Consider the following 123916-nt stretch of genomic DNA (forward strand, 5'->3'; position numbering starts at 1 on the left):
TACTTGGCCAATAAACACATGGGGTTAATTGAAGGGCGGGGGATAAACGGCATGGTAAGGTAAGCCTCGCCTTTCTAGTTCTCGGGCCTCTTGCTCTCTGATGGTCGCACCAGGGTGCAGCTGCCTTAGCTAGTTTCCTGCTTCAGCTGGCAAGGCTCACTTCCTGCAAGACATCCCTGAGGAGAAGCCACATGGATCCACTCTGATGCAGCCCTAGGTGCTGGAGCACCCGTGTGGAAACCCCAGTCAGCACTGAGATGCTTACACGTTCACTGATTCAGCTTTCCTCCTGCAGTCGGTGTCATTGCGTGTTTTGTGAGATGGAGGACTTTGTGGATGGGTGTTGGACATATGGGTTAATGTTGGACTTGTGGGGTTTGGCAGCACTGGTTTGGGATGTTTTCTTGATGTGCACTTACCCTTTATATAAAATTCTTATACACGAGTTTCTGTGGATTTGTTTGTATAAAGTACCCAGACGAACACAGTGGATTTGGAGAGACACCTTTCAGGGTAAAGTTGTAGGAGCTGAAGCTAATCCACCACGGGATCATCAGGTCAAAAGGCATGAAAGCAGGAAGCAGAGACTGGACCAATAGAAAAGCCGTGTGAACAGGCCATGGTAAGGCCTCTCTTAAGCCCTACGGCTATGGGTCTTCCCTTTGCCCACTTCCCGATATACCCTGATATACGGGGCTAAGAACCCTGCCTCTCTACATCCTCTGTATTAAACTGGAACGATCTGTTCCTGTCAGGCTCCCTTATTACATTCTCTGAAGGCAGAGAAGATCTTCACTCAACTTTGTACTGTCAGTGTGTCTCAAATGACCGAGACTCGTTGACGTAACCCTGGACAGGAAGGCAGGAGCTTCTCATTCCTCTCCTTGGCTTCCTCCTCAGTTGCAGTGTAATCTTGGGCCTTCAGGATGGGCTACAACCTAGGCTCAAAGATTTGCTTGACTTGGGGTCTCAAACTAAGACTGTGTCTCTTAAGGAAAACTTGCTTTCTACCTCCAGCATGTAGAAATTACAGAGCCCAGTTAGGGTAAAGAGTTCCATAACTTCTCCAGTCCCCCCTCAATCTCTTAATCTGTATTTAAAAATATGAGTCCTAGTGGCATAGTGGGCTATGCATTTTTTTAATAGAAAGAATATTTGTTAAGTCTTAAACCATACAAGGGAAAGGCAACTACAGAGACCTATCAACTAGATGAGGGAGACCTTTAGCACAAGCTCATAATGGTGTCCAAGCAATGTGATTTCATCTGGTATCTGATATGGTTCACTGTATTGTTGGAAGCCACCACTTCCTCTCAAAACCAGCGAGTTTTCAGGAATGACTTAGATTTACGGTGTATACTCATGTATAAGCCGAGTTTTCCCAGCACGTTTTCATATGCAGTTTTTGTGGTACAATTAGGTGTCTCGGCTGATATTTGGGTTGGCTTATACTTGAGTATATATGGTACCTAGAATGAACGGCATGGATGGGTCAGGATTACATCCCATGGCCGCATTAGGAACAGGTGCTTAATGAATCCCACTACTTCTAATATGAATCATGCATTCCTGGGTGACTCAAATAAATTCCCAGAGTCGAAATGCAATGGGGAAGGTGACCGACTACCAGAAAATAAACACCAACTTTATTAACACAGTAGCAACAGTAAAGGTTTCCAATTTCTCAGCAGAAAAGTAGCATGAGGCCAGCACCACCCTGGTAACCTTTACAAGATTGAAGTTCACGTTCAGGTCACTGTTCTGCTATCTCCCCACTGCACCCTGACCCCAGATCTCATCAAGGACACCTGCCACTGGAGCGGTGGCCAAGGGGTTTTCTATTGTAGTAGTAAGGACGGCTTGGTGTAGTGAGAAGCCGTACACGTGGGGAACAGAGGCATGCATTGTAAATTCAAAAAGAGCCAAGAACTGCGCTGAAATGGCCGAGTCCTTTTCCGTTCCTACCACACGTGTCCGGGTGAAAGGAGAGGGGAGCAGGTGGAAGGTTACCAGTAGAGCAACAGGTTGGTCTGGTGGTGTTCTGGGCCCCACTTCTTCTTTGCTGGTAGGTGTCTTCTCTGGCAGCTGCACAGCTTCATATGGGGAGGAAAGGACTGCCGGCCAATCACCTCTTTTTGAAGCCGTATTTTTTGCGTTCATAGAAGAGATCAGTCTTAGAACTCCCCAAATTGACAATCTTTGGGCAACCATCTCTCTGGAAGATAGAAGAATTTATAGGTGGTTGGAAGTCTGGACTGAGGGGGGATTAAAGATAAAATTAGGCTGCAGAGGGAACAACAGGTAAACTTCTCAAATAATCGTCCCCAAACACTCCCAATACTCCCTAACCTGGACAATCGGCTCCATTAACACTGATGCTTCCTGGTCTCCCACAGCTTCTGAAAGAGCATGTTCTAACTGGCCAGGGTAACTTTTGGATTCATGGTTCATCTGTTCAGCTTACTAATCACTGTATTCAGTCAGTTATCAAGCACTAAGCAGGAGACCGTGCCCAGGACCTGCTGACCTTCTACCCAGTGACCTGTAATCACACTTGTTGGTATCTAGTTGCTAACTTGATATGTCTGAGAAAAAGTGGGAAACTCTTCAAAACTAGGCAAAGATTTTCTTCCAGTGAAAGGTAAGAACCATGGATAGTCCCCTGCCAACCAAGCTCTCTAGCCCTTCTGTATAGAAGCACTGAATATCAGAAAGGAAACAGCGTCCTGTTTAAGTATCACTGGAGAATCCCAGGCTTTGCTGTCTCTTCAACTCGCTGAATCTGACACACGGGCTTAGGGGGGGGAGCATGCTTCCTATCTGGAGACAACAATGGATGGATAATGCTCTGATCTATCAAGACTTGCTCCCCTGGCCATTCTGTATGCTTGAGTGGGTTCCGAGAAGCTCCCAGGGAGCTCTGGTCTCCAGGGATTATGACACCCGTCAGTTGATTAGGAACTATGAGAGGAAAACTGGTTACTGGTAGAAACCTTCCCAGGTCTGATGATTGTTTTCTACATCCCTGGTCTCAGGTATGACACGAAGAATTCTCATCTGTGTAGCATGGTGTAATCAGGCAGCCAGGTCTAGCCCCAGTCTCACCCATGGCTAGGTGTACTCAAGCAAGCTGGCAACCTGTATTTAAGGTCCTTGTGAAAATCAGGAGCAACCGCCTCCCCTGGCCTAAGAAGGCCTGGTATTAAATGGAGCAGTGCTCAAAGCCCTTAGAGACAGATGCATTCTGCTATGACGACAGCCTAATTTGCGCCTTGCTGATTCGCTATGTGACTGTGAGCAAGTCCCTTTGGATTTATATTCCCGAGCGTGAATCAGGTCAATGTTTACCAAAACCAGACCAAGCCAAACTTACTACCATGAAGTCAGTTCCAAATGTTCCCCACAATGTGCTTACGGAGGCCCAGAGCTACCCACTGGCCAGCAGGTACTAGAGGACCTGCTCTCATGCACAGCTCACTGCTTAGGCTGAAAGGACAGGCTCAGTAGCCAGACCACCTGACTTTGCTAAGTTACATCAGCTCCCTGCGTCTCAGCTTAATTGCATGTAAATGTCTATAATGGTAGTACCAACCCCCAAGAATTAAGAGCACTAAATGCCTCAACAGACAGGCTAGTGCATGGCATATAATGAGCTCTTCTAAGTTAGAAGACATTCAGCAGTCAAATGTTAGCAAGTTCACAATGGTAGACACATACACCCACCCACCCCACCCCATGTAGAAGATACTTTTGAAGACAAGATTCTACATACTGGAACTCTTCACAAGAGTACAAAGAATACCTTTTCTCCCACAGTGCAGTGCATCACTAGTTTAAAACCAACGGAAAGCACATACCAAAATATGACAGCTCAAAATAAAGTTCATAGAGAACTGAACGTTTTTCTTTAAAAAGGTGACCAAAATTTTTTTTGAGAGCAAAAAATTACTGATTTAGAACGGGTCAAAATGAGTCTACATCTCTTTTAACAAAGATGTAACAAAGAACTATGAATGGATGCCAGTGACAGACTTTGTTCTAAGGACACGAAACACTGTCCACTCTGTCACTGTTTAATAAATATTAACAACAAAAATCTACATAGACCAGCCATTTGGGACCTTAAGAGTCAAACAATTGTATCACATGATTCTATTTGGGGACCAAACAAACCAAGAAGCCACCCATCACCAAGCACCTAACACCCAACAGAGGCATCCATCAAGGTGAGGGCTTATTCCTCCCTCTTCGCAGACTTCCCCAAAGTGACACAAGCATGTTGGCTGCAGAGCCAAGACTTGAATGTGGGCTTTCTGCCACCTTATTGGGAAAGGAGGGGGGTGTCTTCCTGACAAGGCTCCCAACAAGCAAAACACAATTCTCACCACAGTTCAGGATGGTGTAGGGCAGGGGCCCTCAAACTTTTTAAACAGGGGGCTAATTCACCGTCCCTCAGACCCGTTGGGCCGGACTATATATTTTTTTTTTTAAAAACAAAAACTACAAACAAATTCCTTTGCACACCGCACATACCCTAATTTGAAGTAAAAAACCAAATGGGGGAAAAACACCAGGTGGGCTGGAGAAATATCCTCCGAGGCTGCATGTGGCCCGCGGGCCATGGTTTGAGGATACCTGGTGTAGGGAACGTGAGACCTGGCGTTTCGCACTGTAAAGTGTCACTGCTCAAAGCTGTGCACACGGTGGTAGAAATAGCACAGGGAGGACCAGGCACACCCTTGGCCTCCATGACAAAAACAATACAGTGAGGTGGTCTGGGGCCCATCCTTTGAGCTGGACTATGCATCCCAAAGGGGCTCTGCAGATACCAGGAGGACTTGTGATCGGATGTCACACTGTATTTCTACTTCCTTTCTCTCCTTGACACGTTTCCTGAATGGAAAATGACGTTGACCTCAACTTTAGCCTCTCGACTCCTACCCTTAACTTGGACCCTGGCTAATGGCGACCCTCATACAACACCTCCACGACTGGGTGGAGACCCATTGGATGGTTACTGGCTGATTTCTGGCTCGAGGCTGCCCTTTCTTCCTAGTCCGACTGTAGCCAGCCACCCCACTGAAATCAGTGGCGCATCCCGAGACACGTCTCTACTGGGAGAAGGGTCGTGGTTGTACACGAGGTCTATCAACTGGGAATCGACCCCGAGTGTCTCACATGGGAAGGGAGAGTTCTACAACTGCCCTCACATTTCTTTGTGGGGAAATAATGAAAAGCGGCCAAGGAGGACAAGACCTAGGTGTTAGTCCTGACATGCCACTTATTAGCCATGTGACCTTGGGCCAAGTTGCTTAACTCTCCTCCTATTTCCTCACCTCTGTCATGTGGAATGTTTACTGAAGAATCTTCAGCATCAAGTCAATGCCGCCTCACAGCGGGCCTATAAGACACAGCACAACTGTCCCTGTGGGTTTCTGAGGCTGAAAATCTTTACATCTGTCATACGCCTCATCTTTCTCCTGCAGAGAGGCTGGTGGTTTCAAACTGCTGTGTGGTTAGCAGCCCAATGTGCAACCTGTGAGTCCACCAAGGCTCCATCAGCACAGGACCTGGTGCGGTCCAAAAGGGGATCCAATCAGAAGGTTCCCAAACACAGGGAATCCAGGACGGATGATCCCTTCAGGACCAGTGGAGAGATGGCGATACCGGGAGGGTGGGATAGAGAGGGGGAACCGATTATAAGGATTCTACATGTGACCTCCTCCCTGGGGGATGGACAACAGAAAAGCTGGTGAAGGGAGACATCTGACAGTGTAAGATATGACAAAATAATAATTTATAGATTATTAATGGTTCATGAGGGAGGGGGAGGGAGGGGAAAAATGGGAGCCGATGCCAGGGGTTTATGTGGAGAGCAAATGTTTTGAGGATGAGGGTAACGAATGTACAAGTGTGCTTTATACAATTGATGTATCTATGGACTGTGATAAGAGTTGTATGAGCCCCCAATAAAATGATTAAAAAAAATAAGCCGCCAAATTTTAACCCAACTGCATCTTTAATAATCCATTTTCAAATGTATTTACTCTGCACGGCTACTCACATCCCTGGTCTGTGGTCAGAGGGTTCACCAGAGACTCAGTCCATGTGTATTTCTCCCTCACTTTTTTTTTTTAAAAACAAACTGGAACAACTTTAGAATGGGTCAAGAGGGAAATCGAATTATTTGTTATTTATGTGAAGGGATATGTGTCAATTGTGTGTGAGACGGTTTGGGTGTGTGTGTCTTAGTTACTGTATTCTTCTTTTGTGGTTGAGCAAGCTAAGAAAATGATAGGAACCAAGGGTGAAGAGGGATTAATTGGCTAATTGATGAACTGCTTACTAAGAAACCACTTTAGTTAGTCCTCAGGTAGCAGTGTCAGATACTAGCCCTGACCCCTCAATATTCTAATGACCACGAAAAAGTGTGAGAGGGCTCAGCTTAGCTTACTGGTCTAATGGCCTTATAATTGGTGACAGAAGCGAGAAGGGAACAATAACAGGGAAGATTCCTATGTAGGAAAAAGTCCTATGACGGATCTCTCCATGACGCTGTGTAAGGCTGAGAGGTGGATCATGTCACCGGACGGCTTGGGTTCCCTGGAGACAGGAGCTGAGTAGACATGAGCTAGATGCCATCTCACTTGGCCTCGGAGCACTCTTGTCCGATGTGCAGGAGGGGACAGGATGATTCTCAGGGACCAGATGGAAGCATAGAGATCCAAAGGGATCAGGTCACACAGCACATGCAGATTAGGCAGGCGACAATGGACATTACTAAGCATTCTCTGGCTGCAGGCATCAGATAGGAACTCTAGCTACAGGCATGTGAAGTTCATGGTAACACTGACACTACGGGACTCTTCCTAAGCAAAGCACTGCTGATACTTACATTTTCCCTGCTCTCCCCCTGCCCTGGCCCCACTGCTTATGTTCTAAGTAATCACCAAATACCAACTATATACAGGACAGTGTACATGGTGGGTGATTTACAATGCTTGGACTACATGCCAGCCACCTAACCAAGAACTGGGGGGAAAGAGAGGAGCTAATTCAAAACCTATAGTCCTTGCTTGAAAAAATCCAATCTAAATGGCTGACAAGACCCGCATCTAGAAAAGCTCTGGCCGTGATGAAACACAAACCAGCATTTAGGAGATTTGTTTAAATCATGAATTATGTTTACTTAAGACCTTTCTCATCTCCCTACACAACAGAGGACTCGACAAAATATTCTTGTCTGGCCTGTCACTTGCTGGGGGGAGGGGGTGGGGATCCAAACTGGTAGACTGCTGAGGTATCTGGGCTGTTCCTCCCCCTCATGGGTACATCCTACCATGAGGGCTCCCGAAGACAACAAAACATCAGGATGACACCATGAAGTTTAGTCAGACAGTTGGGCTTGCCACTTATTAGCTGGGTGGGGGACGGTCAAATGGGTATGAGACTAATGATACCCATTTAACAGTGTTATGGTGTGGAAGACGGGTGATAATATTTATAAAGGACCCACAATTAATTAGCTCATGAGAACATGAAGAATAATACCTTTTGCCTTATCCTACAATACGTAGCCAAACCAAAAGCTCAAACCTGATTGTAGTTAAGTCTGTCCTTCTAGGGTGGGGTAGAACTGCCCCACAATGTTTCCAAAGACATAAATCTTTGTGGAAGCAGAATGCCACAAATCCTTCTCCTGTAGAGTGGCTGATGGGTTTGAACTTTTTGGTTCATAGCTGAACCCTTAATTCCGGCACTAGCATAGAGCCTACTAGATAATTAGATATCCTTCTAACATACTGGATCCAAAGTACTGGATCCAAAGTACTAATCCAGTACTAACCTAACAAAAAGTAGTAAAACACACCTGCAATGCTGATCTATAAGACACCTCCCCCACCCCTAGGCTTAGTGGAGCACTGGTAACTGGCCATTGGCACCACACAATGCCAGGGAATGAAAACATCATGAAGCAGAACCACAAGTAATCCTACAATATTAAACCAAAGGCTTTCTTTAGCTGCTTAATGATGAAATCAAACTGTCCCAAACTCAACCCTGTCACCACATCCACCCACGATGGTGAGCTGAGTCAGGAGAAATGCTGGGTGGCCTTCACACACCATGCGCTATGCTAGGACTTAACAAATGCAAGGCATTGTTCTGAGTAAGAATCATCAGAGACACATCAAAAGAATGGAGTGGACTCTCCAAATTGCTGGTGTTGACTAGAGTTGCTTCTCTTGCATTTTGCTTGCCTTTTACTGGATCACACCCAGCGTGGGTCACCGAACTGGAAGAAATTATAACTTTGCTGATTAGTTGAACATAGTAATCTCCTCAGACAGTAGGAGTTTTCTGTGGGTGGCAAAAATGGTACTAAATAAGAGGAGGAAAGGGCAGATGGGAAGCTTAGAGAGACTTACATCCTTCTCCTGGATGGTGCATTCCTTACAGTAATAGGCATCTGAGACTCCGGGCCCTCCACAGATCACACAGCGGCCCTGGTAGGAGCCATAATTACACTCGTCACATATGCGCACCAGGGTACAGGGGCGCACGTAGGAGTCACAGATCACACACTTGCCATCACCTGTGAGGAAAAGAAAATTGAGTGATGCTTATCAGTCAAGACCTCCCTTCCCAAGTCCTGTGTCTGCCTACGCTTATGGGTAAGGCTCTATTTTCCTTTGAGCAGAATTTAGGGCCCTCCTCCACGTTGGCGTCAGTCCAATCCTCTTAACACTTATTAAAAGCTATTCAACGCAAGTGAAGAGCTTAGAACAGCACCTGGTAGATGACCCAAACCAAACCCACTGCCCTTGAGCTCCACCTCACTCCCTGCAACCTCACGGGGAGAGCGGAACTGCCTCATAGGGTTTCCAGATCTGTAAATCTTTCCAGAAACAGGCTACCACACGATTTTCCCACGGGGCAGCTTGCGGTGGGGGCGGTTTGGACTACTGGTCTTTCAGTTCTCTAACCACTGGGCTGCCAGGGCTGCTATAGTAGGCCATGGGTCTTGATAATGGCAAAAACAACATCCCATGCATATTGGGGAGTGGGTCAAGCTATTTTGGCGACTTATCGTGTCCTAAGCTACAGATTTCATCAAAACCCCAATGCAGTGTTTAAATGGTCCAGAGGCGTGGAAAAAGTCTTTAGTTGCAAACTGGGATTCTCCGGTTACAACTGCCTAGTCCCTGCACTCAAAGCCCTCTGGATGGCATCGCTGGAAACGTCTCTGCAGATTCCAATGGCTCGGGCGGCGAGTGCCACTCACATTTTTCACACAGTCTTCCGATGGCTGTACGGGCAAAGAAGGTGAAGAGCATGGTTAACATGAGGGCGAAGGGGAGAAGGGCATCGTCGAGGTGGAGCGGGGTCGGGGGCAGGGACTTCAGTGAGCTCTAGGGCCGGCTATCCCATTTTCGTCAGCTTGGACTTGAACCAAACTAGAGTCTCTCTCTGGTTTGGGGCAATCTGGACAGCGACGCTCCCCGGGATCCTGACTCCAGGACTCCATCCCCACCGCTCACCTCCGGCTCTCCACCCGGGCGCCCCGCCGCCTTGCCTCAGAGGCCACGTACCCGCGCGCTCCGACACACTACCCCGAGACCGTAAGGCGGGAAACGTGGCGGCTGCGAGGCAACACCCGAGGGGCAGGCTCAGGATTCGCAACCTCCCCGTCCCTAACACCATTCCCACCCAGATGGACGCGAGCAGGAAGCCACCTCACCAACACCAGCTTGCTTGCGGCAAAAGATCAAATCCGGATGGTGTTTAGCCATAGCTCCAACTCAAACTGGCCACCGGAAGCGTCACGAGCTTCCGCCCGGCCTTTGACCCCCATGGTGCTTGCCTTTTGGTTATCCTGATTGGTCCTCGAGACTTCCATCAGGTGTTTTATAGCTTTGCCCCAAGTCCCGCTCCTTCTCGCGAGATGTACGTTCCTTGGCGAGTTTCAAATTGCGGCAGTCAGGTCCTGGCAGCTGCGTGAAGGTTTTATAAAAATAAAAAAAATCAAAACAAAAGGTACCTTTCCCAAATTTGGATGGAAGATAAAAACGAAATTTGCTTCTTCTTTCAACATCTTTATACTGTCATTTTATTGCTGCAGGTGTTTTTATACAGCCTTTTGTTTTCATGTCACACTACAAGAGCCCCGCCCACCCTGCGCCCAAGCCCCGGCTTCTTCACGAAGGCTCCACCCCCCTTCGCCGACGCGCTATTCTCAGGCCACGCCCCCTGCCGAACGCCCTTAAATAGGCCGTTTGGCACGTCACTTTCACGCGACCTTATCTTTGTCAGTGCACAAAATGGCGCCTTACAACCTACTGGTGACCCGCCTGCAGGTAAGCGAGCTCAGGGCCCTCAAGGTTTGCGGGGGCGGGGTGCCCTCTCGGGTGTCTACGGCTGTGGGCGAGGCTGGGCATGACGAGCGCGGCCTCGGGCAGGCTGGCGTGTGTCTGTCTCGGCCTTGGGCCCAGTGCCTGTGCCCGATTCGCTGGCGTCCGAGGTCAAGGCGTCCGCAGCTCAGTTATCGGCCCCGGTCTTTCGCCGCCCCGTGGGAAGTTTGGGCACGAGCAGCGGTGGCCGCGTGGAGAGCGGAGGCTTCTCGTTAGCCCTTCAGGACCACACGCCCCGCTCCCGTAGGGTTTCTTTCTGTGCCTCAAGGTGAGGACAAGGTGACTGGGGGCCACGTCCTGTGCAGAGTCTGTTAGGCCTGCTGCCCGAAGGGCTTCCTTCCGAGCTGTCAGCATCAGAGATTTGCTAGCCAGTTTGCCAAGCCTGGCGTCCGGAGGAGAAACTGGTACCTCTTCCAGCTTAGAGGACTTTGCGGAACTTGCAGTGAAGAGTGCCCGAGGGGCGGGGGTCTGCCCGGACTCATGCATAGTTACCATCTTAATCGCTTACATACGTATTTAATTGCAAGACCTTCCGTATCCCCTCGTGTGATTCACATGAGATAGGTGTGAGATGATGATTCTTATTTGATAAATGGGGAAACCCGCTAGGAAGTAGGTGAAAGTTCCCTCTTTTAGGATTGGTCCCTATAGTTCTGTGGCCAGGGCAGCTGCCCTGCTGCCCTCAGCTCTGTGAGTTCCCTGTCAGCCTGCCCTCACAGAACTTTCCGCCCTGCACAGGTTAGGGTGCAGGAGTTAACGTTTGTGTTTGGGAGATTTACTAGAATGGAGTATTTTGAACTTTTTTCCCCCTTCTTTTAAATAAGGGATAGGGCAAATCGGTTTGACCTTGACTCTCCTTTTATGAATCACCTAGGGGTTTGACTGATTGTGACTGCCAAATAGGTTTTTCACTCCTAACTTGGCAATCCTTAGGAAAGTATTTTACTCAGAGGTTCAATGTCAGGCATGTATTTTGCTAATAAAAATAAAGGAGACAGACCTTTCGTAGACAAGTGACACAACTTTGACTCTAAGAAAATAAAAGTTGTTTTCTGCTAGACTCAAGGAAGTACTGTATTACAAGAAGTTAAGTTTAAACTCTGGTTTATTTAAAGTGAAATAATTTATTGTAAAATACTTCTGATTTCATGTTTTTGCACAAAAGCAAGGGATTCCCTCTTAAGGCCCTCTTGTTCCCCAGGTTCATGGTGTGGAAATAGTACCCCCCACCCCCCTACTCCTGGTATACCATATACTGCAGTCAGGCAAGATTACATAAAAAACTACAGATATACTAAGCTTGGAAAAGAAGTATATTGACATTCCACAACTGAAAACCATCCTGGAAAATCTGAGTGTTAATTTGGCATAGAAATCTCATGCTCTGCCTTAGCCCGGTGACCTTGAATAAGTTACTTCCACAATCCCAGTTTCCTCAGCTGTCATTTGAGGAAGAATCATTTAAAAAACATTCAATAATAATTTTTAAAAACATTCATTTACTGAGTATCAGATAATATTTTTTTTCAGGTGGTTCTTAGGAGATGTCGCCCAAGTAGAACGTGCTTGTATTTGTTTATGATCACCATATAGTCCAATTTCCTCTTTTACAGATGGAAAACCCAAACCTTGAGAAACCTGAGTGACTTCCAATATAGCCGAGCTGCTTTGTAGCAGAGTCAGAATTAAAGCCCAGGTCTCCCTGTCTGTTCATTCAGCCACAGAATTTGTATCTGCTTTATCCACATCACCTCCCAGTGGCCAGGCTATTTGAAACCTTGGCCAGCTAAACCCCGTTTTTTGAGAACTTTGTGAATTTTCCTTTTTGAAGTTGAATGACATTTGAGGAGTGGTAGTTACTACCTTGTGCCAGAACACGGTACTTGCGATTCACTCCGCCTTCATTCACCACATACTCACTATACTCCCTACTGCAGAGGGTATTGGAAATCTTTTTCAACAAAATATTCTTCTGCTCCTGGCCAGCATGGTGACAATCACTACTACCGCCAAGAGTAGCTAACATGTAACTGTGTACCAGTAATCTCACATGACCCTGTTAGATAAAGCAGATGTGTGCAGATGAAGACACTGAGGGTCAGAGAGGAAGAGCTTGGACTGTGGCATTAGGCTGCTTGGATTTAAATCCTGATGCCATCACTGTGACTTTGGGCATATTATATTATTTTACCTCTTTGTGCCTGTTGGCGTGCCTGCAAGATATGGATGATAGTATATTGCCTTATGTGATCCTCAGTCTTCATTGTGGAGCCCCTGGGTGGTGTGCATGGTCAGCGAGCTCCACTGCTCCTGGAAAGGTTGGAAGTGGAAGTTCACTCAGATACTTCTCAGAAGAAAGGCCGAGTGATCCTACTTCTGAAAGAAAAGTCTCAGCCCTTGAAAGCCCTGTGATGCACACTCTGGTACACTTGGTGTCACATTAAAATCATATTACAACTTCAAATTCTTAGAATTCTGCTTGGCACCTAGTTAAGTGCTATATGCTTCTTTGTTAAATAAAATAAGATAAACTCACATAGTGTATCTTCACTATTTAGCCAATGTGATATGAATCGGCACATTCCAAGGCCCAGGGTCTGAGCTACGGTACCATTTTCCATCCCTTTGACATTCAAGACAACCTGTTGACCAGGGCACCATTGGTGAGCCATAATCTGAGACTAGTGCTCACTCAGTTGAAAGTATTATTGTTTAGCAGTACCTGCTACCAGCTTGTAAAAGTAGAAACAGTAAAGGAAATGGGTGGTGAGCTGTGGTTATGAATTGGACTGCTAACTGCAAGGTCAGCAGTTCAAAACTACCAGCTGCTGCTTGGGAGAAAGACGGGCCTTGCTACTCCTCTAAAGAATTAGTCTTGGACCCCCAGGGGTAGTTCTACTCTGTCCTGTAGTCTTAGCTATAAGTTAACATTGACTCCATGGCAGTGAGGTTTTTTTGAATGTCTTAAAAGCCATATCTGCTCTTAAAAAATTTTTTTTTAATGTTTAATATTTGTGTACAAATTACTGTGGGTGGTAAATAAAAGGAATTGGGCCCTTACAAATACATTTCTTGGCTCTTTGGTTTTGCCTTCAAATACTGGGTTCTTAACATGTGACCTTGGGGAAGTCCTGCAGCATGTAAGTCTGGGATGGCAGCTAGCTACAAAGAAGTCTGAAGTCTTTAGCAGAGGTTAAATTTTCAATGAAGTACCATGAAAAAAAAACATTGCCTTTTATTGTGAAAGCTGGTCCTGGTTACTTCTTCACTGTAACTATTACTGATTGATTGAGTCAACAAATGTCCCATCTCAAATTTGGGTAGGAAGATGAGGGAGTAGATTCACCATCCTGAGGACTAGGGAAGCCCACATTGAAAGCACTGTTTGCACAGCACTGTTTTAGACATTGGGGGTGCCACAGTGATCAAGAAAGAACACAGGAGATAATTAACAAGTGTGGTAGACAGTAGGGATGGGGATGTGGCCGGGCTTCATCTGGGATGATTGGAGACAGACAAGCTTCTCAGGAAATGGTGACACGAGCTGTGACTTGAATAAGAAAACAGCCATTCAGCATTTGGGGAGCAGAGACCAAGCAGAGAGAGTGAGAGACATGAGCTCGATGTGTGGAGGATAAGCAACAGGACCAGCGTTGGTGAGGCTTGGGGAAGGGCTGAGCAAGAGGGGCCACGGTCTTGGGGGCTGCTGTGCAGTGAATTACTTAATGTGGCCCTTTTAACTGGAAGAAATCCTTATTTGTGTTGATTCCAAAGAAAGGTGACCAACTGCGGGAGTTATCAAACTGTCATTAATGTCACATGCAAGCAGAACTTTGCTGAAGATCATTCATTGATGGCTGTAGCAGTACACCAAAGGAACTGCCAGAAATTCACAACAGGATCAGAAAATAAAATAAATAAATACGTTTTAAAAAAGAAGAGGATGTGCCATGAGGGATATTATTGCTGACATCCGGTGGATCTTGGCTTAAGTGCAGAGAATACCAGAGAGACAGTCCCTTGTGTTTCATTGACTGCGGAAAGCCAGTGTGTGGGTTATACCAAATTATGGCTAGTATTGCAAAAAAGCAGACTTCAAGAACACTGCACTGCACTCATGCAGAGCCCGTGCACGGGTCAAGAGTCTTTCACATAGGACAGGGAATTCTGAGAGGTTTAAAATCAGGAAAGGTGTGCGTCAGGGTTGTAGCCTTTCCCCATACTTAATCTGTATGCTGGGCCAATGAGGAGCTGGATTCTATGAAGAACGTGGCATCAGGAGAAGGCCTACAACTGTGATAAGCAAGTGGCACAACCTTGATTACTGAAAGTGAAGAGAACTTGAGTCAAGATTTAAAGAATACAGTTGTTGGGTATGCATTGCATCTCTGTACAGACAAAGCAAAAATCCTCACCACTGGACGACAGACAATACTGAATCATGAGAAACTAAGGAAATATTGAAGTTAATGATTTCATCTTGTTTGGATCCCTGATCAGTGCTCTTGGAAGCAGCACTCAAGAAATCAAATCATGTATTTCACTGGGCAAATGTGCCACACGCAAGACCTGTTAAAGTGTTGCAGAGCAAAGGTACCACTTTAAAGACTAAGGTGTGCCTGACCCAAGCCACCATATTTTCACTTGCCTCATAACAGGAAAAGCATCAAAGAATCGATGCATTTGAATTAGGGTGTTGATTCAAAAAATCCTGTGGACTGCCAGAAAAATGAACGCGTCAGTCCTGGAAGAAGTGCCGGCAGAATGCTCTTTAGAGGTAAGGATGGCGAGACCTTGTCTCATGCAACTGGTGTCAGCCTCTGGCTGATGATGCTTATTATCCCCCTCCTGAAGCTAGGTGAGAGGTATCACGCCACCCCATGAGGAAACAGCTTTAAGTGACAGAAACCCAGGGGGAGATGTGGTGTCGGGGAGTGACATGATCTGATTTATACTTTTGAGCAGAATCATTTAGGGCTCTGCAGGTGCCAGACCAAATAGTGACAACAGGAAGGCAAGGAGACCAGGGTGTGTGTGTTGGGGGGAGTTGTCCAGGGAGTGGTGAGGATGTTGGGATGGGGTCCTGGTGGTGGTGACAGAAGTGTTCCGGGTTTTGATCTGTTTGGGAGGCAAGTGGCTCATGTGGAGCATGAGGGAATGAGAGTAATTCAGGGTGACTTCCTCAGTTTGGGGACTGAGCACCTGGGGTGTATTTGCACAGTACATGAAAAGCTATAGTCCAGCCAGGAGCTTAGTTTTACACTAGCTCTCATCCTCAACGTTACACCACTGCCTGTATTCCTGTATTCCACAGGTAGGAAAGAGAGGGAGGGCAAGTGTCCTGCCCAGGTCCTCAGAACCCTCTTCTTGAGTGCAGGCAGCACGTCCAACCGGGGCCTGGTCTAACCTGTGTTGGTCTGGTCCCTGGTGTCTCCAGGAGGACCATCCAGGAAGAGTAACCGCTGATGGGCTGGTGGGGTTGGTGTCTTCGTGTGTGAGTTGACAGCTTCCCTTTGGCATTCTTGGTTTTCCTTTCGGCAGTGGGGGGCTCAGGCCTCTCAGCAGGAAGGAAGGGGAGGCAGCAGCTGGGGCAGATCTACAGGGGTGCCTGCTAGTGGTCTTTAAAAAGCAGCACATGTCATGTCAGTGACCTTGGGAAAACATGTGCAAAGCAGGCATCATTAAGAAAGGTTATGAAGGCCTGGCCATATGTGAAAGGTTTAATGCTCTGTAGAAGTTTGTGGTTAATTTCTGTTGTTTATTTTAGGACTAGGCCCTTTCTCACCCTGAAACTAGGAGCCCCGCCCCCCATTGTCCTAGAACAGACTGGAGGGGCGTGTCTTTATTTTAGGGGCTTGGAAAGGCATGCAGAGAGTCCTGCATGCCATGCAGAATGGTTTTCTTGGCTTTGTTCTGCAAAATAACAACAAAAACCTTCCAAACTCATTACTACAGAATAGATGCTGACTCAGCAATCCTATAGGACAGGCTAGGACTGCCCCGTGAGTTTTTGAAATTAACTCTTAGCAGGATAGAGAGCCCCGTGTTCTCTCCCCAGGAGCAGCTGATAGTTTCAAACTGCTGGCCTTGCAATTAGTAGCCCAACCGGTAACCGCTACATCACTGGGGCTCCTTCATTGTGCGAAACATGGACCAGAGGGTAGAGAGGGGTTTTTAGGGCCAGTTCGACACCTCCACTTTGGCTCTGTGATGTTGGGCAAAATGAGTAACCTTAGAGGCCCGGTTCCCTCATCTGTAAAGTGGGCACTTGCCTTCTGCCCTCCAGAGTAGTTGTGGTATTGAGTGAGAGGCTGCGAGCACACCCGGCCCAGGGAGAGGCTGGTGAGTACTCGTCCTTGTCACCAGCCCATGGAGGGACCTGCAGCCCAACTGGCACCACCCTTGCCCTGCGCATACACATTTTACAAAAACTGCATCCAGCACAAGGAGCCGTGGTGGCTCACTGCTGGGCAAGTGTTGGGTTGCTAACCTTGAGCTCTGTGGTTCAAAGCTAAGGGAGAAAGATGAGACTCCTTTACTATAAATGATTGACAGCCTCGGAGCCCCTATAAGGTTGCTGTGAGTTGGACTTGACTTGATGGCATTGGAGTGGGTTCTTGGGAAATTGCTTTTTCCTCCTGTGTTCTCTCTGGAGACCAGGGATATAATCTTCAGGACGCCCCTTGCTGCTGCTCCGAGGGACCCGGAGGAAGAGGCACAAATGGAGTCCCGAGCTCCCTGCTTTTTTAATTCTCTGAGTTACAGGGCCACATTGGGGGAGGCACATCTGCAGTGGTCTCATCATCACTTGTTGAACTCTGCCCCCGTGGAATTGCGCCCCAGAGAGGATCTTTCTGTGTTCATATTGGCTTGGCAGAGAGAGCTACAGAGCTGATCATGATGTAAGCATGCTGGTGAGGACAAAGTCACGTAAAGAACTGTCTCCCATGGGGCTGATGCAGGTGGCCCTGCCAGTAGCATGGCTGTGGTAGCTTCTTTAAAGTTAGTGATCTGTAAGTGAGGTTCTGCTAGACGCCACACACGGATGAACTGTGGAAGCATGGCGCTGAGTGAAGGCAGTCACTCCGCAAAGGCCAGGTACTGTGTGCCCTCACTCAGCCGGAATGATGAATACGCAGATGTACAAAGGACGTTAACTAGCGATTACCAAGGAACAGTTGAGGTTTGAGAAACTGGCGTTTACCGTGGTGGGAAATTTGGTGGTGAGGATGCGTAGGAGTTGCAGGACCTGGTTAGTGTGATTGGTACCATTTAGTTGTACACCTGATAAGGATCTTTGGGCCAGTGCTGTGTTGTATTCATTTTCACAACTGTCAACATCCCAAGTGTTTGTTTTTTTTTAAATCATTTTATTAGGGGCACATACAACTCATCACAATCCACACATACATCAATGGTGTAAAGCACATTTGTACATTTATTGCCCTCATCATTCTCAAAACATTTGCTCTCCACCTAAGCCCCTGGCATCAGCTCCTCATTTTCCCCCTCCCTCTGCTCTTCCGCTCTCCCTCCCACATAAACCCTTGATAATTTATAAATTAATATTTTGTCATATCTTGCACTGTCCGATGTCTCCCTTTACCCACTTTTCTGTTGTTCGTCCCCCCAGGGAGGAGGTTATATGTAGATCCTTGTAATCGGTTCCCCCTTTCCACCCTATTCTCCCTCCACCCTCCCAGTATCTCCACTCTCAACACTGGTCCTGTAGGGATCGTCCGCCCTGGATTCCCTGTGTTTCCAGTTCCTATCTGTACCAGAATTGGGATCATGATAGTGGGCTGGGGGGGGGAAGGGCATTTAGGAACTAGAGGAAAGTTGTATGTTTCATTGTTGCTACACTGCACCCTGACTGACTCATCTCTTCCCCAAGACCCTCCCGTAAGGGGATGTCCAATCACCTACAGATGGGTTTTGGGTCTCCACTTCGCACTCCCCCTCATTCCCATTGACATGATTTTTTGTTCTGATGACAGCATCCCACGTTTTATTGCACTTTACAGATACTGCACTTTTTCTCAGACTGAAGGTTTGTGGCAACCCGATGTCTAGCAAGTCTCGCAGTTGTGGCAGCAAGACTCCCTTCCTAGCTCTGTGTCGTGTGTTGTTGGTCGTTCTCATAGCGTCTCACACTTCACAGTGCTGCTGCACACGACATTGGTTTAGGACCACGGAGCTTCTTTTGTACAGGGGAAGCCCACAGTGCTGTCACTCATTTTTTGAGCCATTCACTTTATTTCAGGGGTCTGGGACTGAACCCACAATGTCTCTGAAGTTGGCCTGTACTAGAAACGTTGCCTCAGGTCTGGGGAAGCCAGAACTGTGTTAGCTTCCGGAGTGAGAACCAGGCTCCCTGCACCTTTCACTGAGTGTGATCTTGGTTTTCCACTCTTGACAACTGGAAGAAGCAGGCATCACTAGCCTACTTGCAAGATGATGAAGCTGAGGCCCAGAGAGGTTCGCACTGCCGAAGGTCGCAACCGGCCAGTAGAGCCAGCGCTTGAGTGCTGGTGTGTTTGACCCAAGCTTTGAAACCCCTCAACCCAGAGGCCCCCTACAGCGCCCCTGGGCCAGGGACAGACTTCTGTTGGACTTGGGCAAAGGGGGGGGAGTAGGGTAGTTGTAGGGGCCACAGTTCACTTGGCTCTCTACCTTGTTTGGGTGTGTATCTGTTGGGACTGGCATTGCCTTCTGCCCCAGATACCAGAAGGCTGGCTAGCAAGGCCAAAGGTAGGCCCATAGTGGCGGCGTTGGTCTTTAAATGTCTGAGTTTTGGTGGTGTAGTGGGTTACAAGTTGGGCTGCTAACTGCAAGGTCAGCAGTTTGAACCTGCCAGCCACTCCACAGGATAAAGATGAGGCTGTCTGCTCCTATAAAGAAACCCACAGGTGCGTGCAGTTTGCTCTGTCCTCTCAGGACACTCGATTCAGCATTGATTCGATGGCAGTGAGTTTTGAGCTTTAGGAAGCCTAACAGGCGGCTGTGGAGATGGAAAAGGATGCCCGGTGGCCAGCCGCCTGGCTGGGAATCTTTATGCTGGCCACGGTGTCTCCGCTGCTGGTGCCAGCAGGCCCAGAGAACTAGGACAATGAGTGAATTTATCAACAGATTCCTTAAAGGAACCCACCTCTTGCCTTGGAGCCAATTTAGCTGCAGTGACTTGGAGAGACCAGGCTCTGTCCCTTTTCCAAGTCTCTGGAAAGGACTACATCACTTTTGTGCCTGCCAGTTGCATAGCAACCAGCCTTGTTGATTGCTTCTCGGTAGAGAGGAATTGTTTAGCCCTAGATTCTTCTGAGAACTGCCAGGCATCGCCCACCAGGGGTGAGATGTGATGAGAATGGGTGTAACCCAGCACGGAGGTGTGGGAAGAGCTGCTGCTCCCAAGGGCATGGACTGACTGCATTCCTCTGTGGCCCACCTGGGAGGAACCTCCCCCCTCCAGTCTTCCTCAGGGAGAGTTAGAGCCCATAGTCACAGGGTGATGTTAGGGCTGAGGAGGGTCAGTCAGGTCCCAGGGGCCTTGTTGTCTTATAAGGTAGTGGGAGAGACATGTTAGACTGCACGACTCCTTGTTAAGATATTCAAGTGCCGAATTTGTGGTCATAGACCTTCTCAGCCCATTGTCCTTCTTGCTCTGCGGCTTCTGATCTCTGGTGGTCAAGAAGGAAGCTGTGGAGAGTGGGGAGAAAGCAACCCAGAGGCCGTCTCCAGCACCTAGGCTGTCTGTGTGTCTGTCTGGCATCTCCCAGAGCTGAGGAATGGCAGCCTGTGTGAGTGCACTCCTACCCTGGACCTCGCTAGCTTGTGCTTTTGTTCTTTCTTAAATAATGTAATACATCCACACAAGCTCTTTTCTTCTCCCATCCCTGTCCCCAGAAGCAACCACAGGTCCAAATACTGCCTTTCTCATTTCAAATATTCTTCTCTACAAGTCAAAGCCATACATTATTCCTCCGAATCCTCACAAAAAATCTCTGCTCTTTTCCACCCCCATTTTGTAGAAGAGGACACTGAGGATCAGTGAGATGAAGACTTGTCTGAAGACCCACAACAGGGAGAGCTGAGGTTCTCGGCGAGGTTCATCTAACTCTAGAGCCCATGCCCTCTCTGTGACAGTGTACAGGGATTGGCTCTTGACAGGTCAGGACAGACTGGTGACTGACTGTTCTGTCAAGAGGCCAGACCTCCCAGGAGTCCAGTGTGGGAGGGCAGCTCAGCCACCTGCCCGGCTTGCTCGGAGCACTGGTGCCCTGCTGACATGTGGGTCCATGAGGGGCGACGCTAGCATCTGCCCAGTTTCACAAGTTCCTCCACCTGGTGATGCGGGCCTCCTCCTGAGAATGTGGCAGTCCTTCTGGGTTGGACTCTCCTCAGGGTACAAGTGGTCTCCAGGGAAGACGGCTGTTCTTGGGCAGATAGGGCAGCATTTCTGGCCTTAGCCACGTGGGGAGGCCAGAGTTCCAAATGGGTGTGCATGTGACATGACATGTGCACAGTTGAGCATGGCCCTGCTGAAGGCTTTTGTTCAGCTTGACATACGATGATAAGATTTGCGTTAGGCTCTTGACTTGGCCTTCATTCAGGTATCATCAATCGGGTCCTCTTGTTTCTGGCTTAGGAGTCTAGTCACTAGACTTAGTGGATCCCTTTGCCCATAGTGGAAGGCTGGATTGCCTTTCTCAGGGCATTGTAAAGCCGACTAATGCAGATGAAGTCAGGTTAGGTGTAATAGGAGATTGCTCTTGATCCTTTTGAAGGTTGCAGTTTTGTATTTCTGCTTTCTCGCTGAGGTTTTTCTATGTTTTGTCTAGTCATTGTTGTCGCCTTTGTTTGCTTCCTGTTAGTATTTTGTATGATCTTCTGTATTTTAACTCCAGGATTGGTAGATCTATAGAGACAGCTACTGGATAGGGGCATGACGGGAGGATGGAGTAAAGTGGGACGCTAACAAGAACGAGTATGTGAAGAGAATGTTCTGAGATTGTGTTGGTGAGTGCAAAATCTTAATAGGACCGATTAAATTGTATGATATGTGAAGCAGATGCTGAGAAAAATATTTTGAAAACCAAATGAAACTGAACAAAGGACTCCTGTTCCTTGCCTCTCTGTATGTCAGAGAGTGCCCTGAACTCTGTGTATACGGTTGTGACCAGAACACACAAGTTTTCTGCCCTAATCGAGCTACATCTTAGTGGGATTAACAGTCTCATCTGTCCCAGACTCCATTTTCTTGTCAACACATGGGACGGAATGACCTGTTAATCCCTTAGGACAGAATTGTTGGGAGGCCTGGCTCGACTTTAAGCCTGACAGTGACAGCGTTCAGGTGGACGATGATTTCAGGGAGGTGTGCTGTGCAGTCCTTAGACCAGGCGTCCTCAAACCGGCCTGCCGAGGACATTTATCCAGCCTGCTCGGTGTTTTTGCCTCGTTTGCTTTTTTACTTCAAAAGAAGATATGTGCAGGGTGCATAGGAATTTGTTCATAGTTTTTTTTTAAACTATGGCCCTCCAATGGGTCTGAGGGACAATGAACCTGGCCCCCTGTTTAAAAAGTTTGAGGACCCCTGCATTAGACAGTCATCCAAAGAAGGTGGACCCTGAAAAGGGTAGTGTTTGCCCAGGAGGAAGCGCTGAAGGTGGGAAGGGATAGGAAAGGAGACCGAAAGGAAACCTCCAAAAGTTTGCAGGAAAATTCCATTATCTTTCCATTCCATTTTCCACAAACTTTTTTGAAGCCCTTCATATATGTATACACATATATATCTGCAAATATTTGCCGTTTCCGCCATTTTTATGTTCATGTTGTTTCTTGCTGGTTATGTGAGACCTGGCTCCCCGGGAGCTCCACTTTGTGGCTGTTCCTGTCAGAGCGCCCCTCGCTCCATGGGAGCCCTGGAGATTTGTGTCTTGTCCAGGAGAAGGGGATGCCCCCAGACCAAGGAGCTAGCCTCCAACAGAGACCCTCTGGTCCAGCAGGGGTGGCCACTGGGCTTGGGAGACCCTGCCTGAAGCCCTGTGAGAAAAAGGCATGGGCTCTGCAGGGTCCCGGCTGTGTGTCCTTGGGCTGCCTCTACATCTCCAGGAGGGGAGGGCAGCATGATGTAGGCAAGGAGCTGGCACCGAGCTGTTTCTGCAGTGTGGCAGCAAGCTGCCTCTGTAGGCCAGCACATCTGCCCGTCTCTGGCTGCCGGCCAACCTGATGGAGAAGTGCCACCCATGTGTAAAATGAGGGAGCTGTTCTTTGTGGAGGAAGTGCTTGGGGGATGCTATCCTAGAGAAGACAAGCTTCTGTGAGCTGGGGTGCTGGTGTGGGGGAAGGAGGACTACTAAGCCCACTGGCTGGGTTCCTGAGGGAAGGGCTGGGAGATTAGGCTGTCCAGGGTGGGGGCGTGCACAGGTTGTTCTTTGCTGACATCGTAATTAAAAAGCATCAAAAACAAAGCAGCATAGGTGACACAGCTTCCAAAGGACAGCCAGGATTTGAGCCCAGGTCGTCAGTGCTGAAATTGGTACCCTGATATAAGAGAAGCAGGCGGACGGTGTTCAGTATAGGGAGCATTTGTTGTGGTGGGTATTGGAGCTGTCCAGAAGTGGAAGGAATTACACTTCTGGCCTGATCGTGTTGGACCCAAGGGGCTTGGCTCATGGAGGTTCCTGAAGATAGGTTTTCTGCATTGAGGCTGCCTTGTTGAACCTCTGTTCTCAGAAAGTTCAAGCTGAGGCATGAGGAACGGGTTTCCTTCTAGATAAGGCCTGGTACCGACCCCTTAGAATTTCATAAGGACTGAGTCTTGGACTCCAAATATGGCAAAGAATGTCCCCCTTTCTTAGTTGTGTGTCATCTGGTTGGCTGGCCTTACGGGTGCACTCAGGAATGTCTCTGGGGCCCAGGGGCCAGGTTGGACTGAGCACTGAGTGTGTTTTACTTTTGGAATAGGAAATAAAAACAAAGCCAGTGTTTAAAAACTACAGATACCCAAGTTTTCATTTAAGTAAGTGAGTGAGCTACTTAGGCCCTAATTAAGTATGATAATGAGTTTAATGTAAGACTCAGTCATATTTGTTTTAATGTAAAATTAATTCCTCACCTTTTTTCCTTATCTGTACAGATGCCCATTGTTAAAAGCACAGAAAATTACAGTTAGAATGTCATAAAAATTACCCATAATTATTTTTAATACCCCCACCTAGAACTACCTTTAAAAAAATTTATTCTCTCACAGTATAGGAGGCTAGAAGGTTTGAATCCTGGTACCAGTTCTAAGGGAAGTTTCGCTGTTACTGGAAGGTCTGTGCCTCCTCTCGGCATTTATGGGTCTGGCCTTGGGAATCACGGTGTGCATTGGCACAATCTTCTCCTGGGTCTAGGAGGTTCCCTGCACAAGGACACCAAGTCAAAGGATGAACTCTGCGCCTGGCTTTTCTATCTTTGTGGTATTAAGGTCCTTTTCTAGAGAGTCTTGTGACATTTTGGTAAATTTCCTGCTGATATTTTATAACAGGTTAAAAACATTTATAATGATATATGTATTTAGAGTCAAGGAAGCAGCTATGGGAACATTTTTATAACTACGTGAATACTACTGGTTAAGCTAAAAATTCCTCTTTTCTGCCACGCTTTCCTTGAAATAAGCTGCTCCTTTGAGAGTGCCTGTCTTTGGGGCATGTCCTTTTCGGGGTGTATCTGTAAATGTTGGGGCTTTAAAAACCTTGGGGGGAGTAGAATGAAAAGATATGGCATTTCCCACCAGCGTTTTGAAGCCGCCCAAACAACTGAGGATTTGATCTCATCACCTGCTTGGTGGGAGAGAGAGGTGGCCGTCTGCTTCCATAGAGACAGACAGCTCTCTGTCCGGGAGGTTCAACTGTGAGTTAGTTGACGCAAAAGCAATGGACTTTATCTACATACAGAAATGCAGAGGTTTAACAAGGTTTTGGAAAGTTTTATTATCTTTCAAGTCTTTATTTATTTTTAAAGTATTTTATGAGCTTTTTTTAAGCCCCTCTACATGGTTTGTGGGTTTTTAAAACATTGCATGTTGTCAATAACTTGAACAAAAAATCGTGTAGATTTTTTCCCAAAGTGTTACATGATATTCTACAAAATGGGTATACTGTCATTTAGTTTAAGGAAAAAGAAATGGACATTTGGGTTACTTTTCATTGTTTAATATTTAACTTCATGATGTCGTGAGCATCATTCTCGTAGCTCCCCTCTTGTACATATACATGACACCTGTAGCTAGAAAAAGATGGGGCCGTTGGCTTACAGTGATGTTGCCATTCAATTGCCACCGTTACTACCAGTTCCCACTGGGAGAGCTTCACCAGTGTCCTTGCCTTCCCATTCCCCTCCAGACTCTTGCCACGACTTTATCCAAACTTAACTGACTTACTGCCCCCTTTGCCGATAGAAGTTTACCAAGCACTACTCTGGTAATGGAAAAACTTTTATACCACAGCCCATGATCCGGATGAAATATAGGTGTCTGTTTTTGCAGCCCACCCTGGATCCTTGGAGCACCTCCCAGAGGGCGGTGTGACCCACTGTGGGAAGCACTGTCAGACATCTGTAAGGACCAGGTGGCATAGCAGGTTACAAGGTAGGCTGATAACCACAAGGCCAGCAGTTGGGAGCTTCCAGCTGAGAACTTCCTGCAGGAGAAAGAGGAGGCTTTCAGCTCCTGTGAAGATTCACAGTTTCAGAAACCCACAGGAGCAGTTCTGCCCTGTTCTGTGGGGTTATTGTGGGTTGGAATCCGCTCTATAGCAGTGAGTAAATTGTATACTTTTAAGATGTTTGCCAATTTTTGGTAACTTGATGGAAATGTTCACATTCTTAAAAATTAACCTATCTTATTTAACAATTTTAAGTAGATGACAAATTATAGGAAGCAGCATGGATAGTGTTGAGAAAATTTACTTTTTAATGTTTCTGATTCTGAAACACATAGATAAATAGGAAAGGGTCAAAATTATGTAAATGTAGAAATTTAACCCTCTGGGAGCAATCACCATTGAAAGGACACCAGTTACATTTTTCCTTGACTTTAATTTTTAAAAGCACTTTCATGTGTAGATCAGTATTTGGAACTCCCTCGAGACAATTGCTGGTTTAAATGTCAAGCCCTGGAGGGCAGGCTGGGTTTGAACTGTGCTCTCTCTGTGTTTGCCTGTGGTGACTCACACCCTGCTCAGCCCTCAGTTCCCTCATCTGTTGAACTAGGTGCACGACAATGGGGTGGTTCACCCAGACACTGCTTGTAACTTGGCAGCCACCAGAAGACACTCTGTTCATAGGAACGATGTTACTGTCACTGTCGACTGTTCTCAGAAATGTCAACCCTGGGATCCGGTGCCAGACATGTTGGGGTGCAGTAGAGTTAGCATGAACCCACTTGGTGCCTTTCCCGGGACCCCTGCTGGAGGGGACGAGGTGGTGGTGGGGGTGTCCCTGCCTGGGTGGGCTACAGGGAGTCTGAAAGGGAATTTTTTTTTTTTTTGCAGTTTCATTTTTATTGGAAAACCACCTAAAATCTTACACAAATCATTTTAGATATAAATTGGATTTTGTTCTTTATACAGAATATGAAGATGTCCCTCATGAATCTTCCGTGTGGAGGGTTTTTCGAGCGTAAGGGAAGATGTGGCTTGCACACACAGGTGTGTCTCTCCTGTGGGCGGGAGTGGGGAGCCGTGGTGTAGTGCTCCTACACAGGACTCAGGACAGGTGACATCGCAGAGTGAAAAGAGGGCTAAGGGGCACATTCTAGTTAGTCAGATTCAAGAAGCAAACATGACACAGAATCTGTGCATAGCAGACCAAGGCAGTCACTTTAGTGAGGATACTGCAGATGACACTGGAATGACAGGTTGGCGAGGCCATCAAGTGGTGCCCACTGTGGGAGAACAGCGAGAGAGAACTATTGAGGGAAAGACTGGAATGAGGGATTTTCGCTAAAGCAAATTAACTTCTTGTCAACTGCCCAAACAAACAAAACGGGCATCATCATGTGTTAGCACACGGAGGGCATGTTAGACCGGTCTCTGTGCAGCATGCTAAGAGTTAGTGAGAACTTCTTCACTGGTGCATACGAATCAGTAATAGTTACGGAAAGTTGTGTTTTTGGTTGTTTTTTTTGTCTCCTTCTTGCCATTATTTTAGGCATGTCTTATTTTGGATGGAGTATAGCTTTTATCTATGATTTCGTCCTGTAAAAACATGTGAAGGCAATGCTCATTCTGTGCCAGAGGATGACCGGCGACCTTGTTGATAAACTGCTCCAGCCCCTGCTTCCTTTCCTCGATGAAACTGTCATAGAAGATCCCATCATCTCCTCTAAAAGGAAGCTGACGTAAAAAGGCTTTTCCAGGGAGTGGGGGAACTACAACCTTGCTTTCTCTTTCTAATTCACTTCGCAGCCATTCAAAGTCACTGTATCTTCTTCTAACTGTAGATTCCTTCAGCTTGGAAATAGGAAGATTCGTCTTGACCCTGATTTCGTAGGTGGTGAAGCGGCCCCTGCCGACCCCCACGGTCTGGGGGTTGCTCACATCGATCTCGAGGAAGTTGCTGGGCGGCCTGTAGGCGTCATTCAGGTTCTGCGGCTTGGTGATCAGCGGCCGGGTGTCCGCCACCGTCTCCGCCATGTCTCGGTTGCAGCCGCCGCCGCCTTTGGCTCCCTCCGCCCCCTCCGAAAGGGAACTTTTTAATGTGTTTTCTAAATGGTCTCCCTGGAGCATGACCTCCTCTATAGTGCAAGGGAAGATTTGAGTAAATGCTAGTTTATTTTTTAGAAATCCACTTGTAGCATTGTACATAATCATCACTATTCTGTGGGTGCCTATTCATTACTATTTCCTACCTCACTGTCATGCTCCATAGTGAATCTACATGGTACCTGCCTTCAGCGAATCCCGCAGCCATGGCTTCTATTCTCTAGATGAAGAAGCTGAGCGGAGCTTCAGAGGGGAAGCCTGCTTGAGGTCACACAGCTGGTCAGCAGTCAAGCAGGTTGGCAGCCAAGTGACTTACTGACTGTGCCTTCTTGTCTGCACTAATGCACAGGTTGTAGTTCTGTCCTCCAGGTAAACCAGACCCTCCCAGCCCTGCTGAGCTGTCAGCCTGGCCTTCTGTTGTCCCCTTCATTGTTTTTTGATCCCAGCTTTTAGGGAGATGATTTTCCTTTTAGAGAAAACATTTGTTCACTGAAGGAGCCCTGGTGACACTTGGTTTAAGTGTAAGACAGCTAACTGCAAGGTCAGAGGTTTGAACCCACTAGCTGTTCTGTAGGAGTCTGATGAGGCAGTCCGCTGTAAAAAGTTGGTCTTCAAACCCCACTCTGCCCTATAGGGTTCCTTTGAGTCAGAATGGACTCGATGGCAGTTTTTTTTTTTTTTTTATGTTGCTCTTTTTCCAGTCCACTATGGTTGTTTTGCAAACTCCTATTCTCCATGAGCCCTCTTGGGCACTCCCACTGTGAAGCCTTGCCTAGAACTCCCACGCAGAGTTTGTTCCTCCCCCTGTTGCTGTCCGGTCCCTTGTGTTTGCTCCTTCCTTTGCAGATGTCACACTGGGGTTCATTGACATGCTCTGTCCAGTCCCCCACCTACCCCACTCCGTCCAGTCAGTTCTGACTCATAGTAACCCTCGATGGACCTTCTAAGGCTATAAGTCTTTATGGGAGCAAACAGCCTCCTCTTTCTCCTACAGGGTGACTGGTGGGTTTGAACCAATGCCCTTGTGGTTAGCAGTCCATTGGTTACCGGACAGTGTTCCGTATTTCGTCCAGACAAAGGCATATTAGTGTAGACACTGGCTCACTCCCCTTAAATAGGAACCCAAGTGGTTGATCTAAACAGTTCACATGCAATTATGTCGCAGGAAAGCTGCCATCTCTCCATCTGCTCTTGCCCCTCTCTAATTCATTGTCTAGTTGCAGCCACAGGGATCTTCATTTTTAAATGGCTGTTTGACCCTGTAATGATCTGACTTTTAGGATCAAGTGAGAAATTCAGGATGCCCAGTTGTCAGCTCAAGTGCACTTCCATGCAAGACCAAGGCCTGATGGACACTAGTGGTCAAGGCACCATGAGCCCATGACTGCCGACATGTACAGCCAGCTGGATCTCTCTTAGGTGCTTGCTGCCTCGGCCTTGGTCCCACACCACAAAGAATGACCCGGAAGCCCAAGGACTGCCATGCCTGTGCCTGTGCCGGAGCTGGCGTGGCATTCCCCAGGACAGACTGCAGCTCAGCGGAGGAGTTATGTCCCACACCTTTGTGCTGAGGGCAGGGCACAGAGCTGCATGTCGCATCAGACCTGGGAGGGAGGCAATGAGACAGTCTCATGACAGCCTCACAGGAGAGATGGGAGGCCATGGGAGGGCCCTCAGGAGCAGCTCTACAGCAGCCTTCCCTCCTCCCTAGGGCTTACACGGTGTTTTGCTAAGACTCAGGTAAGCTGTAGCTGAAAACTGCTCCAAGCAGAGCCATTCCCCTGCACCTGCAGGGCCCCTCGGGAGAGCCGGCTCTTTCTCGCTCTTCAGCCCCTTCCTGCCGTCTCCACTCCACCCTGCTCCTTTTGCTCCAGCCAAGCTGGCTTCCTCGTTCCTCTTCCAGTTAGAGAAGTGCTTTCCTACCACAGGGCCTTGGCAGGTGCTGTTCCACTGCCTAGCTCCCGGGGCTCCTTCCCCTAAACTCCATGGCTTAGCCTGACTTCCTCCCAGGTCCATGTCTGTGCTCAGCTTCAACCACGCTGTCCTGGAGAAGCCCTGCCTCAGCCTGGTGAATGTCCTCCCACTTCATGGCTGTCTTCCATAGACCTCTTCTGATTACTGGCCTCATGCCTGAGTGATGACCGGGCACTGGTCTTTGCCACCAAACTGTAAACCCACAGGCGCAGAGACTATGCTGTCTTGCCTTGTCCCTTTAATTCTGGCACCACCGCTCAAAGGTCAGGGTTGGATAAACAGGTCCTGAATCAGTCAGTGACTCCCTAAATGGGGGCGGCAGTGTGGTGGGAAAATCATGGACTTGAGAATTGGATATTTGGTATTCCTGGGGTGTGACTGGACGCTCATGGGAAGGTGAAATGAAAAGATGATAGGATTTTCCACGAACTTCTCGAAGCCCCATGTATATCAGACTCCAGCCCCTTCTCACCACCCTCCTCTTTCACGGGCTGCTGGTGTTGGCCTCCTCTCTCGTCTCCCAGCCTCCATCTGTTCTAAGTACAGCAGCTAGAACACTTCCTGTAAAGGGGCCAGATCGTGTAATTCCCGGAGAAGCCCCGCTCCACCCTCACCCAGGCTTTTCTCTTCGTACCGTCAGAATCCCCACTGAGATGGACGGTCTGTGTGTTCCCATTCTCCATTACCTTCCCCTCGGCTGTTCTGCTCCAGCCACACTGGCTTCCTGGCTACTCCTTGAGCACAGTGACACTACCTGACTTTAGAACCCTGGTGTCGCCTCGCCGGTGTGGAATCCTTCCGTCAGGCACCTGCAGGTTGGCTGGCATCTTGTGTCAGGCCGTTTCGTCAACCAGCTTCTCACTGAAGCCTTTCCCCACTGCCCTGAAAATCGCATCCTCCTTCCTTTCCCTTTTCCCCTTGGCTGGGATGGTGAATGAGCACGTTCTCGAGCTGCCCAGTAATGGCCATAATAGCTGCACAGCACTGAGTCTGCGCAGTGCCTCTGAACTGTACACTTTCAGACGACTTACAATGGCAAAAACCATGTGCTGCATCGTTTACAATGGAAAACAGTATAGAATAGCAAACGGCAAGGCATCGCATAGTCGTCGTTATTTAGAGACGCTCTTGTTGCAGGTCCATGGACGCACCATTCAAGGACCTTTGGGCTGGATGCCAGGGTAAAATGCAGTGTGTGTGTGTGTTTTCACAGTCAGAATTTGCCAGCCCTGCTGGTGAGTTTGAGGAAACTGCGGAGGCAGTTTGGTTCTGTGGAGATTTACAGCCGTGGAGACCCTGCGGGGCACCAGATAACGAGTGAGTTGGTTTGGGTTCTGAGATCCCTTTGGGTGGAGGACATCCTACGGCTGACACGTGGATGTTGCTAAGGCTGTCTCTCTGACCTGACCTCTGGAGAATACACTGAACTTTGAGTGACAACCTCCTTCCCTCGTGGCCAGGGGACCTCTGTCGCTTCTATAATTAGTGTTCTCTTGAGCTGGAATTTTTTCCATGCCTCTTATTGCTGAAGAAGCACGCCCTTAATTGGCAGGCTGTGTTCTTCTCGGTTTGTACTTCCTGAGGAGAAGAGGAGGATTCCAGAGTCTAGGGAACTCCTGGATCTGGGGTGCCCCTCACTGCCTCCAGACCAGGGAGAGCTATATGCCTTTGTTCCCCCTGGTTTAGTGGGCAGCAGTATGACCACAGTGACCGCCTGGGCCTGCTTGCAGTGTGCTTGATAAAGGCCACGCCATCCACACAGCCCGCTGCCATCATCAGAGCGACTCGAGACAGAGCAGACACTGCTCCCGAGGGCTTCCAAGACTGCAAGTCTGCCAAGAATCTCCTCTTCCTCCCTCAGAGGCTGGTGATGTGAACTGCTGACCTGTGGTTACCAGCCCAGCTCATCACCCACAGTGCCACCAGGAGGTGCTCCACGTGTTGTCTCACTTGAGCCTCCTGACAACCTGGCCAATACATAGAAAAAGTCTCATTCTAGCTTCTGACAGAATTCCATTTCAATTTACTCCCACTCTGGAATAAGTGATAGGTTTTGAAAACAGATTTTGAAACAAGAAAAGCCCTTCTTGGAGAGTATTCACCATACTGTCACTTGTGATGGCCCTTTGTTCCTCTTTGCTTATGGCCTTTGGTCTGCCACTTGGTTCTTTGGGAACTTCGTGCAAGGGGAGCGAGCACCAGCCTTCTTGAGAACACTGCACCTTTCTTCATTGGCATTGGGGCACCTGACTAGGCACCCGTTTGTAACCTGTCACGGGCTTGGGGACCTCTGGTGTGGTGGATGGAATGCTGAGCAGAGAGCCTGACGGCGTTACAAATGCCAGTGTGCTGTTGAGCAAGCTGCCTAGCTTTTGCCTCAGTGACCAATGTTTTTGAACTTGAACTCTTGTGTGAGCCCAGAAAAGGTCTTCCTTAGCCTCGTTCTCCCTGCCCCACAAGTTGACTTAACCAGGCCTATCTCTGTGCATCCTTCTACCTTTTACTTCATTGCACAAGCACCACAAACACACCATCACCCTTTTTACTGTCGTGCCCGGTTTACCCTGCCAGATTGTGATCTCGAGGCTAGGGACCAGATGGTGGTGGTCAAAGTCAAGGCTTTTCTAGACAATGGAAAAGGAAGGCCGGGGGACGGACAACAGAAAAGTGAGTGAAGGGAGACGTTGGACAGGGCAAGATATGACAAAATAATCATTTATAAATTATCATGGGTTCATGAGGGAGGGGGCAGCGGGGAGGGAGGGGAAAATGAGGAGCTGATGCCAGGGGCTTAGGTGGAGAGCAAATGTTTTGAGAATGATGAGGGCAAGGAATGTTCAAATGTGCTTCAAATAATGGATGTATGTATGGATTGTGATAAGAGTTGTTTGAGCCCCTAATAAAATGATATAGAAAAAAGAAAAGGAAGACCGAAGAACTGGGGTGTTTGAATATGGAATGTACCACGGACTGCTAGAAGAACAAACACTTCCAGCTCTGAAGACGTACAACCGGATTGCTCCTTAGACACAAGGATAGTGAGATTTTGCCTTTCACATCCTGTTTGGTCAGTGCGAAGGTCGAAAACCCTCCGTGAGCTGGCTGGACACCATAGCCCCACAGTGGGCTCACACGCATCAGTGATCTGGGGGTGGTATGGGACCAGGCAGTTTCCTTCTCTCACACTTAAGGTTGCCGTGAACCCAGAAGCCTCAGTGACAACAGGCTTTCCTCAGGTGTCCCCAGGCATTGCCACCCCGCAGCAGCCTGCTCTGTGCACCTCCCTGTGATGTCCATCGAGTGTGGCTTCGCACAGAGCCTTAACTTGAAAACATGAAGAAGCCAGGGAATCGCGGTGTCTGGCCCCCAGGAAGATGGTCGTGGATAAGTGAGTTAGTCACGGAGATACTTCTGTTTTATACCAAAGGAAGAAACAACGGGGTGGCCAGTTGGGAGGCTCCTTTCTGGGATGGTCACAAAGGGTATGCGTGTTGCGTGTGCACTTCTGTGTATGGCTGCCTAGGCCTGAGCCTTCCTGGGGCCCGGGGGGGGGGGGGGCTGTGTGGGGTGTGTGTGTGTGTCTCTCTCTCTCTCTCTCTCTCTCTCTCTCTCTCTCTCTCTCTCTCTCTCTCTCTCTCTCTCTCTCTCTCTCTCCCCTTTCTGGGATGGTCACAAAGGGTATGCGTGTGCACTTCTGTGTATGGCTGCCCAGGCCTGAGCCTTCCTGGGGCCCTGAGTGTGTGTGTCGCGCGTAAGTGGGTATATCTGAGAGGAGTTTGCTGGAGGGGAGGATTTCTAGACCCAGCTGGAAAGCACTTCAGTGAACATTCTGGATCCCAATCCGGCTGTCCCCCACTGCTTCCTGTCACCAGAGGACTCACGTGCCACTGAGCTTCACACAGGGAAGTGACCTTTGGGGCAGGCACACTTGGCTTTTTGGCTCTTAGTGAAGTGCCCCTGCCTGGATTGCACAATTGGACTCAAGAACACAGCTACAGCAGGCATAGGGGGCTTGGGCTCTCTCCAGCAGCTGTAAACAGCTTATCTGTTGAACTCTTACCACACATGACCCCCTGGATACAAATTTAGAGAATTAGAGGAACAAATACATCTTAAGCTAAACTGTCATGTGTCTCCCCCACCAATCTTTTTTATACTTTTGGTGTATTTCCTTCCGGTCTCTTATTCCAGGGTATATTCGACTTGATGCCTTGCTCTTTCATTTGTGAGTACAACCGTAGGAAAGTTTCTTCCTTGCTGGTCGTCAGGTGCCATCGAGTTGGTTCTGATGTGGAGCCACCCCAAGTACAGCAGGACATAGTGCCGCCCGTCACTGCTGTGTGCCAGCCCTTGCTGCAGCCACGGGAGCAGCCCAGCATCTCCGCTGGAGCCCTGCTGGCTTTGCTGACCCTCTGCTCTCCCAAGCATGGCGTCGCTCTTGGGTTGCTGCGTGGCCTTTCAAGCTCTCATTTTTACAAATGGCCGCCTATATGTACATCTGTATGGCTGCCTATATGTACATCTGTGTGGCACGATATGGGACATTTCCGTTGCTCTAGTTTAAAGTCGATTCTGACTCGTGGCAGCCCCGGGTGTGTGCTCCATCTGCAGGTTTCAGTGGCTGATTTTAGGAAATTAGATCACCTGGTTTTGCCTTTGGGTGGACTCAAACCTGTGTTGATAAATGATAATGCTGTGACCTCCATACAGAGAATAACATTTCATATTTAGAATTTGTCTTTAGGGTAGATTTTCAGATCTGATATAACTGGGTCAGAGGATAAAGGTGTCCTGAAAGCTGCCTGTTGACAAGTGACTAGCTGCTACCCAGAAAGATTTCCTTGGTTTCCTTGGCTCTGTATCCAGTAGACTGCAAGAATATTTATATCCTTGGTTCTGATTATGTGATTTTTTTAATTAAGAAAAAATATTAATGTTAGTTAAAAATCCACAAAACTCACTGCCATTGAGAAACGTCTGACTCGTAGCAATCCTATAGGACAATCCTGCTGCCCATGTGGGTTTCTGAGACACGGGAATCTTTTTTTGTTTTTGTTTTAAACGTTTTATTAGGGGCTCATACAACTCTTATCACAGTCCATACATATACATACATCAATTGTATAAAGCACATCTGTACATTCTTTGCCCTAATCATTTTCTTTTCTTTTTCCTTTTCTTTTTTTACATTTTATTAGGGACTCATACAACTCTTATCACAGTCCATACATATACATATACATACATCAATTGTATAAAGCACATCCATACATTCCCTGCCCCAATCATTCTCAAGGCATTTGCTCTCCACTTAAGCCCCTTGCATCAGGTCCTCTTTTTTTTCCCTCCCTCCCTGCTCCCCCCTCCCTCATGTGCCCTTGGTAATTTATACTTCGTTATTTTGTCATATCTTGCCCTATCCGGAGTCTCCCTTCTCCCCCTTCTCTGCCGTCCCTCTCCCAGGGAGGAGGTCACATGTGGATCCCTGTAATCAGTTCCCCCTTTCCAACCCACTCACCCTACACTCTCCCAGCATCGCCCCTCACACCCCTGGTCCTGAAGGTATCATCCACCCTGGATTCCCTGTGCCTCCAGCCCTCATATGTACCAGTGTACAGCCTCTGCCCTATCCAGTCCTGCAAGGTAGAATTCGGATCATGGTAGTTGGGGGGAGGAAGCATCCAGGATCTGGGGGAAAGCTGTGCTCTTCATCGGTACTACATCGCCCCCTGACTGATTCATCTCCTCTCCTAAACCCCTCTATGAGGGGATCTCCAGTGGCCGACACTTGGGCCTTGGGTCTCCACTCTGCACTTCCCCCTTCATTCAACATGGTATATATATATATATATATATATATATATATATATATATATATATATATATATATACACACACACACACACATATTCTTTTTTTTTTGTTGCATGATGCCTTATACCTGGTCCCTTGGGCACCTCGTGATCGCACTGGCTGGTGTGCTTCTTCCATGTGGGCTTTTTTGCTTCTGAGCTAGAGGGCCGCTTGTTTATCTTCAAGCCTGTAAGACCCCAGTCACTATCTCTTTGATAGCCAGGCACCATCAGCTTTCTTCACCACATTTACTTGTTCACCCACTTTGGCTTCAGCAGTTGTGTCAGGAGAGTGAGCATCATAGAGTACCAATTTAATAAACGAAAGTATTCATGCATTGAGGGAGTGCTTGAGTAGAGGCCCATGGTCCTTCCGCCACCTTAATATTAAACCTATGAATGTAGACACTTAGATCTATTTCCCCATCCTCATATATATGTTTGCATGTACATGTCTTTGTCTAGACCTCCATAAATGCCGACACGGGAATCTTGACAGGAGTAGAAAATCTCATCTTCCTCCCATGGTGCTAGCAGCGGGTCTGGAGGCTGGTCGCCCAGTATGCCACCAGGACTCTTTAGAGTTATAAAAAAATACAGAGCCATTTGCAGGCACTTGTGGAGATGTAGGAAAAACCCAGAAGAAAGTATGAACCATAATTCTAGCACATGGATTTTATTTATATTTCCTACAGCCAGCAGGTCTGTGTGCATCTTTCTCTGTCCTGCTTACAAAGGGAGCTCCTCATAGGCATCATGTATATTTAAGAAGTTACAGAAATAATATTTAGCCCAGGAAGGATCTCCCTAGAGCTCATTGCTGTGACTCTTACAGACGTATTCACATTTGTTAACTACTGTTATAAAGGAACCCTGTTGGTGTAGTGGTTACTCACTGGGCTACGATCCATAAGGTCAGCAGTTCAAAACTACCAGCCAGGGAGAAAGATGGGGCTTTCTACCCCATAAACAGTTACAGTCTTAGAAACTTACAGGGACAGTTCTACCCTATCCTATAGAGTCACCATGAGTCAGCATCGTCTTGATAGCAGTGAAGTTGGGTTTAGGTTGGGTTATATTAACTAAATTGATTGAACTGCTAACAGAGAGATCAGTTCCAAGGACGAATGCGCAGGCCACTTCTTGATGAGACTGACAGCCTTGGAGGCCCTAGGGAGCAGTTCCGCCCTTATGTGAAAGCCATGAGTTGAAATGGACTCACTCACTGTGAGTTTGCTTTGAATTATGTACAACAAAAATGAGCCTAAGCTGCCACAGTGTCTTGCTCCATTTCTTGGTTTTGTTTTTATTTCCCTGTGTATGCATGGAGGTTTTTCTCGATGAACAAAGGAAGCTCTTCTCTCTGCTTAACCCGCTGTCATTCAAAGCCGCATTCCGTGGTGGAGGGAGCAGCGTGTATTCCGTCAGCACCTGGTTTGTGGAGAGCTAGGTTGTTCTCTTGGGAACTGTGCTGCCAAGGGCTTCCTTGCTGCCGCTCTGCTCCTGTGTGTATTTGGATAAAATAGTTCCTGGAAGAGGGGAAATTGGTCAAAAGGTACAAACAGCTCACTTTTTAATAGGTGCAACATTGCCTCATTGTCTCAAATATGTTGAGCCTGTTTACACTCTAACTGAAAGCTTCGGACCTTGGTAAATGATTGACAGGGCTTGTTCACGGTTTGATCTCATGGGGCTAAGGGAGTCCTCTGCACCTCACTGAGGAGGGCTGACTGTAAGGTGATTAGAAGTCGCCTTTATTCCTTTCACCCATGTTGCAGAGCACGTCCTATGTAGCAAACCTAGTGTTTATGAAGCGTTAGCATGCCAAGAAGAGAGATACGGGTCTATAGAACTGGGCCGGAGGCCAGGGAAGCGTTGGTTCCCTGAGAAAGTACCACGCATTAGAGCCCAAAAGCCACTGTGAGTTACTAAGTCAAAGGGCAGTTGGGGGTGTTGGCCGTGCCCAGAGAACACCCCAAGCTTTGGCTTAGTAACTCAGACTCCCATATAGAACAAAGAACAGCGGAGAAAATCAAAGACTCGAGGAAACAATTATTCCAAAGGACTAATGGACCACACAAACCCCAGAAGCGCACTGAATAGGAGGCCCTGCCTAGAGTAGGAGGAAAATGTCGACCCCCAAAAAGAATGTGCGTAGATTTGTAGCACAGCTTAACCAAGGAGAGCAAGTAACTGGAGCAGCCCGAATGCACTTTCATCAGAAGGGACCCATCAGGAGGAGTGGCGGTGCTGAAGCCCCGGCTGAGCTAAGGCCCATTTATTCAGTCGCCCTGTGTCCTGGCATGTCAGCCTTCCCCCTTGCCTCAACCACAAAGGCGGTAAGTAGAGTCCAGACAAGGAACACAGCTTCAACCGCCATCTGTTCAGCATTCTCCTCTCAGAGGAAGAGAACAGGCAACTATACCGCATCCTGAACGCTCACCCTGTGTGCCGACGGACGCTGTGGATAGATGGCTTCGTTTGATCTGTAGAGAAACTCTGGCCCGGGGAAGGTCCCTGCTTGCCCAGAGCCACCGCAGGCAAGGGGTAGGACCTGACAACAGATGGTCACGTGGGAGGGACGGGTTGGCTCTAGGGGAGGAGAGAGAAGGAAGAGCCCGGAAGCTAGCCAACTTCAGGGCAGGCGCCGTCAGGACCCGGCTGGCCTGAGTGTCCATCCAGACTCACTGCTTCCAAGCACGTGACATCTGACTTAGCCCCTGGAGCTTCAGCCCCCACACCTGTGAGCGGGCAGTTGTAGCAGTGACTGTGCCGTGATGTGAGAATTCAAAATCAGGTACAGAACGTGCTTGACATAGAGCAGATGCTTAAGGAGTCAGGACAGTTGTCATTTTTATCTTAGTAGTAGGAGGGCACCCACGGCCTGCTTTGTCTGGATTGTGCACAGAAGGTACATGATGCCTTCGCTCGGGAAGTCTGCCTGCAGGGTCCCGCTTCAGCCTCATTGAACCCCTCACGGTTTATGTGGACATTTCACATGCCTTTCGTATGTGTTTCCCGTGTTGTACATCATTGTCTTTTTTTGATCTTATTGTGATTGAACATTTACAGAGCAGATTGGTTTTCCATCCAACAATCCATACACGTTTGGTTTCATAACCCTGATTGCCATGTTTTGCCCGTGGTTTTATAACCACAGCAGTTGGGCACAGAGAAGGGGCCTGTTCCAAGCCACATGATCAGGGCTCAAAGGTACAGGTGTTCCTTTTGCCGGACTGAAAGCTCAGGGTTTGCTCTTAGCCTTGAGGCTCTAGTCCTGGGTTTGCGATGGATCACTGGGCCGGTGGGTACAGTCCAAGCTGTCACCAGAGTTGGACAGAAGCAGGGCCACCTGACCCAGGTCGAGATGTTGGAGTGCTTAGGTGTATTTGTCCACATGACATGGAACTCTGTACCTTCTCCCCACTGCGCAGGGCCAGGTGGGGCTGACTTCTCCCCGGTGCAAGTGGCAGTGGCCTCCACATTGCCCCAGCACTGAACCATGCCCTCCGCCACCAACTCCTGGTGTGTCTCCTCTGACACGCCCTTAGTGCTTCTCACAGCCCTTCGCTGAGGAGCAGCGGCTGGGTGACTGATGGTCTCCTCGGGGAGGGCTCCAAGCAGCTCGAGGCTGGTGGAGAGCCGAGCTGGATGCATCTCTAGGCCGCACTTCAAACCTCTCAGTACTGTTTGGGAGCAGGTAGCAAAAGAGACCTAGGTTTCACCTTTTTATGATGGTGAAAGAGGCGTGGCGAAGGTCCCACAGCTAACTGACTTCTTTCTCTCTGACACTTCATTTGGCTGCTGCAAGGAGTGGCTAACAGCTGGCCCTGAGGAATACCACTAAGTAGATTAGTGTTGCGTGGCCTGACCAAGAGTCTGTCCTGGGGATTCAGGCCTGGCTGGCGTGTGTGAAGCGTTGGATGGATGTTGTGGGCACTGCATTGCTGGCTGGCATGAACGGGGTGATAGGGCTGACGATGACAGTCAGTCAGGATGAACCCAGGAACCTGCATCTCAGTTCAGGACACCAAGTGCACAAGTTCTTCCCTAGAGGACTGGGCTCAGGAGCCACCGGGGAGAAAGCTGCAGAAAGGTCCCAGGATGTCTGGAATTGATGTGTGCGCCAGCAGTGCAGTGGGTTGTCATCAGGCCTAGAATAAAGCAGGTGGGAGACCCCGGGCCCCTCCCTGCTGCAGGGCTGGGGAAATGCCATGAAAGAGTTGGTTGTGATGCCCCAGGGTGTCCTGGGCCTGGAGAAGTGGAGAGAGCCACCACTGCCATCAAATGGCTCCTATCGGGCTTTCAGGACTAAATCCTCACGGGAGCAGACAGCCTCCTCCTTCTCCTTCCTCAGAGTGGCTGCTGGGTCAGAACTGCTGACCTTGCAGTTAGTTCCTCACAAGTTAGGTAACCCATTGCTGTCAAGCTAATTCCAACTCTGCCCTGAGTAGATTTCCCAGGCTGCATAATTCTTTATGGGAGCAGACAGCTCCATCTTTCTCCCGAGTAGTAGCTGGCAACTTTGAACTATACATCTTGCAGGGTTTCTCACGGGGTAGATAGCCGTCTTCAAATATTCAAGGAAGACAAAATCACCGGCCTGGGGTGGGGCCTGCATGTCTCAGGTTGGGGGCCATGGTCCTGTGCTAAGGAGAGGGAGCTCCCGAGGGCAAACCCCACCTGAAGAGTAGATGGTGTAGAGTTTAGCGGAACAAGAGAGAGAATATTTTGAAATGATTCAGAAATGAACCAGGTGGTCATGTTGGGCATGGACTCCTGCCAGGACAGGGTTGCCCAGACCAAAGAAGGTACATGCTCTTCGACCGAGAAAGTGACTGTGGGCATTGAAGTTGCTCGGACTTCTGAAAACCCTCTTCCATCCTTTCCCATCTGTGGGGCTGAGCTGTCCCATTCCTCAGACACTCCCCCTGCCTCTCAAGTGCTCGCTAGCCACAGGTGGCCAGTGGCTCCCATGTCAGGTGGGGCAGAGCTAGAGCCCACAGGCCACCATCCCCACATCCATCCCCTTGGACAGTGCTGGCTGAGCAGACATTTCCACACCATCAGGCAGCATCCTGAGGAATGAGGAAGACTGAAGTTCACCTCCGTTTTATCTTTGGGGACCTGAGGGTTTGGGGTGGTTAAATGACTTGCCCGGGGCCATAGGAGGCAGCCTGGGGTCTGGTTCCAGGTGCCACAGTGTGGCCAGTCTGCCTCTGTGGGCCTCAGTTTCCTCACTTGGAAAATAGGACCACCATGGGCGTGAACTCTGGGTAGCTGAGGATGGACTGGCTCCTTGTACGGTGCAGGTACAGGGAATGAATGTGTCCCCCGCCCACTGTGTACTGTGCCAGCTGGTTACTTTGATCGTTTGCTCAGCTGTTGCCTTGCTGGAAGTGTGGAGGGTTGTTTTTTTGTTACTGTTTTTGCCCACTGGGGCAGACACAGGAGCTATTGTGACACTCCTTTAAAACGTAGAAGGAAGCAGACCTAGAGCCAGCGGTGGAATTCAGTCAGTTCACACTAGTTTCACAGAACTGATACCTAGTTATTTGTTGAGTTTAGTGAGCCACTTGTTAAAATCTCCCTTGTAGTCAAGGTTCTTTCTCAGGTGGGTGGCTAGGCAGCCACCCAATGTGGGAATCACAAATGTATATTCCTTACTCATCTTTAATGTTCATCTGCGAAACAGCGTTATCCTAAGCACCTGTACCAGTATTCATACAGTGCTTAGATATTAAAAAATAGAGCTGTGCTTATAATATTGAGTGATTCATTTCATAAAAGTTGTTATCCTTTTGATGAATCGCTACATTTTTATTCCCTTGCATTTGCTACTTTAGTAAACAAACAACATAAAAAGAGAAAGTGCCAACCACCCAGGGGGATGGCACACTCATTCCTTTCAGCCTTGTGGTATGCCCCAGATTCCCCTGAGATATTGTGAATGAATTACGCAATTCCTGAACAGGTTCAAAATAGTGTCAGAACAATTGCTGTAAGTTCAACAGAAGTGGAAAGGGATTTTTCAAACATGAACATAACATGTCCAGAGAAGAGGATTTGCCTGTTTCTAATCTGCCAAACACAATGGCTTTTGTCTAATTGGCCTGCCTCTAAAGAAATGCGGTCCTATTCCTACAGTGAAAAGATGGTGTGCTGGGAATTTTGGGGGTGGGTGCATTTTTGTTAAACTACTGTCGTAATGACAGTGTGATGTTTTTGCTGACTGACGCAAATAAATCACACAGCTTATGCTCAGGTAAAAGCAGAGAGTAATGCAAGTAAGTGTGCTAAGTAGGAGGCAACCTAGGAATGCCTTAAATAACAGGTTTAGAGTTTTGCCAGGTGTTTAATATTTTTCATTAATATTTTAAAACACTTATAACATTGAGTTTTGTGTACCTCTTTTATTGTTCCTATTTAAGTATTAGCTGTATGAAATAACAAACTACCTTTTGGCGTACCATTTTTAATACTTAAAATGGTCAAGAGGGCATAATTTGAATCCCCTCACTGCTTAGCTTAGAGCAGTTGATGGCAGACAAGAAGAGCCGGCGTTGCATTGTGCAGACGCTGGAAAGGGTGTCTGTAAGCTATGCTGATATGTACAAAAGGCAAGTTGCAGAAGAACTTCTGCGGCTTCTCATTGGTGTGAAAGCCCAAGGGTGCACGTCTTTAAGAGTGCAGGTGACAGGAGTTGCCACCCCATCTTCAAGTTCTCCCTCACCCCTCACACCGTGCCATGAGGAAGTGGGTCCATGGTCACTCAGGTGGTGAATGGTGGGGCCAGACTTGGACTCGGGTCTCTGGAACGCCAACGCTGTGCGTCCGACTGTCCGCCGGAACAGCAGTGGGGGGTCTCATTTGAGGCTGAACTGTCGTGGGCTCTTCTCTCCCAGGCTCTGTTGAAAGACTCGTGGGGTGGGCTTGGAGCTGGTGGGCTGGAAGTCTGCAGTGGGGAGCTAATGCCCTGCTGCATGGTTGGTTAGCGGGCCGGGTAGGTAGACGTGCTGTTTCCACTGCTGCGTGGCCTGAACTGTGGTGGGAGTTGGATTTAGGTGTCCGGGTGACATAAAGAAGGGTGCCTGGGTAGTGGCTTACTGGTTGCCTCATCTGTTACCTAAGTCTGTGGCCCACTAGGCAGGGAGCGCATCTCTTCTTGTCCCTCTGTCATTTTTTGGATTCATTTATTCGCCTCTGGTCACAGTATATCCTGTGAAGGTTGTCACCTTAGATTTCAAATGAATTAAGATGGGTGCCGTGGTGACAGTCATCTCTTGCTGCACAAACCACCCAGAAATCAAAGGCTTAAGACAGTAAGACATCTGCCTCATAGTTGGGGTGGGTCAGGCATTTGAGGGCAGCTTGCCTGGGGGCTTGTATATTTCCAAATGGCCGACCAGATGGTGGCTGGACCTGCAGTTCTCTGAGGGCAGACCCTGGGGCTGGCACATTCACATGCCCAGGGAGGTGTGATGCTGGCTGTTGGCATGAGGCCTCACATGCTTCTCAGGGTGGGCCTGGGCCTCTTACCCAACACTCATTGCCATCAAGTCGATTCCAGCTCAGTGACCGTTTGCAGAATCTCCCAGACTAAATTAATCTTCACAGGCATCTCTCTCCTGTGGACCGATGGGTTAGCAGCCCAGGGTCTAACCCACAGCCCCATCGGGGCTACTGGGGCTCTTCCCAGGGATGCTTCAATGCCCTGCCAACATGGTGGCCGCAGCCCCCAGAGAAGTCAGAGAGAGAGCATGCATGTGAGTGACTTTGTCCTGAAAGTTGGCTAGATCACTTCCATCCCATTTTCCTTAGAAAACGTCAGTAAGTCTGCCATGTCTTCTACGAGCCATGGAGGAGGGGTGTGTTAATGAGCCACCATCTTCGGAAGGGAGAACCACAGGTCTTGCACCAGGGCTTCTTTGTCCATTCTGTCGTCTCATCAGCATATACAAGGGACTTCCAAAAGTTCGTGGAAACAAATCCATTTTCTTTCAATTCTGTGTTTCCACCAACGTTTCTACCTCCCCTGATGTTTATGTATAAATGAGATGCAGAGATGAGTAAGGCTCGATCTGAATGTGTTACATGGTGAGTGTCCTGGCACTGTATCAGAAGAGGAAAACGACGGCCGGAGCCCTAGAGTGGGACGCTCCGCAGAGGCCTGGTGGGCCCGAGCATCGGGTTATCGGCAGTATGTGGAGAGGGACATACGTTCTGAGTCCCGAGGCCGGCTGCCATCTTTATTCTTGCTTCTGTACCTGCTGGTCCAGAGACTGGGTTGCTGCTCAATGGGGATGCTGCTCCTGTTTTCTAAGAGGGAGGTTCCGTGTCTAGCAGGGACCCCATCCAGTTTTCCCTTTCTAGGTATCATTTCTGGTATACCCACATTTTACAAACTTTGGGTCTGTTTGGTTTTGCTTTGCGTTGTTGGCCATGACTAAACTGGGAAGAACCAGTTGGATGCGCTTTACAGCATCGTCACAACTGCCACCTGCCCTCGTCTTCCCTTCCCAGTAGCCTTGCATGTGACGGTGCACACAGACCACACCCCGCCCACTACCGTCAGTGGGTTGAGCTTTGTGATGACCCACAGGGCAGACTAGACGGTTCTTGAGGGTTGCCTGGGCTACAGACCCTTGTGAAGGCAGACTTCTGTTGGATAGAAACTGGTGGAACCCCAAATGGGTGTCCCTTAGTCACCCTCCAGGTCTGGAGATGAAGTCTTCCCATGGCGCAATTTCCCACCCAAGAATCTACAGATCAACTAAGGGAACAGCAACAGTGGAGCAGGATTTACCCGATGACAAAGTTCAGAAGGTTAAGAAGGAAGGAATGGCCACAGGGAAGCAGGAAGTGTGGGGTATTTCCAGCCATGACCCGAGACAAAGCACACAGGACTCATCTGCTCTGTAAACTTTGACACAATCCACAATAAAGCCTTTCCTTAAAAGGTGGGGCGTCTGGCATGTTCAGACCTCCGGCTTCAGTTACCAGTTCGTGTCCCATCAATCACTCCCCACTGCTAGACTGGGAGTTCACAGGGTAGAACTGCCGGTTTGGGTTTTCCGATGGTGAGCCTTTACGGCAGCAGACAGCCTCATCTTTTGCCCACAGAGTGGCCGGTTTGAGGTTAGCAGCCCAGCTTGGAACCTGCTACAATGTTCCAGGAGGGCTGTTGTCCTCTGAAGCTACAAGGATAGAGGACATTAATAAACCTACGAAGTAGAACCTGTCTTTGATCCCAGGTGTTCTGACTGTAAGTCCCTTGTACTTGTCTCCTACCACAGGCCGTGTTCCTGGTGGAAATGGACCCTGTAGTCTCAGAATCGCTCTTGTCACGGAATAGCCCTTGACACTCCTAATTCCTTGCGTTTCCCACCACACTGAGCTTCCCGAGTGGCCTCCGAAGGACTCCGTTGACAGGTGCTGTTGTCTTTCTTCTTGCAGAAAGCCCTGGGTGTGCGGCAGTACCATGTGGCCTCAGTCCTGTGCCAACGGGCCAAGGTGGCCATGAGCCACTTTGAGCCCACCGAGTACATCCGCTATGACCTGCTGGAGAAGAACATTAACATCGTTCGCAAACGGTAAGGCCTGTCGGGGGGAGGCTGTGGTGACAGCTGAAGAGTGCTTCTGCGCCTGGCCCTTGGAGAGGCAGGAGCACAGGCAGCCATGGTGCTGGGTGGCTCTGGTGGTGACACAGCACGGTACTTCAGACACAAACGTTCCTGCTGAGGGAGGACAGTCCACATCGGTGATGAACTCTGGCCTCTCTGCCCAGAAGACTTGGGTCATCGAGAACAAAGTCTGGGGTGTGATGCTGTGCCCTGAGCCTCCAGGAGAGGCAGCTGAGCCTGGGCCAGCCCTGTGGGCTCGAGTCGTGGCCAGGGAAGCATTTGTATTTTCTCTTCACGTAGACACAGAGGAGAGAGCCAGGCCTGAGAGCTGGAGGTGGGCTGTGCTTAGATCCGGAGCATGTCACTTTCCCAGCAGTCCTAGTGGGGCTGACACTAATTAGAGTGACTGAGCCCTTGCTGCGGGGGGCGCCCTTCCTAAGCACCTCATCTTCTGGGAGACAGCCTGGGCTCCAGTGAAGGGCATGGACTGCGGAGCCACACACACACCCCCACCTCCCCGACCCTTGCCTCCAGCTCTGATGCTCACTAGCTCTGTGACCCGGGACAAGTGCCCTCACCTCTGCGGGCTCCATCGGTCTTCTCCTTCAGCTTGCCAGTCACAGTGGCTATGTCCAGATTGATTGGATGAGAGTTGAAAGCGATGTGAACAAAGCAAAAAGACAGAAGCGTGCAAATAAAGCAACACCTGAAAGCAATATCATTGAAGAAGCAACAGAGTTTATTAGCGAGAACATCGTGGTGTCCAGGGCATTGGTGGGAGGCTTTTTGCTAGGACCTGCATCATAAGGACGGGCCCCTTCTGACACCGTGATGGCAGCATGGCAAGAGCAGTGGGCGTAGCAGGTGTTGTCTCGGCAGCATCTGCCAGCAGATTCTCTGGCGCAAGGAGCAGCAGCAAGCTGGACAATACTGAGTTCACGACTTCTACTATTACCTGCTGTAAAATCCCCTGTGTCCTATGTCTGTAGTGGTATTCTTGAGCAAAACATGGTTAGCTTTCATTATTTAAAAGCATTTGCATCTAGTTCTAAACTAGCCTATAAAGTATTATCCATGCTTATAGATAGGAAGAGGGAAAACAATCTGTTTGTTGGACATAAGTTCAATAAATAAAATATTATTTTTAAAAGAAAGAAATTCAAATCTAAGGCCCAGTCTTACTGGGTGGACAGAGACTGAGATTAAGGCCCTGGGACACCCTTCAAACCTAGACCTGAACTTGCCCTGTGGCTTAACTTTCAGCCAAACAATAAAGAGCCTGACGTGAGATCCCCACACCTTGGAGTAGTCGGCCAAAAGCCGGGGAGGCAGGGCAGGACCTGGGGGCCTGGAAGTGGAAGAGGAAAGAGTACTGGTATTGAGAGGATTGTACTCAGAGTCACAAACGAGCTGCATATGAATTGTTGCTGGAAAACCAAGCTGCTCTGCACACTTGCACCCACATCTCAGTAACAAGGAAAAGCCCTGTGCCGCGTGACCGAGGTGCCGTGTGACCGAGGTGGGGAAGGGCGGATGCTGCAGCCTCTCTTCTCTCCTCGCAGACTGAACAGGCCTCTGACCCTGTCGGAGAAAATCGTGTATGGCCACCTGGACGACCCAGTCAACCAGGAGATTGAGAGGGGCAAGACGTACCTGCGGCTGCGGCCGGACCGTGTGGCCATGCAGGACGCCACGGCCCAGATGGCCATGCTGCAATTCATCAGCAGTGGGCTGCCCAAGGTGGCCGTGCCGTCCACCATCCACTGTGACCACCTGATTGAGGCCCAGCTCGGGGGTGACAAAGACCTGCGCCGAGCCAAGGTGAGCTGGAGAGAGGGATGAGACTGGGAAGGGAGGCAAGGTCTATGCAAGAGTGTCCCAGGCACTATTTAAAAGTGACTTTTTTCTTTTCTAATTGTCCACGAGCCATTGCTCATTGAGAAAATGTTAGGAAATAAAGCCAGTCTTCATCTTACTACACTGGAGCCGCTCCTGTAATAGTAGAAAACTAAGGCCCACGCTCTGAGGGCCGGAAGGTCTGTCTCTGCCTGGAGCCCCACTTCTGGTGCGCCTGCCCGCCCTGGTCTGCCCGCTCCAGGCCCTGTGAGAGGCCACTGTTTGTGAAGTCCGGCACCACCTCTGGTGTTCCACACCTCATGGGTATGAGTAGGCTCAGCCCTAGGCTGGATGCCCCTTTAGTGCCCTCTTGCTAATTGAGCTGCTTGGGGGCTTTTGGGGTTGCTTGGCTAGATAGAAGGGACCAGAGGGCTGTGGAGGTGTTTTCCCAGAATTGCTCCTCTCCTCCCCCCAGTGAAACCAACCCCCCACTTCTATCCCAGTCTCTGTACTGCCTTTGTGTGTGCAAAGTCTTGGCAGCAACTGGCGCCTAGCAGCCCCCTTCTCCTCCCTCCACCCCTGCTGCGGGAGCCTTTGCCCCCACAAGGGGGGATGTTGGCAGGAGCTAAATGCTGGCAGCGTCCCAGCTTGGCCTAGCTTGGAGCGGGGCCTGTAGTTGAGAGCGCTCTGGCCCCAGGGCCAGCTCTGCAGAGGCTCCCAGACCCCCGGGAATCGCTCAGGGTGATGTTCTTATTGGGGGGCCGTCTCCTGTGCAGCTCTTTCCTGCTCGGTAGAGAGCACGCTCCCTGCTGGCTGCACTTGCTGTAGCAATGTTGGCTGTGGCAAGGTTACAGGGCCCCGTGTGGTACTGGGCCCTGAGTGTGATTAGGAGCCTGGGGATCCCTTCCACCATGGGGACCAGGTGCCCACAGCAGGGCCACCACCTCTCTGGACTTGGCCTTGCTTTACGGGTCAGAACTGACCTTTAGTCTCTTCCTTCTAGAAGTGAGATTCCTTCTCATTTTTTTTTTCCTCCAACAAATAGTGGCCACTCCATGTGACCAGGCCCAAGTGCTGGGGTTGGTTTATTGTCAGTAAGACAGGTCGCTGTCCCCATGGGTCTCATAGGGTCTAGGGCAATGGTTCTTCACCTTCCTGATGCAGCGACCCTTTCATACAGTTCCTTTCTGTGGTGGTGACCCCAACTATAAAATTATGTTCGTTGCTACTTCATCACTGTAATTTTGCTACTGTTACGAATTGGGCAACCCCTGTGAAAGAGTCATTCTGCCCCCAAAGGGGTCGTGACCTACAGGTTGAGAACTGCGGGTCGGATACTGCATACCCAGTGGGTCGACAAAAGTGTGGCGTGTGCTGGGCAGGGACGTGCTAGGCAAATTATAAAGTGTGCACAGAGGCCTCCAGGTGGGAAGAGACTGGATGTAGTCATGGGGCTGACAGACTTGGGGCCGGCACACACCGTATATAAGGGGGGCTGGGTTGAGGCAGCTGAGAATGGAGCTTAAATACGGGCTGTGGGTGCTTCAGAAACAGAGAGGGGCTTCAGTCAGGGAGGGATTGAGGTCAGATTTACACGCATCTGTAAAGGGACCCCCACTCAGGGGCCCCGAGAGCCGGGGGGAGCTCCAGGCTGTGCCTACCACACAGCCCGTCACAGACACGTGTACATGTGCCTCCTACCATCAGTCCAATTGCATAGGTGGCTGGCTTGTTAAAAGGCAGCACATTAATTATTGATTAGAAAGAGTCTGCCCTTTGTCTGCCGGTCCTCTTTGCCTACACGTCTCACTTTCCTCATGTGAATAGAGGGGCCTGGCTGAGTAACCAGCTTGGCCCCTCCTGCCTCCTCCTGCCAGACCTGGGGGTCCTGCAGGGCTGGGCGAGCTCGCAGTGAGTTGGGAGTTGAAGGGCTGACTGGCTGTGTTGGGGCGCAGGCAGTGTATCCCTTCTCAGGCCTGGTCCTGGCAAGTTTCTTTCCTCGTGTTTCCCCTGGGCTGTGTGCAGTCTGCACCGTCCCCTCCCCCGTTACTGGGGTCGCACTCATCCAGAGACATGTCAGGTCTGGTGGAGAAGCCCCGTGCAGTGTGTCCTGTGGAGAGGCTGCTGGAAGCAGCGGGGCACCAGGCAGCCCTTCACTGTTAACAGTCTGCAGCCCCTTCTGGGCACTGGACCTGGAGCCTTCTCTGATGCCGTTTCCTTTCCTCCACCCCACGAGGGGGAGGTCCTATTTCACCTTAGCATGCAGCCGCATAGACCTGGTAGTCTCTTCCGGAACATCCGCAGTTATTAAGGCCCAGGCCTCCGGGGCTCTGCTTCCCCCAATACCACACCCCAGCCACACCAGCCACAGGATGGGTCCTCCTCCCCTGCCGGCCCGCTCTGAACGATGTGACTGCCGGAAGTACCCTTTGAGGTGACCCAGCACATACCTTCCACAGCCCCGTAGGAACAAGATTCAGGGCCCCAGCAGGGAGAGCACTTCCTCCACCAGGTGTCCTAGCACTGGACCCCTCTGCCCTCTTGTCCTCCCCTCCCACCAGAGGAGACTTTGGGGACTTATTTTTAGAAGTTCTTCAGGAGCAGGCCCTCCTTCCTGCCAGCACTTGAGGGTCATAGGGGAGGTGGCAGTGTGGGGGGAGGAGGGCCTGAGCAATGGTCACCCCAGATGTGAACCGGTTACTAATACTGTCATTATGGATTTGTCTCATAGGACATAAACCAGGAAGTGTATAATTTCTTGGCAACTGCAGGTGCCAAGTACGGCGTGGGCTTCTGGCGGCCTGGCTCAGGAATCATCCACCAGGTAAAGCAGGGCTCAGCCTCTTCTCTGGGGGAGTGGGGAGGCCTCTCAGGCAGACCCAGCTTCCTCCCCCTTTGTCTTTTCAGTGGCGGTGGAAGTACACATAACAAACGTTCCACCGGTACACTCCAACGGCGTGGATGACACCCTCCACATCACGCCACCAAACTGCTTCCTTTTCCCAAATCCTGCCACCACTATTAGCATACACTCCATGTCCCCTCAGCACACTGCTCCCATGCCCTCGGGAGCTCAGAGCTACCTTCGCTTACACGTGGGACCACACGCCGTTTGCATTATGCCTGCCTGCTTCCAAGGTTCTTCCTCATCCGCGTTGGGGCGTGCACAGGCAGCACTGCTGTGCGGAAAACCTTGGTCTCTGTGAGGCTGTCAGTACGCACGCTGTGTTCTCTCTTCAGCCTCCCTCTGATTGCTCTGCCCAGGCAGCCCGCCTTGTAAGGTTGGCAGGTTTCCTCTGTTCTTTCTAACCAGGTCACCAGACTGTTTACCTGCATACCGTAGCATTTTATCGTTTGTTCTTTTTGTTTTTTTCCCTAAACGTTGTCTGGTTCCATTAGTGGTCTGCAGCTTGCCTTTTGAGTTTTATCTTTGGCAAACAGACTCTCTTTTGGAGAGCAGTTTTTGGTTAACAGAGTTCCCATGGATGCCCACCCCACCACCCTTGGCATCTCTTATGAGCCCCTGCCTTCCCTTGGCAAGGCCCCCGGACATAAGCCAGTTCCACCCTCACATCAGCGTCCACTCTGCCCTGTGCGTTTTGAGGAGTGCGGCCCCTCATCTCTCCACCATCACAGATTGTACCAATGCCCGGTCTCCCCTGCCCATCACCGTCCCCGCACCCAAGCCACCAGGGACCCAGGCCCCTGTGAACTGCTTTGTTTCTGGAGTCTGCCCAGAAGGTGGGGCGCCTTTCCCCGGGGCTGCTCCTCAGCCTGCCTCCTTCGTTCCAGTAGCAGCCACAGCTAGCGTCTGAGCAATGAGTACGTACTATTCTGAGCACCTCACACTCAGCTCCCGTGAGCTGGGTCCTCCTGGGCCAGGGCAGGCGGCACCCCATGCTCCTGGGGCACACTAGGAAGGGCCTTGGCATCTTGGGAGCGCTTATTTCCAGGTCTCCCCAAGGATCAACTTGCTCCTGAAAGTGGAAGTGTTTCTCGGGGAAAGGTCCTTAGCTCCACTGGGCCCACTGCATGCTGGGCAGGCAAGCAGGGGTCTCATCTTTGTGACCAGGTATGAAACCCACCTTTGCTCCTTCCCAGGGACCCCTCCACTTCACTACACCCCAGGCCTGGCTTTTGACCTAAGCCCCGCTATGACCTGAGCCCCTTGCTCCCAGGCTGCCCACTCAAAGGGGAGCCAAGGGGATCACTTGCCTGCCCTTTCAGACCTGTGTCTTTGCCAGGGGGGCTGCCTATGGTGGCAGGACCCAGTGCTGCCGGGGGCCAGCAAGCCCCTATGCAGCAGGGTGAGACCACCAGGACCAGCCTGGCCCCAAAGCTTCCCAACTTGGTGTTCCCCGGTCTACCTCAATACAAGTGACAGCCCAGCCACCAGCTTGGCAACAGCCTGATCTCGGCATTCCTTTCAACAAAACCCCTGGCTGCACTTTCCTCGGACCTCCCAGTTGGGGGGGGGGGGGGCGGGGAAGGGAGGTAGAGGGACTTTTTCCTCCATGTCCAAACCAGACCCCCCACCCCACTTTCCCCACCTTGGGTTTCCTGTCGCTGCCAGGTCAGACAGTTCCCTCTCGGCTCCCCTCTGTGAGGACCCCGCTCCTGTGTGAGTTCCTTCACGGGATAAACCAGGCAGGCTGTGAGAACAGGACCCAGGGCTTAGTGCTCCCTCGCTGGCTGTGGTTGGAACAGGGAACTAACTCGGTGTGGCGTGTGGAGGGCAACAATTAAATTGCGTTTTGTGTTAGACGTGAACCCCAGCCTAAAGTGCACTCACCTTCACCTGCCTGGCCACACGGAGCCAAGTGGAGGCTGAGTCAGGCCTGTGTTCACCCTCCTTCCTGCCCGGCACGCCAAGTGCCATGCCACATTTGGTGTGCCTGCTTCAGGGCTCAGACCCTTTGACCTTGAGGAGCTTTTGAGGTTAGCTAGCTTTAAAAGTCCTGGCATGGGGCTGAAGCTAGGGCGGGCTGGGAGTGATGCCGCTTGGCAGCATTAATCATTGTTTAGGGGTTCCTCTTGGTTGGCCTGATCTTAGCAGCTGGATACTCCTAGGGAAGAGCCAGGTCTTCCACCTTTCTGCACCCCTCGAGCGAGTCTCCAGAGCCTCCTCCTCCTCACATGCCCTAGGCACTTCCCAGAGCAGGTCGAATCTGTGCAGTGGGAAGAGCATGGGCTTCGTTGCTTGTCTGACCTGGGCACCCTGGACGAAGTCGCTCCATCCAGCAGTAGGTGCCCCACACTCCTTAGAACTCTCCCCAGGTGAGAAACCAGACTGGCACACTCCAGACCCTACACAGGCCACCACACACGGCATGCCTGCTGTGTCACAGGCACATCCTGCCCTGGTTCATCAGCACCCAGCACAGTCCTAGCCAAGGACTCCATGTCCTTCCTGAGCCACAGCCAGGAGCCAAACTCCGGGAGGCCTGCAGGCCCGTCTGCCCAGCGGAGGACGTCAGAGTGCTGCATCCCCACGCCCAGGTCCCTCCTGGAGCTGCCCCACAGCAAGGGGGCAATGGCTGGGGACCCTGTGTTGGGGGGGCCAGACAGCTTTGCAGAACCCCTTGGAGCAGCAGTCCTCAACCTTCCTCAAGCTGCGGCTCTTTCATACAGTCCATGTTGTGGTGACCACCCAACCATAAAATTATGTTCGTTGCTACTTCATCACTGTCATTTTGCTGTTAGAGATTGGGCAACCCCTGTGAACGGGTGGTTTGACCCCCAAAGGGGTTGAGACCCACAGGTTGGGAAGCGCTGCTTTGAGGCTCTGCCTCTGTTCTCTGTTGAAGACTTCTCACCTTAGGGTCTTGGGGTTTGTTTGTTTTCAGATCATTCTGGAAAACTACGCATACCCTGGGGTTCTTCTGATCGGCACTGACTCCCACACCCCCAATGGAGGGGGTCTTGGGGGTATCTGCATTGGGGTTGGGGGTGCTGATGCAGTGGACGTCATGGCTGGGATCCCATGGGAGCTGAAGTGCCCCAAGGTGAGGCTGGAAGGACCCTGAGACCCAGAAGGGCTGGGTACTACAACAGACGGGGGCCTTGGGGAGGGAGAGGGGCCTTCGGGTGGGCATCAGATTGGTGCCTTGTGTCCGTCGCTGGCCATGACCATAATGGTGGCCTCCTCCTTCCTAGGTGATTGGTGTGAAGCTGACCGGCTCACTCTCTGGCTGGAGCTCCCCCAAAGATGTGATCCTGAAGGTGGCAGGCATCCTCACCGTGAAGGGGGGCACAGGTGCCATCGTCGAGTACCATGGGCCCGGCGTCGACTCCATCTCCTGCACTGGTGAGGAGGGGCAGGGGCCAGGAAATCCATCACAGACTCGGGAGAGGGCAGACTGGAGAGAGACCGTCCAGGCCCCCACCTTGGATCAGAAGGCTGAGCACCCTGTCTCCCTGGGGCTGCCGGGGCTGGGCCCAGCCATGGCCCTGGGTGATCCGAAAGGAGACTCCTAGGAAGGATGGCCTGCACTGTCGGGTGACTGTCACTCTACCCGGCTACCACACTGAGGGGCACATTGGCTCTGGTTCCCTGGGTCTCCCCTCCCAGCTGCTCAGCCAGCCCCCTCTGCGTCCCTGCAGGCATGGCGACAATCTGCAACATGGGCGCGGAAATCGGAGCCACCACCTCCGTGTTCCCTTACAACCACAGAATGAAGAAGTACCTGAGCAAGACGGGCCGGGCAGGTGAGCCAGCAGGGCCAGTGGACGGGCTGTGGGGGTCAGAACAGTCGTATTCCGTGCCCCTCTGCTGGCAACCTGAGTGGATCCTGTTCCCCTCTCCTGGCGTTTGAGGCTCTGAGCAGCCCCTTCGGTGTGTGGAACATTCTGTGTGTGTGTTTTGTGGTTGGAAGTGTCTTGCTTTAGGACTGAAACTGGGGGGTGGACCTGGGAAGACAGCTGGATAGACAGTCTTCTCGTCCAGGCCCCTGGTGCCCCCTACAGGAAGCATCTGAAATCACCTAGAGCAGGTGCTGTTTAGCATTCTAGCCATAGCTGGGGACAAAGACAACAACCGATTTCCCGGCCTCCCCACCCTCCTGGGGAGGTTCTAGCTCCGCTCTTTTGAGGTTGGGAGCAGGAAGCTGACCTTTGGGGGCAGGTGCAGAGGCCCAGCCAGGCAGAGCTTGTCAGAGTACCTATGAGCATGTGGCTTCCTGTCTGGAGGGCCCTTCCCCACCCTTTCTGACTTCTTCAAATTTAGCTCTAAATTTAGCACCTTCCCCTGCTTTGTCTCCTCTGGCCTCCACGGTCCCTGTCTCTTCTTGGGGGCCAGGACTGTGTCCTATTGCAATTTTGTTCTTTCGTGTGCCCTGTCAGTGCCCAGAACCTGGCATCCAGCAGGTGCTAGGTGACAGACGGATGGCCTAAGACCACTTCTTGTTCTATGCACTGCAGCCCCTTCCCCTGTTGGTTTCAGACATTGCCAGTATTGCCGACGAATTCAAGGAAAACCTGGTGCCTGACCCCGGCTGCCATTATGACCAGCTGGTGGAAATTAACCTCAATGAGGTGAGGAAGGGAATCAGGTGGAAGGACTTTCTGAGGGTGGGGGGAGCTCAGGTCCCACCTGGGGGCTCTATCACGGCTGCTGTCTGTCAGCCCTCGGAGGATCAGGGTGGGTCCCTGGCTGCATAGCCAGCAGGTCTTGGGGCCCTGGTGCCCGTGCCCTGAAAACTGCTGCGGGTGGAGATGAGCTGGGCTGGCCAGGACCCTGGAGGGTTTTTGTTGGTGTCAGGTGTGGCGGTGGAAGACAGAGGGGAGGCAGCTGCAGAGCAGATGCAGCAGAGCTACAGGGATGCAAAGGCCGCCCGGACAGGAGGGAGTGGGCTCCTCTAGGCCACTGCCTCAGCGTCACTGAGCTCCAGCTCCCTCACAAGAGTGGAGGTGTTCCCAAGTTACTGGCTGGGGGTATACTGGTGCCGACGCCTAACTGTGCAGTGTCAGCTGAGGGCTCGGAAGGGCTTCCATGAGGACCTGGTCTCTCGGCCTTTGGAAGGGGGGCAGGCAGAGAGATGGACGCCCCCCACACACACACCACACTCCATGTCCCCCTCCCAACACTCTGTGTCCTTGTATCCTCAGCTGAAGCCACACATCAATGGACCCTTCACGCCCGACCTGGCCCACCCTGTGGCCGATGTGGGTAAAGTGGCCGAGAAGGAAGGGTGGCCCCTGGACATCCGAGTGGGTGAGCACCTCCCCCAACTCCCCATCCGCCTGGGTCCCTCTGGTGTAGAGGAAGCCGGCACCTGGGTCTCCTGTGTGGCTCTGTAGTGAGGACTTTTTCATGGTATTAAAAATGTGTGTTCATTTAGAGCCGTGGTTCTCAACCTGCCTAATGCCGCAGCCCTTTCGTACAGTTCCTCATGTGGCGGTGACCCCCCAACCGTAACATTATCTTCATTGCTTTCATCACTGTTATTTTGCTACTAAGATGAACCAGGCGACCCCCATGAAAGGGTTGTTTGACCCCCAAAGGGTCGAGACCCACAGGTTGATTACCGCTGCTTTAGAGCATGCCAGCAAGCAGGATTTCAGGTGGTGGTGGTGTCAGGAGGCATTGGATTGCTAAACTCAAGGTGGATAGTGCAAACCTACCAGCCATTCCCTAGGAGGACGCTGAGGCTGCCTGCTCACATGAAGACTCAGAAGGGCGCAGCATCTAAGCCCGGGTCAGGTCGGGATCCGCTCCGTGGCAGCGAGTGGGTTCATCTGGACTCCTAGAGCTGCGGTGGCACACCTGCGGGGCTGCTAGCAAGAGCGGGATGTCCACACGAGGTCACCGGGCAGTGTGGAGTCCTGGGGTTCGGACACACCATTCTGGCCAAGGTGCTTTTGGAAACATCGTTGGAGCTCACGTGTTTGCACCAACCAGAACTGGGCGTCCTTGCTTCCACCTTCACCAATGCTGGTCATACCTGAAGGTATTGAGGAAGTCCCTGGACTCTGGTGGGCAGACAGTAGAAGGCTGCAGGAAGACCAGGGAGGCCTGGGGAATGCTATCAAGGACTGTGCCTCTCAGCAGAAAAGCGGGCAAGGGCAAAACGAGAGCCCAGGGAAGACCGACCACGATGTCATCAGGCTTTGGGAACATCCCGGCAGTCACTCTGCTCAGTCTCAGCAAACCGAACGTTCTGAACCTCGCTCCTGGTGGACTGAAGCTTTCTGCGGGCGGGGTGGAGAGTCTTGAAAAGCCCCGAGAGCCAAAGCTCCCCGCCCAGCACCACACAAGCCATCACAGAGAGCTGAAGAAGCACCACTGAGAAAGCTGCTGGAGCTCAGTCCGTCTGCAAACAAGCTAGCGCCCGGGATCCCAGGCTCGGGGCAGCATTAGAGGCCAAGGAGAAGGCAGTTCCCAGCAAACAGCGTGTGGTGGGGAAGGAGGCAGGCTGCTCCCAGCCAGACACCAGCCACTAAGAAGCAGCTGGCAGAAAGGAAACCTGCTGCATAAAGTCCCATCATGTCCCGTTGAGGTTGTCATTTTGGACAGCTTATTTTGACTAAAGACCTGATTGAAGCGGTTAAAAAAAAACCCTTGGGATTGAGCAGAGACTGTCTTGATACTGGTGGACAGTATAATACTGTTTGTGGTTTATTGAATTTCCAAGTAACAAACTTTGGAAAAATAACTCCCCACATAAATAAGGAAATAGCCCCTGGCCCCAGTCATGAAACAGTAAGTACCAGGGCATGCTCTAAGGTGTAGAGGTGCTGTTGGCGTCACGTTTGATCATTCTCTTCCCACTAACGGCTGTCCACGGGTGCTGGTTTTGGTGGCTGCCGGCTTTTCTGTTAGAAACCACTCTGGCCCACCAACCACAGCAGGTGGCTTCCTAGAACCAGGTCTTTGGGTCATGCGAGGTTAGGTGAAGGCCTCCCTCTGACCTGCCACCCACAATGCCCCAGGTCTTATCGGCAGCTGCACCAACTCCAGCTACGAGGACATGGGGCGCTCAGCAGCTGTGGCCAAGCAGGCGCTGGCTCACGGGCTCAAGTGCAAGTCCCAGTTCACCATCACTCCAGGCTCTGAGCAGATCCGGGCCACCATTGAGCGGGATGGCTACGTGAGTGCCCTATGCGCCTGTCCCCCACACACCCCTCCCCTGCCTGGGTTCATCAACTTCTGGGCAGGGCCCGCGGCTACTCTGGACTCTGGTGCAGCTGTCTCTCAGGCTCCTGAACCCCCATCCCTGCCCCTTTCCCCGCAGGCACAGACCCTGAGAGATGTGGGCGGTATCGTCCTGGCCAACGCCTGTGGCCCCTGCATTGGTCAGTGGGACAGGTGAGGAGGGTGCCTCTTGGTGTTCTGAGTGGGAAGGAGAGGCTGCCGCTCAGGCCTCCCACGGCAGACAAGATCCCGTCTGAAGGGTGTCCTGGGCAGAACCTGAGGGCTGGGCTCAAGGGCCACGTGCTGTAGCCTGGACAGCCTGGGACGTGAACAGGCTGCTGAATGGAGGTTGCTTGGATCGGGTGAGGGGGTAAAGTGGGGGGCTACCTAGGCCAGGAAGCCTCAGCTAGGTGGGCTCACCCTTGGCGTAGCCTCAAACTTGCTTCTTTGGCCCCTGGGGGTCTCTGCGCCCTGAATCCCAGGAAGGGGCTGTTTCTTCCAGCCCTCCATCTCCCTCCACTCTCAGGAACCCGCCTGCCTGGCCTGAGGAGGGGACAGGTGACAAGTAGATGTCTCTTACCCTGTCCCCTCTGACTTGGCAGGAGAGACATCAAGAAGGGAGAGAAAAACACTATTGTTACCTCCTACAACCGGAACTTCACTGGCCGCAACGATGCCAACCCCGAGACCCACGCCTTTGTCACGTCCCCGGAGGTGAGGCTCCACTCAGCCAGGCAGGTTTGGATGGCAGGAGACAGGCACAGGAGCTGAGGTGCCTGAGCACCCAGAGCAAGGGGCTGTCCCAGGCAGGAGATTATAGAGCCCATTCAGAGCTGGGCCTTGTGATGACTGAGTGCCAGTGGGGCGAAGGCCACTCTCCATGTGAATTCCTAAGTGTGGGGTACTGAACGGCCCTGTCCCTTCACAGCACTGCTTGTCCAGGTGGGTTTGTTCCCATGCACTCAGTCCCATATCATGCCCCCCCATCTTTGCACCCCGGCCTGCTCCCCAGAGAGCCCAGGGGAAGGGCCCAGATCCCCTAGGGGTCTAAGAGCCAGGGCTTTAGAGCCGCCATTCCTGCAGCCTGTCCCTGAGGGGACTCTGGACTGTGCTGGGTGCAGACAGGAGTGGTGTGTGGGGCTGACTGCAAACTGGCCGCTTCATTTCAGATTGTCACAGCCATGGCCATTGCCGGCACGCTCAAGTTCAACCCAGAGACTGACTTCCTGACAGGCAAAGACGGGAAGAAGTTCAAGCTGGAGGCCCCGGACGCAGACGAGCTTCCCCGCACGGTAAGTAGGCCCTGCCAGGGGGCAGCTGGGAAGCCAAGGCCCTTCTCCCACCGTCTCGAGACCCAGCCTCCAGGCAGGGGGTGCGTGGCAGCAATGAGTGAGGCTAAAGCAACTCTGCTCACTTGGGAGGGAAAGGCTGATGATCGGGGTTGGGGTGAGCTGCTTCCTGAGGGGCCACCCACATGAAGGCCAAGGGTGAGCCTAGCACCCAACGTTCCTCTGTCCCCTGGGGCAGGAGTTTGACCCTGGTCAGGACACCTACCAGCACCCCCCCAAGGACAGCAGTGGACAGCGGGTGGACGTGAGCCCCACCAGCCAGCGCCTGCAGCTCCTGGAGCCTTTCGACAAGTGGGACGGCAAGGACCTGGAGGACCTGCAGATCCTCATCAAGGTCAGTCCAGGGCCACAGCCCCTGGGCCCTGTTGGCACAGATAGGGGCCCTCAGCCACCTGGCAGCAGCTGGTGAGAGCCACTTGGGGTGGGCAGCCGAGCACAGCTCAAGTGGGAGGACCGGTGTGACCAAGCACTGCAGACGCCAGGAGCCACCCAGGTGGGTGTGGCCTGTTTGGGCCTCTGGTGGCCAGAGGCCTTCAGCTCACTTGAATGTAGATTGAGCCAAGCCCTGATCTCTGTCCTCCTGCTCCTCTCTCCCAAGGTCAAAGGGAAGTGCACCACTGACCACATCTCGGCCGCAGGCCCCTGGCTCAAATTCCGAGGGCACCTGGATAACATCTCCAATAACCTACTCATTGGCGCTATCAACATTGAAAATGGCAAGGCCAACTCGGTGCGCAATGCCGTCACCCAGGAGTTTGGCCCCGTCCCAGACACAGCCCGCTACTACAAGGTGGGTCTGGAGGGCAGGCACCAGGGAAAACAGCCCTGGGAGGGGACCTCGCCTGGCCCCTGCTTACCCCCTCGAGACCACCAGTGAGCAGTTTCAGGAGGCATTTGTCCACAGACCCCACATGAGAGGAAAAGAGGCCACTCACCCTAGGGGAGGCACTGGGGCTGGGACTACCTCAAAAGCCCCAGTCTGTTGGGTTCTTTGTGACAAACAGAACCAGAGGTAAACCCAAGACCTGACCCAGTAAGGTTGATGGCCCTGGGTGCTCACCAGTCACTGCTGCTCGGTGCCAGGCCCACACTTGGCTCTGGTGCCTGCCTGTCTCTGCCTAGTACACACTGGGCCTCTGTCCCCCAAACATCACCCACTCAGCCTGCTTCTCTGGGCTCTCTGGGTGGCTACCCAGGACCATGTCTGATGGGGCACCTTGGCCACCTCGCCTTGGCCAGTAGGTAAGCCGAGTCCCTGCCCCTTAACCTGGGGCCTCACGGTGCCCCCTGCTCACTGGCAGAAACATGGCATCAGGTGGGTGGTGGTCGGAGACGAGAACTACGGTGAGGGCTCGAGCCGGGAGCACGCAGCGCTGGAGCCCCGCCACCTCGGGGGCCGGGCCATCATCACCAAGAGCTTCGCCAGGATCCACGGTGAGCCCACCCCACCCCACAGCAAATACCAGCCGGGGAGGCTCACCTGCCTCACAGGCCAGTCGCTCACCCTGCATGAGGCAAGGGGCTCTGCCCCTGACCGCAAGTGCCCTCTGGCTTCCAGAAACCAACCTGAAGAAACAGGGCCTGCTGCCCCTCACCTTTGTTGACCCTGCTGACTACAACAAGATCCACCCCGTAGACAAGCTGACCATCCAGGGCCTGAAGGACTTTGCTCCCGGGAAGGTCAGGGAAGAGGAGGGGACTGGAGGGTGGGCAGGGGAGATCACGTCCCCACTTCCGGGGTCCTCCTGAGGAGGCAGCCACCTTCTTCCTCTCCTCTCTCCCACCCTTCTGTGGGCTGGGAGCCAGGAGGGGCAACTGCTTACTCATGGAGGGCAGGGCTGCTCACTGGCTGGGCCTGGCATTTGGGAGTTGTGCCCAGCTGGGCCCTCTTGGCTCCTTTGGTGCCTCTGACCCCTCAAACCCACCTCCCTGCCTTGCAGCCCCTGATCTGCATCATCAAACACCCCAACGGGACCCAGGAGACCATCCTTCTGAACCACACGTTCAACGAGACCCAGATCGAGTGGTTCCGGGCCGGCAGTGCGCTCAACAGGATGAAGGAGCTGCAGCACTGAGGCTTGCCTGCTTGTCATCCATGCAAGTGCAGCCCGCGCTTCATCAGGACGAGCTGAGCCAGCCCGACCACGCGGCCAGACACTCCGCCCACCCCACCCCCTCAGTTGCGCAGTGACCATGGGGTTCTTAGACGGCCTGCCCTCCCAGTTCCAGCCGTTCTGGAGCGGGTCTGTGCACGCTATTTATTCTGATGACCTGCCTGAGGAAAGTGTTCTTGTGCCCGACCATTTCACTGGAGGCTGAAGAGGTCTAGAGAACCATTTGTTCTTAAAGAGAATAAGAGTCACACTTTAGTGGCTGTGATTGTGTTGGTCTGCGTGTCAGCGTGGGGTGCCCACTGCAGGGGATGCTGCAGTGGTGGGGGGGTGGAGCCTGGTGAGCAAGGCCTCTCGTAATGTCCTTCCCCACCCAGGGTTGCTAGACCCAGTGGTAGCCTCTCTTCCCCCAGTGCTACAGCCCAGCTCCTGCCTTTCCTGTGCACCAGGGTCACAGCCCTGTCCTACTTAGGCCTCTGGATGCCCAGGGGCGAGGAACATGTCTGTCCTTGACATGGTGGCCTGTGTTCTGTCCCTACTCACTAGTCCCGGGTGGGAGCACTGCACACAGCTGTTCTCTCCTGGTTGCTTGCCACCAAAGCCACACACAGTTACCAGGGGGGAAGGGACACAGAGTTGTGGCCAGAAGACAGCCAGTGGGCTCCCTGGGCCTGGGAGAAGAGGGTGAAGCAGCGGAGGGCTGAGCCAGGCCACTTGCTGAACAAACACTTCATTCCTGACAGTTGCTGAGGACACAGCTGGATCCAGGGTGTAGTGGGTCAAATGTGGTCACTGCCCCTTACCCAAGTGAGTCCACCTCGGCCTCCAGTCTTACAGGGCTGGTTCGGCTGTGGGAGGAGCTTGCCCACAGCAGGCAAACCTGTTCGCAGACATGAGCCACCCACAGCTTGCATGCCCAGAGGCTGCCCTGGCCAGATTTCACAGGTCAACCCAAACCCCGCCTGACACTGGCCATTGACAGACAAGGGTGGGCCTTCCCCACTGGCGTGGCGACTCTTTAATGTCTCTTCTGTCACAAAGTCCCATGTCCGGGAGCTCTGGAGGGGCACAGCTGAGGAGGGGCCCAGTTCTTCCTTGTGCCTCCACTGTGTATGACTTCCCACTGCATCGCTTCCAAGGGGCAGGGCCTGTGGTCGAGCCCCCAGCTAGTTGCTGGTCCACCAGGAAAGAAGGCCCAGTCCTGGCTCGCTGATGGACCCCTGGTAGGTAGAGGACAGAAGGACATCATCTACAGGGAGGGCAGAGCCAGTGAGGGAGGGGCAGTGGGTCTGGGGTGGCAACTGACTTGTACACAGCCTGCTCAGCCTGTCCCTGACTCCTGCCCAGGCAAGCAGGAAGTGCCACTGACTGGAGAAAGGTCTGATCCCAGCTCCCAAGACCTCAGTTTGGGTCAGGGGTATCTTACCCATTGGTATGCAGCAGGCCAGGCCCAACCAGTCCCACTGTCAGGAAGGCCCAGGCAGGACAAGGCTGTGGGGATAACCTGGCCACCCGGGTATCTGCCAGGCACAATGGCCTCCCCAGAACCACCTGGGACCCTGATTGGCCCTATCAGTCCCAGCCTCCGGAATCCCACCCTCAGAAGGTAAGTGGCAAAGGGACCCCCCCCCCCCCCAGCAGCCCGCTTCACACACCTGCAAGGTTCCCATTCAACATCAGCCCTTCCTTCCCCAGCTCCCTCCTCCCTCTTCATACCCACTGGCCAGGGCCCTCACCACCCAGCTCAGGAAGACTACCTTACCCACAGGATGAGATTGGGCATGGCTGTAGCTCGGATCAAGAACCGGCCTGTGGGAATGGAGGCCCACAGAAGAAGCGGGCCCCTAACTAAATCACACCACCAGGCTTGGACCTGGCCTGCTGGGGTAGAGACTTGGAATGGGCCCCCCAGTACTCCCCCCCCCACACACATACACCACCCTGTGGGGTCCAGCAACCCCCAGGTGCCTCACCACAAGTGTGTACGGTGCCTCCTTCTTGGGAAGCTCCTCGCTGGAAGAGGTGGCCTCTGCCGAGCTCGGCCCCGTGGGGGACGTGTCCACAAAGCTCTCGTCCACCACCCGGAAGCGGATCTCCTCCCCAGTGTCCATGTACAGGTCGTGGGCACCTTCCTCTGTTTCATACTCCCACACCCACACCTGCTCTGCTTCATCACTGGCAAGGCCCAGGGTCAAGGTAACACAGGGCACTGGGTGTCCTGGGTCCCCACTAAGGCTGCACTGGCCCTCCCCCAGGAGAAACATTTCCCAGGCCTGCATCCCTTTGCCTGGGAAGGTATAGGAAAGCAGGCCCCAGCCTCTACCACCACCACCACCCGGGGTACCACGGATGCAGGCAGAGCACGCAGCCCCAGCCGGGCACCATGCATCGAACACATGCCCTGCCCACCACTGGGGCCACCACCCACCAGCCTTGGGACCATCTGCAAAGGAGGGACTGTAACAAGACCCTCTGGTGCTAAGTACAAAGTGTCCCACAGGGTGGCTCACAGAGCTCTCACTAGCCGAGTTCTTTCTGAATGTTCTCTGGGCTGACGCTCTACACCCTTAGGCCTTATCCACCCAAACCACCAGACCTGCGGGAAGGGAGCGTACAGATGAAGAGACTGGCCCTGGGCCCCACATACACCCTGCCCCTGGGTCTGAACTGGCACAATCCACTCACCCCAGCTACATCTCTGGCTGCTGGGCTGCGTGGTCCCTGCCTTGAACCCACATTACAAGGAGGCACTGCCCTCTGGGGGCTGTCCTGCTACAGGGTCAGCTTCAGTTCCTATGGCCTCCAGGGAGGGAGGGCACAACCCACAGGAACCCCAGAGGCAGAGGGTCCCATGGGCACTATGGCCCAGCGGCTGAGCAGACAGAAGCGTGGACAATGGAGGCAGGCAGGTCAGCACTTCCAGAAGCCAAATGCCACCAGCGGCTAGTGCCTTTGCATTGCAGGGCCAGGGGCCACCCCAAAGCAGCCTGAGCTCCACTGTGCCCCTTCGACCTGGGAGGATACAACTTGGCTGGCTGCTGCAGAGATTCCGGGGGAATGAGGATGTCCTCGAAGAACCCGAGGGAGACTGGAAGAGAGGGAGGGAGTGACGCCCGAGGCAGGACTTTCACGGGGCAGTCATACCCCTGCCCCGCCCCCCCGTCTGCCCATGCCGCTCAGGTCTTGTCACCAACCCCTGAGGTGCCCCGCCCCTCGTGCCAGGGACCAGTGAGCTCAAAGAACCCCGAGTCACTGCCATCCGCTTCATGGACCAGAGTCACATCCTGACCTTACAGTGACACGGCACAGCTGGCCCAGGTCTTCACCCCCAAAATCACAGAGTGAGCTGCTCCGCGAGCCAGAGGATCTGACCCCAGCCCCCAGAGGGAAGCCCACACTACCCACCCATACCCCTCGGGGTCTGGGCTGAGGGCTGCCTTACCGTGCACGCCCTCGGGGCTGCAGCCTTTAATCGTGCCGATCAGGATCTCGTCCAGGAAGGGGTGGAACACCACATAGCGGAAATGGACTGGGGATGAGGAGGCCACGTCAGCGACAGGCAGGCACCGAGACCCTGGCCTTCCCCTCCTGCTGACTGCCCACTATCCACCTGCAGAGACCCCTGCCGGCCCAGAGCTGAGCCGCTGGGACCCTCGTCCTTCACGTGGGGTCCACTCAGCTCCAGGACAAACGCTGGGCCCCAAGTCTCCCAGGCATGTCACACCTAGACCCCAATTCCGGGCCTTGGGCAGCTTCCCCAGGGCCTCCTTTACATTCCAGCAAGGGCAAAAGCAACTGGGGACAAGGCCAACCTTGGGAACGAGGCCCTTGCCCCTGCTCATCAGGCTCAGCCTCAGGCAGAGTGCCGACCTGGAAAGGGAAACTGAAGACGCCCTGAAATGAGGTGAGGGCAGAGCTGGCACTGGATGGGGCAGCCCAGGAAACCGCTGTTGAACCCCAATCTGCAGGAAGCTGCCCCTGGGCTCCTGTCCCCCAGAGGCTGAACCCCAACAGGCTCTAAACAAGGCGTTGCTCATGGTCTAGGGGAGGTAGAGAAAGAGAAGATGGACTGAATGGACCACTTGGAGCTGTGTGGCCACATTCTCACAGTGGGACTGTAACTTATGAGCAGCGGGGACCATGGCCAGCACCCTGTTCCCACTGGCATCCCGAACCCAGTGAGGAGACCGGCAGGAGGCAGCCTGAAGACGATCCAGAACCTCAGCGCTTCATGCTGGCCTCCTAGGCAGCAGGCAAGGGCAGTCAAGGCCACTTGCCCACGGGATGGAAAAGCCCCGTCCCCACGTGACCCAATGACTGGTCCAAAGAATCCTTACTGAGCCTCTATTAGGTCTGTGCCAGACACTGGGCTTAGAGGCAAGGCAGGTCCTGATCTTATCCCCAGAGCACGAGACATGAGGCTACAGGGTATACCCAGGGCCCTGGCCCAGCCTGGGGTGTGGGGCACAGAACAGGCCAAGAGGCGCTTCTCAGAGGCAGGCAAGTCCAGCAGCCTGCGGCTTAGGGCTGGCACCAGCGAAGTGTCTCCCATTGGGCTCAACACAGCAAATCACAGCGTGCCAGGTATGGGCCTAGAGCTGCAGGGAGTTGCACCCACTTTATGAGGTAGGGGCCATCATTGTACAATGAATAAGGAAGACTGAAGAAGAATCAATGCCTTTGAAATAGGAATTTTGATGAATTGTATGATGACATGTGAATATTGAACACACCAGAGACTTCCAGAAGGAACATAGCTGTCTTGGAAGAAGTTCAGTCAGAATGTTCCTTAGAGGTGAAGATGGTGAGATTTCATCTCATGTACTTTGGACATGTGATCAAAAAGGACCAGTCCCTATGGAAGAGCATCATGCTTGGTAGAGGGTAAAAAAAAAAAAAAAAAGGAAGGACACCCCCCCCTATGAAATGGACTGCAAAGCCCACTTCCTCCCCTCCCCACTGGTAACCCAGCAATGGTCACACCACAGGCAGGCAGCCTGTGTCCCCAACACGCAGTGAGAGTCAGGGCCATGCCCAGACAGGCTCAGCTAAAGAGGGGACCAAAGAGCGCGAGGACCCAGCGCCCTGAGGCCAGAGCGAGGCAAGGTCCTGAGAACAGCACAGCCCACAGCACAGTCTCACATGTGAGGAAGCTGTGTTCCAGAGAGTTAGTGCCTGGGAGAGTCAGGACTAGGCCCCGAGTCCTCCACCCCCTAGCCCAGCACCCCCTCCACCTTCAGCCACCTCTGGGGCCTGACTACTTGCTACAGAAACCCAAGCCCTAAGAAACCCACATCCCAGGGAGAGAGGGCACCCACCTTTGGTGTGTGACGCGCCGTCTCCCGGGAACACATACGCATCCTCCAGCTTGGTGATGTCAAATAGACAGATGCAGAGTCCCACGTTGTACACAACCTGCAGGCATGCGGGCACACGTGTACTGCACATGGGCCGACCGTGGCTCGTGTGAGTATGTGAATGCAGAGGTATGCACCCACAATGTCCCACTCCCCAGAAGTTCAGTCTCTCCTGAGACACCCCACACACACACACACACACACCACGGGGCAGGTGGAGGTCTCCCGTGTTACAGAGAGAAACGCGTTGAAGCTGCCACTGAGATAACCACAGGGGCGAACTGTCAGAAGGACATGGGGTTCTGGAAAGCCGGTGTGACCTCCACAAGTTCCCTTCACCTCTCTGAGTCTCCGCTTCCCCAACTGCAAAAAAAGAAGATGCCAGGCTGGCTCCACTGCCACCCAGTCGATTCCAGCTCCTCCTAACCACACTACAGGGAGGAGTAGGGTGTTCATTAACCACACTACAGGGAGGAGTAGGGTGTTCATCTTCCAGGAGCAGGCAGCCCCATCTTTCTCCCTTGGAGTGCCTGGTGGGTTTGAACCACCAACCTTCTGGTAAGCAGACAAGTGCCACCAACCCCAGGCTGTGAAGTAAAACTTCCATGTTTCAATGATCCCAAGTCCAGCCTAAAGCCTCACAGCCCAGGCAGCTGAGCTGCAGCCAGGTTCTGGCCTGCCCACCAAGTTTCAGACACACACACAACCACAACTGGCCACAGGACACAGATCTACAGCCCCGAGACAGACTGGGAACAGGATGAGGCTCCCTTTGTCCCTTCCCTGCCCACTACGTTCTGTCCGGTGTCTACAGATGTGCCACCAATGCCACCAGAGAGCCAGAATCTTCAAGAACCTTAGAGCCTCGGAGACATGAGGTTACAGTCACTCCCTCTGGCATCCCTCGCCAAGCATGGAGGCACCCATGCCCCAAAGAGGCTGTATGCCCTCCAGGGACTTGCTCTTGGCTCCCTGCCCTCCCAGACTCCCTTCCCCTCCTGCTTGACACCCACTAAGGCCTCCCTGAGTTCTCCCTCCCACCTGAAGATCCTCATACCTGCCAGCTCCCAACTCCCGGCAGTGATCTCCTCCTGCCTCCTCTTCATCCCCTCACCTCTCACAGCTCCAAGGTGCAAGCCAGGGCCTCCCCCTCTGCCTACGCCACTTGGGCCTCCTCTGTGCCACACTCCCTTCTGCCACAGGGCCTTTGCACATGCCACTGCTTCCTCTGCCTGCTCCACTCTTCTCTCTGGTGGGACCTCCACACCCCCCAGCAAACCCCCAGGTTAGCGCTTCCTCCACATCAAATCCCAGCTCACATGCCACCTCCGCAGCTAGGCCCTGTTCCACATTCATTCCAGGTGATGTGCCTTCATGCCTCCACTTACCCCCACTGTGGTCACACACTCAACTGTGGGGCCTGCTTGTCCCACTAGACTACAGACAGCATAGAGCCTGGCCGGCTCCACCGAGTCCACAGACAACATGCAACACCTACACCATGCTAGGTGCCTGGTGTGGCCAGGTGCATGATGAGACTTGGTACGCATCACGGCTTTGTGCACGGTGTGGCCCACAGTGTGGCTGGGTACAGTAGCAGAGGCTAGGGCAGAGAAGATCCCTGACCTCGGTGAGAAAGAGGGACAAGCCACCACCAAGCCGCCGTGGAAATTGACCTGCTAGTTAGGTGGAGCTGGCACTAAGGCAGTCCTGGCTGGGCGTGTATAAGATATGAAGTATTTATGCAGAAATGAGTGGGTTAACCCCCTAACCATCAGCTCTCTGTGACTAGACCAGAGCCTTGCACAAAAGCCAAGGGTAGGGCAGCAATGACCACACCACCCAGCTTAAAAGAGGAGCGTGAGGCCCAGAGAGGATAAGTGGCTTGTCTGTTATGAGATTTGGAAGCTAGTCATCCAGCTATCCCCAGTTACAACACCCTTTCCCCTCTGATCCCCTCCAATCCTCTTGGAAGGAGGTGGTGTGGCCTGGTGGTTCCTGTAGCAGTGGGCTGGTAACACTTTGGAAATCCTCTGGGACAGGATTTCTACCAAGGGGCTTCAAAAAGTTTGTGGAGAAATGGAATGGAAAGAAAAAGATTCCCCCCCCCCCCACCCTGACCTTTCTCTGAAGCCCTCTGGTGCTCTGTTAGGATTTTTATACCCTGTGACAGTTGGGGTCACCGAGGTGCTCGGATGTTATGCTACGTGTCCAAGGCTAGATTTAGCCAGACCGAGCCGGGGCCTGCCCCTGCACCTCCGTGCCCACGCCGCGACCCCGTGGGCCCGCTACCTTATTGGCCAACTTCTTGTTCAGCTCCTCGGCGATGGAGTCGTTGAGCTTCCTCTCAAACTGCCACGGCGGGATTCGCACCGTGTCCACCATCTCCACCAGCACGAACATGCCGGCCGGCGCCGGGCGCTCTGGGAACGCGAGGGTAGGTCCTGCGCCGGGGCTTAGGGCCCTAGGGCGGCCCGAACCCCTTCCGTGCGGTCCGCACCGCTGAGACTCCCCCCAACGCAGGCCGGCGGTGGGGCTACGCCAGGGTCCGCCAAGCGGGCCGTTCTCCACTATTGCAACGCGAGGAAAAGACCGAGCTGGCTGGGGGGCTTCCACCCGGGGGTCCCACCCCGCGCTCGGGGTGCGCCCCGACACGTGCACCCCGACTCGTCTCCCACGCACCCGTGCCACGCACCAGTCCCCCACACGCAGCCGCAGGCGGCCGCCCGGTTTCGGGCAAGAATCTGAATCCTGTCGCTTCCGGAGAAAGGACCAATAAGCAGTTTCTGCCCGCCCTTCTGCGTGGGGCGGGGCCGCTCGCCGGCTGCGTGCGCAGGACGGGGCGCGGAGGTGGGCGGGGCGCGGAGGTGGGCGGGGCGGAGCCTTCTCTTAAGAGACCCGGAGCGAGCCGCTCTTCAGAGTAAGTTACCAAGTTGCCTGGTTGCTAGGCGACCTCTGTGCAATCCAGACCCCTTCTTTTATTCTGGACTGTCTCACACCCTCCAAGCCGATTGATCTGTAATCCTTCTCTACCTGGAAACCAGTCACCCTTTCGGAACACAAACATTATGTACTAAAAAGCCTTCCGTCCTGGGATCCCGTCCTGGGATCCGGTAGAATTGATCGCAAAGAACCAGGAGGGATCTTTCTGGCATGAGGATGCGCTAGGCCTCGTTTCCAGTGGCGGTTGTACACATGGCGTACAATGGTTAAAGCACTGCTGACCAAGAGTCAGTGGTTTGAACTCACCAGCTGCTTCCTAGATGAAAGACAAGACAGTCTGTCTCCATAAAGATGAATGGCCTGGGAAACCCTATGGGGCAGTGTTACCACTCTCTCTTTTTTTTTTTTTACCACTCTCTTTTATAGGGTCCCCATGAATCGCCTGATTTGATTTTTGCTTTTATACCAAGCCACAAGCAAACAAATTCACTGCCACTGAGTCAATGCCGAGCCTGTGGGTTTCTGAGACTGTAACTCTTTACCGGTCTAGAAAGCCCCATCTTTTCCCCCAGAAGCAGATGATGGTTTCAAACTGCTGACCTTGAGGTTCTCAGCTCAATGTGTAACCACCATGCCACCAGAGCTCCCTTTATTTTTATACAGATGTATGCAATTGACCAAAGAAGAATTAATGCCACTCACTTATGGTGTGGTCCAAGAAGATTGAGAGTACCACAGACTGCCAAAAGACCAAACAAGTCTCTGAGCTTCCATGTTGGCGGACCCTGGCCAGGGCCAGAAAGTGCAGAAGGTGATGGGACAGCCCATCAACCTCCTCTTCAGACGCTTGCAAACGAGATTCTGGATTCAGGTGTGGCTCCATGAGCAAGTCGATATTCGGATCAAGGGCTGTATCGGAAGGCTTTGGTGAATATATGAACTTTGTGTTGGATCATGCCGAAGAGATTAATTCTCAAAGTCAAGAAGGCAATTGGGGCTGGTTGTGCTAAAAGGAGATTACATTACCCTGCTACAACGCGTGTCCAACTAGAAATGATCATTGAAGTGAGAAGCTGAAGGCAAGAGCTCCCCCAGCCCCCTTTTAAAGTGTCCTTTGTTATGGCTATAGTTCTAAAACATGCACTCATATTGTTTTCATGACCCTGATTTTCTTACCGAACCACAATAAATGGCCTCCACGGAATAGCTTAAAAAACAAAACAAACAAACAAAACTCTGTCTTGGAAGAAGTACAGCCAGAATGCTCCTTAGGGGCAAGGATGGCTAGACCTCTACTCATGTACTTTGAACATCTTGTCAGGTGAGACCAGTCCCTGGAGAAGGACATCCTGCTTGGTGAAGTATTGAGGCAGCGGAAAAGAAGAAGTCCCTCAACAAGATAGATTGACCGCGTGGCTGCACCGATGGGCTCAAACATAACAGAATCAGGCAGTGTTTTGTTCTGCTGTGCACGGGGTCGCTATGGTCAGAACCGACTTGGCAGTGCCTAAAACAACACAATGGGCAGTCAAACTCTTTATATCCAATACTGATGATCACTGTAGGCAAATTATAACTCAACTTAAAAGGGATAATAAACTGAAGGATTAAAAAGTAATAGCAGCAGCTTCCCAAGGATCCACCCCTCTAGCCGCATTTCTTATCTCTCCGTGGAAGTTCCCTTCTCATAAGAGCTCACACTACCACAGAAGCCTGCCCTTTGTCCACACAGCACAAAGACTCAGACTGACCAGCCGACCTCTACAGCCTCCCTGCCATCTGTCTGCCAGGCCATAGGTGTCTGCAGTTCCATGGATGGAAGAGGCTCTGCTGAAGGCCTGCTTTGAATACCTCTTCTTTCCCTAGAAAACTCCTACTCGTCCATCAGAACCCAAATGTGATGTTTTTCCACTCATTTGTATAAGGCACGGTGTGCGTCTAGCTGTAGGGAATCCAATGTGAAGAGGAAGAAAAGTTGGGGCGGCTTTGGGAGGTAGAGAGGGAGAGGGAGAGGGAGAGGGAGAAGGAGAAGGAGAGAGAGAGGGAGGGAGAGAGAGAGAGAGAGAGAGAGAGAGAGAGAGAGAGAGAGAGAGAGAGAGAGACTCTATAGGGCTCTCAAGGAGCTGGGAGTGATTCACCAGTGAGAAGAGCACATGGGCGCTAATAGACTGGGGATCTTACACAGTTTCCTCCCCTGAGGGCCTTGAAGTCTAACATAAACAATGAGTATGTATGAACACTTCCTAGGTACTGAGCCCTGTTCTCACTTCACCCTGACACCACCCATAGCTAGGAGGTGTGTGTGCAGGGGGCGGGGGCGGGGGGGGGGCAGTGCTAGGCCATTATCCTGTTTTTTAGGGCAGGAATCAAAGGCAAAAGGAGTTTGTTCAAGGTCACACAGAGAATACTCCCTTGCTAACAGGCTGGGCCATGCAGCCTGTGACACTATCCCTCAGAGCCATGCTGGGAAGCCTAGCAGATTAGGAAATGAAGGGAGCAGAGGGGAGGGCTGGGCTGGAGACAGGAAGCGCTGGGAGGAAGTCATTAGGTGGTCCCCTTTGTCAGCAAGGCTGGTGGCTTGGAGAGGGTGAACTTGGGCAGAGGCCAGCGCTGCTGGGGGGAGGCAATGGCTGGTCTCAGCCAGGCAGGTGGTGGCCTGTGGGGGGTGGGGGGCTGATGGCTTCAGGCTCTCTCAGGGATGGGAACCGGGCAGGGGGCCAGGCTGGTTAGTATGTGGGTTCCTGTGCTTCTTTGCTGCTCTTCGCGTTGCAGGAGGATTTGTGGATTTGCTGGCACGTGTGTTGGTTTCCTCATTGGTGAGAACAGGAACCAGGGCTCTTTCTTGCCTTGTCCCACCAAGGAATGGCGGTAGATTGTAAAAGACGCCGCTGCTCAGCCTGGAGTCCCCTCCCCACGGGGAGTGAGCAGCACTCCCCTCCATCTCCTCTGGGCCTAACCCAGAGCTGGCTCCTGGTCAGAGCTTGGGCTGTGTGCCTGAATAAAAGGATAGCCTAATTGCCCGGGCTCCTGGGACCTGGAACGTACTCAAGGCCGAAGGAAGAGGGCAGCTAGGGCATGGCGTTCCCACGCTACAACTCAGGCGCTGTGTGGCCCCGTGAAGTCACTTGGACCTCTCCGATAAATGGAGATCTTAATCCAACCAATTGCAAATGACGGTCTATCAGGAGAAAACTGACAACTGATGACGGGGTAGGGGTGGGGTGCATTATGTGATGGGATACTGTGAAACCATAAAGCAACCTTGGTGGCACAGTGAGTTTAGTGTCTGGCTGATAACCACAAGGTCAGCAGTTCAAACCCACCAGCTGCTTTGAAGACGGTGAGGCTTTCTGCTCAAAGATGTGCAGCCTCAGAAACCAACAGGGGCAGATCGATTCTGCCCACAGGGTCTCTAATGAAGCAGACGGGTCTTGATGGCAGTGATGGCGAATGCTCCTTGGGTGCTGACATTGGACGGGCATACAGGATAAATCATAAAGTGAAACAACACTAGGTGCAGAGTGGTTAGATCTCTCTGGAGCTAGAGTTACTCCTCAGTCCTTGGCCCCGCACAAGAAAGAATTCACGCCAAAGCCTGGTTTGTGATCCAAGTGAGTTTTATGAGAGTTAGAAGAAGTTTCAGGTTTACACGGCACCCATAGGACTCCTCCTGACCATGCAGCCTGGCGGAGGCTGCTCAGTGTCACGCAGACAAAAGTGTGTCTTGGCTCTGGGCTCCTGCCTTTTCAAGGATTCCAGGGAGGCCTGGTGGCCGACCCCTGATCGACCCCATTGGCTGAATTGAATTCACCTGGCCTAGGTGGGCCAATCCAGGTGGCCTAGGTGGGCCAATCCAGGTTCAGCACCTACCCATGCCTACCGGCGGGAACCTGAACCTCTGAGCATGTGCAATGCGCCACTCCTTGTTCCAGTGCTTGGCTCTCTGGGCATGCGTTAATGGACATTTTCTAGCCCTGCGCTAGCCTGCCTAATAGCATCCATAGAATGTGTGTGAAAAAGAAACTGTCGATCTACATCTCTCTACCACTTGTTAGTCGCTGGTTGTACCCTGGTGGCTTGCCTGTTGCTGTGATGCTGGAAGCTGTGCCACCAACATTTCAGATACCAGCAGGATGACTCCTTGTGGCCAGATGTCAGCAGCCCGTCTAGACTGAGACTAGTAAGAAAGGCCTGGTGACCTACTTACAAGAGCTAGCCGATGAAATCCTTATGCATCCCCATAGACCATGTCTGACGTATGTGCTTTGGGAATGTCCTCCAGAGGAATCAATTACCAGTGGGTCGAGGGCCAAGGAGGGTGAGGGCCTACTGTTGGTGACATTTTGGCACCAGAGCCACAGTGAGTTACTTGAGCATGCTGGCTCTCTTGAAGAGGAGGAAGCATCGGGTAGCACCCACAGCGATCCTGGGCCATCCTCACCCTGGTTCCTGTGCCCCAGCCCACGTTTGTGGCCACGCCGTCAAGCCTTGTGGTTGAGAATGACTGCTTCCTTGCTGTTGACTGATCCTGGCTTGTAGTAACTGGTTAACTTCGCTAATGAGCCCCCTTCATCACGAATATTCTCCGTGGGTTCGGTGTGGCCACTGCAGCGATTGATCAAAGCCAGCATAGAAGGAGCGTGCCGTGGGGAGGCCCGGTTGGCATCAGAGTAAGACACAGCAGACTGGAGGGTGGGGGCATGTCTGACCTCTGCTCGTGGTAATCGGGAAGCCAGGACCTCCAAGCGCCAGGGGTCCAAGTCAAATAACAGCAGCTAACAATTACACACATGTCAGGGGAAGCCAGCCCCTAACACATCATTACGGGTCCGATAGACGCAATTGAACAGCGATAATAAGTAAAGATCAAAACTATAGAGAGCATGAGAGATAGAAGTATTGAAATAAATGGAGTCAGACACAATTCATGGTAGCATGCTCACCTCAGGCCCGCACGGTGGTCCACATGGAGGGAGAGAGAGCAATTTAAAGCTCGTCCAGACTTTTTATATTCTCCGGGGACATGCAAGCCCCTTAATTACAGGTGAGGACATACGTCACAGGAAGGGGTTGTGCTATAGGTAATCCAGTAATGAGAAGGGGTGGTCTAGGGACATACATGCAATAGGAGAGGAGGGGTTGGGGGTATACATGTGACAAGATGGGCGGATCCTAGATTCAAGATGGCAGCCTAGCCTTAGTCATCTTGGGCAGGTTTGACCTCTCTGGGGTCTCCTACAAGGAAACAGACAACTACTCTCCTTATCAGAAGGGAGTGGGCCCTACTTATTGTGGGATAGACAGTGGTGACTACTTGCTCCAGATGGCTGATAGCTCTCAGGGAGAATAACCCCGACCTACTTTTGATGACCTCCAAGTGTATGGTCATTCGCAAGCAGCCGTTTGACATATATTTGGGGGAGACAGCTTGGGAGAAATCCTTCTGTATCACACACACACACACACACACACACACACACATCCCATTGGATGACTCCCGGGAGAGAGAATCATGGTAAGGAAGAAGCCAGGGGTGGGAGGGAGTCTTTTAACCAAATACCCTTTGGAACCTTTGATGTTTGGAATCATGGGAACACATTACCTATTCAAAAAGGAGTAAAATTTAAATTAAAAAAGCAATTAAGCCTTTTCACATCTTAAAAAAAACCTCATCAACCTCTTTTGGCCCCCTTTCCCTCTGGCTACTGCCCCATTTTTCTGTTCCCTTTTCCAACAAAACTGCTTGGGGAGTCATCTGTACCAGCTGCTCTCAATTCCTCGTTCCTGCTCCAATCTTCTCTCACCTGACATCTCTTTCTCAAGTTCAAGGAGGGCCAGCTTGGTGCCAAGTTCAGAGACCACCCTCACTCCTCCTCAGTGATGCTTGCCCTTCCTCCCTCAGACACTCTTTGAACTTGGCCTCCAAGATTCCAGGCTCACCCAAGCCCTCCTCCCATGGCACAGACGATCCTTCTCGGTCTCAGAATGAACTGGATTGTGTCCCCAAAATAATCTCTGTTGAAGTCTTAGCTCCTCTTGTTTGGAAATAGGGTCTTTGAATTGGCCATCAATGAGCATGAGGTCATTCTGACTGGTGTCCTTATAAAGGAGGAGAAGACCCCCAGGGACAGACACGGCCTGGAAGATGGCCTTGGGATGACAAAGGCAGAGACAGAGGCAATTACAAGGCCAAGAAGGTCCAGGACCACTGGCCATCATCAGAAGCTAGGTCTGAGGCATAGAATGGATTCTCCCTCCGGAACTCCCAGAAGGAATCACACCTGACCAGTACTCACGACCCTGGAGTCGGTTCTGACTCGTAGCCACCCCACAGAACAGAGGAGAGTGGCCCCTCTGGGTCTGCTCCCTCAGAGCCGCTAGTGGTTTCAAACCGCCAACTTAGCTGTTCCCAGTCAAGCTAGTAACCCGCTATCTCTCCCCACCCCCACTCCGCCCCATGACTGATAAAGACCCTGATTTCAGACCCCCGCCTCCACAGCTGTGAAACAATTTACTGGAGGGGCTTCAGAGGAAGGAGGCTAGACTGTCTGTGGTTCTTTGTAGCAGCCCCAAACAAATATGGACATGAAACTTCTCGGCTGGATCCTCTGCCTGTTGGCGGATCCCCAGGTTCAGGTTTCTGCCCCGTCTACGCTTATACCTGTATCTTAGGTAGTCCCTGTTCCTGCAGCCATGTGTTCAGTGCATAATAAAGACAGGGACAAATACTTGCCTGCTGATTGAAGAAAACACAGAGATAGACATTCCCCTCACCCACCACTGAGGGGTGCTAGAAGCAAGACAGTGAGGCGCCCAGAGACTGACTTTAAGACTGGTGGTTTGAAACCAACCCAGTAGAAGAAAGATCTAGTAACAATTTCAGCCCAGCAAGCCCTGTGGGGCAATTCTTTTCTGACACTCCACTTGTGGGGTCGCCCTGGATAAAAATCAACTCAATGGCACCAAACAACCACCTATATGGACTGGGGGTAAGAGGTGAATGTGACTCTGAGCTTCCTAGCTGCCAAAGCAAAGAAAGCAATATTTTCCATTACAATATAGACACTTCACTTCTTAAATTGATTGTGGAAATGGGCTTACAACTCTTATTAACATACTTGAACTACTGAACTGTGTGATATGGGAAATATATGCCAATAAACCCGTTTAAAAAGCAGTGCAGGAACTAACCAGGGGTTTGGAGCGGGTCCAGATTTTTACATGCCTGATTTAGATCTCTCCCTCGGGGACCTCAAAGAGCAGAGGCTCTAAGGAGCTGGATGGAGGCCTCGTGGCTAACCTGAATAGCTCTAAGAATCATTTTATTTGGACATTTAAAAACTGCTCTTCCATAGTGTCTCATGGAGAAAAGGCCGTTCTAGAAGAGACCTAAATTAAGTGGCTGGGAAATGACTCTTTGTCCTGGCTTGAGCCCAGAGTGAAACGTGAGAAGTGGATCAGCCCGTATTTGCCGGAGGTAAGTGTTGGACTGCTAACTCCAGGGTCCGTGGTTCTAAACCACCAGCCACTCGGTGGGAGAAAGGTGAGGCTGTCAGCTCCCATAAAGATATATAGCCCTGGAGACCCCCTGGAGGGTGGCTATGAGTCGGCCTTGACTCTGTGGCAGTGGTGGTTGGTTAGGGTTTGCTGGTTTGTTTCTCAGTGGGACTTCAATGGAGACCCTGCTGTGGGAGCTTGGGCTCTAGGGAGGGGGGCGGGTATGGGGTCATGTCAGGGGCTGCACTGTGATGGTGAGTGACCAGGGACAGCTGCTCCAGTCAGGTGCTCATGGAAGAGCCATGGTGGGTGTGTGTGTGTGTGTGTGTGTGTGTGTGTGTGTGTGTAGACAGGGGTCCCTTGGACGTTTGGCTCACACTCCATCCCAGCCTGGAGTCAGATGTGGATCAGGCTGGCTGTCCGTACCCTAGGACTTCTGGGAAAGGTATTGGGGAGGTAGATCCTGGGCCAGGGACACCCCAAACACAATCACAAAGAACTCCTTCCAGTGACCCTGAGGGCACCCCAGAAGTAGCCGTCCAGGGAACCAAACAGATGCTTCCAGGATGTGGTGTCCCACCCAGACTAAGAGTGTCATGGTCCAGGGGGCTTCAACACTTCCCTGTTACCAGCTGGGTGACCTAGGGCCAGTTTCTCAACCTTTCTGGGCCAGAGTTTCCTCATCTGCCCAGGGCATTAACACCTTAGGGGGTCTTTATACTTTAAAGGATGCACCACCAGGATGGCCCAGACTTGGCCCCGGCTAGGAGCTCACTGTAACCGGAGGTGAAATGAAAAACTGGGCAGTACCAACAGAGGCTCGCCCACCTTGCCAGCGCTCCCCAGGTGAGGGAGGCTTTGGAGGAGAGTCTTAAAGCTCTCATCACTTGACAAAAACCCTCTGCGTGGAGCCCGGGGTTCAGGCAGACGCTGTGTCTCTGTTACTCAGCTGTGGGTGGGTGGCGGGGCCCAGGCTGCTCATTTCCTGAATGAGCAGCTGTGCCCCACTGTCCCTGCGGAATGATCATAACAGGGCTTCAGAACTCGGCCCCACCCCTTTCATTCAGCCTCTGACTGCCTGGCAGCCCTGAGCACCTGCCATAGTCAGCCAGCTGGGGGCTTCAGAAAAAGGAGACTGGACGGGAAGCAAGGTGGCCCTGCCTCTCACCTTGGCCCCGTGCATCTACAGAGCAGCAGGCCGGACCTCCTCAGAGCTGGCACAGGATCCCTGGGCCCTGCCTCCGCCTCATGTCCCACCACCCTCTTTCCTCACCCTGAGGGCCTGCAACCAATGCCCCCTCTCGGCACAGCGCCTTATGGCTCCTCCTCCTCCTCCTTCTGCTTGCTTTGTAACACTTTGTTATTAACATTTCATGAGGAGCTCTTACATGTGAAATCACAATCCGCACTTCCATTAGCTGGAGCAGATTCCATTAGGTGCACCAATGCTGCCACCATCATTTTCAATCCATTTTCCTTCTCCTTGAACTCCTTGGTATCAGCTCCGCTTTATCCCCTCCCTCCCCCTCTGGCTCCTTCTTGTTTTCACTTAAACAAACATGTGAGATGGGTTTTCACTTAAACATGTGAGATGTCCCTGGCCACCGGTCAGTCAGTCGGGCTACAGGGCCAGACCCCTCGGCTGGCCCCTGGCTTGTCAACCACGCGCTCCCATACTTCCTTCACCGCAGTCACTGGGTCCCTTTGCTCAAGCCCATGGCCACAGTGGGACTTCTCTCCCTGGCTCACAGCTGCCCTCATGTCCAGCACTGGGCCTGGCAGGGACGAGGTGCTCAACAAAAATGATCATTGATCAATCCATGCATTTACGATCAAGGTAAGGGATCCAACTTAGAGTCAAACACCTGCCTCTTCCCATGCCTGAGCAGAGAACATGTCAGGCACCTGGAATGATTTGACTGCCCTTCATTCATCTCGTATTTTCACCTGTCCCCTTTGGGGTGCCAGGTGAGACTGGCCGTACATGCCAATGATCCCATTCAACAAACCCTCACGGAACATGGAGCTGGTGCCGCGTTCTGTACAGACATGACTCTCCAGGGACTGCCTCGGGGACAGTCCCAGCTGGCAGACAGGAGGCAGGCAAACGCACGTGCCTTTGAGGGACAGCTAGAGGTTTGGGTGTAGGGACAGGAGGGGTGGACAGCGGGCACCGTGGGTGATGGGCAGTTGGTGCTGGAGGTGTTGATGTTCCATCAAGTCTTCTTAGCCATTGTAAGCCTCCCCTTCATGTCTGGAGACTCCAGATCCCTCACTTGTACCTAAGAGGAGCCCTCTTCAAATAACTTCAGTGAAAGTAGTCAGGCCCAGCTGAGCCTGGGCTTCTGAGGGTCCTGACCCTCCCATCTCTTCAGTTTCAGGCAGCGTTCTCCGGGTGGTGGCATAACAGCTCCCTCCCCTGCCATGTTCCTCAGTTGCCAAAGGAAATGCCATGCTCACCATCTTACGATCTGGGTGAGCCTCAAAGCCTTACCCTAAGTCCAGGAAGCTGGACAAGGTCACCTTCGTAAGACAGATCCAGAAGGAAAAATTCCAGGGATGGAAAGAGCAGATGGGTGGTTTGGGGGGGGGGCAGTGGAGGGGGCAGTGGGGGTGGGGAGTGGCAATTGACCTTTTCATGGGTCTGGGCTTTTCTTTAGAGGTGAGAGTCATACTTTGGGGCTGGACAGAAGCGGAGGTTGCATGACTTGGTCAGTGTACCAAGGGACACTAAGTTGGCCTCTTTAGAAAACAGTTCATTTTGGTGGCAGGTGAAATTCACCCCATTTAAACTTTTTTTTTTAATCAAAGTCAAAACTTGCAAAGCACCCTTGGGTTGCTGGTGGAATGGCTCCCAACAGCTCAAGGCCAGTGTTCTGCATCCCCAGGAGCCTCTTGGAGGAGAGTTGACCTGGGCGTCCAGATTCCTGGAGCCAGTCCTGACCAGCCACCCCTCAGCTAGGAGTCCTTGGACAGAGGTGGGGTTTGGTCCCTATCAGAAGGGATAGTGGGTGAAAGGCGGGACAGTTGCCCTTGTCTAATATGGCGCCAGCCCTTCAGGAAGCAGAGGTTCTGTGCGTAAGATCATAGGCGACCACAAGTCCAGAGTGTTCCTTTTAAACCATGTGACCTGAAGAACCGTGATCTCTCAGAGCCTGTTTATCCAGGGAAATCTCACGGAGCTGTTAAAAGAAGCAGATGAGATAAAGCTGTGCGGGCACTTGGAAGGTGGTTATTATCTTTAGGAAACAGGAAGGCAAAGAAAGAAGAGAACTTAGAGTGGGTGTGGGTGTGGGGGGGGGTGTCCTCAGAGCGGCTGTGGAATTGAGTCAGCACTCAGAGTCTCAGGGAATAATAGGTACTATTGATCCCCAGGTCAGGTGGCGCAGTACCATCCTCTGTCGAGGGACATAAGAAGGACCACAGAGACGATGGTCTACATCCTACTTTGGTGAGTAGCCACTGGGGAGAAGCTTAGGAGCAGCCATCTAAGGTGCAGCCCTTGGTCTCTCTCCCTCCCTGTCTGAAGGGAAGAAGATCAATGAAAATCAAAGGCATGGGGAGGGGGGAGGAAGAGGGTGGTGGTGAGGAGTGGAGACCCAAAGCCCATCTCTAGGCAACTGGACATCCCCTCACAGGAAGAGATGAGCCAGTGAGGGTGCAGTATAGCACGGATGAAACATACAATTTTTCTCTAGTTCTTTAATGCTTCCTCCCCTCACTATCAGGACCCCAATTCTACCTTACAAATTGGACTAGACCAGAGCATGTAGACAGCTACAGATAAGAGCACGCAACACAGGGAATCCAGGATAGATAAACTCCTCAGGACCAACAATGAGAATAGAGATTCCAGGAGGATTAGGGGAAGGTGGGGGGAGAGAGGGGGAATCAATCACAAGGATCGACATATAACCCTCCCAGGGGGAAAAAAAGCAGTAAAGTGGGTGAAGAGTGACAGAGGATGATGTAAGATATGAAAATAATAATCTGTAACTTATCAAGGGTTTATGAGGAAAGGAGGGAGGGAGAGAGAGGGGGGAAATGAGGAGCTGATATCAAGGGCTCAAGTAGAAAGAAAATGCTTTGAAAATAAATGATGATGACAACATATGCACAAATGTGCTTAACTCAATGGATGGATGGATGGATTGTGATAAGATATGTAAGAGCATTCAATAAAAGTATTTAATTTTTAAAAAGTTTTTAAAAAGAAAATAAGGGCAAAGACAGGTGGAGACAATGACTCTCGTGTACTTATGGACCATGTGAATGGAGTCTCCTTGACTCTGAACCCAGTAGCACTGGATGGTGCCCGGCTCCCCCTCTCAAAGGGACCACATTAGAAGAACTTAGATGGCGTAGAAGGCAGATATGTGACAGCGCTCAAAGTCCTAAGAAATGTATGTTCTTTCCAAGGCCAGGCTTACTGGTCAGCTCAAGATCGAAGGACAGCCCCCCGCCGCCCCCACCCCCGCCCCCAGTCACCCTCTGGGTCTGAACCTGGGTGCTCCTGGCAGAGTTCAGCTAAGCCACAGACCAGAAGGGCCTGTAAGGAGAACAGGCACAGTCAGGGCGGTCCACACACCTCTGACTAAGCAGCCATTTAAGAGCGAAAGGACTACATCCCCCCACCCCATCCCAGGACAAACTCCTGAAGGGCCAGGAAAGGAGGAAGAATGGAAGCAGGAAGCACAGGGAGGATGTGGGATTCTGATGGTGCAACATGTGTATGAAGTGCTGCAAGGAAGCTGACCATCCACGATCTGTACACCTTCACCCAAGTCACAAACACCCATCAGTTCTTCAGAAATCTAGACTACCTGAGTGTCTGTTCTGGAAGGTTCTAGAATGGCATGGTGGACAATGGCATTGGATGGTCCTGTGTTCAAATCCTCCTCTAATCATTGACATGAATGGAAACAAGTCCATCCATCCCCTCCCCGGTGAAATGGACATGATCATAAGACGTAATTGGATTATTGTGAGGTCTGACTTAAAGGAAAGCCCACTGCCCAGCCTTCACTGTTTCCAATAATGATTTGTAATCTTGTGGGGGTTGTTTTCCTTTCAGCTCCCTTCCCCCTTTTATTTTAATAAGATGCCAGCCTATCTCCGTAGTACTGAGAAGAAGGGAGAGGCAGACTCTCAGACTCTCTTTTCTCCAGGGAGACTAGGGAGGGGCAGGAGAGACATGTTTGTGGAGGGAGGCTTCCTGGAGGTGGGTGGGCCCCCCAGGCGGTCAGTGCTCTGGAAGCTCTGACTACCCTCTGAGAAAGGTGTTCTGTGTCCAGCCTGACAGATCAGGCATGGGGGATCAGAGACAGACAGTGATTTGCCCAAAGTCACACAGCTTCCAAGTGTTGGAGCTGAGAGTCAAACCCAGGACTTCCTGATGTGGGTGGGAACCTGAGCTTTCTCCAGGAGTGTGCCTGCGAGTGCGTGTGTGTATGTGTGTGTGTGTGTGTGTGTGTGTGTGTGTGTGTGACAGGGAGGGAGGCGGCTGAGGAGGAGGTGAGGCTGGGCGCACTGCTTGGAGGGGTGCTGTCAGAGTCTCCTCTCCCCTCTGAGGGACCCTTCCTTCTGGGGGGTTGCTCGGGCCTGTGCACCCCACGGCGGCTCTGAGACCCCTATGAAGGAATAAGCGTGGGCAGGTCCCATCATTCGTGCTCAGGCACACAGTAGGCTGTTTCTTTTGAAGTATTTTCTTTCTTTCTAAATCATTTTACTGGGGGCTCTTAAAGCTCTAATAATCCATACAGCCATTGTATTAAACCTATTTGTACATATGTTGCCATCTTCATGCTTAAACCCTTGGTATCATCTCCTCTTTTCCCCCCGCTGGAGGTGTTTTCATTGGATTTCATTCAAGAGGACTCTATGGGGTATGAAGTGACAACCTACACACACACAGACAGACAGACACAGACACGTCACACAGACACAGAGACACAGACAGACACGCATATGCACAGATACACACAGACAGGCACACAAGGCCACCGCCACCCTGCTGGTCTCTAATTACCAGGAATGCAGCCTGTCTCCAGTGCTTCCTCGCTGGCTGGCAGTGCTCACCAGCCTGGCCTGGCGGGATAAATTATACCATGGCCTCACAATAAAAGCCACTTTCCCAAAACAGAAGCTTTGGGGCCCTGCGAGACAGAGACAGATGATGCTAACTCTCTCACCCGGCTGGTGCCTGACTCACAGGGCTTGGCAGCCGAGTCTCCGTGTCCCTTTAAGCCGGAGTACAAATTCCCACCCCAGTCCCTCCCTTCTCCTCTCCCTGACGTCAGGAGGGAGGCGTGTGTGAGGGAGTGAGGGCCGAGGTGCTGCATGCTCACACACAGAGACATACAAACGCACAGAGGCACACACACACCACGCGCGCGGCACTGCCTTCAGACCCACCCCCTGCTGCCAGCACCCTGCGCCGCCGGAGGGAGAGGCTGGGTGCTGACGCGGTGCAGGAGACCAGAGCTGGTCCCAGCTGCCCAGGAGAGGTAAGGGGCTGGGTGGGGCAGGCCGGCAGGGCTGAAGGAGGGAGGTACAGCATCTTAGAGCCGAGAAGGTGAGCACTTCCCCTGGGGGCTGGACCAGCCCTGTCAGCTTAAGCAGGGACATTGGAGGAGGGGAACCGAGAAGCTCACCTATGCCTCTCTCCATCCCTTCTCCCTTCCCTCTGTCCTTGGGGAGGCTTGTGTAGGGAATGTGTGTGTGTGTGTGTGTGTGTGTGTGTGTGTGTGTGTGTGTGTGAGAGAGAGAGAGAGAGAGAGAGAGAGAGAGAGAGAGAGAGAGAGAGAGAGAGAGAGAGAGAGAGAGAGAGAGAGAGAGAGAGACTCTGTCTGACTAGGAGGCAAAGAACAGCAGACACCTGCCAACCCAAGTGTCTGGGAACAGGGGAGACTGACTGAAGACCAGAAGGACCGGTGTTCCTGGCAGATGCAGGGAGACTGGATTTGAGGAGCATCCTTGGAATTTGGGGCCGGGACGGGAAGGACCTGCTGGGGCCAGTAGACAGTTGACTCAAACAGAGCAGCTGCCTTCTCCTATTTTTGACCCACTGCGATGGGGACAATTGTGTTAATTGGCTTGGCTTGGCGTGGTGACTCCCGGTTATTATTTCCCCTCCTAGCTGGAGCTGCCCTGATGGAGCCTTCCTCACCTCCCCAAGGCCACGCCTCTCCCTGCCAGTCTCCCTGACCTTCCCCCTTGCCAGGGCGCAGCCCCCAGGCGGGGCGGCAGAGGTGATAAACCACCATGGTCTGTTGGGGTTGCTGGGATGTGAGGGCTCAGGGTAGCCCTGGAGTGGCCTGACCCTGGCCTGGAAGCCCAGGAGGAGATAAGGGGTGATGCTGGCACCCACAAGGGAGACAGCAGGTTCCTGCCAAGCTGCCAGCCTGTAGGCTCTTCCCAGGGAGAGGGGAGGGGTCACCGAGAACAATAATAAATACGGAGGAGTGTGAAGGGAACACTGCAGGCTGGGGGAGGGGAGGAGGAAGTGTGGGCCACGGGGAGGGGGGAGCAACCTCTGGGCGAGCCTGGCACTGTGCCCGCCTGGATGGCATCCAATGGGGGCCTCTCTCAGGAAAGGGGTGGGCTCCAGCCACACACACACACACACACACACACACACACACACACACACACACACACACAAACCCGCCATCGCTGGCGCCCTGAGCGGGGATGGGAGCTGGTTCCCCAGCCCAAATCCTTACTAGAGGCCTCTGGGCCCTCCAAATTCTAGATGCTCCCTCCTTCTAGCCCCGCCCTGCTGTGTCTTTGGAGCTCTTTTCACATATCCGTCCCATGGCCATGGCCAGTCTGTCTACCACCCCAGGCCCTGCAAAAAAAGAGCCATAAAGTGAAGCGAGTTGGGGGATACGGGGAGGGTCCTTTTGACCAGAGCCTCCCCTGGGGCTGAAGAAACAAGGTGGGCCATGCTCAGGATGCTGAGGCCAGGGAGGAGACTCCTGGGGGTACAAGGGTCCCAGAGGCCTGCCTGATGCAGTCAGCAGAGGGTGCATAGGATCTGTCTAGGCTGGCCCTGGCCCAACCATGAGGGGTGAGATGGGGGCAGTCTTCCGTGCAGGGCAGCAGCATGGGGGCAGATGTGTGTAAGGGTTCTTCCCCTGCCCCAGACCCATCAAGGTGAAGGTCACCAGGTGAGGCATGGCATGTGGGGACCAGGTTAGCTCGGGTCTCACCCTGCTTCCCAGTTCAGGCCAGTGCTCTGGGTGGCTCTGGCCAGCCACTGCCCCCCCCTACCCCCGCAGGAGGGAGGGGAACTGGGCCTGTGGAGGTGACTTGCCCAGGGTCACACAGCCAAGCAGAGGCGGGGCTACTCCCAAAGAAACCAAAGGCCTCAATCACAGCCGCTCGCCCCCGGGTCAGCCTGAGCCTGTGACAAGGAGGAAGAAGGGACAAGGAACTCAGAAAGAACTGAGTGTGGCTGGAGCACCCCTGACACACACATGCACGTGTGCACAAACATGCACACCCCCAACACACACCACACACATGCACACAGGCTGGGGTACCCCCCCACACACATGCACACACACTGCACACACACTATACACATACACACACCAAACATATATATACCACACAAACACACACCACATACATACATATACCACACATACACATGCACACACACACCACATGAGCTCACATCACACACATATACACTGCACGCACACACCACATGCGCATGCGCACGTGCGCACGCGCACACACACACACACACACACACACACAGTGGGAGGGGAGGACCCAGGCTTAATTAGGTCACCTCCAGCCACAAGGAAAGCTGGGCTCTGAGGTATTTTGAGGAGCATCTGAGAGGCTGGGGTGCGGGCGGGGATGGGGCGGAGCCAGCATGTGACAGGGTCTGCAAAGTGGTCTCCTCACCTCCTGAAGGACCAGAGGGCTCAGAAAGCGCCCCCCAGCTCACCCTGGCTCCCTGCCCTCCTATTTTAAAGTAATTTCACTCATCCCCAGCCCCAGGTCTGCTCCCAGTGGTGGGGGCTTGGGTGTTTTATTGGGGGGAGTTGTTGTGAAGCTTTGAGCTGGTGAGTGACTCACCCAAGGTCATGGTCTGAGTCAGCGCAAAAGCCAGAAATAGAACCCCCCCCCTGAGTCCTGACTCCCCAGTTCCCCCACACCCTGCTCTCCTGTGGGGGCAGGAGCTTCCAGGGAATTGTGGTCCTCCTCCTGCCCAAGGACTTCTTAACCCTCCTCCCCTTTCAAACAGTTCCAGGGTTGCTCAGGGTTCCGGAATGAGGGAGGCAGGGATCCAGGAGTCAGCTTGCCTGAGTTCCCCTGCCAGCCTGCACCAGACAGGTGGTGTGTCCCTGGCAAGCCTCAGTTTACCCTTGTAAAGAACAGGGATGGACATGAATGGTCATGATTGTGTGGAGGTGTTTGCAGGATGAAGTAAGGAAATGGGGTGAAGGGCTTGGCTCGGGATATGGCCAGGATTAGTTCTAGGTACTAAATGGCCCCCCTGACTGTATGTGGTGGGGAAAGGGGAGCTGCTTCTCTCACCAGACCCGGGTCCATTGAGGCCAGGCTGAGCCTCCCACCTCTGTGCCTGCCTGGCCATTGTTACATTTCAGGTGGGTGTGTTTTGAACAACCTATGGGGTGGGTGGGGCTGGGCTGGCAGAGCCAGGGGGAGCAGCTGAGAAGAAAAATTAGGTGAAGAAAGGGGAGGTGCAGAGAGGGCAGGCGCTTGCCCTGGGTCACACAGCTCAGGGATGGCCCAGGAATCCAGTGGCAGCTTTGCCCCGCCTCTGGGCTCTGGCTCCCAGAGCTGACCAGATGGAGCCATTCCCTGCTCTGAAGGGGAGCTGAGCATTGCCACAGAGCCGAAGCCCCAAGGTGACTGTCACCTGCTGACAGGACTGAGTCACCCTCGGGAACCCCTGGGCTCCGTGAAGTGGCGTGGCCTCCTGTCCTGGCTGCATTTTCTGTTGACCTCCGCTGGCCCCTTCCTCTGCAGAATCACTGAGTCAGCCGGCTTTGGCCAAAGCCTGCACTCAGGAGCAGGAAAACAGGCCTGGCTGGGAGGGCCAGGAAGGCACCCATGCTCACGCACAGGTGAATCAGTGCCAACCTCTGCCTGGCTCCGCCCATCAAAGAAAGGGTGCTATAATTGGTCCTATTTGTTAGTTGAGGAAACTGAGGTTCATTCAGCCCGGGCAGTGGAGCCAGGATTCAAAGGGCCTTGAGCTGTCCTCTCTCCCCTCCTGCTGGTGCTGATGGGCACTGTCCTGGGCTGGGTACACCTCCAGATGGCACACAGATCCTGCAGGGAGCTGGAATTTAGTTCCGTGTGACTTGAAATGAATGCTCTCAAACCTAACTGTTCTCCGTGCCTGGGGGAGTTTAATTGTCCCTGTCACTTCTCAGGGAGGTTCTGTTGGGAACACTAGGTCCTGGTGTGGCTGCACCTGGGACCAAACGCATACTCGTAAGCAGTGTGATGGGTTGAATCATGACCCCTCCTTCCCTGACCCCCCACCCCCAAAAAAAGGTGTATGTGTTGTAAATTCTCACCGCTGTGCCGGTGGCTAGAATCCCATTTGGGAATGGGCGGCCTTTGTGGTGGGAATTAGTGTAGGGTCTATCCTGAGTCGGGCTCCTTTGAGGTATAAGAGAGATTAAAGGATCCAGATGCAGCAGAGAAGGGGGAAGATGAGTACCAAGTCAGGGGAGATCTCCCAAGAACCAGCAAAGAAGCTGAAGCCACAGGAGCGTGCCCAGAGCTGATGGAGAGAGGAAGCGTCCGCCCTGGGCTGTGTGTCTCTCTCAGCAAATCGGGAGTCCGCCAGCTAGCGGCTGTGTGCCCTTGGACAAGTCACTGAACCTCTCTGAGCCTCCACTGCCTCATCTGTGAAATGGAAACCATTGGGATTCCGACGTCTTCGGGCAACTGGGAGGTTGAGCAACGCAATAGAACCTCTGTACAGACTTCCTCGCACGGCCCGCCTTCAGACAGAAAAAGCCTAGGGAACCTTCCTACACTTTCCACAGCAACACTCTGCCCTGCTCCCCTTGGGCCCCTCACTTGGCCTCCCAGGTGGCTGGGCACCAGGAAACCCCTCCAAGTCCAGGGCCCAGATTGCGCAAAGCTCTGTCCACAGTCACACAGCAAGTCAGTCACCTGCAGGACCTGGCTCTGTGGGCCCCAGTCTCTCCCGAGCCCGCGTGACCTAGTTCAGCTCCTGATAGCTGTGTGGGCTTGAGTGAGTGCTTAGCCTCCCTGAATGACTACAACGTTTCCTCCTCTGGCCAAGGAGGCCAAGGTGCTGACTATTACCTGCTGGCAGGTCAACCCTAGCTCACGCCCGTCTCCTGAACCCAGAACGTGGCCCAGACCTGGGCCCCCCCTGGCCTTACCGGAGCCCCTCCGAGGGTCAGTCCACCTCTCTGGGGGCTTCCCTCACTTGCGCTGACCCTCTGTTTGAAGAAGCACCACGTCTCTGGTCATCGGTCTCTCCCGGTGACGTGGTGACGTAGCCACAGTGAGTGAGTCAGCGGCATGCCATCTTCCCGGGTCGGTCTTCTGGCTGCGTTTCCACGAGCTGCAATCAAGGCTCCGGCCACACCTGAAGGGAGAAGCTGTGGGGTGTGGGGTAGGGAGCTGAGGAGGAAGGGGTGGCGCTGGCCCCGCCCAGCGGGCTCTCCCTCCACTCCACGCAGGTTTGCATGTGCCCTGGGCGCCACTCAAAGGGGGTGCCACCGAGCAGCTTCCGTTCACCATCCTCCTGAGCGCTCCGTCAGCCAGTTAAAACCAATTCTCCTGTGTTTAAGATCCTGCAGACTGGGCGACGTGCTCTACGGTGTGTAGGAAGGTGAGACACTGGGAAACCGGACGCTGAGCCGGTCATGGACAGACCAGTGAACGCCAGCAGGTGCCCTTGTCATTTCCGTGGTGGTCTTCCGGTGTTAAGTCAAAGATGAGCGAGCTTGCCTTGGGTTGCTTGTGAGCTGATCCTACGGGAGAGTCTCAAGATGGGTGTTCAACGGTTAACCAGGCACAACTTCCGTGCTTGGGTGGGCACTGTTTTTCCGTAGATTGCCTCCGTCCGCTCTGCACCTCATTCCTGGGAGCCCCCTTTCCCACAGGCGGCAGGGGCTCAGAGAGATCCTAGGGCAGTAGCTCTCCACCTTCCTCATGCCATGACCCTTTCACACAGGTCCTCATGTGGTGGTGACCCCCAGCCATAAAATTATTTCTGTTGCTACATCATCACTGTTATTTTGCTACTGTGACGAATCAGGTGACCCCTGTGAGAGGGTTGTGCGACCCCCAAAGTCTGCCTCCAGGCAGCCTTAAACTGGCTCCTCGCTGTGCAGAGTGGGCACCACCGGATGGCAGGGAGGGAGGGTTTTCTTCCCTCGCCAGCCCTGGGTAGGTCTCCTCAGAGCTTCAGGGCTCACAGAACTCCCCACCACGCGGGCCCCCTTGTACCTTCAACCTCCCCTGGAGGGGGTGCGGAGGACACAGGCCCAGTTTCTGGTTCCCAGCTTCTGGCTGCTGGCGCCTCCGGGCCTCCACTTTGGTGTGAGTCCACCAGACTCTCCACCCCCCACTGCTGTGGTGTTGATCTGTGACCCGTGGCATCTTACACGATGTCTTACAGAGTAGGGTCTCCAAAGGCTGTGATCTTTCCAGATGCCTACTGTCTCATCCGTCTGATTGGAACAGCAGGTGGGTTCGAACCACCAACCTTCCCGTTTGTAGCCCAATGCTCAACCTCCCCCCCCCCCCCCCAGCCCACCTGGGATTCTTTTCTGGACTCCTGAGCCCTGGATGGGAGTGGTTAGGTGTTGGGCTTCGAACCACAAGGTCAGCAGTTCAAAACCACCAGCTGCTCCTCAGGAGAAAGACAAGGTTTTTTACTTCTGTAAAGAGTTAGTCTTGGAAACTCGAGGGGCCAGTTCCTCCCTGTCCTATAGGGTTGCCATAAGTTGGCCTCCACTGGACAGCAGTGAGTCAGCCATGATGGATCTATACAGCTTTCTCTCTTTCCCGACTTCCACTGCCAGAGGCCTGGGAGGCCAGCTGGCCCAAGCAGGCTCTGCTTAGCTGTGTCTCCCTGGTGACCACTGCAGGCTGCCTCCGCCTCCGCCCCCTCAGCCCATGACGACCTCCCAGCACGGCCTGTCACGGACTAGAACAATAAAGGCCAGAAAACTGTTCCTTGGGGAGACCGGCAGAGGGGGTGGCCCAAGTTGGTTGGGGTTGACTTCTGCCTCTCACCCTCCACCTTGCATCCCAGACCCAGGTGGGTGCAGGGACTCCCCAGGGTGCATTCTTTGGGCCCAGCCCTGCTTCCTGGGCCATTTCGTTGCTCTTCCTTTTAATGGTTGCTTTTCGATATCACAGTTTTATGGAGGTATCGCTCACATCAGGGGGAAGACCCAGCGGGGTTCAGTCGAGTCAGACTTGTGCGGCTCCCACAGCTAATTTTAGATGTTTCATCACCCATCAGCAGTCGCCCACCCCCCTGCCCCAGGCTGCCTCCAGTCTACTTTCTGTCCCTGCAGATTGGCCTATTTGGGTCACTTCAGTGGGATGGAAGCAGACCTGAGCGGTTGGCTTTGCTTTCCTGGCACAGGGCGCATTGTGTTCCAAGTCCCTTCTTCCGAGAGCTCACTTCACTCCCCTGTGGAACCTCGGAACAAGCAGCCCAGCCCACTGTGTGCACAGCCCGCCCTTTGGGCATTCCCACCAAGAGATAGGAATGTCAAGCACATCCCTCCTGGGGGGTGTGAATCCAGAGAGCAGAACCCCCTCCTGCAGGATGATGGTGCCCTTGCTCTGAGGTCCCAGCCAGAGGTGCTCCGGGGAGGGCTGATCCCCCACCCCGCCCCTGCGGTAGTTAGGGGCCTCTAGACCCCTGAGGATGGCTGGGTAGGGCAGAGTATGGGATGGGAACGGAAACCAGTCATGCCCCCCATCAGCCACTGGGAACTCACAGGGGCTTCTGTAGATTCCACAGGCACAGGCTGTCCCACCTCCCCGCAGCCTGTGAGGGGCTACTGTGCCATTGCTGCAGAGGGTGAAACTGAGCACAGCAGAAGAGCCCTCCAAGGTCCTGCTGACCTTGAGCAGATCCTGACTCATAGAGCCCCACCCCCAGCCCCCTGAGTGGAACTGGCCCCCAGGCTTCCAGGACTGGCACCTTGTTCTCACTGCCAGGGGGTTGAGGCAGCAAGCCGCTAGGACAGAGCAGAGCTGCCCTTCGGGGTTTCTGAGACTCACTTTTGACGGAAGTAGAGAGCCCGCCTTTCTCCTTCTCAGAGCGCCTGGTGGTGTCCAGCTGCGGAGCTTGCAGCTTCCAGCCCCCCACCAGGACTCCTTTCCCGGGAGTAACAGCCACAGGTGTCTCCCAAAGAGACAGAGCTGGTGGGTTTGAACTGCCAGCCTGTTGATGAACAGTCATGCTGTGTCCTTTTCAGCAGCCTGGCTTTTAGCCACCGGGCCGCCCAGACTCTTTCCCTTACTCACTGCCATTAGGCCAGTCTGACTCACATGGACCCTTGAGGGCAGAGTTCTCTGACCCTGGGGGTCTCGGAGACTTTACAAGAGCAGAAAGCTTCCTCTTTCTCCAGCAGAGCAGATGGTGAGCTTGAACCCCCGACCGTGTGGTTAGCAACGCCGTGTGTAGATCACCACACGACCCAGTCGCACGGAGCTGGAGGGGAGCTTGTATCCAGGGGGTCCCCTGTCCAGGCTCTGGGACAGCCTGGCCTGGCCCAGGAGCTGCCCTCTCTGGGCTCCTTGGCAGCATCTCTTGGGGTGTGTGTGTGTGTTAAGGCTTGATAGACCCCAGCGGGTAGAGAAGGGAAGCGTGTGCGTGGGGCACTGTATTCCTTCCGTCGTCTTCTGAAGGCCACCGACTGCGTTCCTGTAGATTAACAGTGATCATAGGGATTTGTTGGGGACATACTGGACTTATACATACTAAGTCACCGGCTCTGCTACCCTGAGTGGTCAGCGTCATCAGCCCTGTTTTACAGACAACCAACCGGGCCTAGGAAAACACTGCCCAGGCTTACTTCCGAGTCACGGAAGCTTCGCTCTGAAACAAGAGGCACCGCTAGGTCCATTCCCAGAGCAGGAAGCCCAGGCCCAGGCGGCTGGCTGACTGACTGACGTCCACCATGTCTCTGCTGTTAAGTGAGCGGCTCCCGTGATGTTGCCACCTGACTGGTGATAAAGCTGAGATAGCCAGCCAGCAGGCCTGTGGGATTTAAAAGGCTAACACCTGTGCTGGTGTCACCTGACACCCACTCCGCCCCCACAGCAAAGTATCCCCCTAGCCCCCAAACCCCCCTCCAGAATTGAACTGGGAGGATTCAAAGAACACAGAAGCCCCAAAGGGCCAAATGTCCCCCAGCCTGGACCAGACTCACCTATGCCTCTCTCCCTCGCAGACGGAGCCCTCAGCTGGTGAGGCTGCCGAGCAGGGCCAGGCCGAGCCCTGCCCGCAAGGACGCCCGAGCCCTCCGCCTGCTGGCCTCACCATGACGTCGTCGGAGCCCACATCGCCCCCCGTTGTGCCCCCACTACATTCCCCCAAGTCCCCCATCTGGCCCACCTTCCCCTTTCACAGGGAAGGCAGCCGGGTCTGGGAGCGGGGCAGTGTCCAGCTCCGGGACCTTCCCAGCCCACTACCTACCAAACGGACCAGGACTTACTCAGCGTGAGTACCTGCCCTTCACCCAGGCCAGCTTGCCCAGTCCTGCCCAAGGACAGGGAGCTATTTAAAGTCTTGATTCATTCTTGACTCACCCACTCATCAATTCCATAAAAATTCAGCAAGCTCTTCATCAGGGGGTTAGTGATAAGACAAAGCCCAGCCCACTAGCTGCTTGTTCATAATTCAGAGAGATTTACCCTTCAGCTCTCAGCACCAGCAAGGTTAGGGGCGAGGACACAGCCTGGGGTGTTGGAAGATGATGTAGCAGATAAATTCAGGAGTGGGGAGAAGATGGCTATTTTGCAAAGTAGTGAGCTCCTCATTTGGGGAGGTAATCAAGTCTAGGTTGAATATCTTTCACTCAGAGACCTCACAACAGGAACTCATGTAGACAAACTCAGGAGAGGGTGTTATTTGGAAAGCACTGGCAGAGCCAGGAGACCCACTTGCTGGGTGGCCCAGCCTCCACTGTGAGGACTGTGTGTAGATTGTGGCCTAGGAAGGACTCTAGCAGGAAGAGCCTAAGGGGGTTGTGAGGCTAAGGAGGGGTGTGTGCCCAGGCGTAGCTCCAACCTCCCTCCTCTCCCCACAGGACAGCACGAGCCTCAGCTGGCCCCGTGTTCAAGGGTGTCTGTAAGCAGTTCTCGCGGTCACAGGGACATGGCTTCATCACCCCCGAGAATGGGTCTGAGGACATCTTTGTGCATGTGTCTGAGTGAGTCCTCCACCTCCTTCTGCAGTGCCCCCACCTAAAAAAAAAGCCTCCCCCTTTCTCCTCAGTGGGGGGATTAGGAGGGACTGGGCTGGGGACTTTCAGACCTGGAAGCCTGGGGCTCTGGAGTTGGGACAACCCTGGGCTTCAGCCTGGGGGGACCCTGGTGGGCAGACTGGAAGAGGGAGTCCTGGGCCTAGGGTTGGCACAGCCCCTGGTGCCAGGGGTGGTGGTGGGGAGGGCAATGGGGGCTGAAGCTGGGTGCTGGGCTGACATTCTCCCTCCCACCAGCATTGAGGGTGAGTACGTGCCAGTGGAGGGGGACGAGGTGACCTACAAGATGTGCCCCATCCCACCCAAGAACCAGAAGTTCCAGGCCGTGGAAGTCGTCCTCACCCAGCTGGCCCCTCACACCCCCCATGAAACGTGGTCTGGCCAGGTGGTGGGCTCCTAGGCTGGTGGTACCAGTACCAGCTGGCCGGGTGGGCAGTGGGCATCAAGCAGGGTTGGTGGGCAGCAGCCAGCCCCACCATGTCCCTACTGCCCCGGGCTGCCTGTGTGCACGTCTGTGTGTGTCTGTGCTTGTGGCCGTGACGTGTGCCTCCACCATCCCTGTGACCTGTGACGGCTGTGGTCTGGCCAGGTGCTGAGCTGGGGGGATGTCACCAGGGCGGCCTCCGCTTCTCCACTGTCCCTCCCTCCTCCACATACTCCTCTCTCTACCTATCACTGAGCCCAAGAGCTGCGTTAGGCCTGGCTGGGGCTCAGGGGAGCCATCGTGACCCCTGCCCCCAGTCTTCCCCTCCCCCTTGCCCCACTCAGGCCCAGGCCCTAGCTCAAGGCAGACTGTTAGTGTCCCCAAGCTGGGCTGGGGTCTCCCTGTGGCCCCTTCGGAAGCCAGGCCTGCCTTCTCTCTCTCCAAGGACTCTGGGAGTACAAGGGGGTGTCTTGAGAGGCCAGGTACCTCTTCTTTGGCTGGACAGTGACCCTGAACCCCCAAACTGAAGCCGTGTCCCTCATCTTGGGTCACATGAAGGGTGAGGTTTGCAGCAGGTCAGGCCCATCTCCCAGCTGGGACAAAGCCTCTGCCCCAGCTATGCTCACCGCTGAGATTCCTGGACAGACACCTGTCCCTCCAGGCATGGCCAGGACTGGCCCCCATGCTGGGAAGAAGCCCCACGAGCTCCTGTGGGCAGGCAGCCCCTCGGCTGGACTTCCTGTGGGTGATGCGGTACATGTGCTGAGTGTATGCAGTTCCTCTGGGGCCCGGGGTGATCCTGTCTCTGCTCCCTCCTGTCCACGAATCAGATGCACCTTGGAGTTTTTTTTAACTCCCAGTGACCCCTTTTGTGTGTGTGTGTGTGTGTGTGTGTGTGTATGTGTGTGTAGCACTGGGCACTATGGGGCTTTCAATGGAAATAGGGTATCCAGCCCCCCCTCAGGGGGTGGTCTTGACCTCCCACATTCATCCTTTGCCCAGCCCACACTCCCTTCCAGGGAACGCATTACCCGAGGGTCACAGCCTCCCGAGGGCCTCCAAGGAAAGTGGTGACTGCAGGAGATCAGTCTGCAAAACACTCAGGGTCCAAGTGCCCAGAACATGAGTCTGGAGGGAGGGTCCCCAGCATGCAGGGCCTGAGCACCCCAAAATCAAGATCAGCTGCGAGCACATGAGTCTATGACTGTGAGGGAGGGTCCCCGGCATGTAAGGGCCTGAGCACCCCAAAGTCAAGATCAGCTGCGATATCTGCAGCCCACCCAGGTCTGCAGAGATGTGCTGGCCAGCCCCGCCCCCTATCCGCCTGCCACCCGGCTCCACTGGGTCTCCAGGGGGCCAGGCCAGGAGTGTCCTTGAGCTGCCCAGACACCCTGGGTCCCTTGGTGGGAACCACCCTGGTGCCAGGTCACCCCTGGGCCTGCCCCTGCTCCAGCACAGGCCCCAGGGGCTGCTGGGGTGGCAGCAGCGTCCCCCACCCCCAACAGTGTACAGTCAGAAACCCTCCCTTAGCCGCCTGGACCCCTTGGTCCTTCCTAACACTGGCAATAAACCCTCAACTGTGACTCACCCTGGATCCCCAGCTGCCTGTCTGTCCGGGCCCCAGGGGGAGGCTCCCTGGAGGCCCAGGCTCCCCAGGCAGAATGGGCATATCCTTGCCGAGATGGCCCTGCAGGACTTGTGACCGTGCCCATCATCTGCTCAGACAGTTCCTATGACACCATAATACCTTGTTCCAGAAACTTTAATACTTGTGACAATAAAGTCCTCTAAAACACGTCGCCCGCAGCCACTGTACGGGATGGGCTGGCTATCACACCTGATCACACGCCTTCTGCTGGCACTGACAGAAAACTGTCTGTCCGGACAAGCACAGCTGGCACCTGGGGCCCAGGGTTTGAGGATGGGGACATGCCTTCCTGAGCAAGGCTGGACCCTGGGGGGTGGGAGCTGGGCCCACCAGGAGCTGACCGGCTGGGGTGGCTCTCCACCCAGACCCTGGCCTGTCCTTGTCTGGGGAACCGTGAAACAGGAACATGTGGCGCAGGTGGCCTGGCCGGAGGAGGAGAGCCCCCGTCAGCCCACACCTGGCCAGGCTCTCTCGCTGAGATCATGGGGCCGGTGCACCCCAGCTACACCTCGTGGGCTGTCTCTGGAAAGAAGATCTCCCGGCATCGCCGCACGGTGTCCTGTGGGGAGACCACGCTGTGCCCGACGGTCCGGGGGTCTGCGTAGATCTCAAAGTCGTTCCCACCCTGTGCACAGAAGGAGCCAAGAATGCAGGTTGCCCTCATGCTGGCTCCGGGGAGCTACCCCTACTCCCTCACCGGGCTGCCTGTGGGTCGGGGGTAAGCCCTCCCTGGACTCCGGCCTTCTAGTCTGTGCCAGAGGGTGGCCGGCTCCAGCGGTTTGCTGTGTGCCTCCTGGCGGGGAGGGTGCTCTTCTGGACCTGAGTGGCTTCGGGGTGGGGCTGTGCGACTCACGGGACTGGTCTCGTTCCCAAAGAAGTGGATGGTGTCGAAGCTGTCCTGGTCCAGGGTGTCCAGGCAGCAACGCTTGTCCCAGCCCTCAGGAAAGACGTCAAAGCTGATCATGCCGCCTGCAGGGAGGGGAGAGGAGTAGCTGGTAGGGGCCTAGGTCACACCCCTTGCTTGTTCCCACCCTCAACGACAGCCCTGAGTCCCCACTTCCTGCCAGACACCGGGGCTGGACCCTCACCCTCACGTAAGCTAAGACCCCGATGGAAGAATAAGTGCCACCAAGGGCTGAGCCCACAGGCCAGGGAAGGCCGCTCTGTGGAGGGGATGGGGCTTTAGGGGCACTAAGACTGGAGCTCCAGACCAGAGGGCACCAGCCATGTTGGGGTGCAGAGCCATGAGCAGGGAGGTGGGAGGTGCGCGGGGACAAGGCCACCGGTCCCCAGTCGAGGAACAGGCCTTGGGAGGGTTTGGAGCAGGGGGTACAACATGATGGTCAGCTGGATGGACGGTGGGGGTTTCCCGAGGGGAGGGGGCTCTGGGTAGGTAACATCCAAATCCCAGCCTGCTTTGGGCTTCCCACCTGCCCTGAGGAGCAATGAGGGGGCTGTATGAGTTTGGGGAGGGGTGGGCAGTCAGAGGACAGTGGCCCTGGTGGGTGACTCAGGCCAGCTTCTGAGACCCTCTGCAGGTGGACTCACCTCGAGAGAACCGCAGGCCTTTGCCAGCAAACTCGGTTTTCAGGGCTTCCACAAACTTCTCCCGGATCTTCTCCTTCTGTGGGGGAGGAAGCGGACTGAGGCTCAGAGGGTCCCATGGTCCCACAGTGGGGAAACTGAGGCTCACTCACTGGGCCAGGGCACATGGGGGAGCGGGAGGTCTTGGGGCCACCCCCGAGTCTGTCAGCGTCCCTTCAGGACAGGGCTGCTGGCTCTGCTGTGTCCAGAGACATGTGTGTGAGGAGCTAAGGGCCCGCTGGGAGACGGGGGCATTTGCTGAGCTTGGCCTGGGGAGTCAGTGGCCAGCAGAACCAGGAGACTCAGCAGCCCATCTATAAACAGAGTCAGGAGACTCCACCCATCACCCTGAGGAGGCAGAAGGAGATCGCCTGGTGGGTAACAGAGCAGCCCAGTCCGAGACCCAGCTCCTGTGTGCCCTGGGCTGGTGTGCCGACTGATGGGGACAGAGGCTTGGAGTTTGCCACTCCAACCCCACCCTCCTGCAGCCCAAGCAATGGCAAAGGCTCAGTGGGCCCCATCCCGTCCCTCCCTCAGGGTGTGGGCTGAAGCACTATCATGTCCTGAGACAGAGGTGGTATCTGGGCTGGGATGGAGCTGGGCACACAGGCAGGGAATGTGCACTTCCCTCCAGCACCACAGAGGGGCAGGCAGACTGGGGAAGACACCAGCAGGCAGGGGGTGGGGTGGGGCAGGGTGCCTGTGGGCCTGCCTTAGGGAGGTCCCCCTGAGAGTTAGGCCACCCCCTGCCCTCAAAGGGACCCATTCCACAGACGAGAAGCCGGAGGGACCGTGGCAGTGCCACATGTCCCAGGTCACTCAGCAAATAGGAGGTGTAGCTGAGACTGGAAACTACACAGGTTGGGGTGGGGGGCTTTCTGCTCCCTGGAGATGTAATGGTTACACATTGCACTGTTAGCTGCAAGGTCAAAGCCACCAGCCCCTCCAAGGGAGAAAGATGAGGCTCATCAACTCAGTCAGCCTGTAGACTCACAGGGGACAGCTCTCCCTGTCCTGGAGCGGCTAGGCCTCACAGCGACACCACGCAGTGAGTGCGGCTTATTCTGGAGTCAAGCGGGAAAGACGCAGGGCACAGGGTGGGGTGCAGTGAGCTGGGAGGCTCTGAGAAGCATCCAGGGGGGCAGGTGAACCCCTCCGGGAAACAAGGGGAAGAGGTGTGTGACCCTTGCCAGGAAGCTATTCCCTCCGTGAGCCTCAGTTTCCACGGCCACACAAAGGGGGGTCATGTGAGCCTGTTCTTCCTTCAAAACCCACTTCTTGTTCCCCAGACCTAAGGCTGAGGGTGGGAGGTGTCACCTTGTCCAGCTCTGAGAACTCGATTCGCTCCTCCAGGGTGCAGCTCCGGCCAATGGGGGAGATGTTCAGCATGCCATTCCGGAACTCGATGAAGGTTCCCCTGGTGGGCAAAGTGGCAGCCAGAATGAGGACCACCCTGTGGTGTTTGCACCAGCCCCCACCTTGGACAGGGACCCACCCACCAAGCCAGGGGCTCGCCCCTCTCCTCCCTCCAAGGAGGGGTGGGGCCAAGTGGGAGGGCGCTCACCGTTTCTTGGGCAGCCTGAGCAGGGCCATGTAGCTGAGGCAGAAGTTGATTAAGTCTTGCAGCAGCTCCTCCCCCAGGTGGTTCTGGAGGGTCTGGGAAGGGACCCAGGTGTGCTCCCTTAGGAACAGAGCTGGGCTGCCCGAACCCTGGGACTCCAAGGCGCCCCTCCCCACCACCCGGGGCAGCACAGGTGAGGGGAGCAGCAAACCCCCCAGGGCACAGGGGCACAGTGTGATCCCTCTTGGGGTCTCGGGGGAATTGCTGGGACTCCATGCTTTGTCGTCTGGGCTGGAGTTTGTGGTGAATTCTAATGGGCCTGTGTTGGGTTTTTTCCTGGCTGGGTGGCAGTGGGGGAGTTGGGCTGGAAGTTAAGCCATTAAGTCACCTTTTATTAAAATGAGTTAAGAAAAGGGGATTCAATAGAGTCACCATAAAAGAGGTGAAGAGTGAGCTAAGAATGATTAGGATTTTTATGATTTGAGTCTAATTTGTGGCAGTTTCATTCACAGTAAGGGTTTAAACAAAGCATTAGTTTGTCATTTGCAAATCAGTACAGGAATAAAGACTCAAGAAAAAGCAGAGACCAGCAGCCAGGATCATCTATGCTATGTGAACAGGGTAGGTGGCCTGCTTGGGCTGGGCCCTGCGGCTCCCAGGGGACACTGACCTGCTTGGAGAGCAGCTGTCCATGCTTATACTGCACCGTCCCGTTCTCAGCAAACACGTAGTCAAACTTCTCGATGACTTCAGGACCCAGGGGAGAAAGACAGAGACTGAGAGCAGTCTGACTGGGACCCCCCAAGCCAAACACACACACCCAGCCGCCAGGGGTCGATTCTGGAGCTCAGGGACCCCACGTGTGCACAGTAGACCTGTTTCCAAGGGTTCCCTGGCTGTGACCTTTCAGAAATGGATTGCCAGGCCTCTCTTTGACGATGCCTCTGGCTGGGGTTGAACTCTCAACCCGTTCATTAGAAGCCAAGTTCTCATTTGCACCATCCCACCAACAAGGGAGATGAAGCTCATGCTCTGGGGCTTGGCATTCAAGAGTCCACTGGCTCCACCTCAACTGCTTTCAACTGCTTTCTGCATCTCCTCTCTCCTCTCCTCTGCAGCTGTCTGCTCCCACCCAAACCAGTCACTCCCCCTGGCCTTTTGTTTATCCAGGTCCTTCTGCCCGAAATGCCCTCCTGGGGACCAAGAACCTGCGCCCGCCTCTGGAAGTCTTCCTGGACCTCCCAGCAGAGGCACCGTTCCCCACTCTGCTCCACAGCTTCTCACTGAGCCTGCTGAAGGGGGTCTTGACGGGAGGGGGCAGGAGGGCATGCAGGAAACACGGGCAAGCACCTCTGTGCAGGTGGGAAGTGATCACTTGGAATGTGGTGGGGTGGTGGAGAGGAGACTGGAATTGAGCTTGGGTGGTGTCAGTTTTATTCCCTGCTGTTTCTTTTTTCTTTTCATAAATCATTTTATTGGGGCTCATACATCTCCTATCACAATCCATACATACATCAATTGAGTAAAGCACCCTTATACATTCATTGCCCTCGTCATTCTCAAAATTCACCTTCTACTTGGGTTCTTGGAATCAGCTCGTTTCCCCCCCCCATCTCCCTCCCCGCTCCCCAATGAACCCTTAATATTTTATAAATTATTATTTCATCTTATTTTACACTGCCCGGCGTCTCCCCACACCCACCTTCCCATTGCCCATCCCCCAGAGGAGGTTACACATGGATCTACGAGATTGGTTCTCCCTTTCTACACCCCCTTCCCGCCTGGTGTCACTGCTGGTCCTGAGGGGTTCATCCGTCCTAGATTCCCTGTGTTTTCAGATCCCTACTGCACCGCTGTGCATCCTCTGGTCTAACCAGGTCCGCAGGGCAGGCTTGGGATCATGATAATTGGGGGCAGGAAGCGTTTAACAACTAGAGGAAGGTTTTGAATTTCATTGTTGCTACACTGAACCCTGAGTGACTCATCTCCTCCCCACTACCCTTCTGGAAGGGATGTCCAGCTGTCTACAGATGGGTATTGGGTCCCCATCACACGCTCCCCTCATTCACGGTGATGTGATTTCCACCCCCACCCCCCGCCTTTGTTGTTTGAAACCTGGTCCCCTCGACCCTTCATGATCACACATGTGGGTGTGCTGCTTCCATGGGGGCTTTGTTGCTTCTGGGCTAGAAGGCTGCTTGTTTACTTTCAAGCCTTTAAGTCCCCAGACGCTATATCTCTCAATAGCCGGGCACCATCAGCCTCCTTCACCACACTTGCTAATGCACACATTCGTCTTCAGCGTTTATGTGAGGAAGGTGATCACACAATGATGGTTTTTGTTCTTTGGTGTCTGCTACCTGGTCCATTCAACACCTTGTATTCACTTAGGCTGTGTGCTTCTTCTCTGTGGGCTTTGTTGCTTCTGAGCTAGCTGTCTTCAGAGCCTAGCACCGAGCCAGACTCCCGGTAGGTGCTCAGTATTGTTTAATGAGAGGCTGAGCCCTGTCCTCCACTCCCTCTGACCCACAGAAGCAAGGCTGCTTCAGGGATCCCCCCAATTCCCCAGAGGCTCTCAAACCCCATGCCCCCGGCTGTTGCTCTGGCCCATTCCTACCTTCATCTCCTTCACCCAGCTGCTCAGCGATCTTGGCGTAGTCAGAGCCGCCCACCACACCAATCTGCACTCGGCTGCGCAGCTTCTGCAGGAAGGCAGCCACCTCCGGGTCGATTTTCTTGGTGGAGGCGGGGGGGAGGGGGGGGACACACAAGATCCCATGTCAGTTAGTCTCTGACCTCTACTTGGTCCTCCAAACCCAGGGATCCCCTGTTCCTCCGGCCTCAACTAATGCATGGCCTGGAGCCCAGATCCCTGGATTCAAACATGGGCTCAAGACCCTCACTAGCAGATGACCTGGAACAAATGGCTTAGCCTTTCTGGGCCTCCGTTTTCTCATCTGTAAAATGGGTGTCACAGTAGAAACCACTTGGAGGAGGGGTCAGGATTTAATGAGATGAGGATCCAGAGAGCTCAGAAATGAACAAGCAAGTAACCAGGGAGTAAGCCCAAACACCATACACCCTGGACAAATGAACCAGCGAACTACGGAAGCCCAAAGAAAACCTTTGAGTTACGATGCTGACAAAGAACATTTACACCTGACCTGTCTTGCCATCAGGCCATAGCATAAGTCAGTCTGCAAGAGAAAGACTGGGTTTCCTACTGTGGTGGTAAAGAGTTCTGGTCTCGGAGACTGGACAGGGCAGATCTACCCTGCCCTCCAGAGTCACTAGGAGTCAGCATCCATTCAACGGCGTGAGTTGGTTGGTGGCTATAGCCAGAACCTGCTCAGAAGTGGGGATGACAAGACTTCCTTTCAGGTACTTCAGAGGGGTTAGCAGAGGATGCCGTGCTTTGTAAAGTTGAGAGAAGATCCCTAAGGAGATGGGATAACACAGCAGCTACAGCCACGGACTCACCCACAGCCCGGATTTGAGGAAGCTGCAGGACAGGCCAGTGTCTTGTTGTTGGACTCATGGTGGCGATGAGTCAGAACGGCCTGCCTGCTACCCAATGACACAACAAAACCCAAACACCCGTCACACCTGTCGTGTCAAAGCAGAGCTGTGTGCCATGGGGTTCTTAGTGGCTGATGTTCCTTCCGGAAGTGGACTGCCAGGCCTTTATGCTGAAGCACCTCTGGATGAACCTGAAGCCCCACCCCCCAAAAGAGCACCATCCTGGGGCTCTCATTGGTGATTGATGAGGTGCAAAGACTCCCCACCAGGGAAATAGGAAGGAATCTGCTGTTACTCCCACCCACCTGCTGATAAATTCAAGGGTGCAAGACATTAAGGTGACTGTCTCCTGGGTGTGCAAGGATGGGGACGGCAGGGCCTTTTGGAGCCGCTGGAAGGTAGTGGGGTGAGAGTGACTAAAGTGGAAATGTACAACTGGATTCCTGGCATGGGAATTCTCTTGCCCAGGTGTCCATGGAAGTTCACAGGAGGTCTGATTTATCAAGAGCTAACACCTGCAACCAATTTAAATGCTGTCAATTGGTGTTCTACCTCCTGCCAGCATGTGCCCCCCCCCCCCAAAAAAAAGTGTTGGGATCCTAATACCTCTCTATCCCTGAGACTGTAACCCCATTGGAAGGCAATCTCATTTGGGGGTGGGGGGAGAAACTGGCTGGTTTTCTTTGTTGTGTTAATGAGGCCATGGCAGTACAGGACCCAAGGACTTTTGAGATATAAAAAGAGCAGATGTCACAGAGAGAAGGGAGTGCAAATGGGGCAGGGTGGAGGGGTGGGGATGCCCCAGAAGCTTAGAAAGGCAGCGCTGGTAGAGCTGTGATCAGGATTCTGTCCCAGAGTAAACAGAGACCTTCCCATGGGGCCTCCATCTGTGGGAATCAATTTCCTTATTTCCAGTTTCCAAAGCACTCTAAAAACGAGGAAGGTGGAAATGACCCAGGGGTGCAGAGGAATAAGCTTTAGGCTGCAAGGTCGGTCGTTCAAATCCACCAGCCGCTCAGGGAGAAAATGAGGCTGCCTGCTCCTGCCAAGATGCCACCTGTGAAGCCCTAAGGAGCAGCTCTACTCTGCAGGGCTGCTGGGATCAGAACCGACCTGAGGGCAACGGACTGGGTTGTGTTGGCTTGGGAGGATTACAACAAAAAGGCCTAGTGGTGCAGCCCCTGGCTGCTTAAAGGGGGGGGGGCATCTACCCCCACCAGCCACTCTGCAGGGAAAAAAAATCCCTGCAGGCCAATGCCCTTAAAAACTTCACAGCCTAGCCAACACTCTGGGGCAGTTCAGCCCTGCCCTGTAAGACCAGTGAGTCAGAAGGGGTTCGAGGCAGGCTCCACCACCACCGCCGCCCGTCCAGCATGGAAGAGTCCAAAACACTGAATTGTCGAAAGTTGGAGGAGGACAAACAGCATAACACGACTCATTAAAGTAAAAGATGGTGAGCGGTCTTTAAGTTATTATAGCTGTTGGTCTAATCTGTTCTTGTCCAGAGCCCAAAGAAACCAAAGCCCCCAGGAAACAACTTGCCCAAAGGGCTAATGGAGCACAACGAACCTGTCATTACTAACCCGAGATCAGCAGAACCACCGAGAGCTTGCCTGGGATGACAGGAGAAGGGAGCCAGAACGAAGAGACAAGGGCAGAGCAAAATCCAAACTCATCAAAAAGACCAGACTGAGTTTAAAGTCTTGTCTGAAAACAAGCACACAACTAAGTGAGGTGTCAGCTAAGTCCAAGCAGAAGCACATCAGCCTGTGTGATCCAAGGATTGTAGACAATAAAATACAAATCTGGAGGAGGGAACAGTATGAGAGCACCCAGTTTTGCAGAAGGCTAGGGATGACAGTGAAAGACCAAAAACCACTTGTAAGGTCTCCATGTGTAATAAGCCCCTGGTAAATGAATGCAAACATAGTTTAAATTAAAATGATTATGTTGAAAATTCACTGCCATGCAGTCAATGCTGACTCATAGGGATCCCCTGTGGGTTCCCACGACATAACCACTATCCCACTAGGGCTCCCACGAGCCAATAGAAGGTCTAGCATTATGTTTATCCAGGCCTTTTAGACTAGCTAAGGGCCCTCTGGACTCCTTTTCCAAAGTATCCCATTCAATAACCCTTTTTTGGTTCAAACCTTTAAAAAATGATTATGTTAACACCTTGTCATTGTACTCCCTTTTAAAATTATTTTAATTGGCATAAATTTTATATATCATACAATTCAATAGTTCAATCATATGAACTACATTTGTTCTCCCTTTTGACCCATTTCAAATTTGTTCTCCTTTATAATATTTCCTGCTTTCTTTTCCACTGAAGTTTTTCTGTTTTAGTTTGTTGGTGGCAGTATTTTTTTGATATGAAATCCAGGACAGGAAAGTGTATGGAGGCAGTACCTGGATCAATACTTTAAGGTTATAGCATGAAAAACTGGGGGGAAATGAGGAGCTAATAACAATGAGTACAAGAAAAGAAAGGTGCTAAAAGTGATGGTAATGATGGGTGCACAACTCTTAAATATCATTAAACTATTCAATTGTATACTATGCACCTTATGTCAATAAAACTGATCATATTAAAAAAAGAAAAGTAAAGCATCAATAAAACTCAATATCCTGTAAAAACAAAAACACAATCAGACTTAGTGGTCTGCTCAGAGTCGGGTGAAACCTCTGAGATGCGCTTCTACCTTAGAAAGCATACCTCCTCCCTCCCCGAGGCACCTTTCAGGGGAGTAAATGAGGTCTATAAAGTAAACAATATCAGAACATGAAGACCAGAAGGGCAGCAATTGGTCCAAAGCAAAGAAAATGCAGAAAGGATGGGGAAACGGTAAATAGAAAGCAGGCCTGGGGAAAATGGGTAGAAGGCTGACACTTTGTGGAGATGCAATCAAAGTCACAGAACAAGTGGGACAGAGATTGCTCCAACTTTCATTGAAACCACAATATTAAAAGTAATAAGAAGGAAAGAAATGGATGGATCAGAAAAGCCCAAGAAATGGTATCTAACACACCGCTGAATATTCCCTCTGGGCCAAGAGAACCAGGTTAAGCTCTGGAGGATTGCAGCCAGGCCACACCATGCCCTGGGCTGAGGAAGGGGCCCCGCCTGGGCCTGTGGCAGGGACTTTAACCTTCTCTGTATTTGTTTTCTTTCTTTACCGGGAAAATGTACTCCTGAGTAAGTGTATAATTAAAATTTAACTTTTAAAAGCCCTGGGCGCAGGGCTGGCCTGCGGTTTGTTGTGACTGAAGTGAAGGGTGAGGCAGGGAGAGGCAGAAAGTGGGCTTGCTCTGCAGCCTTGAATCCACCCTGTCTGGGTCTTGGTCCCTGGGGGCTGCGGACCCAGGCCAATCTGACTTCTCCAGGAGTCCCCTGGCCATTTCAGAGGTTGAGGTGGGGTGTGGCCCTTAGGCTAAGTAACCCAATATCCCCATCTCTGGCATCTGGCGCACCCTCGGTGGATCTGTGGCTGACTATTGGCTACAGCAGGCCAGACGTGAGTCGCTTGCAGGGTAGCGTGGGTCTGGGTCCTGACTAAGGTGGGGCCCAAAAGTTAGGTGGCTGCGAGTAGAGCTGGAGTCAGGAGTTCACTGGGATAAAATGCGTTTTGAAGGGGATCCTCCACCGTATGTCTGACCTGGGTCCTCTCAGACCAGCTTCAGGCAGGCTCTCTCCCGTCCAGTGGGCGGAGGCCACGACCTCACTCAGGATCTCCAGGAGACATGGTCACACAGGACTGGGTGAAGGGCTTTAGTGCAGAGGGGCCCGGGGAAGCCAGTCCCAGGCACAGCCCTGCAAGACTCTGGGTGCGAGGGCACCAAGATCCGCTGTCCTCCCACCAGATGGCTACTCTGACGTTTGTTTTTAAGTGGGAGCCCAGCTCTTCTTGGAACCGGGGTCCCGATGCAGCTCTGGGCTGCTCGTGTGTTCACGGGCTGTAACGGAGGGGTAACCACCGCGGGGCAGGCAGGAAGGAGGGTTCTGGGGTCAGGCCCCAGCCTCTGGGAGCAAGGGGAGCAGGGGCCCCGCTCGCAGCCACCTACAGAACCGGATCCAGTTCACTTGCCTCAGCCAGAACGTGGGCACAGACGCGCAGGGGGCTGTGGCGTGGGGGACTGGGTCCCCATCACTCGCGGCAGGCGGCCGCGGAGTGTCAAGGCCTGGGAACCGCTGCATCCCACCTTCCCGGGCTGGCCGGAGGTCACGCCGCTGCAGGCGCCCACCTTTGGGCTGGAAGTGTCCCAGGGCCACTCCCGATTGGGCGCCTGCGAGTGTCGGGGTCCTACCTGGCGAGCCGGCGTGAGCGTCCCGTCCACGTCAAACAGGCAAAGGACGCGCTCCTTCCTGCGGGCGCCCTCCGTGGTGACCGCCATGGCTGCAGCTGTGCGCGTCTGGCGAAGTCGTCGGCTGCCGCCACCAGAGCCCGGAGAGGAGGCGGGAAGGCGGGGCGGGGCTGAGGGTGGGGCCCTCTAGAGCAGGGTCTGAAGCTGGGCCTGATTGGACTAATCCACCCAGGGGCGTGTCCAGGGCGTGATCTCGGCTGGCGAAGGCGGGACCCGGACAGGGCAGGGGCGGGTCTGAAGCATTGGCAAACATGGCTATGATTGGACCTGGTCTGAATGGGCGTGTCCGAAGGCGTGGCCAACCCGGTAGGTATGGTCGGATTGGCCCACAGCTGATTGGGCGGGGTCTGGACTTCGGTCTGGCGGGAAGGGAGGGAAAATAGGGGTGGGACCATAATTGGGCGGGGCCGATTGTCTTGAATGGCAACTGACAGAAGGAACAGGACTAAACCCTCAAGCCCGCAGTGCAGGGCCGGGTGGGGAGAGGGCCGGACTCAGAGATCTTGGGCGGAAAGCCCTGGATTCTCCTCGCCTGTCCATGACTCCGTCCCCTCCCACTAACCTTTTGCTCTGTGAGCTACAGCCCCCAGGGGGTTGGTTCCCACTCTGAGCAAGTCCATGTCCAACACCTCTTGATCCTTATAGCTGTTGTATGTTTGAGCCTACTGTTGCAGCACCTATGGGAATTCATCTTTCTCGTCTGGGGCTTGCTTGCTCTATTTTGTTTTGATCTCTACCAAGCATGGTATCCTTCTCTGGGGACTCGAGGCTCTGCCACTGAGTCAATGCTGACTCATAGTTGGGTTTCCGCGACTGTAACTGTTTACAGGAGTGGAAAGCCCAGGCTTTCTCTGGCGGGGTGCTGGTGGTCCACCAGGCAGATGGCCATCCAACCAGAAACCACTACAGTGCCGGGGCTCCTCCAAGGACGCGTCCCTCCCAATCACAGGTCCAAAATACTTGTGACCTTACATCCTGGCTTCTAAGGAGAGTGACGGCAGCTCCTCTTCCAAAACGAATCTGTTCATTCTTCTGGTAGTCCATTGTATGTTGAATATTCTCCAGCACGGTAATTCCAACGCACAATTCCTTCAGGAGTCATGTTTCCGTTTCCAGCTTATATAAGGCGACTGAGAATGCCTTGACTTGGATCTGGTGCGCCTTAGTCGGCTCTGCTTTTTGCCACTCTAAAGAAAATCATTGCAGCACATTTGTCCAGTGCAATTGTTCTGGTTAGGTGCCATCGAGCCAGATCCGACCCACAGCGACCCTCTGCACAACAGGACGAAACACCGCCCAGTCCCGCGCCATCCTCACCAAGGGTCCTGTGCCTGAGCTCATGGTTGCAGCCACTGTGTCCGTCCATCTCATTGAGGGCCTACTTCTTTTTCCCTAAAAAGTCTTGTCTGATTTGGGCAAATCCAGTGGTTTCATCTGCTCATTGCAGGTTTCTAATGACTCTCAAATTCTGATGCTGTGTTCTTCCCATAGTTCAGTATTTGGGATCACTGGCTGAGCATATGGACTGAATATGTATGATGAAAGGGTGGAACCCTGACACACCTTTGCACACCTTTCCTGATCTTAAGCCTCATAGTATCCCATTAGTATGTTTAAATGACTGCTTCTTAGCCTTTGGACACGTTTCACATGAGCACATCTAAATGTTCTGGATTTCTTCTATTTGTTATCTCTGGTTTTGATGATCCTACCTTCAAATACCTTTGCATAGTCAATAAAATCCAGGTAAACGTCTCTGTGGTATTCTCTGCTTTCAGCCAAGATCCATCCAACATCAGCAATGATATCCCTCATTCTATGTTTTCTTCTGAACTTTTCTTGAATTTCTTGTGGTGCTCTGTCTGTTTATTGCTGCAACCATTCTTTGAATATCTTCAGCAAAATGTTCCTGGTTGTGACATTAATGATGTTGTTCAATAATTTCTGCACTCTGTTGGAATGGGCACAAATAAGGATTTACTCCCGCGGGTTGGTCAAGTAGCTGTCTTCAAAATTTCTTGGCAAAGACTAGTGAGCTCAGTGAGCTGTCTAAGCATTTTGTTAAAACATTTCAATTGGTATTTTGTCTACTCCTGGAACCTTGGTTTGTTTTTTTGTTTTTGTTTTTTGCTAATGCCTCTACTGCAGCTTGGACTTCTTTCAATACTGTTGGTTGTAGATACGCTACTTCTTAAATGGCTGGATGTTGATTAGTTCTTTCTCTCCATTTTGCTGAAAGAGGAAGTTGTATTGTTTCCATTTGAGAGCAAGTATTTTGGGTACAATGACTTTTTTGTGGCTTATGGCATCATTCACAGTGTGCCCATGATGTTGCTGTTGTTGTTGTTAGGTGCCATCCAGTTAGTTCCGACCCATAGCGGTCCTATGTACAACAAAATGAAACACCGTGTGTTGGGAAACTGAGACTCAGGAGACAGTGTAGGTGGACACACTTCGAGGAGTCTGCGAGGCTGGGCCTTCCATTGCAGGAGACCTTCACGTTCATAAGTTGGAGATGCTTTCCAGTCACATTCTCTTTACCTAAAAGTCATCCCCCACGATGTCCCCCGTAATAAGGTCAATCTTGAAGTGCTGCAGGCACATGGCTACTCCTATCTATGCTAAGAAGGTTAGCTGCCTGAAGGCCATCTGCCCTGAGAAGCGCTCAGGTCCTATTGTCTGTCCCACCCTAAGTAGGACCTAGCGGTACTCCCTTCTGATAAGGATCATAGATTATTCCCCAGCAGAAGAGTTCAAAGACACCTAAGATCTAGTCATCTCAGAGATGACCAAGGTTAGGCTGCCATCTTGACTCTAGAATCCTATGGATGCCCTTCTCCAGGTACTGGTCTCTCTGGACATGTTCAAAGTATGTGAGACAGTCTTGCCATCCTTGCCTCTAAAGAGAACTCTGGCCGGACTTCATCCAAGATAGATTGGTTTGCCCTTTTAGCAGTCCATGGCACTTTCAATATCCTTTTCCAGCACCACAATCCAAATGCACTTATTCTTCTTCAGGTTTCCTTATTCAATATCCGACTTTCACACTCAGCCAAGATCCATCTGACATCGGCATTGATATCCTTTGTTCCACGTCCTCTTTGGAATCCGGGCTGAACTTCTGGCAGTTCCCTGTTGATGTCCTGCTGCAATTGTTTTTGGAAGATCTTCAGTAAGATTTTTCTTGCATGTGATATTGTTCTATAGTTTGTGTCACCTTTATTTTGATGGGTACAGATACAGATCTCTTCCAATCAGTTGGCCGAGTAGCTATCTTCCAAATTTCCTGGCATAGAAGACTAAGCACTTCATCAACTTGTTGAAACATTTCAATTCACATTCCATCAATTCCTGGAGCCTTATTTTTGGCTACTGCCTTTCAGTGCAGCTTGACCTTCTCCCTTCAGCACCACTCCTCTTTGCTCCTATGCCTCCTGAAATGGTAGAATGTTGACTTTTCTTTTTCAATCTGTGTGGGTGTGTTCTGTCAATCTCGAAACGCTCCCTGCATCCTTCACTATCTTGCCCATGGACTCTTAGTCTTGCAACTCAGGGCTTGAATTTTTTTCTAGCGTTCTTTCAGTTTAAGATACAATGAGTGTGTTCTTCATGTTGGTTTTTCTGACTCAAGTCTTTGCATATTTCTTTAGAGTATTTGACTTAGTCTTCTCAAGCGGTCCTTTGACGTATTTTGCTTGACTCTGACTTTATCATTTCTTTCATTGGCTTTAGCTACTCTTCAATTAAGAGCAAGTGTCAGAGTCTCTTCTGACATCCACTGGAGCTTTTCTTTCTTTCCTGTCTTTTTAATGACCTTCTGCTTTAATATTATTATTTTTTGCTTTAATATTCTTGATGTCCTCCCACAGCTCATCGGGTCTTCTGTCATTAGTGTCTGATGCAGCAAATCTGTTTCTGAGATGTTGTTCTAGAGAGTCAGCTGGGATAGACTCAAGGTCGTACTTTGGCTCGAATGGACTTGTTTTCATTTTCTTTGGTTTTAACCTGAACTTGCATCTGAGCAATTGGGGGTTTGTTCCACAGTCAGCCCCGGGCCTGCTTTAGCTGCTGATACGGAGCTTCTCCGTCTTCTCTTTCCACAGATGTAATCAATCTGTGTATTTCTGTGTATTCCATCTCAAGAAGTCCAAGTGGTGTTGAAAGATGGTATTTGCTGTGAACAGTCTTGGTTTTGCAAAATTCTGTCATGTGATCTCCAGCTTCCTTTAGCTCACCGAGTCCGTTTTGTCCATAGGACCCGTCAATCTTGGAACTTGTAGCTTGAATGTCTCCTTCTGTGCGTTTAGCTTGAGAAATGCCAACATTGTATCCCCTTTCCATTTGGGGTGGGTTTTTTGAGTGGCGATAAAGGGCAGCCTTGGTCTATTTCTTATTCACTAGCCATCAGTTTTGCGTCTATGCTCGGAATTATTTTGAGGAATTTCCCTTCTGTTCCTATTTTGTTGAGCATTTCTATCAGGAATGGGAGTTAGATTTGGTCAATGGCCTTTTCTTGGTCCACTGGTGTGATCATGCTTTTTCTTTCTGATGTCTTATTTTGATTATCGCACCATTCTCGCATACTTTGCATTGACCCCCTTAGACATGATGCAGTTTTTGGTAGGTTGCAGATTCTGTTTTTGTTTCAATATTAATGAAAGATATTAACTCAAATTCACTGTCATCAAGTAAATTCTGATTCATAGCGACCCTATAGGACAGGGTAAAACAGCTCCTATGGGTTTTCAAGATAGTAACTATGGGAGTGGAAACCCATGTCTGGTGGTTTCAAACTGCTGACCTCATGATTACCATCCTAGTGTACAAGCACTGGACTACCTGGGCTCCTAATGAGGAGTATTAGTCTACAGTGTTGGTTTTTGTTTTTAGTGATATCTTTGCTTGGTTTTAATATCAGGGTTATGCTAACCTCATAAAATGAATTGGGAATATGCCCTCCTGTCCTATATTTGGGCATAATTTGAGCAGAGTTGGTATCCGCTCTTCTCTGACTGTTTGGTAGAATTCACCATTGAAGCATCTGGGCCTGGACTTTTTCTGTTGTAGAGAAATTCTGATTTTATTTATTTATTTTAAAATCATTGTATTGGGGCCTCATACAACTCTTAGCACAATCCATCCATCCATCCATCCATCCATCCATCCATCCATCCATCCATTGTATCAAGCACATTTGTACATTTGTTGCCATCATCATTCTCAAAACATTTGCTTTCTACTTGAGCCCTTGGTATCAGCTCCTCATTTTTCCCTTTCGCCCTCCCCTCCCTCACAAACCCTTGATAATTTATAAATTATTATTATTTTGTTGTGTCTTACACTGTCCGATGTCTCTCTTCACCTACTTTTCTGTTGTCTGTCCCCCAGGGAGGAGATTAGATGTAGATCCTTGTAATCTGTTCCCCCTTTCTTCCCCACCTTCTCTTTACCCTCATGGTATTGCTATTCTCAGTATTGGTCCTAAAGGGTTCATCTGTCCTGGATTCCCTGTGTTTCCATTTCTTATCTGTACCAGTGCAAATCCTCTGGTCTAGCTGGATTTGTAAGGTAGAATTGGGGTCATGATAGTGGGGGAGGGGAGGAAGCATTAAAGAACTAGAGGAAAATTGTATGTTTCATGGTTGCTATAATGTACCCTGACTGGCTCATCTCCTCCACCCTTCTGTAAGGAGATGTCTAGTTGCCTACAGATGGGCTTTGGGTCTCCACTCCATACTTCCTCTCATTCACAATGACATGATGTTTTGTTCTTTGATGCCTGATACCTGATTCCATCGGCATCTTGTGATCACACAGGATGGTGTGCTTCTTCCATGTGGGTTTTTTTTTTACACCAAATCTGTTGACTTTATTTTCAGAAATACCGTTCATGTCTAACATGTCATCATTCACTTGTCTTCTCTCTTTTTTAAAATTATTTTTATATTATTTTATTAGGAGCTCATACAACTCTTATCACAATCCATACGTACATCAATTGTGTAAAGCACATTTGTACATTTTGCCCTCATCATTCTCAAAACATTTGCTCTCCACCTAAGCCCCTGGCATCAGCTCCTCATTTTCCCCCTCCCTCCCTGCTACCCACTCCCTCATGAACCCTTGATAGTTTATAAATTATTATTTTGTCATATCTTGCCCTGTCCAAGGTCTCCCTTCACCCACTTTTCTGTTACCCATCCCCCAGGGAGGAGGTCACATGTAGATCCTTATAATCGGTTCCTCCTATCCAACCCACCCTCCCTCCACACTCCCAGTATCGCCATTCACACCACTGGTCCTGAAGGAATCATCTGCTCTGGATTCCCTGTTTCCAGTTCCCGTCTGTACCAGTGTACATCCTCTGGTCTAGCCAGACTTGCAAGGTAGAATTGGGATCATGATAGTGGGGCAGGGAGGAAGCATTTAGGAACTAGAGGAAAGTTGTACTTTTCATTGTTGCTATAGGGCACCCTGACTGGCTTGTCTCCTCCCTACGAACCTTCTGTAAAGGGATGTCCAGTGGCCTACAAATGGGCTTTGGGTCTTCACTCCACACTCCCCCTCATTCACAATGATATGATTTTTTATTCTGATGATGCCTGATAACTGATCCCTTCGACACCTTGTGATTGCACAAGCTGTTGTGCTTTTTCCATGTGGGCTTTATTGCTTCTGAGCTAGATGGCCGCTTGTTTACCTTCAAGATTTTAAGACCCCAGATGCTATATCTTTTGATAGCCAGGCATCATCAGCTTTCTTCACTACATTTGTGTATGCACCCACTTTGTCTTCAGTGATTGTGTTGGGAAGGTGAGCATCATAGAATGCCAATTTAATAGAAGAAAGTATTCTTGCATTGAGGGAGTACTTGAGTGGAGGCCCAATGGCCTTCTGCTACCTTACTACTAAACCTATAAATATATGCACATAGATATATTTCCTCATTCACATATAAATATATTTGCATATGTACATGTCTTTATCTAGACCTCTATAAATGCTCTTTGCCTCCTAGCTCTTTCCTCTATTTCCTTTGACTTTCCTCTCGTCCCACTATCATGCTCAGTCTTCATTTGGGTTTCAGTAATTCCTCTTGGTTACATTACCCTTGATCATGCCCTAGCAGGCCTCCTGCACCCTCCTCACCACTGATTTGGATCACTTGTTTTTCCCTTATCCCTGGGTTTGTTAACACCACTACCTTTCCCCCCACCTCCCCCTCTCCCATTTCCCCCTTGAACTGTCAGTCCTGTTGTCTTCTCCAGATTGTTCATCCAGCCTATCTTATTTAGACAGACCTGCGGAGATAATAACATGCACAAAAACAAAATAGAGCAAAACCAAGCAACAATACACAACAAAATAACAACAACAATAAACTAATGACAAGACACAAAACAAAACACAACAAGAAAGAAAAGCTTGTAGTTCAAAGATTGTTTGTTGGCCTTTAGGAGTGTTTTCCATTCCAGTCTCTTGGGACACCAAGCCCTTGCCCCAAAGTCCACCTTTGGCATTCCCTGGGGACCTCGCCACTCCGTTCCCTTCCTGTTCTGTTGCACCCCCTTAGTGTTTTGCCTCAGTGTGGCGGGATCAGCTCGGGTGCAATTCCCACACTGTGTCTCTGGTGTTGTCCCCTGTAGGGCTATGGGTCAGTGAGGAACATTGTGTCTCATAGTGGGGCCAGCCATGTGGTCCTCTCTTTGGATTGGCTGCTCTAATCAGGAATGTTGGTTCTCAAGGCTTGGCGGGCCAGGATGTACTCCACTCTCTCCTCCTCCCCCTTTATCTACTCCTGTGTGATCTGATCAGTTATATCCCTCTTCCGGAGCTGCATATTCAGTGCTGTCCTTTGAAATAAATTATTCTGGGGGGAGGGTTCCATGTGGGCTTTGTTGATTCTGAGCTAGATGGCCGCTTGTTTATCTTCAAGCCTTTAAGTCCCCAGATGCTATATCTTTGGGTAGCCGGGCACCATCAACTTTCTTCACCACATTTGCTTATGCACCTGCTTTGTCTTCAGCGGTTGTCGGGAAGGTGAGCATCATAGAATGCCAATTAAATAGAAGAAAGTATTCTTGCATTGAGGTAGTACTTGAGTGGAGGCTCAATGTCCATCTGCTACCTTAATATTAATCCTATAAATATATGCACCTATATCTATTTCCCCATTGTCATATATAAATATATTTGCATATGCAAATGCCCCTTTCCTCCTAGTTCTTTCCCCTATATCCTTTTACTTTCCCCTTGTCCCACTATCATGTTCAGCCTTCATTTGGGTTTCAGTAATTTCTCTTGGTTACATTGCCCTTGATCAAGCCCTACCAGGCCTCCTACACCCTCCTTGCCATTCATATTTTTATTTTGGATCACTTGTGTTCCTTTGTCCCAGAGTTTGTTAACACCCACTTCCTTTCCCCTGCCTCTTCCTCTACCCTGTCCCCTGGGACCCTCAGTCCCATTGTTTTCTCCTCCAGATTGTTTATCATTATTTTCCTTTTTAAAAAGCCAGAGCAGAAATTTCTTTTTGGAACAATGAAGAAATATTTGAGCAGAGAGTAAATTCAGGTTGTGTCAAGAGAGTGGTCAACTGATCAAGCACCATATTATACCATGGGTCGATTCACCATCATCCAGATTTACAATGATCTCTGATAGTAAAGCGGGTTGAGTTCCTCACCAGTGGCTACAGGGGATCTGCCAGAAGCCCCATTGGACCAGACACTCTGCAAATGGCTTGTGGATTCTCACCATCCTCCATAGCCTTCTACAAATTGATGTCCACAATTGAAGCTCTGCTACTTTTCCCATCTTCTCCATCCTTACTCCTCCTGCTGTCACTCTTTCCATAGGAAATGGAATGATGGCTTTCGGAAACCATCCCAGGTCCCTGTGTTCATCATGGTTTACACATCATGTTGACTCCGGGGTCAGCTGTGCATTAACGTCTCAGTTCCACCATTCTGGACAAGCCACTCCCCCCTCTCAGACGGTGGGTCTGTAGCTATAAGATAGAAAGGAAGATGCCACCCATTGCCTTGCCAAAGAGAAGAAATAATTAATATGAAAGAGCTCACACACAACCCTGCAAACAATAGGCACGCTGCAACAAAGGAGACCTAGTCTACATACGATTGCCGCTGCTCCTGATCAGGCCTTGTCCAGATCACATGCTTAAAGCTTGTGAACCAGCGAGCCCACTTTCAGAAATGTGTCCTGGGGATGCCCTCAATCCATTGCCCTCAAATACGTTGCCCTAGGAATGTTCAAGACAGCATCTTTCAGAATTAGGGACAAATAGTAAAAGGAGTGTGTGTGTGTGTGTGTGTGTGTGTGTGTGTGTGTGTGTGTAAGAAATGATGATGGTCCACCTAAAGATGGAATGCCATGAAGCTATGAGAATCTGCCTGGTCCACAGTTCACAGGGACGGACGGGCCTGCAGCAGGGCTGTCACAGGGTACTGGCGTTTTTGGTGGTTGGCATGTTCTGGAGGTTTCGCCTCCCCTTGCTCTTGTTATCCAATTTTCTGTATTATGCATGGAACCCTTTCCATAATCATCAGAGTAAAAAGATGACAATTATTAAAAATAAGTTTGTCTTTGAGCTGGCAGCTATGGCTGGGTGGGCATTTTTAGTGCTACTTCCATCCTCCCCCGCCCTGGGGACTGTGATCCACTTTGGCCATTTTGGTCCAGTAGACCCTACTCTCACCCCTCTGGGGCACAGCTGTACACAATTCTTTGACAAGCCCACTTGTGTCTCTGACTGGGTAGCAGTGGTGCCCTGGGGTGGGGAGGGTGGCATTCACGCTGGGGTGAGTCTGGAGAACCAACTGTTTTTGACAGAAAAGGCAGTATCCTCGCGGTGGACCTGCTTCTCTCTCTCCCTCCCTCCCTCCCTCCCTCCCTCTCTCCCTCCTTCCTTCCTTCCTTTCTTTCTTAATTTTTATTGTGATTTGAGTGAAGATGAATGGAGTAAACTTGTTATCTTTTCAAAGGACCTCTTCAGTCCTACACTGGGTACAAAAGCCACACCTCAACGAGACTCGATTGCAGGGTGGTTAAAGGGCTGATTACAAACCTAAAGTTTGCCAGTTCGAACTCACCAGCCACTCTGGGGGAGAAAAGGATGTCGCAGACTGCTTTGGTAAAGATGGAGCTAGGGGACGTGCCCTCTACATGAGGTTGGGGAGCAGCTGAGTCGGCCCTTTCCGCCTGCTCCCCCTCTCCCCAAGCTGCTCCAGCCACACCGCGCTCGCTCAGAGCTCAGGGCTCCTAAGCTCGCACCACCGCTGTCTCCCTCTAGCCGCCACCATGATCATTTCCTGGGACCTCATTGCCATGATGAGATGTTCTCTGACATCTGCAACATCTGGGAGATCGCAGATGGTCTGTGTCTGGAAGTGGAGGGGAAGATGGTCAGTAGGACCGAAGGGAACATTGATTACTCGCTCACTGATGGCAGGGCCTCAGCTGCAGGCCCCGATGGTGATGCACCAGAAAACACCGTGGTCACTGGTGTTGATATTGTCATGAACCATCACTTGCAGGAAACCAGCTTCACAAAAGAAGCCTACAAGAAGTGCATCAAAGACTACATGAAATCAGTCAAAGGCAAACTTGAAGAGCAGAAACCAGACAGGGGCTGCAGAACAAATCAAGAACATCCTTGCACATTTCAAAAACGACCAGTTCTTTCCTGGTGAGAACATGAATCCAGATGGCATGGTTGCTCTGTTGGACCACCGTGAAGATGGTGTGACCCCACATATGATCTTCCTTAAGGATGGCTGAGAGATGGAGACATGTTAACACAGTGGGCAACTCATTCTAACCGCCTGTTGTTCATCCACACGACACCAGGACTTAGACAAATGGAACTGATGTCACCGTGAACTCTCCATTTACTTTTGACCTTGATTTATTTGGAGCGGTTTTTTTTTAAGGAAAAAAAAAGCGTTGTGTAGGTTGTCTAAAAATAAAATTCATTTAAACTAAAAAAAAAAGAAAAAAAGATGGAGCTAAAACCTCCCTGCCACTGAGTCCATTCCACAGTAGAACTGCCCCTGCGTGTTTCTGAGACTGACTCCACTCCGCGGAATTGGGTCACCCACACCACCACCAGGAAGCTCTAGGGAGGCAGTTCTAGTCAGGCCTATGGGGTCTCAATGCGGCGCAGATGACTTGGTGGCAATAGATTGGGAATCATAGGATTGGGAGTGACATTTATTGATCTCCTCACGTGTGCCCGCCACCACACAGTGCTCGACCACATATCACCTCTAGGAGCTGCAGCCACCCTGGGAGGGGCCAGTGTCCCCACTTGCTTTGGAACGAGGAAGGGATTCACGCCCATGTTCACAGTAAGAAGGCAGGGCTGTGATCAGCCCACAGAGAGGAAGGGAGGCGCCTGTCACAGGAACAAAGCTGAAGAGGAGGCAAAAGTAAGCTTAGTCACCAAGACAAACAGCACCTGAGGTAACACAGCCCACTGGGGCAGAGTTGATTCTGACAGACGGCCCGGCCTCTGTAGCTCTCGGGCGGTTACCTGAGGTCACCCACGGTCCTGTTGTCAGGCTCTATGACCCGGTATCACCTGAAGAGACCACATGCACCTGCACTTTATTCCAATAGGTTGTTATAATTGTCCTATTTTATTAGTGGTTGTTTTTGTTAATCTCTTACTGAGTCTAACTGTTCTGTATGTTCTACCTTGTCCTAGAGGGAAAAACAAAACAAAACATATTATTATTCTAGGGATAAAAGACGACCTCGGATTCAAACATAGTCGATAGGGACCTCTGTATTAAGCCTTACATAGGACAAAAACAAGAAGAAGACAATCAGTTGAATGAGGGAAATCATAGCAGGAAGCCAAGGAATTCCTAGTCAAGATGATAGAGGGGGTGAGTAATCAAAATACTGGTAATCAAAATACTAGTCATTTCACATAATGTAGTAGCAATGAAAATAATTTTATGGTGGGGGGTGGTCACCACATCATGAGGAACTGTATTAAAGGGTAATGGCTTGAGGAAGGTTGAGAACCACTGATTTAGTGTCTGATATCCAAAATGTAAACAGTCCCCTCCCTTATAGTAAGAATTCCTGTTGAGCCCCATCAGTCAGATGTCCTAAGGAAACCTGTAAGCAAGGCTGTAGGGAATGCTGGTCATGTGACACTGGGACCAAGGGTCTGGGACTGCCGGTCACTGTTTCAGCCAAAGGCAGAGATCTGGTTGATTCGAGAAACTGGAAGTTTGTTCTAAAGCAGAGAAACCATGGGGTTTGCAACCCCCGAAAACCCAGCAAATGATCTGTCCTGACAGCAGGTTTTACAGTGGTTGCTGGAAGCAATAAGCAGGTTTTACAAGGATCCCAGGATCCAATGGGTACTCCAAACGGTGTGACCAAAGGCCTCGTGCTCACTGATCACGGGAACGGATCCACACCTACATTTCGCCAGGGACCATCAGATCAGCACCCCCAGAGGTCTTCCTCACTGTCCTGGACTTTCATTTTGGATCTCTAACCAACTAAAATCTTAAACTGTGTTACAACTCTAGTTTTTTTGATTCACAGCAGGCTCCCCCCACCCCCACCCCCTTCAAGCGGGCTGGGAGCCAGGGTCGTGAGTTTGGTTTTGGAGCGTTTGATCAATGGGATTAATTAGAGATGAAGGAAGATAGAGGAAACCATCACAGAATCATGCTCCATCACCAGGTGAGTCCATTCATGTTGACGGTGGGAAGGACCATGATTGGGAAACGTATACAATTGCAGATTTAACAAATTTACAGGGTTGGTTCTTGGGCTTCGATCACCTGTGTGGTAGCTGGGGTGTGCCTGGAGACAACACGTGGCTATTTCGGAATGGATCATTAAGGACCAACCCAGAGCCATTGAATCAGTTCTGACTCACAGACCCTTTGTAGCCATTCTGAGACTGCCATTCTTTCTAGGAACAGATAGTCTCATCTCTCTCCCTTGGAGCAGCTGGTGTGGTTGATGTCAAGGCCAGCCTTGCCCTTGCCAAGGCCAACAGCTACCTGCCAGCACCCTTGGGATTCTTTAAGGACAAAACTCGAGGGAGGGGAAACGTAAGGAGCTGATGCTAAGGGCTCAAGTGGAGAGCAAATGTTTTGAGAATGATGATGGCAACAAATGCACAAATGTGCTTGACACCATGGATGGATATATGGATTGTGATAAGCATTGTATGAGCCCCCAATAAAATCATTTTAAAAAAGGACAAAACTAAAAAAAAACCCAACTCATTGCCACCGAGTCCTTGCCAATTCATAGTGACCCTGAAGAACTGCCCCAGTGAGTAACTCTGACTGTGCTTTCCTAAGGGGCAGCTGGTGGTTTTGAACTGCTGACCTTGCTGGTTGCAGCACAATACGTAACCCCCACACCATCAGGGCTCCCTTAGGGTCAAGTAAGCAAATTCCTGATTCTCCAAGCAAGTCTAAGAGGACAAGGCTGCCCCTCCCTGGGCTGACTGGGAGTTGTAATCCTTTTTAAAATGTGAATTTGACAAAGGTTTATAAATCAGTTTTCCATTCCATAATTCACATACTTTTTTTAAACAAAAAAAGGCTTCATTATCAGCGAGTGGCCACGTCTTTCTTCTCTGCTGCCCTTGGGCTGGGGCAGCAGAGGAGCTGCGGAGCCCCTGGGTGGCAGAAACGGCCACCGCGCCACCAGCAGGCACACTGGCAACCTCGCCAATACTCCGGGCAGTGACATCTTCAATGCTTTTACCCTTCAGCTCAGTGGTGACCTCATGGAGCCGGTCGTTGGCCTTGATGCCCACACTTTCCAGAACTTCCTTGATGCTGTTGGCGCTGGGCAAGGGGTCCTCCCTGAGAGCAGCTAGCAGGTAGGCGGTGATGCAGGACATCTCCTTGGTCAGGGACATACATCCACATTTCCTGTGTCGTCTTTGTCTGGGGCCCTCACCACTTACCCCGAGTGCCCCTCGCTGTGTGTCTGGTCTCCACTCCCCTCCTTTCTGATCTCTTCTTACTTCCGGGGCTTTATCCCACAGCAAGTGTGGACCTTTGGCTCTTGTGGGGCTGATGGTTCCTAGGAATGGACATCCTTCATTCTCTTTTCAGGCCTATGGTCTGGCTGAAAGTTGGGTATGTTCAGTTCCAGTCTTAAGGGCATTCAAGGGCCATAAAGTCTCATCAGTAAGCCTGGCCTTGAGGCTTTTCTGTCTTGTCCTCCACTTTCCCTCACTCTAGCGAGGACCTTCTAATGTGAGCCCTTTTAGAGCACTTGGCAGTGACCTGCTCGAAGGGTCCAGTAGCCCACTGGACTCAGTGCTTCCATGAGTCTTGGGGTTTGTTCACTGTCCTCTCCTCTGGGGTTGTAGGACCTGAAGTGGGGGGGTGGGGTGGGGGGTGGGGGTTAGTTACACCTTAGCATCTTCAGCGGTTCTCACCTTCCTCATGCCGCCACCCTTCCACACAGCTCCTCATGTGGTGGGGACCCCCAACCATAACATTATTTTCGTTGCTACCTCATCACTGTCCTTTTGCAACTGTGATGAATCAGGCGACCCTGTGAAGGAGTGGTCTGACCCCCAGGTTGAGAACCGCTGCCTTAGGTGACCCTGCTCCTGAGCTTTTGTAACACCTCGGCCATTAGAGTTGCTGCCACGTTGCTGGTTAAGGGTCAGAACGAACTCAGATGGGTCTGAGCTTAGGTCAAGACTCCAGCTGGAGTCCGGGCTCCCGCTGTAAGCGGCAGCTTTTCCACATCAAGTACCTTTGGACTTAAGCCTAATACAGAGTCTCTATCTGTAGGTTTCAGTACTTGCCAAGGTTTTGGGCACCTGACGTAAGAACGTCCTGGAATGTGTCTGCTGTACATCCGCTCACTGTGGCTCACTGTCACCTAACAACCACCACCACCACCACCAACGGGGGAAACCCCACAATCGGTAAATGGTCAAAATATCAGGATCAGCAGCAGGCCTGTGCCCAGGAGCCAGCCTGGGGTGTGAGGCACTGGGGAGTCCGGATAGTCCCTGGCCTGGCAGAGTTTTGGCTTGTTTATTCAGCAAGGGTGCTGTGCTACTCGTTGTCTGGGTTCTGGAAGCCCACGGGGCACAAAGCCAAGGCCCCACTCTGGGGAACTTTTGTACTTTCTGTTGAAGGAAGAAAGCAAAGAAGCCCGGTTTTGCCTCCTGTGAAAGAATGGATAACCGAACCCTGTGCCTTTGCAATTGCTGCTCCAGCAGGCTCTTGTCTCTGTGACTTTGGGACTAGATAGGGCTGAGGTCTCTCCCAGTCTCACCTGGTCCAGCATCTGTGGGTGGGTTGGGAGGGACCTGCATAGATGTTGTCTCTGATACCTCATTGCTGATGCCTGTTCCCGTGGCTTAAGAACCCAGCATAAAACAGATTCCAGCCAAGAGCTGGTGAAATGCAACCCCTGGGCACCACTGAGGACGACACACCTTTCTTTCCAAGGACCCAGAGAAGGTCCCCTGGCTGGTGACAGCTCACCAGTGCCTTAGACCTGTATATGGCTCTCCTAGCCAATTCCTTTCACAAAGTCTCTCCAGAGCAGGGGCGGGACTTTCTCAGAGGCACAGGCCCAAGAGGACAGGCCATAGTCCTTGTTCCTTTCCAAGGGAGGCCCGTCCCTGGTAACTGGTGCTCAGGCAGGGCTCTCAGGAGGCGCTGGCGGGAGGGAGGAGCAAGCTGGGGAGCGGCTGGCCCAAAGGGGAGTTGTAGGGACCGGAGAACAGAGAACGCAGGAACGCAGGCGAGGGCCTGAGAGCAAGATGCTGCATCCTTTTGGGCCCGGCAGATGGCTAAGATTGGAGGTCAGTGGCGTCCAGGCTTGGTTTGGGCAGTGGGATTCCTGTCGTGGGCATCTTCACTCACTTTTCCTACCAACCCTCTGAGTTGAGTCCCTTTTCACTCCATTTCTAATTCGACTGCACACAATGGGCTCAACCAGTAATCACTGTGAGAACCGTATAGGACCAGGAAGGATTGCTCCAGGGCCTCCAAGGACTGACACCAGGGAGACAGAGTGACTTTCCCAGAGCCGTATAGGACCACTGAGATTCACAGTCAGTTCTGTTCGCCACAAACCCATGCTCTTCCTGGGCTTCTGGCTGTCGCTAGAAGACCCAGTGGGGGGTTTGTTGACCCGATCTACCTAGTGTGTGTCTTTCTGAGGGCAGGCAATTCCAGCCAGAGGGGACATTGGGATAGTGGGGTGGACAGCCCGGGGTGGGGTTGAGGGTGGGGGCAGGTCCAGGGTCTGTGTCCCCCCAGCCAGGTGAACTTGGCTGGGCCTCCTCCTGCTGCTTGACTCTGTCCTTCTGTGAACTGGGCCAACACTGACAGCTTCACTGGGCCATTAGAAAACTGGAGGTGTATCTCAGGATGTACTCACAGAGGCTTTGGGAAAGGGCAGGCCAGGCTGGGCTGGTCAGGGCTTTTCATGTCACCTGGTTCAGGGACTAGGGCAGCAGGGGAGATCTTGATAATGGTGTTTTTTTTCCCTCCACTTCTCAAAATTGCTTTCACAATAAACAAAGCCATGGTTGCTGGGTTGCCTCAGGCTCCCTTGGGGCTCCATCCTTTCCAGTGGCATCTGGCCATGGTTCTGCCCCTCCTAGGAGTAGGGTCAGTGTATGGCTGAGGTGACTGCCCCTTAGCATTTGAGTCAGTAGTCTCTTGTCCCAGCCTGACTTCACTCTAAGCTCCCAGAGGTCAGAACTCGACTCCGAGCACATGGAGAACTTGAACATGTGTTATCTCAAGTCAGTGCGGGTAGTGTGGGGCAGGGGAGGCCTTTCCGGGGGCTTCAGTGATCAAGAAAACAGCCTTGGTTGAAGGCCTTGATCAAGCTCTCCCAGAGTCCCCGTGGGCCTGCCCTTGGGGAGCACTCAGGATGGTGAGTGGGCACCAGGAGGAAGGGGCCCACTGGGTGGTTTGGTGAAGGAGTGCTCTGAGGGGTGGGTGGGGAGGAGGAAAAGGCAGGCCCAGGGCCCTGAGCCCCCTGCAGTGATAAGGACCCTTATTTAGACAAAGGGTGGAGTTGGAGGGAAAGGTCTGAGGGCAAGTATGAAAAGCAACCTCCATGACTGTGAAGCTGAAGTGCTAAGGACTGCAGGGCTATAGGGTGGGCTTAGGTGCTTAGGGTGTCTTTTGTACTGTACTGGGCTCTATCGCGCCACCTGGTGTCCATATCCCTCCACTGCAGTGTGACCTTGACTGAGGAGCCTCTGCAGGGGCTCAGAGAACTGTGCTCCCTGTAGTTTTCTAGGATGTCATCTTTAGAGATGCAGACTGCCAGGTCTTTCTTGCACGGCACCTTGAGTGAGTTGCAGCTGATTGCAAACCGCTTGTCCTACCCAGGCAGCACCTCCCAGTGGGTTCTTTGTTGAGGTTGGTGGGATTTGGGGCGATTTCCTTCTTTTAATCTTCGTATTTTTATTCACGTGTATAATTTCTCTACATACATATTACCTTCATATAACCAGGAATAACAGGAAAGCTATTTTCATTTTAGGAAAAAAACCAAAACCTTAGAAATCGTAGTGAACCCAAACCCACTGGTGGTGTCTGGTAGAAGCCTGTGTTGAGAAGGCAGGTCTCACAAGGTTGCTCTGCTCCCGGTTCACCAAGCTCCTGGAGGGCAGGGGCTGCAGAAACTCGGGCTTCTTCACAGAGGTGGGCACATGTCAGACACAGGGTCTACAGGGCCCATGTGCCCTCTCACAGGACACCAGCACCATCCTCCTCCTGGCCCTGCCGGCACCCTTCCTCAGGGCTCAGTTCCTTCTCCACAGCAGCAAAGCTGCAGTCAGACTAAAGATCTCTTCCCCTAAGGCCTAGGCCTTGCCAGCCTGGCCTCCCCAGCATTCCACTACCCTGCTCCAGCCTCCTCCCAGTGCCTCTCCACTCCTGGCTCCCTTGGCCTCGATGCTCCTCATCCGGCTCTCTGGCCAATGAGGTCTCAGTTCACGCCTCACATTGGAGCAGCCCTCTCCGCCCCCTTCACATTCTCCTCAAGCACTAGCCTGCCACTCTCTCTCCCCCTGAAATAACCTCCTGTGCCTACCCTTCTGCCTTCTGTCCCTGGAATAACAGGGAAGGGCCCTGGTCTGTTTGTCCCCCAGCACAAAGTTCAATGCTGCCTCACCTACAGTACAGTGGGCTCCCGGATCACCTTGGTGGGGCTGGCCTTTCATGAGTCACGAGGCTTGGGACAGACATGTTTCTGCTACTTTCCCCAAAGGTGGGCTGTAGCTCCCCAGCTTAAGGGCCTGGCTCCATTGGCTGCAATCTCAGAGAGGCCTCCAGGCCTCCTGGCTCTGAACCTGACAGCTCTCAGGAAGCGGCTGTCACCCAACTGACTGTCACTGGACCCGTTGGAGCGCTGGACCCTCTGTTTATCCTTAAGTTAGCAACCTGGAGGAAGTCTGCAGTGTGATGCTAACTGGC

At 52.2% G+C, this 123916-nt stretch overlaps 5 protein-coding genes and 2 pseudogenes across 5 annotated transcripts; 3 read left to right on the top strand and 4 right to left on the bottom strand.

The window, feature by feature from the left end:
- Positions 1 to 1214: 1214 nt before the first annotated feature.
- Positions 1215 to 9871, bottom strand: PHF5A (PHD finger protein 5A). The gene is made up of 4 exons (XM_075553638.1): positions 9743 to 9871; positions 9287 to 9310; positions 8430 to 8596; positions 1215 to 2215 (listed from the first exon to the last, which is right to left on the bottom strand). The coding sequence occupies exons 1-4, from the start codon at positions 9792 to 9794 to the stop codon at positions 2126 to 2128; spliced, it is 333 nt and encodes a 110-aa protein (XP_075409753.1). The 5' UTR covers positions 9795 to 9871; the 3' UTR covers positions 1215 to 2125.
- Positions 9872 to 10248: 377 nt separating this feature from the next.
- Positions 10249 to 60292, top strand: ACO2 (aconitase 2). Its single transcript, XM_075553639.1, has 18 exons — positions 10249 to 10358; positions 44440 to 44576; positions 46169 to 46427; positions 49174 to 49266; positions 52289 to 52447; positions 52599 to 52749; positions 53046 to 53150; positions 53884 to 53975; positions 54549 to 54654; positions 56373 to 56530; positions 56675 to 56748; positions 57177 to 57288; positions 57744 to 57866; positions 58102 to 58257; positions 58522 to 58713; positions 59225 to 59357; positions 59482 to 59603; positions 59864 to 60292. Exons 1-18 carry the CDS (start codon positions 10323 to 10325, stop codon positions 59996 to 59998), a joined length of 2343 nt encoding a protein of 780 aa, XP_075409754.1. The 5' UTR covers positions 10249 to 10322; the 3' UTR covers positions 59999 to 60292.
- On the bottom strand, positions 26524 to 27098 carry LOC142450706 (sorting nexin-3 pseudogene; annotated as a pseudogene).
- On the bottom strand, positions 56036 to 68160 carry POLR3H (RNA polymerase III subunit H). Its single transcript, XM_075553641.1, has 7 exons — positions 68074 to 68160; positions 67684 to 67814; positions 65353 to 65449; positions 63477 to 63563; positions 63059 to 63122; positions 62008 to 62209; positions 56036 to 61254 (listed from the first exon to the last, which is right to left on the bottom strand). Exons 2-7 carry the CDS (start codon positions 67792 to 67794, stop codon positions 61201 to 61203), a joined length of 615 nt encoding a protein of 204 aa, XP_075409756.1. The 5' UTR covers positions 67795 to 67814; positions 68074 to 68160; the 3' UTR covers positions 56036 to 61200.
- A 946-nt stretch (positions 68161 to 69106) lies between these two features.
- On the top strand, positions 69107 to 69441 carry LOC142450649 (small nuclear ribonucleoprotein E-like; annotated as a pseudogene).
- A 12764-nt stretch (positions 69442 to 82205) lies between these two features.
- CSDC2 (cold shock domain containing C2) lies at positions 82206 to 94542 on the top strand. Its single transcript, XM_075553643.1, has 4 exons — positions 82206 to 82337; positions 91293 to 91561; positions 92151 to 92273; positions 92562 to 94542. The coding sequence occupies exons 2-4, from the start codon at positions 91383 to 91385 to the stop codon at positions 92722 to 92724; spliced, it is 465 nt and encodes a 154-aa protein (XP_075409758.1). The 5' UTR covers positions 82206 to 82337; positions 91293 to 91382; the 3' UTR covers positions 92725 to 94542.
- On the bottom strand, positions 94493 to 105506 carry PMM1 (phosphomannomutase 1). Its single transcript, XM_075553642.1, has 8 exons — positions 105372 to 105506; positions 100159 to 100276; positions 98212 to 98288; positions 97545 to 97636; positions 97298 to 97397; positions 95945 to 96020; positions 95250 to 95365; positions 94493 to 95021 (listed from the first exon to the last, which is right to left on the bottom strand). Exons 1-8 carry the CDS (start codon positions 105456 to 105458, stop codon positions 94899 to 94901), a joined length of 789 nt encoding a protein of 262 aa, XP_075409757.1. The 5' UTR covers positions 105459 to 105506; the 3' UTR covers positions 94493 to 94898.
- Positions 105507 to 123916: the final 18410 nt, after the last annotated feature.

The sequence above is a fragment of the Tenrec ecaudatus genome, chromosome 6 (assembly GCF_050624435.1).
Source record: "Tenrec ecaudatus isolate mTenEca1 chromosome 6, mTenEca1.hap1, whole genome shotgun sequence".
In the NCBI taxonomy this organism is placed as follows: Eukaryota; Metazoa; Chordata; class Mammalia; order Afrosoricida; family Tenrecidae; genus Tenrec; species Tenrec ecaudatus.

What these genes read in the sequence shown, in the direction of transcription:
- CSDC2 (XM_075553643.1), top strand. Translation starts at nt 91,383, where the DNA reads ATGACGTCGTCGGAGCCCACATCGCCCCCCGTTGTGCCCCCACTACAT. An exon ending in CGGACCAGGACTTACTCAGC is followed by an intron (nt 91,562 to 92,150) that starts GTGAGTACCTGC and finishes CTCTCCCCACAG; the next exon opens with GACAGCACGAGCCTCAGCTG. An exon ending in ATCTTTGTGCATGTGTCTGA is followed by an intron (nt 92,274 to 92,561) that starts GTGAGTCCTCCA and finishes CCCTCCCACCAG; the next exon opens with CATTGAGGGTGAGTACGTGC.
- PMM1 (XM_075553642.1), bottom strand. Translation starts at nt 105,458, where the DNA reads ATGGCGGTCACCACGGAGGGCGCCCGCAGGAAGGAGCGCGTCCTTTGC. An exon ending in GACAGCTGCTCTCCAAGCAG is followed by an intron (nt 97,637 to 98,211) that starts GTCAGTGTCCCC and finishes GTCCCTTCCCAG; the next exon opens with ACCCTCCAGAACCACCTGGG. An exon ending in CTCAGGCTGCCCAAGAAACG is followed by an intron (nt 97,398 to 97,544) that starts GTGAGCGCCCTC and finishes TTTGCCCACCAG; the next exon opens with GGGAACCTTCATCGAGTTCC.
- POLR3H (XM_075553641.1), bottom strand. Translation starts at nt 67,794, where the DNA reads ATGTTCGTGCTGGTGGAGATGGTGGACACGGTGCGAATCCCGCCGTGG. An exon ending in CAGCCCCGAGGGCGTGCACG is followed by an intron (nt 63,123 to 63,476) that starts GTAAGGCAGCCC and finishes CCTCTCTTCCAG; the next exon opens with TCTCCCTCGGGTTCTTCGAG. An exon ending in AGGCACCGTACACACTTGTG is followed by an intron (nt 61,255 to 62,007) that starts GTGAGGCACCTG and finishes TCTACCTACCAG; the next exon opens with GGGTCCATCAGCGAGCCAGG.
- PHF5A (XM_075553638.1), bottom strand. Translation starts at nt 9,794, where the DNA reads ATGGCTAAACACCATCCGGATTTGATCTTTTGCCGCAAGCAAGCTGGT. An exon ending in CCGCAAGCAAGCTGGTGTTG is followed by an intron (nt 9,311 to 9,742) that starts GTGAGGTGGCTT and finishes TTGCCCGTACAG; the next exon opens with CCATCGGAAGACTGTGTGAA. An exon ending in GCACCATCCAGGAGAAGGAT is followed by an intron (nt 2,216 to 8,429) that starts GTAAGTCTCTCT and finishes TCTATCTTCCAG; the next exon opens with AGAGATGGTTGCCCAAAGAT.
- ACO2 (XM_075553639.1), top strand. Translation starts at nt 10,323, where the DNA reads ATGGCGCCTTACAACCTACTGGTGACCCGCCTGCAG. An exon ending in GCTCAGGAATCATCCACCAG is followed by an intron (nt 49,267 to 52,288) that starts GTAAAGCAGGGC and finishes GTTTGTTTTCAG; the next exon opens with ATCATTCTGGAAAACTACGC. An exon ending in TGGAAATTAACCTCAATGAG is followed by an intron (nt 53,976 to 54,548) that starts GTGAGGAAGGGA and finishes TTGTATCCTCAG; the next exon opens with CTGAAGCCACACATCAATGG.